The 134180-nt window shown below is 62.8% G+C and overlaps 2 protein-coding genes across 3 annotated transcripts; both read left to right on the plus strand.

The window, feature by feature from the left end:
• Positions 1–8350: 8350 nt before the first annotated feature.
• On the plus strand, positions 8351–25171 carry ZNF469 (zinc finger protein 469). The gene has a single exon (XM_016930368.4). It carries the CDS (start codon positions 12454–12456, stop codon positions 24325–24327), a length of 11874 nt encoding a protein of 3957 aa, XP_016785857.3. The 5' UTR covers positions 8351–12453; the 3' UTR covers positions 24328–25171.
• A 13457-nt stretch (positions 25172–38628) lies between these two features.
• Positions 38629–121438, plus strand: ZFPM1 (zinc finger protein, FOG family member 1). Of its 2 annotated transcripts, XM_016930369.3 has the most exons (10): positions 38629–39047; positions 71737–71841; positions 74877–74999; positions 102181–102314; positions 113098–113200; positions 114316–114522; positions 118276–118509; positions 118898–118993; positions 119073–119219; positions 119432–121438. In XM_016930369.3, the coding sequence occupies exons 1-10, from the start codon at positions 39008–39010 to the stop codon at positions 121249–121251; spliced, it is 3009 nt and encodes a 1002-aa protein (XP_016785858.3). In that variant the 5' UTR covers positions 38629–39007; the 3' UTR covers positions 121252–121438. The 2 variants fall into 2 exon arrangements, with proteins under 2 accessions (XP_016785858.3, XP_054524540.1); XM_054668565.1 differs by lacking the exons at positions 38629–39047; positions 102181–102314.
• Positions 121439–134180: the final 12742 nt, after the last annotated feature.

Raw genomic sequence — 134180 nt, forward strand, 5'->3', positions numbered from 1 at the left:
CTTCCCACTGTGTGGCCTTGGAAAAGTCCCTTCCCCTCTCTGAGCCTCGGTTTCTCGTCTGAGCAATGGGGAGGAACAGAACCACCTTGTGGGGCCTTGAGAGGATTCATGAGGCAGTGCTGGCCCGGTGACCACCCGGAACATCAGGGACCCTCCGGGATCTCAGGATCTGTCAGGCCAGTGCCGGTCACAGCTGAGCAAGGTCCTGGAGAGGGGCCGGGACCCCCCACCACAGCCTGCCGCCCAGGGCCTTGAGCTGCCCCAGGCTCACCACACTGCCGCACAACCTCAGGAGCCAGGGCCCTTCCCCTAAGCCCCTCCTCAAATCTCAGCCAGACTCCACCCCTGGCTGAAGGAGGGAAGAAGGCTCTGTGTCCTGGGAACCCAGGGGCCTGCGCTGCGGGGGCAGTGCTGTGCCCATTTTACAGCTGAACACACTGAGACTGAGCCCTCAGCCTGGGAATGGCAGTGCAGTGGGAATGCCCGTCACTCAGGCCCCCTCTGCAAAGTGTCTGGAAAATCACAGCTGGCACTCCAGGTGGCCACCCAGACAGGATGTCTTCCAGGGGCAGGAGGACACGGACCCAGCCTGTTCAGGAGCAGGGAGAGCGCCCGGAAGTGACCAGAGCTGGGTGCACGTCCCAGCCCCACATCTAAGCCATGTGCCCTGGAACCCAGCACTGACACTGGAGCCCCATTTCCTCATCTGCAAACCGGGACCGACGGCTTCTTCCAGGCGTGTAGCTCCCAAGCCCCGCGTGGTGGTTGGACCGATTGCCTGGAAGGCCACACCCGGCACACAGTCGGTGCTCATAGCGTCCTTCCTCAAGCTGGGGCAGCAGGCACGCAGCCCGGCCCCTCCCAGGACGACTCGCTTCCCAGCGCTGCAGAGCCAGAGTGCGGACACCCCATCCCCACCCAGCTCCCACCCCGGGCACTTCACTAATCCTCTCGTCCTTAGGAGGCAAAGTTATAATCACTTTTAATTGAAAAAGGAGGCTGATATGACTCCGAACCCCACAGCAGCGGGAGAGTAATTAACACAGCCACCAGGCCTCGCAGAAACCCATTAATCATGTCACTCAGGAGACAGCTCATTAAACCTCGGCTGGGGCAGTGGGAGGACCAGGTGACCCCCATGTAGGCCTCATCGGTCCCGGTTTCTCATGCAGAGACCTCACTCTAGGTGGGATGGGCTCCGTTCCCAAAAACCAGAGGCCGTGACCTTCTCAGGAGGCCGCTTGACGGCACAGGGGGATCCAGGTGGCTGCTCGAAGTTCACTTACGCTCTTGCAGCCTGGGCGTCCTCATCTGTGAGATGGGCCTGCTGGGGCTTCCCCACGCTGGAAGACAGACGACACCCAGGCCTCCCGTCCTACCTCCCACCCAGACCAGCTTCACACTGTCACACGTTGTGATCTTAGTGGTGTGTGACTTCGGCAGGATCTCCAAGGCAAGCTCTGGGCCTAGCCGGAAGCTTCTGACCCAGAGGGTCTGGGTAGGCCCCAGAAAAGACCACTGAAAGAAGCCACTTCAGACGCCACCACCATTACCGTGAGAAATTGCACTCAGGGCTTCATTGGGAAAGAGTAATGGAAAATAACTACGGTTTCTAGCATCAACAAGCAGTCACGTGGTGATCGGTTGTTTTAGGGGAGGGATGGTAACAACCTTGCCCACAAAATCAAAACCCCGCAGGACCACGCAGCCTTCGCCCTTCCAGGGCTCCCTCCACGGGACCCAGCCTGCAGAAGGGTCCTGCAGGAAGTGGCACGCTCGCTCCCCGGGAGGGGTACCCAGGGCTCCTCTTGGGGGACCAGAGCCTGAGCAGGGGCCTGTCCTGCGGTCGGCGTCTACCCCAGGGCCTGGGACTGTCGGGTCAAGGTCAGCCACCCACACACTCAGGGCGTCCTCCTGGGGTCCCGTGGAGTCTCCGTGGTACTCGGCTTCCTTCTCGCTGTGACAGGGTGAGGGCTGACAGCTCCAAGAGAAACGCAGACCTGGGTGCCGCCTGCCCTTTTCCAGAGCTGCTGCTTGGCACGTGGAGGGCTGTTTGTCTGCTCGGCCTCCCCCAGGAGGCCCCCAACCACCCTGCCCAGAGCGTCGCTGCAAGGGAGCTCAAAGCCAGAGGCGAAAGAGCCCAGGCTCCGCCACTGTGTGGCCTGGGGCAGGCCCACACCCTTTCTGAGCCACTGTTCCCATCTGTGAAGTGGGCACACTGACCGAGTCACCCTCAACGATCCTCATTCTAGAAATCCAAGGCAGGGCTGCTCGATCGGCCAGTGAGAGAAAGGCGCCCCCGTCTTTGGATTTTAAAGTGGGTTCTGGGGCTGTGGGCACCGTTGCCCATTCGAACCACCTGCCGCCTCCACACCCTGGACGAGCCGTCTCAGCCTTGGGATACCCACCTGGCTGTATTCACCTTGGCTCTGCTAGAAGGTTCCTGGGGCCAATGAATCCCAATCCAGTCCCCGCAAGCCAGATGCCTGGCGGGGCGGCCCCCACACATTTCTCACTCCCCCCACGTGGTCCCTCTTCCTACACCCTTTGGGCAGGGAGAAAGGACCCTCAGACAAATGTGCTGATGGAGGCACCTGGCGTTTGCTGGGCTCCGGTACAGCATTGACATTTAGAGGGTAGGCTGTGTCTCCAAAGTCATTTCTGGACAGCATGCTACAGTTGCACCTCCACCTCCCAATGCCGGGGAGCTCTCAGAGTCTCCTATAGAAATGAGGCCCCAAAGCCCCCCATGGCCTGGCAGGGGAGTGTGCGTGAGCCCACGTGTGCATGTGCATGTGTGGATGTGTGCACATATGAGCGTGTGCTCACGCGTGTGCATGGATGAGCATGCATAACTGTGCACACACCTGTATATGTGTGCATGAGTGTGTCCACATGTGTGCTCACAGGGGAGGCCTGTCCCCACCCTGCAGCCCACCCGAATTGGTCCCTCACCCTAACTTAGAGCCCCAGGTTCAAGGAGCAGCTCCTGGAGACCCCAGGAATAACAGCTGCCCCAGCTGGACTCTACCCGGGCTCCTGAGCACCAACTCCCTGCCCAGGATGGGGGCAAGCAGAAGACCTGCAGCCCCAACCGGTGTGATGCCGGCAGTGAGGACAGGGGACAGTACAGCAGCAAATGGACACCATGTACAGAGCCGGGACCAACAGCAACAGCTCTGTGGTCAGGGAGGGCTTCCTGGAGGAGGTGGCATTGGAGCTAAAGCTGAAGGCCCATCTCGGTGAGGCCGTGGAGGGTTGTCTAGGAGACTGAGCAGAGCTGGGTTGGGGCCTGGCCACTGATGAGGTCCTGGTGTCCTTCTGGGTAATGACCCCCTGAATATTGGCCTTTGTGGCACAGAGGGGCAGAGGAGAGGGGGGCTGCCGTTCTTGCCTGGCTCTTGCCATGTGCCAGCTCTCAGCAATTTCAGTGGGTGGCAGGGCTCCGTCTTTAAGCACAAATCCCCACCGCCCCCGGGCCACCTCCCTGTCATTTTCGAAGACATCGTTTTCTTTCCCCATGTGCCCCCTTATCTCCCTCCTGTTAAAGGATCTCGAATAGGCACCCCGATAAGACAGGACGAACACCATTCCCCAGCCCCTCCAATGCCGGCCTCCACTTTCCCCCAAAGTAATTAAGATAAATGCAGCTGATAATTTGCACCGTATTCTTAAACGTACCCTCCGGGCCATATCTCAGATATAATTTTACCTGCAAAGGTTTATCTGAGCACTCAGGTAACAGATAGTTTTTAAGCAAAGCGGCAGCGTTTGAAGCAAAAGGAAAGGAGAATGTTTGTGAAATAAATGTCAGGAGGCAGCAGCGCTGCGGCCCCGTACGGCGAGGACTACAGATGGGAGGCCCCCGTGCTTTTCTCCTGGGCTGCTCGGCTCCACCAGGGTTTGGGGTGAGCCTGGCCGCCTGCCCAAGTTGTGAATGGGGCCGGATGGGTGTGATGGGCAGACACGATGCTCAGGATGAAGGCCGGGGCACAGCCGAACTCCTCCCTTTTCCCAGCCTCGCTGTCTCGGGTGACCTGGGACCGGAGGCCGCTGCCCAGCGGTGCTGGCACACATGGCGTCTGGCTTTGTGCTCCACACCCATCGGGGAGAGGCCAGCTGGCTGCAGGGGCCGTGCCAAGCCACGGAAGGGGGGTCAGACAGCAGGGGACGGTGCCCAGGGTGACACAGCTCGGACAGGATCAGCCCTGGTGGGCAGCCAGAGGCCAGAGGGAACCGACAGACTGGACCGAGCTGGTCCGAGGACGGGCCGGTGCCTCCCAAACAGACCGGGAGAGCTCAGCGCGGGAGGCCAACATCCTGACCCCGGCTCTGCTCCCCAGACTTGCCATGTGACCTTGGGCAGGTTCTGTGAGCCTCAGTTTCCCCCATTCGGCCTGGAAGCCCAGCTGCTCTTCCCAGCCCGGTCCCACCCCATGGCACATATTTCTTGGCCCTTGTGTGGTGTCCAGGGTGGGATAGGTGGGGCCCTGGGATTGGGTGTGGACAGCCTCCCTAACCCCCGGCAGCCTCCCACTCCCTGCCCCTGAAGCCCATGCTGGTCCCACCCCTTGAAGCGCCGTGTGCCCCCTCAATAGCACTCCACCCCTCCTCAACGTTCCTCCAACAGCCAGGAATGCCCCCAACGCCATGCCTGAGAGACCCTCACCCAAGGCCAGGCCTCGGCTAAAGAGTCACATCATCAGAGCAGCCGCTCAGGTCACCCAGAAGGCCCCATGTGCCCAGTCTTCTCTCTCAGGCCAGGGCCTTGGAGCTGGGATTGAGCCAGGCAGGACTCGGGGGCCTGTGGGGCTCACGCAATGCCCTCTTCTGCCAAAGGGAGGAAGGCACAGAGAGGGGTGGAGGCCGGCCTGAGGCCACACAGCACACAGTAGCAGACCCTGGCTGTAGGTGGGGGCCAGATCCCAACTGCAGGTTCAGCTCTCAGCCATGCTGTCCTTCCCCAGTGCCATGTCTGGAATGCAGGGGCCACACGCAGGTTCCATGTGTGGGGAAGACAGGGCACATGCACCAGGCTCCACTCCCACACCGGGACGAGGGAAGAAAGGGCAGTTCTCCCGCAGCTCCCCCTCGCCGGGAACCCCACGCTTTCCGCTCTCCCCACGGAGGGGCTGAGGAGAAAGGGAGAGCCAGTCCCTGCTGTTTGGGAAGGCACGGGCCAGCCCTGACAACAGCAGAAACAACCAGCAGAAACAACCCCACACCAGGGATGGCTGCAGCTGAAAGGGCTGGGACCGTTCACAAGGAGGAGGAGCGGGTTGCTTAGGATGCCTGGCTGCGAGTGGGACTGCGTGAGCGTTGATATCAGGGTGTCACAGACAGGCCCATGGACCCATCAGATCCAACGTCCATTTACAGTTGGGGAAACTGCGGCCAGGAGGCCCGATTGGACGGTGGCACTCCAGTTTGGCAGTGCAGCTGAGTGTGCAGGGCTCCCAGGCCTGGTCCCCAGGGGATGGCCACCAGGATGTGGAAGGACAGGCGCCCTTTGAGAATTGCAGGATCATGGAGACACGCCCGAGGAGTTCACACCACACGCAATCCAGGAAGGCTTCCTGGAAGAGGGATGCCATGCTTCTGAGCAAACGTCTGCTAGGCGCTCACTGCGTGCTGGTTTGTGTGCTCCATGAGGTGGCTTGCGTTGTTCTGTTTAACCCTCTGACCACAGCCTGTGAAGTCAAGACTCTGATCATCCCCGTTTCACAGGTGGGAAAACGGGCTCAGAGAGGCTGGGACGGGGCCTGGATCCCACAGTCAAGGAGTGCGGGATCTGAGAGTCAAGCCCAGGTGGAGCTGGCCCCAAAGCCCCCTGCGTGGTTGGCCAGGAGTGAGTGGGGGTCGGGAAGAAGGGAAAGGGGAGGGGCAACCCAACCCGAGGGATCTTCTCCAGCAGAGGCCCCAGGAGGGGCTGGGAAGGAAGGGCCACGGGTGGGGCCAGGGGCAGGTGGGGGAGAACCTGGCTCTCGAGGGTGCACAGGCCATAGCTGAAACTGAGCAGGTTGAAAGAGGAGGTGAGGCGAAGAGGATTGGGAGCAGCGGCCAGGGGTGGGGCAGAGGCATGGGGGCAGGAGCCCAGGTGGGGGCACCCCTCCTTTCAGGCACTGGCGTCCCCCACACCCCCAGCCAGAGCCACCGCGACCTGCTCTTGAGTTACCAGAGCGCTTGGCCGTCTAAAGAGGGGCCAGTTCCTATTTCTGAGAGAAAAGGAGCCGCTCATGCTCCTCCGGGGTCTCCCTGGGGCCAGCCCTAGATCTGGGGGATAGGATCTCCCGACTTCAAAGGGGTCCGGCCTACTGAAACCCACACCGACAGGCTGGCACCAAGGGGCTCTGCCAAGAGCCTGGGCAGGGCCAGAACCCAAGGCCTGGAGCACATGCTGCCCCCATGCCCACCCCAGCTCCAAGGACTGGGACGCGTCCCCGAGCCCCTGGAGGGAGAGGTGGCAGCTGGCCCTCGAGTGCCCTGGGGTGCTGCAGGCAAATGTCCCTGCTGTCCTGGGGCAGAGGAAAGGGGATGGGATGGCCAAGTTCTGCCCACAAGCTGGGCAGGCAGAGGCAGGGCCACCCCAGGGGATGGGAAGGACAGAGGGACAAGGTGTGGAGGCAGTGGGGTGGGGCCACCCTTTGTTCAGCACGGAAGCAGCACAGTTACAGACAGTCCTGCCTTCAAATCTCAGCTTGGCTGTGTCCGCTGTGTGACCTTGGACCCGTCACACCACCTCTCTGGGCTGCAACTTCCTCACTTGCAGCAATTTCTTGGTTCACTGACTTTCTGGTCAGCCCAAGGCTGCGAATCTGTCACATCACTGTGTGCCCAGTGCCTGACACAGCATCCAACACAAATGTAAAGACTTGTGGATGGATGGGTGGGTGGGTGGATGAGTGGGTAGATTAGAGGGGATGGGCGGGTGGGTAGATGAATGGGTGAGTGGGTGGATAGATGGGTGGGTGGATGAATGGGTAGAAGGGTGGATGGGTGGCTGACTGGGCGGATGGATGGATGGATGGATGAGTGGGTGGATAGATGGGTGAGTGATGGGTGAATGGGTGGGTGGATGGGCAGGTGGATGGGCAGGAGGATGGGGGGACGGGCATGTGGATGGATGCATGGGTGAGTGGGTGGATAGATGGGTGGATGAATGGTAGAAGGGTGGATGGATGGGTGGATGGATAGGTGGGTAATGGATGGATGGATGGATGGATGGATGAGTGGGTGGATAGATGGGTGAGTGATGTATGGATGGGTGAATGGGCAGGTGGATGGGTGGATGGGGGGATGAATGGGTGGATGGATGAATGGGTGAATGGGTGGGTGGATAGATGGGTGGATGAATGGTAAAAGGGTGGATGGGTGGGTGGGTGGATGGATGGGTGGATGGGTGATGGATGGATGGATGGGTGGGTGGATAGATGGGTGAGTGATGGATGGATGGATGGGTGGATGAATGCGTGGATGGGCAGGTGGATGGGGGGATGGGCGGGTGGATGGATGAATGTGTGAGTGGGTGGATGAATGGGTGGAAGGGTGGATGAGTGGGTGGGTAGATAAATGGGTGGGTGAGTGATGGATGAGTGGGTGGATGGATGGGTGGGTAGATGGACAGATGGGTGGGTGGGTGATACATGGATGGGTGGATGGATGGATGGATAATGATGATGGATGAGTGAATGGATGGATTAATGGATGGATGGATGGATGGTTGGATGGATGGATGGATGGATGGATGGATGGATGGGTAGATGGGCAGATGGGTGGGTGGGTGATAGATGGATGGGTGGATGGATGATGATGATGGATGAGTGAATGGATGGATTAATGGATGGATGGATGGACAGACAGACAGATGGACGGATGGGTGGGTGGGTGATGGATAGGTGGATGGATGATGATGGATGAGTGGATGGATGGATTAATGGATGCATGGATGGATGGATGGATGGATAGATGGATGGATCAATGGGTGAGTGGGTGGGTATCTGGATGGATGGGTAGGTGGGTGGATGGATGGGTAGGTGATGGATGGGTGGATAGATGGATGATGATGATGATGGATGGATGGATGGATGGATGGATGGGTGGGTTGGTGGATGGATGGGTGGGTGATGGATGGGTGGGTGGGTGGATGGATGGATGGGTGGGTGGGTAGATGGATGGATGGGTGGGTTGGTGGATGGATGGGTGGGTGATGGATGGGTGGGTGGATGGATGGATGGATGGGTGGGTGGGTAGATGGATGGATGGATAGGTGGGTGGATGGATGGATGGGTGGGTGGGTAGATGGATGGATGGATAGGTGGGTGGATGGATGGATACATGAACAGATGGATGGGACAGTGTGGCAAAGGCTCTACTGCTGAGTCCCAGTGGCTTCCTGCAGTTCTTCACCCTCCCTGGGCCTCAGTCTATACATCTCTGGGTAAGGACATGCTTCCTTCTGTGACACAGTGACTCACATTAGGGCCTCTGGGTTCTCTACATTGCTAGGAGGGGCATGAGTTAAGGTTGTCTACTGCTGTATCGTAAAGAACAGACTGAAACAACAAACCTTTATTATCTCTTAGTTTCCAAAGGTCAGGATGCAGGCACAGCCTAGCAGGTGGTTCTGGCTCAAGTTCCCTCACACGGTTGTGGTCAGAATGTCAGCAGGGGCTGCAGCATCATCCAAAGGCCCAACAGAGGCTGGGGAAGCCACTTCCAAGATGGCTCCCTCACACAGCTACAGGCAGGAGGCCTCTGTTCCTCACCTCATGGCCTCTCCACGGGGCTGCTTGAGTGCCCGGAAAGCATGGCAGCTGCTTCCCCACATGTGTGACCTAAGTGTGCAAGGAGGAAGCTGCAGTGCCTTTTAGGGCCCAATCTTGAAGTCCAGCACCCCTCCTTCCAGCATATTCTGTTCATTAGCAGTGAGGCGGTAAGCTCAGCTGTGTTCAAGTGGAGAGAATGAGGCTCCACCTCTTGAAGGGAGGAGTGTTAAAGAATGTGTGGCCGTATTTTAAAACCATCACAGAGATTGACAATTGGACAATCTCCTTCCAAAGTCAAACGCAGGTGCCCTTTGACGCAGCTAGGCCCACAGCGTTTGGAGCACAGGCTGTCGCCATGTGGTGAGCACTGCTGTATTGTTTCTAAGGGCCGAATGCAGGCAGCAGCCCCGTGTCCATCCAGACAGGTCTGGGTGCTCTGCAGCCTGGATGCGAGGACGAGTGGACAGAGAGTGAGAAACCTCTTCACGGAATGTTGTGGAATTATCTACAGGATATGTTGTTACATGAAAAAAAGTCAGGTGCAGAACAGTGAGCGTAGCCGACGATCTTCCGTCCAAGGAAGGAGGAAAGGCAGTGTGTGTTCCTGTGTGCTGCTATTTGCATCCAGGGACTCTGGGAGGAAACACCAGAAGCTCCTCTAGTCTCCCCAGCGGGACTGGGGAGGGATCCTGGCAGGGATGGGAGGGGCAGCGTTCTCACTGCAACTCGTAATAATCTGGAGCTTCGGAGCCACATGTACACACAATCTATGCATACATAAAGACCCAACAAAAAGAGATGTAAGATAGCCGTCAAAGCTGCAGCTGAGGCAGCCAGGTGACCCCTAAACCCTTCAGGGTCCCCCGGGCCAGCTGAGCTGCCCGCTGGCCTCTGAGAGGAGCTCGCCCATCTCCCGGTGGCTCTTGGTGGCTTCCCGGTGCCCTGAGGCCACAGCCGGCTCTGCCCGGGAGCCGCTCCCTCCCACCTGGCTCCTCCTGGGGCTCTTGGTCCAGAGCCATGCACCACATCGGCCCTGACATGCTTTCCATTTTCTTTGCAGCCAAGAAATTCTCATTCCTCAGGAAGTTGTGCGGCGACCCAGCTGAGGGGCCCCCGACTCCCCAGGTATGTACAGGCAGCAGCCTGCGCCGAGGCTGGCCACAGATGCTCTGGTCTTGATGGTCCTGAGGCCCCCTCCACCCCCACCCGCCCGGCCTTCCTCTCCCTCTCAGGACAGTAATCGGGCCTGCCTACTGCCTCCCGAGAGCCGACTCCTGGGGCCCGCCGGGCAGGGCTTCCAGCCACAGCTCTGAGCCAGCAGGCGGGCGTGTCACCTGATGTTCCTCATGGCAGCCGCTGAGCCAGCAGGCCTCTCTCCTTCCCTTGATAAATTAGACCAGCTCCTTCCCTTGACAAAGCCCCTGGGCACAGCTGTGTTCTCAACACTCCTCCCCACCATCCAGGACTCAGTGAAGGCCACCTCCTCCAGGAGGCCTTTCTGATGCTCCATCTAGGCTGAGGTCCCCACTCTGAGCCCCCTCCTCCTCCATCACCTCCTGGAGGACTCTGGCCATGGGTAGGGGGGTCTCACATGTGGGACTGGGCTTCATGTGGGGCCTGGCTGTTGCTGTTCCTACCCCCACCCCTGCAGCCTGGCCCCAGTGGGTGTCTGGGCCGTGTGGGACACGGCTAAGCCCAGTGCAGGGCAGGAGATGTGCAGGGCTAGGAGCCAGCCCTCCCAGGAGGACCTCGCCTACACTGGCTGAGGCCTTGAGCGGCTTCCCCACCTCTCTGTGCCTGGATTCCTCACCCATAAATTTAGGGTGGCAATCACAGATCACCTCTGAGCCACCGTGAGCACAAGGGAGGCAGTTCAGGAAAGTGCTCAGACGCCCAGCATATTCACTCAACAAACCTCACCTGTGAATCCTGGCCCCAAGGACTCCCAGGCCTTTGCCCCCTGGCAGTGGATCCCAGAAGAGGGAAAGGGACCCTCCTCCCGGGGTCATGGGACAGGAGGTACCTCAGTGGTGGGGGCAGAGGAGGAAGGGGCACCCGGGCCCCCCAGCTGGCATGACTCTTTTTGGTGCTGTGATGTGGAGTTTGCAGGCTGGGACCTCGCCCACCCTGGAGACCTTGGCCCAAATTGGGCAGGACCCTCCTCCCCGGTGCAGGCAGTCCCTGGGCACAGCAGGAAGAGCCAGCCGGAAGTACAGGTACCAACCTCGTGCTGGGGACAGAGGGCCTGCCAGCCTCTGCGTTAGGAGTCCCCAGGCGGCTGTAGTGCGGGAACTCCGGGAGGGGCATGAGACACCACCAGCTCAGGCCAGTGGGAGGGTCCTGTGACCTCAGGAGGCAGCCCCCCACTCCACAGAGGCAGCAGGGTCTCTGAGAGCGCTCCAGGCCTGAGGTCTGTCCCTTCAGCTCCCAGCTGCTCTGCTGCTGGCTGTGTGACCCTGGCCAAGTCATCCGCCTCTCTGGGCCTGCCATGAGGACCCAGGGGTCAGTGGCAAGGACGATGCCTGCAAGGGCTGAGCCCTGCCTCACTCTGCTGTGTAAAGGACGCCTGGTCCCTGCTGGGCAGGTCAGAAGGGGCCCCCACACCTAGCGGCCTGCGCACCTGGTGGCCACAGCCCATGGCTCGGGTCTGAGTCCTGTCCGCACAGAGGACAGTCCCGTATGTCATGACATGAGAACAGACATGATCAGTGTGAAGCCAGCCCTGGGTGAGCAAGGGGCCAGGCTCCTCTGGGCAAGCGGTTCCTGCTACATCTGGCATGTGCCAGAATGGGAGCCCGCACCATCCGGAGGCTGGGGGCTTCCTGGAGCAGGATCTGGAGGTTACCCTGTAAGGCCTGGTGGCAGGGAGACCCTGGCTGATGGCAGGATCTGGAGGTTACCCTGTAGGGCCTGGTGGCAGGGAGACCCTGGCTGACGGCAGGATCTGGAGGTTACCCTGTAAGGCCTGGTGGCAGGGAGACCCTGGCTGACGGCAGGGGAGGCCCCGCTTGGAACCAGCCGCCCAGGCCCTGAGAGGTTCAGGTTGAGCCTCTGCTGCCTCAGTCCCCTATGTCCTGCAACGCAGCCTCCTGCCTCAAGGCCCTCCCCATGGCAGGTATAAGCATCCACCTGGGCCCTCCTGGACGCTGCCAGGACCCTGCTCTGGGGCAGTTCCTGCAGGCTGAGAGCTTGTGCCCCACACAGGTGCCTGTCCTCTCCACAGCCTGGCCAAGGACTGCTCTGAGGCTGTAAGCGGCCTTCTCACACCCCAGAAAGTTCCCCCTCCCTCCCCCCTCCACTCAATCTCTGCGCTCCACCGCCCCTCTTCTCCCTGAGACAGGGAAGGGTCCCTGTTCCATCTGGCGGGATGCCCTCTCCCTTCCTGCTTCTAGGTAGGGGCTGAGCCGAGCATCCCTTCTAAGCGTGGAGCTTCTGTGATGGCTGCACGCAGCCTCTTCTGCTTCTGGCCCGGCCACACCCGCATGGAGAGCCTAGAAGCTCCCTGTCTAGGCGAGGGCCACCCAGCCCCTCTGCCCCACTCACCCCTGACCTTTCCTTCCAGGCTCCACTCAGGACCATGAGCGCAGGCTTCCCTGGGGCCCATCGAGGGCTGAGGATGGCCGTCCAGCCCACTCCCCGGGGCCCCCCTCGGACAGCTGCGTCGTCCTAGCGCCAGGACGGAGGGGCCATGCCTGGGGAGCGCCCCCGAGGAGCGCCGCCCCCCACCATGACTGGAGACCTGCAGCCCCGCCAAGTTGCCAGCAGCCCGGGGCACCCCTCCCAGCCCCCACTGGAGGACAACACCCCAGCTACCAGGACCACCAAGGGTGCCAGGGAGGCTGGCGGCCGGGCCCAGGCCATGGAGCTCCCCGAGGCCCAGCCAAGGCAGGCCAGGGACGGGGAGCTCAAGCCCCCACCCCTGAGAGGCCAGGCCCCAAGCAGCACCCCTGGGAAGAGGGGCAGCCCCCAGACCCCACCGGGTAGAAGCCCCTTGCAGGCTCCCTCAAGGCTGGCGGGCAGGGCAGAGGGCAGCCCCCCACAGCGCTACATTCTGGGCATCGCCAGCTCCAGGACCAAGCCCACCCTGGACGAGACACCAGAGAACCCACAGCTGGAGGCTGCCCAGCTCCCTGAGGCGGACACCCCCCAGGGCCCTGGGACTGGAGCTCCACTCAGGCCGGGCCTCCCAAGGACTGAGGCCCAACCCGCCGCCGAAGAGCTTGGCTTCCACAGGTGCTTCCAGGAGCCACCCTCCAGCTTTACCTCCACCAACTATACCTCACCAAGCGCCACCCCCAGACCCCCAGCCCCGGGGCCCCCCCAGAGCAGGGGCACCAGCCCCCTCCAGCCCGGTTCCTATCCCGAATTCCAGGCCAGTGGGGCCGACTCCTGGCCTCCCGCTGCTGAGAATAGCTTCCCAGGTGCTAATTTCGGGGTTCCCCCCGCCGAGCCGGAACCTATTCCCAAAGGCAGCAGGCCCGGCGGCAGCCCCAGGGGAGTTTCCTTCCAGTTCCCCTTCCCGGCACTGCATGGGGCCAGCACAAAACCCTTCCCTGCGGATGTGGCTGGGCACGCGTTCACCGATGGGCCACTGGTGTTTGCCTTCCATCAGCCCCAGGGAGCGTGGCCGGAGGAGGCCGTGGGCACGGGCCCTGCCTACCCGCTGCCCACCCAGCCTGCGCCCTCACCCCTGCCCTGCTACCAGGGCCAGCCAGGTGGCCTGAACCCCCACAGCGACCTCAGTGGTGCCCTCTCTCCCCCTGGAGCTGCTCACTCGGCCCCGAGACCCTTCTCTGACAGTTTACACAAGAGCCTGACCAAAATCCTTCCCGAAAGACCACCTTCAGCCCAGGATGGGCTGGGGAGCACGAGAGGGCCCCCTAGCTCCCTACCCCAGAGGCACTTTCCAGGGCAGGCGTACAGAGCCAGTGGGGTGGACACCAGCCCGGGGCCTCCGGACACCGAGCTGGCCGCCCCAGGGCCCCCACCCGCCAGGCTGCCCCAGCTGTGGGACCCCACAGCAGCCCCTTACCCCACACCTCCTGGGGGCCCCCTGGCTGCCACCAGGAGTATGTTCTTTAACGGCCAGCCCAGCCCAGGCCAGCGGGTCTGCCTCCCCCAGAGTGCCCCCCTGCCTTGGCCCCAGGTGCTCCGGACCACCCGGCCAAGTCCCCACGGAATGGAGATGCTGAGCCGGCTGCCTTTCCCCGCGGGGGCCTCCGAGTGGCAGGGGGGCAGCCAAGGAGCCCTGGGCACTGCTGGCAAGACACCGGGACCCAGAGAGAAGCTGCCAGCCGTGAGAAGCAGCCAGGGCAGCTCCCCAGCACTGTTCACCTACAACGGAATGACAGACCCAGGGGCTCAGCCCCTGTTCTTTGGGGTGGCCCAGCCCCAGGTTTCACCCCACGGGACACCCAGCCTGCCCCCACCGAGGGTAGTGGGAGCCTCCCCCAGCGAGTCCCCACTGCCGTCACCGGCCACCAACACGGCCGGCAGCACCTGCTCTTCTCTGTCGCCGATGTCCAGCAGCCCAGCCAACCCCAGCTCAGAGGAAAGCCAGCTCCCCGGCCCCCTCGGGCCCTCGGCCTTCTTCCACCCACGCACTCACCCCCAGGAGACGGGCAGCCCCTTCCCGTCCCCGGAGCCCCCCCACTCCCTCCCCACCCACTACCAGCCAGAGCCAGCCAAGGCCTTTCCTTTTCCCGCAGATGGGCTGGGAGCCGAGGGTGCCTTCCAGTGCCTGGAGGAGACCCCATTCCCCCGCGAGGGCCCCGAGGTGGGTCGGGGAGGGCTGCAGGGCTTCCCGCGTGCACCGCCCCCGTACCCCACACACCACTTCTCCCTCAGCAGCGCCAGCCTGGACCAGCTGGACGTGCTGCTGACCTGCAGGCAGTGTGACCGCAACTACAGCAGCCTGGCGGCCTTCCTGGCCCACCGGCAGTTCTGTGGCCTGCTCCTGGCCAGGGCCAAGGATGGCCACCAGCGGTCTCCAGGCCCCCCTGGGCTCCCCTCGCCCACCGCTGCCCCCAAAGTCCCTGCCGACGCACACGCGGGCTTGCTCAGCCACACGAAGACCTTCCTGTTAGCTGGGGACGCCCAGGCCGAGGGCAAAGACGACCCCCTGAGGACAGGCTTCTTGCCCAGCCTGGCCGCCACCCCCTTCCCGCTCCCTGCCTCGGACCTGGACATGGAGGATGAGGCCAAGCTAGACAGCCTTATCACAGAGGCGCTCAACGGCATGGAGTACCAGTCGGACAACCCCGAGATCGACAGCAGCTTCATCGACGTCTTCGCGGACGAGGAGCCTTCCGGCCCCAGAGGTCCCAGCTCCGCACAGCCGCTTAAGACCAAGGCGGGGGTGACTCCAGAGAACAAAGCTCCGCCCGCGCTCCCAGCAGCCACGCCGGACCCCCAAACCCCCCGCCCTGGGGACAGGGGCTGCCCAGCCCGAGGCAGGCCCAAAACGCGTTCCCTGGGTCTGGCCCCCACCGAGGCGGATGCGCCCAGCCAGGGCAGGCAGCAGAGGAGGGGGAAGCAGTTGAAGCTGTTCCGGAAGGATCTGGACACGGGCGGCGCAGCAGAGGGGTCGGGGTCGGGCGGCGGCGGCAGAGCCTCCGGCCTGAGGCCCCGGAGGAAGGACGGTCTCGGGGAGCGGCCCCCACCCCGTCCCCGGCGCCCTAGAACTCAGGCCCCCGAGAGCCGCGCAGACCCCGCGCCCCGGGTCCCGAGAGCCGCCGCCCTCCCCGAGGAGACCCGCAGCTCCCAGCGCCGCCGGCTGCCCCCCAGGAAGGACCCCAGGAAGAGGAAGGCTCGGGGCGGCGCCTGGGGCAAGGAGCTCATCCTGAAAATCGTGCAGCAGAAGAACAGGCGCTACCGGCGGCTGGGGCGGCGGGCGGGCAGGTGCGGCTCCCTGGCGGCGGGGAGGCCCCAGCCCCGAGCTGAGGACCGCAGGCTCCGCGAGTACGACTTCGCCTCGGAGTCCGAGGAGGACGAGCAGCCTCCGCAGCGGGGCCCCGGCTTCAGAGGCCGGCGGGGCCGAGGCGAGAAGAGGAAGGAAGTGGACTTGACCCAGGGTCCCAGAGAGGATGAGCAACAGAAACCCCGGAAGGCAGTGAGGCAGGAAGCCGGCGGGGACGGAGCCCCCGCGCACCCCGAGGAGCCGGGCAGGTCTCGCCCGGGCCCCGGCAGGAGCCCTCAGGCCCGTGGCCCATCTCGAAGCCTGGAGACGGGAGCAGCCGCCAGGGAGGGAGGCCCCAAGTGTGCTGATCGCCCCTCAGTGGCCCCCAAGGATCCCCTGCAGGTCCCCACCAACACCGAGACCTCAGAGGAAACCCGCCCGTCGCTGGACTTCCCCCAGGAGGCCAAGGAGCCTGAAACTGCCGAAGAGTCAGCCCCGGACAGCACAGAATTCACAGAGGCTTTGCGTTCTCCTCCAGCCGCCTGTGCGGGAGAAATGGGAGCAAGCCCCGGTCTCCTGATACCAGAGCAGCCGCAGCCCAGCAGACATGACACCGGCACCCCCAAGCTATCGGGAAGCCTCGCCAACACGGCGCCCCACGGAAGCTCACCAACGCCAGGTGTGGGCAGCCTGCTGGGTGGTCCTGGGGGCACACAGGCCCCGGTCTCCCACAACAGCGAGGACCCCCCTGCCCGCCAGCCTGGAGAATTTCAGGCACCCGTGGCTAACCCCTCAAGTACCGCCTGCCCCAAACCCAGTGTTCTGTCCTCAAAGATCTCTAGTTTTGGCTGTGACCCTGCTGGTTTTAACGGAGACCCCTTGGGGGTTCCAGTTGCCAAAAAGGGGCCTCAGCCCTACAGCAGCCCCCACAGTGAGTTGTTCCTCGGACCCAAAGACCTGGCTGGCTGTTTCCTGGAAGAACTGCACCCCAAGCCCTCAGCCAGGGATGCCCCGCCGGCCAGCAGCTCCTGCCTTTGCCAGGACGGCGAGGATGCCGGTTCCCTCGAGCCACAGCTGCCGAGGAGCTCACCTGGCACCGCTGAGACGGAGCCAGGCAGAGCGGCATCGCCACTGACCTTGGAGTCCACATCCCTCTTCCCAGACCTGCCGGTGGACAGATTCGACCCACCCCTCTATGGCAGCCTGTCTGCGAACAGGGACTCCGGTCTGCCGTTCGCATGTGCCGACCCTCCCCAGAAGACGGTGCCGTCAGATCCACCGTACCCCTCTTTTTTGCTGCTTGAGGAAGTATCCCCGATGCTGCCTAGCCATTTTCCTGATCTCTCGGGGGGAAAGGTGCTCAGTAAGACATGTCCCCCTGAACGGACAGTGGCTCCCGGCGCCGCCCCGTCTTTGCCTGGGAAGGGGAGTGGATGTAGCATTGCTCTTATGAGTCACCTATCCGAGGATGAACTGGAGATCCAGAAATTGGTCACCGAATTAGAAAGTCAGCTGCAAAGGAGCAAAGACACACATGGGGTCCCGAGAGAGCTTGGAGAAGCTGAGTCGGTGGGCAGGGTGGAGCTGGGCCCAGGCACAGAGCCACCCTCCCAACGGCGCACCTGTCAGGCCACTGTGCCCCACAAGGACACGTTCTCGGCAGCTGACCTCACGCGCGTTGGAGAATCCACTGCACATCGGGAGGGTGCGGAATCGGCTGTGGCCACCGTGGAAGGGGTTCAGGGGAGGTCTGGGGGGACGTGGCCCTGCCCAGCCTCCTTCCATCCGGGAGACGCAGCCCTTCTCCCCTGTGCCCAGGAAGACCTGGTTTCTGGGGCTCCTTTCAGCCCCAGGGGAGCCAACTTCCATTTTCAGCCAGTGCAGAAAGCCGGAGCCTCCAAGACTGGACTTTGCCAGGCAGAAGGAGACAGCAGGCCCCCCCAAGATGTCTGCCTGCGTGAGCCCAGCAAGCAGCCTGGGCCACAGCTGGATGCCGGGAGTTTAGCAAAGTGCAGCCCCGACCAGGAACTTTCATTTCCTAAGAATAAGGAGGCCGCCAGCTCACAAGAAAGTGAAGACTCCCTGCGGCTGCTTCCCTGTGAACAGACAGGAGGGTTCCTCCCAGAACCCAGCACAGCAGACCAGCCCCACCGAGAGGCCCCTGCTCCAGAAGCTTTTGGCAGCCCTGCTGTCCATCTGGCCCCTGACTTGGCATTTCAGGGTGACGGGGCTCCACCTCTGGATGCCACCTGGCCTTTTGGTGCCAGTCCCAGCCATGCTGCCCAGGGACATTCTGCAGGCAGAGCAGGTGGGCACCTCCACCCCACGGCAGGGAGGCCTGGCTTTGAGGGTAATGAGTTTGCACCGGCGGGGGCCTCCTCACTGACTGCCCCCCAGGGCAGGGAGGCTTCGTTGGTCCCTGTGCCAAGTCCCGCCTGTGTGTCTAACACCCACCCCAGCAGGAGGTCCCAGGACCCAGCTTTGAGCCCCCCTATACGTCAGCTCCAGCTCCCAGGGCCTGGAGTGGCTAAGAGTAAAGATGGCGTCCTGGGCTTGCAGGAGCTGACACCTGCTGCCCAGAGCCCTCCACGAGTGAACCCCTCAGGTCTGGAAGGGGGCACTGTGGAAGGAGGGAAGGTGGCCTGTGGCCCCGCCCAGGGCTCCCCAGGGGGTGTGCAGGTGACAACTCTCCCTGCAGTGGCCGGACATCAGCTGGGGCTGGAGGCAGATGGACATTGGGGCTTGCTTGGCCAAGCCGAGAAAACCCAGGGCCAAGGCACAGCCAACCAGCTTCAGCCAGAGAACGGGGTGAGCCCAGGGGGCACGGACAACCACGCCTCAGTCAATGCCAGTCCCAAAACAGCGCTGGCCGGCCCCACCGAGGGTGCAGTCCTGCTAGAGAAATGCAAGGGAAGCAGGGCAGCCATGAGCCTTCAGGAGGAGGCCCAGCCCACCCCAAGCCCCCCGTCCCCTAATAGGGAGTCGCTGGCGCTAGCCTTGACAGCAGCCCACACCCGAAGTGGATCTGAGGGCCGGACTCCAGAGAGGGCGACCAGCCCCAGCCTGAACAAGCCACTGCTGGCCACAGCGGATAGCCCAGCACCCTCTGTCGGGGACCTGGCCGCCTGCGCCCCCTCACCCACTTCAGCCGCCCACATGCCCTGCAGCCTTGGGCCCCTGCCCCGTGAAGACCCACTTACCTCGCCTTCCAGTGCCACCAGGGTCCAAGGTGGGCTGGGGGGGCAGCTGCCAGCATCTCCATCCTGCAAGGACCCTCCCGGCCCCCAGCACCTGCTGGCCTGTTCTCCTGCCTGGGCACCTCTGGAAGAGGCAGATGGTGTCCGAGCCACGACAGATACTGGGGCTGAGGATTCCCCGGTGGCTCCCCCGTCTTTGACAACAAGCCCCTGCGATCCCAAGGAAGCCCTGGCTGGTTGCCTTCTCCAGGGGGAGGGCAGCCCCCTGGAAGACCCTTCCTCCTGGCATCCTGGCTCCGTCAGTGCTGTAACCTGCACTCACAGTGGGGACACCCCCAAAGACAGCACTTTAAGAATTCCAGAGGATTCCAGAAAAGAGAAGCTGTGGGAGTCTCCTGGCCGAGCCACCTCTCCTCCTCTGGCAGGGGCCGTCTCCCCCAGCGTGGCCGTCAGGGCTGCTGGCCTGTCCAGCACTCCCACCGGAGATGAGGTACAGGCAGGCAGGGGACTCCCAGGGCCAGACCCCCAGAGCAGGGGAGCCCCGCCCCACACCAACCCTGACAGGATGCCCAGGGGCCACTCCTCGTATTCTCCAAGCAATACTGCCCGCCTCGGCCACAGGGAGGGCCAGGCTGTCACAGCTGTGCCCACTGAGCCTCCCACGCTACAGGGTGCAGGGCCGGACTCCCCCGCCTGCATGGAAGGTGAGATGGGGACCAGCAGCAAGGAGCCGGAGGACCCAGGGACCCCTGAGACCAGGCGCTCTGGTGTTACCAAGATGCCCAGCGTCACCTGCCCTTCCACAGGACTGTGCTTGGGAAGAACCACAGCTCCAAGCAGCACAGCCAGTGACTTCCAGTCTGACTCCCCACAAAGCCACAGAAATGCCTCCCACCAGACTCCCCAGGGGGACCCCCTCGGCCCCCAAGACCTCAAACAGAGGTTCCGTGGCTATAAAAAGAAGCCTGCATCTACAGAGAACGGCCAGTGGAAGGGCCAAGCTCCACATGGGCCTGTGACCTGTGAGGTCTGCGCAGCCTCCTTCCGCTCCGGGCCGGGCCTGAGCCGGCACAAGGCCAGGAAGCACCGGCCACACCCGGGAGCCCCCGCGGAGCCGAGCCCAGCGGCCTTGCCTGCTCAGCAGCCTCTAGAGCCCCTAGCCCAAAAGTGCCAGCCGCCCAGGAAGAAAAGCCACAAGGTGTCTGGGAAGGAGAGACCAAATTACTCACGGGGAGACCCCAGCCACGTCACCCAGCCACCGCCTGCCCAGGGCTCAAAGGAGGTTCTCAGAGCACCGGGGTCCCCACACAGCCAGCAGCTGCACCCTCCAAGCCCTACTGAGCATGAGGTAGATGTGAAGACTCCGGCCTCCAAGCCCAGACCAGACCAGGCCAGGGAAGATGAGCTGCATCCCAAACAGGCAGAAAAAAGAGAAGGCCGGAGGTGGTGCCGAGAGCCCACCGTGGACTCTCCTAGCCACTCAGAGGGGAAGTCAAATAAGAAAAGGGGAAAGCCAAGAGGGAGAAGGCTCCGGGAGGAGAGCGCTCTTCCAGTCTCTCCTGATGTGATTTCAGATGGGCGCGGCTCCAGACCATCCCCTGCAATGGCCAGTTACGCAGCCTCTCCGAGCCACTGCCTCTCTGTGGAAGGAGGGCCTGAGGCTGACGGGGAGCAGCCGCCTCGCTTGGCCACTCTGGGACTTGGGGTGATGGAGGGTGCAGCGGAGACTGACCAGGAGGCTCTGTGTGCAGGGGAGACTGGGGCCCAGAAGCCACCTGGAGATCGGATGCTGTGTCCAGGGAGGATGGACGGTGCAGCTCTGGGGGAACAGCCAGCTGGGCAGAAGGGAGCCTCGGCAAGGGGGTTCTGGGGACCAAGAGAGACCAAGGCGTTGGGTGTGTGCAAAGAGTCTGGGAGCGAGCCTGCAGAGGACAGCAGCAGGGCCCACAGCCGATCAGAGGAAGGTGTCTGGGAGGAGAACACGCCCCACTTGGGCCCCCTGGGTTTTCCCGAGACTTCCAGCTCTCCGGCGGACAGCACCACCAGCAGCTGCCTCCAGGGCCTCCCGGACAACCCAGACCCCCAGGGCGGAGTCCAGGGGCCTGAGGGCCCCACTCCTGATGCCTCCGGCTCCAGTGCCAAGGACCCTCCAAGCTTGTTTGATGATGAGGTCTCTTTCTCCCAGCTCTTCCCTCCAGGCGGCCGCTTGACTAGAAAGAGGAACCCCCGTGTCTACGGGAAGCGCTGTGAGAAGCCGGTGCGCCCGCTGCCAACCCAGCCCAGCTTTGAGGAGGGCGGTGGCCCCACGCTGGGCCCAGCCCGCCTGCCCACAGACCTCAGCGACTCCAGCTCCCTCTGCCTCTGCCATGAGGACCCGTGGGAGGACGAGGATCCCGCAGGTCTGCCCGAGTCCTTCCTCCTGGATGGGTTCCTCAATAGCAGGGTGCCTGGCATTGACCCCTGGGCCCCCGGCCTCAGCCTATGGGCCCTGGAGCCCAGCAGGGAAGCCGGTGCAGAGAAGCTGCCCTCCCACTGCCCCGAGGACGATCGGCCCGAGGCCATTCCTGAGCTGCACATGGTCCCAGCGGCTTGGCGAGGCCTGGAGCTGCCGGCCCCTGCCGATGACTCCTCCTCTTCTCTCGGAGATGTGAGCCCCGAGCCCCCCAGCCTGGAGAGAGAACGCTGTGACGGTGGGCTTCCCGGGAACACGCACCTGCTGCCGCTCCGTGCCACGGACTTTGAGGTGCTCAGCACCAAGCTTGAGATGCAAGACCTGTGCTTTCTGGGACCCTTTGAAGACCCCGTGGGTCTCCCCGGCCCCAGCTTCTTAGACTTCGAGGCCACGGCGAGCTCACAGGGGCCACAGAGCCGAAGGACAGAGGAGGCTGCAGGGGCAGGGAGGGCCCAAGGCAGAGGCCGGCCGGCCAAGGGCAAGCGGGCCTCCTACAAGTGCAAAGTGTGCTTCCAGCGCTTCCGCAGCCTGGGCGAGCTGGACCTGCACAAGCTGGCCCACACGCCCGCGCCGCCGCCCACCTGCTACATGTGCGTGGAGCGCAGGTTTGGCTCGCGGGAGCTGCTGCGGGGGCACCTGCAGGAGAGGCACGCGCAGAGCAAGGCGGGGCCCTGGGCGTGCGGCATGTGCCTGAAGGAGGTGGCCGACGTCTGGATGTACAACGAGCACCTGCGTGAGCACGCGGTCCGCTTCGCCCGCAGGGGGCAGGCGCGGAGGTCCTTGGGGGACCTGCCCGGAGGCCTGGAGGGCAGCAGCGCTGTCGCCCACCTTCTGAACAGCATCACGGAACCCGCGCCCAAACACCACAGGGGCAAGCGCTCCGCCGGCAAGGCCGCCGGGAGCCCGGGAGACCCGTGGGGGCAAGAGGGAGAAGCCAAGAAAGACAGCCCGGGCGAGAGGGCGAAACCCCGAGCACGCAGCACCCCCAGCAACCCAGACGGGGCCGCGACCCCAGACAGCGCCTCTGCCACCGCCCTGGCTGACGCCGGCAGCCCGGGCCCCCCCAGGACGACCCCCAGCCCGTCCCCCGACCCCTGGGCCGGCGGGGAGCCCCTCCTGCAAGCCACCCCGGTGCACGAGGCCTGCAAGGACCCCTCCCGCGACTGCCACCACTGCGGGAAGCGCTTCCCCAAGCCCTTCAAGCTGCAGCGCCACCTGGCGGTGCACAGCCCGCAGCGCGTCTACCTGTGCCCCCGGTGCCCCCGGGTCTACCCCGAGCACGGGGAGCTGCTGGCACACCTGGGCGGGGCGCACGGGCTGCTGGAGCGGCCGGAGCTGCAGCACACGCCGCTGTATGCCTGCGAGCTCTGCGCCACGGTTATGCGCATCATCAAGAAGTCCTTCGCCTGCAGCTCCTGCAACTACACCTTCGCCAAGAAGGAGCAGTTCGACCGCCACATGAACAAGCACCTCAGGAGGGGGCGGCAGCCCTTCGCGTTCCGCGGCGTGCGGAGGCCCGGAGCGCTGGGACAGAAGGCCCGGGCCCTCGAGGGCACACTGCCCAGCAAACGGCGCAGGGTGGCCATGCCCGGCAGTGCCCCTGGGGCCGGCGAGGACAGGCCTCCTCCCCGGGGAAGCAGCCCCATCCTGAGTGAGGGCTCTCTCCCAGCCCTGCTCCACCTGTGTTCGGAGGTGGCTCCCAGCACCACCAAGGGATGGCCCGAGACCCTAGAGAGGCCTGTAGACCCCGTGACCCACCCGATCAGAGGTTGCGAGCTGCCATCCAACCACCAGGAGTGTCCCCCGCCGTCTCTGTCTCCCTTCCCAGCTGCCTTGGCTGATGGCAGAGGAGACTGTGCGCTGGACGGAGCCCTGGAGAGGCCAGAGAACGAGGCTTCCCCAGGCAGCCCCGGGCCTCTTCTCCAGCAAGCTCTCCCTCTGGGGGCATCTCTGCCGCGGCCGGGAGCCAGAGGCCAAGATGCGGAGGGAAAGAGGGCTCCTCTCGTGTTCTCAGGGAAACGCAGGGCCCCGGGTGCCCATGGCAGGTGTGCCCCTGACCATTTCCAGGAAGACCACACCCTACTTCAGAAAGAGAAGGAAGTGTCCTCAAGCCACATGGTGTCTGAGGGGGGGCCCCGAGGCGCCTTCCACAAGGGCAGCGCCACCAAGCCTGCGGGCTGCCAGAGCTCATCAAAGGACAGGTCGGCAGCATCCACCCCCAGCAAAGCACTCAAGTTCCCAGTGCACCCAAGGAAGGCGGTGGGGAGCCTGGCACCCGGGGAGCTGGCCCGTGGCACAGAGAATGGGATGAAGCCCGCCACCCCCAAAGCCAAACCCGGCCCCAGCTCCCAGGGCAGTGGAAGCCCTCGCCCCGGCACCAAGACAGGAGGTGGCAGCCAGCCCCAGCCAGCCAGCGGGCAGCTCCAGAGCGAGACAGCCACCACCCCAGCCAAGCCCAGCTTCCCCAGCCGGAGCCCTGCACCAGAGAGGCTCCCCGCTCGAGCCCAAGCCAAGAGCTGCACCAAGGGGCCAAGGGAAGCTGGTGAGCAGGGGCCCCACGGGAGCCTAGGTCCCAAGGAGAAGGGAGAGAGCAGTACGAAGAGGAAAAAGGGCCAGGTCCCAGGGCCAGCCAGGAGTGAAAGTGTGGGGAGCTTCGGGAGAGCCCCCTCAGCCCCTGACAAGCCCCCCCGGACCCCTCGGAAGCAGGCAACTCCCAGCCGCGTGCTCCCGACCAAGCCCAAGCCCAACAGCCAGAACAAACCCAGGCCGCCACCATCAGAGCAGCGGAAGGCAGAGCCGGGCCACACACACAGGAAGGACAGACTGGGCAAGGCCTTCCCCCAGGGGAGACCCCTGCTCAGGCCCCCCAAGAGGGGCACAGCTGTCCACGGTGCTGAACCTGCCGAGCCGCACACCCACCGGACGGCCGAGGCCCAGAGTGACCTCCTCAGCCAGCTCTTCGGGCAGAGACTAACTGGCTTCAAAATCCCTTTAAAGAAAGATGCTTCTGAGTAATTTCTAGGAGCAAGAGCCTGGGAGCGGAGCTGGGCATTCCTGTCTAGGCCTGCCTCCTTGGCCAGCTCCAGCTCCCTGAGATGGTCCACTCTGTGGCCACTTGACTTCTTGTGCAACTGCTCAGGCCTTGATGTCAGAGCTAAGGTGGTGATGCTTTGAACAGGGCCCAGGTGGGCAGCATTCCCTTTCTTGCTGGAAGGCTGGGGGTGAAAGACCGGGCCACTGCAGCCCTTTTGAGACCACACAGCTGTTTTCTTGGTACCAAGTACTTGAAGAGACAGCAGCCCATCCCCTCAGCCCACACCCCTGCGCCCTGTGGGCACCGACACCACAGAAGCCAATGTTTGGAGATTTGCACAACTTCCCGTTCCCCCACATGGAGAAGGGAAGTAAGTTGAGGCAGCCATGGGATGGTGGTAGTTTCCCTCTTAGTCTTGCTGCTGTTGCTGGAATTCCAAAGTGACCTTAGAAACCACGTGGGGGAAGGCGGTGCTCACTACTTAGAAGGGTTGCTTCTGAGCCGCCTGGTCCCCCAAGAGCACAACAGGCCTCCTCCCTGTGACCACAGGGTCATGCCTCCTCCCTCTGACCACAGGGTCATGCCAGCCTCCATTTGCGCTGCGGGAGAAAAGCCCATCTCTAGCACACCTTGACCCCAGGAACCGGGTTCCCGTATGGAACTGGGAAGAAACCGCCCCTGTGCCAGCTCCCGCGGGCCCTCCTCGTTCCCCCCCAGCCTCCATGGCCGCCCTCTAGAGCCTCCCTGCTGTACGGAGCTCTGGGCTCCACCTATTTGCAATGTTACTCTGAAGTTTCTGGTGCTATTTTTGTGTTGTAATGTGAATACAGGCTTCCTTGATTTTTTTTTTTAAATGGGGGTATTGGGTGGGACAGACGGGGTCAGGGAGGCCCCACCATGGCTGCGTCGAGGGCACGGGCACCTGCGTGGCGGCGCTCTCCCTGCCTCCCCTGCCGGGCTGCAAGCCTGAGGTCTGTGCTGCCAGACGGGGATGATCAGGGCTGGGGCTGCAGAGCCGCTGCCCTGGCCAGGGCACCCTCATGCACCGACCCAACCCAGGCCTGGGACGCATGTGTCCTCTCACAGCGTCGTGCCTGTGAAGGTGTGTCAAAGGGTGAGAGGGCTTCCTTCTCTCCATAAGTATCTTGAAGATCCATGGTTTGTTTTGCTCTATTGTTTAGTTTTTACCTTGGGTGCAATGTGTACGTCAAAAGTTTTTATTTTGATATTTGAAAGAGACCAAATCAGGCCCAGACCGCCTCTCTGGAAGGTGTTGTAGGCCATTCAAAACGCCTCCGGAGTGTTGCAAACCAAGCGCGGAGGGGCCCTGAGGTTGTACTGTAAACATCATAGTGACTTGTCTTTTCAAATATATTCCCACTATTTTCGCAGAAAACCTCCAGCTGCGTGACGTCTGTCCTCCCGCCGGCCCCCACCCCTGGTCTGCACCTCCCTGAGCCTCAGAACTTGGCTCCCAGGGTGTCTGCGCCAGCTGCCACTCTCGGGCCACTGTGGGCCAAGGGCCCAGCCGGGGCCGCGCGGCCTCGTGCAGGACCCAGTGACGCAGCCATGGCTGTGTCCTAAGAACACCCCTTCAGCAGTGGGTGTTCCAGGTTTTCCAGAAAGGGGCAGGCCCACCCCGGCCATCCTCACTGAGGTCCCCCCTCACCCCCCAGGAGGAACAGACGGGAGGCTGAGGTGCCCTGGTGCCCCTCCCCCACATCAGAAGCAGCCTGGGGGACCCAGGGAGCGATGGGGCTGGGCTGAGGGAGGGTAGGCGTGGGGCCTGGGCTCTGCCACCCTGGGGCCTCCCCCCAGGCACCCGTCTGGTGTGAGTTTTCCAGCCTTCACATGCCAGGACGCAGCCCTCCCAGGCTGGGGAGCCAGGCCCCCTCACCTACCCAGAGACGCAGCCTTGTCCGCCTTGTCCCCTCCTCTCTCCCACACTCGCATCCCTGAAGGTGTCCACACGTCCCTGCCTCAAAGCCTGCTTGCTCCCTCATGGCCCTTCCAAGCTTCTCCTGAGACTGTCTTCTGGAATGTTCTGTGGAAGTGCCTGCCACTGACCATCACGGCATCCTCTCATCTTCTTGGCCAATGGACTTGGTCAGCTTTCACCCCTCCCCCAGGGGGGCGCTCGGCCTCCCCCGCCTTCCACTTGTTGCTGGCGGAACTCACACCGTAAGGGCGTCTGCAAAGGGGCCCAGCATGGGGAGGGCAGCGCCTGTCCTCAAAGCCCTGCTCTCGGGGTGGATGTCGGACACCGTCATGCCAGCTGCAGGGGCTGGGGGCATGGGGAGCTCTAGACCTCAGCAGAACCTGGGCGGGATCTTACAAATGATTCCCAGCGGGGAAGCCACACCTTCCCGCTTGTTAACACACGGAGATCATGAGGCCGTCAGCAGCACTGCCTCAGTCTCCCGCTCTGTTTCCAAAACGTCCTGGCTCCGGGATGGGGTCCTCAGGGAGCAGACTGGCTCCATTGAGGGAGAGGCAGGGAAGGGGCCAGGGCCGCAGGAAGAGTGGAACCAGGAGACCCTCCCCACCCAGCCTCCTGTGGCCTACAGCGCCCCTCAAAGATCCCAGTGTCCAGGAGACAAGTGACCCTCTCCAGTGAGGGTGGGTCAGAGTAGACCCCTGACTGGGCAGATGAGGAGGCTGCTCAGCGGAGGCCCCCAGCCCTCCCTGCCTCACCAGCCTTGCTTTCCTCCCCTCTTCCACGGGAAGCGGAGCTCCTAAATGAGACACCTTAACCGGGGTCTCACCACTTCCGTCCAAGCACACGGTGCCCCTCTTCCCTGGATAGAGGACAGATTCACCTGCGGCCTGCAGCTGTGGCCCACCCACCCCCACCGCCTCCCCACTGTGGCCTGCGGTTGTGGCCCACCCACCCCCACCGCCTCCCCACCCGCCAGGCGCCTGCCTGCAGGGTTCCCTTTGCCAGGAACACTGTTCCCAGGCCCGCACGTGGCCCCTTCCCTCCTTTTGGGCCCCTCCCCTCACGCCCGCCGTCCTCTGCCTGGGTGGCTCTCTGCTTGGACCCTGGTTTTGGGGTCTTCCCAGCCCTGATGGTGGCAGAGGCCACAAGACAGCCTGGGCCAGGCCTGCCTGCAGGAGGGGCTGGTGAGTAGGGGTGCGGCCATCTGCCCACCCCCTTTGCTCACATTGCCCCCCCACTGTGCAAGGAGCCTGGCTCAGGGAAGCCAGCAGACGCAGCCCCCAGGCGGGGCCTTCTGAACAGGTGCTGGTCTGGCACAGGGACTATACCTGGCGGGTGGCTTCATATCCAGGGAGGAGGCTCCGCAGGAGGCCTGTAGACGGGGGTTGGGGGGAAGGGCATGGAAAGGACCTTGCACCCCGCACAGGGCTCTGAGTTGCTGTTGGGGCAGCGGTGGGTCACGGGGCTGCCTGTCTGGGCTCGGTGTGTGAAAGGGTCCCATGGACTTCATGGGTGGAGACCCTTGAGGCCCCACCAGGTCTGCAGTCTGGGACACCCGCTCCTGTTCAGCGCAGTGTGTCTCAGGCAGGGCCCCGGCCAGCAGCATCCAGGGCACCCCACTCGGGTCAGCGGCTCTGGGACGGGCTGGGCACTCGCTCCCACCAGCCTCGGGGGCTGACGTTGGAGGGCCGCTGCTCTGAGCCATCTGAGGCCCTGCTCAGGGACTGCCCGGAGTGAGCCCTGCCCCTGTCCACTCACCCCTCCTCTTGTGGGGCCTGAAACCACCATTTGGCTGGAGACCCAGGATGTGGACGGCCCCCGCCTGGCCACCAGGTGGCAGCATTCGCCCAGCCAGGGGGTCCAGCCTCCAGCCGGGCAGGGCGGCCGCCTGCAGCCTCCAGAGGCACCGCACCTGCCGACCCCACACCCACTTGACCTGCAAACCACCCACGTGCACACCCGGCACCTCCACACACTAAAGGGGACAGACAGGCGGGAATCCCTCGACTGCACACGTGCACACAGCACAGCCTCACCCCTGCGGACACCTGGGCATTCAGACGCATGCCCACAGGCAAACACGCACGCACGCACACACGCACACACGCCTACTTGGCCCCCGGGGGTGCACTCAGGTGCCTGCCAGTCGCTCACACAGCCACAGGAGAGAGTGCTGCAGAGTCCCTGCAGGGTTCCCTGAAGGACAGGTGTTTGAGCTGGGAGCAGAGGAGCACTGGGCGTGAGCTGTGCAGGCCCTGTGGGGACCCCTGCAGAGGGAGTGGACACTGAGGCCCGGCCCTGTGCACAGCCAGGGTCACTGTCCACACCAGCCCTCCCCCTGGGCACAGTCAGGGTCACCATCCACACCAACCCTCCCCCTGGGCACAGTCAGGGTCACCGTCCACACCAACCCTCCCCCTGGGCACAGTCAGGGTCACCGTCCACACCAACCCTCCCCCTGGGCACAGTCAGGGTCACCGTCCACACCAACCCTCCCCCTGGGCACAGTCAGGGTCACCGTCCACACCAACCCTCCCCCTGGGCACAGTCAGGGTCACCGTCCACACCAACCCTCCCCCTGGGCACAGTCAGGGTCACCGTCCACACCAACCCTCCCCCTGGGCACAGTCAGGGTCACCGTCCACACCAGCCCTCCCCCTGGGCACAGTCAGGGTCACCGTCCACACCAACCCTCCCCCTGGGCACAGTCAGGGTCACCGTCCACACCAACCCTCCCCCTGGGCACAGTCAGGGTCACCGTCCACACCAACCCTCCCCCTGGGCACAGTCAGGGTCACCGTCCACACCAACCCTCCCCCTGGGCACAGTCAGGGTCACCGTCCACACCAACCCTCCCCCTGGGCACAGTCAGGGTCACCGTCCACACCAACCCTCCCCCTGGGCACAGTCAGGGTCACCGTCCACACCAACCCTCCCCCTGGGCACAGTCAGGGTCACCGTCCACACCAACCCTCCCCCTGGGCACAGTCAGGGTCACTGTCCACACCAACCCTCCCCCTGGGCACAGTCAGGGTCACCGTCCACACCAACCCTCCCAAACTGGGGACCCTGTCTCTCCCACCCAGGATTCTGAGGCCCAGTTTGCCCCAAGACTGCAGAGTCCCTCTGTGGCCAGAACCCCCAATGGGCTGCCCTGAAGCAGCAGGGGGAGGCAGGGAGGCTATGAGTATGCAGAGAGCTCCCATAGACAGCGGCGTTATTTCCCATCATCCACGTCTAGATTCCAAGGCCGCTGGGGAAGTGGGGTAGGAGAGAAGTGGGTGCCCTGGGCCAGGCTGAGGAGACAGAGGGGGCAGGCAGCCGTGGAGGAGACGCAGGCAGGGGAGCACATGCCAGGTGCCCTTGGGTCTCAGCCTGTGGGGCGAGGAAGCAGAGGGAGGGTAGGACGGTGCCAGTGGTGAGCGGCAGGCCTGGCTTCATCCCCGCACCCCGCCGCACAGAGAGGAGGTATGCAGGGCAGGGTCAGGGGTTCCGCGGGATGGGGGCACACCCTCCTCAGGGAACAGTTTACCGGGACGGTTTACCGGGAAACTCATGATTGAAAGCAGGCTCTCCTACACGCTCCTACACTTGAAGCATCTGCTCTCCTGAGAAGATGTGTGGATGGCCAGGTTCACGCAGTGGGGAGAGGGGGATGGAGAGGGCCGGCCCCGGGGAAGGGGCTGTGTCCCAGTGACTTTGGGGCAGCTAATGTGGGGATTCCTTGAAACACCCCAGAGGTGATGGGACTTGGAGGCCCTGGAGCCCATGGGGAGCTCAGTCCTGCCCGTGTCCTCTGTCCACGTGCCACGTATGGGCCACAGAGATGCAGCTGAAGCTGGGGGCTCCAGCCCCAGTGTCTCCCCCTCCCGGCGCAAGGACAACAAGCAGGTCACGCCAGGTTCCAGCTGGGAAGCAGCGGGAGGCAGTTCCCAATTCTGGGTGGATCGCAGCCCCAGGACAGCCACACTGAGGCCCAGGGGTGTCTGTCTTTCCAGGCCTGCCCTGGCCTGGGTTCCAAGCCCACGGCCCCTTTCCCCAATGCAGTGTCTGTCTCACTGACCAGCCGCGTGGCTGTGAGGAGAGGAGGCAGAGCTGGTCCTCCCCGAGGCCCGGGGCACGGCAGGGAGGTGAACACACTGCCCCTTGGCCTGCACTGCCCGGGAGAACCCCAGGCCTGCTTCTGGGCCCAAGGAGGGGGCAGATGTGTTCTGCCAGCACCAGGAGGTACCCAGGAGCAGCAGAGCCCTGAGCTGGGGGCCAGAGGCCTCAGGCTGGTCACCAGCAACCCCCAACCGGGCCTCAGTTCTTCCATCTGTTAAATGGACGAAGTGACCAGCAACAACCTTTCCAGCCCTGGCTCCCAGCAGCTCCCTCTGAGAGCTCAATTCCAGGCAAGGAGCCGTGGTTCCCTGCGCCCGGCTGGATTTCACACTGCAGGCTCAGTTTCCCCTGTCTGTAAAACGGGCTCCATGAGACCTCCCGGGACTGTGGTGAGAAGGAGTGAGACGGCGTTTGTGAACTGCTGGCCTCACGCCAGGCAGTGGCGCTCTCTCTGTGAGGAGAGAAGCACACGCCGCGGCTGGCGCCTTCCACACTGACCTGCGCCCCTGCGGCGAGGCTTGCGGAGTCAAAGTCATGCGGTGCTTCCTCGCCCCCCAGGGCCTGGCGCGGCTGGGGCCCTGCCCCTCTCCGACTCCGTCTCCCACCCTCTGTCTCGGTCATCTCTGGCTGCATGAAAAGCCACCCCGGCACTCAGTGGCTCGGAACAACAATCGCGTCTTTTGCTCACAAATCTACCATTTGGGCAGGGTTGGGTGGGCACAGCTCGTCTGCTGCCCGAGGCACCTGCTGGGGCTGGCGTCTACGAGTGAGGTTCCACCCAACATGGTGATTGAGTTCCAACATCGAGGGTCCCGAAAGACGAGACCCAGACGCCGCCGGCCTCTCGAGGGCTGGGCTGGGAGCCGAAGTGGCGTGGCTTCCCACACATCCTTCCGGCCAAGCAGTCATGGAGCCAAAATCCAAGACGGGGCCTGGGTCTCCCCGCCCACACAGAGGTGTGTCACAGATCCTGGGGCCATGTTTTAAAACCATCACCATTGCCCTCTGGCCACAAATTATTTATATTCCACCCAGATGCAGGGCACACTCACCCCTCCAAAAGTCTCCCCAAAAGTCTCACCGTGTCTCAGCGTCAGGCTCAGGCCCAGGGCCCTGACATTTAGATAGGGCCAGGTGTGGCTGAGGCCATCGAGTCATTCCTCCGGTGAAGTATGCCCGTGCGTCGGGGTGCAGGGCACGGGGTGTAGGACAAATGCTACCAATGCCCCTGTCGGGAACTGGGAGGAGGGTGGCACACGTCCGTCACTGCCACAGGCGGTTCCGAAGCCCGGGCCCTGCCCCGTACAGTGACTGTGTTGTTAGCCCGGCCATGTGGGGCCTGGTTCTGCACTGGCGTGTCCTCTCCTCGAGGCGGCCGAGTCTGCCGTTCAGGGACCTCCCTCGCTCCCCTGCCTGGTGAAGGTCATGGGGTCCCGGGCCTCTTCACCCTCTGTGTTGTCTCCGCCTCCTTCCATCTCATCTCATGGTGCATCCACCAGAGCAAGGCCCCTTCGACCTTCGTGGACAGACCCTTCTCCACTCTGCCAGCCGTGGCTGCTGTGTGGCCGAGCTCTTCCAGTTCCGGAGGCGGATGTCCAGATGCAGCAACAGGGTCTTCCTGGGGCCAGACACGCGGTCTTGCAGCCACACCTTGGACCAGCTCCTCACTCTGAGGCCAGGGCTTCCTCCGAGCATCTTTCTCGGCGAGAGAGACTGGAAACACGTGGCAGTTTTCTTTCCAGCCTGGCGTATCCACACTCTCGCATATGGCTCCTAAGTTCTGCTTGAAAACCAAACAGGTCTTCCTGCAGCATCGCCTGGGACCAACCACACAGGCCACGGCCGCTTTCCATGTCCTGCCCGGGCCGACCTCGCCATGGCGCACAGGTTTCCTGGCTCCTCATCGTGCCTCGGGTCCTGTGCCGAGAGTTTCCCCGGCGGTGCCAGAGGTGCAGCCCCTGCGTCCCGCAGCTGTGCGCAGCCCCTGCCTCCGCTCACCCATGTTCGTCTGCACCATCTACGCCCGTGTCACAAACAGCCCCCAAGCTGGTGGCTGAAAACAGGACTGACGACAGGCCAAGTTTCCACAGGTCGGCTGAGCGGACTGTCTTCTGGCCTCACCTGGGCTCATTCTGGCAGCTGCCACCCCCCAGCAGGTCAGCAGGGGCAGGGCTGCACACCCCCCACCTCCAGGCAGTCTTTCATCCTCAAGGCCCCAGGTCAGGCGTCCTCAGGAAGCTGTGCATACACCTGCTCCGTGAGCCTCTGCTTGCCTCCGATTTGCTGGCGCTCCACTGACTGAAGTAGGTCACAGGGCCATGAGGCCAAGCCCAAGGTGGACAGAGATGGGGGAACTGAGCTGCAGCCCACAGCCTGCCTCGGCCAGGTGCTGGCTCTGCCCTCCTCCCGAAACCCTCCCCAAGTGTTACGGGATCTCCCCTAGATACCTGGTCAGATGGCAACCCCCGCCCCACCTGATTTATAGCACATGGAAGCCCCCCGTGTCGTCTGCTGTCCACTCACTGCTGTTGGCCACCACCTCCGCCTGGCACAGTCCATCACACACAGTGACAACTTGTGTGTGTTCACTGCCTAATCTCAGTACCTGGGTTGGGAGCTCAAGACATATTTATGGATGGAAAGAAGTGGTTCATGCCTATAATCCCAGCACTTTGGGAGGTGAGCGGATCACCTAAGGTCAGTAGTTCAAGACCAGCCTGGCCAACATGGTGAAACCCTGTCTCTACTAAAGATACAAAAATTAGCCGGGCATGGTGGCGGGCGCCTGTAATCCCAGCTACTTGGGAGGCTGAGGCAGGTAGAATTACTTAAACCCGGGAGGTGGAGGTTGCAATGAGCGGAGATTGCACCATTGCACTCCATTGCACTCCAGCCTGGGGGACAGAGTGAGACTCCTGTCTCAAAAGAAAAAGAGAGAAGAAGGAAGGGAGGGAAGAGGAGGAGGGAAGTAAGGAAGGAAATGAGGGAGAGGAGAGAGGAAGGAAGGGAGTCCTATCTGTTATGTACGTGACCCCCACTATCAGAGATTAAGAAATGTCCAGATAAGATTTCCTGTCTGCACTGGTATCACCTTGCCCCGCCGGATAAATGAGACAGACAGGCAGTTGCGTGAAAAGGTCACTCCCGGCTGATATCCAAGGACAGTCTCCAGGCAAGAGCCTGGCCATTGGCTCTTGGAGGGCAAAGCTTGTGACACCCACAGGAGAGGGGCTTATCCAGCGTGGTCCCGGGCCAAGCCCGCTTTCTGATGTCCCCAGATGTCTGATAGATCAGATGGGTCCCGGCTGAGGGTGGGACTGCCTGAGCCCCGTCTCCAAAGCCAGAGCCAGCCCCAGTGATGATGGGGCCACAGCAGCAGCAGCCCCTGCCCAGGGTGGCCCAGGCAGCATCCCAGAGCCGGCCAGACCACCCCCCACGGCGAGTGGCCTCCCGATTCCTAACTTAATTTATTTTGACATCTTCGCGGCCGCCTGACCTCCTTATGGAGTCACATGGTATTTAAAACTCATTATCCCCCCCATTGAAACAGGAAGTTAATTAAACCCTTCACAGAGCCAGCGTTGACAAATGTCAGAATGGGCCCCTGGCACGGCTGCCTGGCGGCGCCAAGGCCTGGGGATGACTGGCAGTGGGGGAAGTGAGGCCCTGCCCGGGCGGGGACCACGGGAGAGGTCCTGCGGTCCCTTCGCCTCACTCGGCCACCCCTGTGCGTTTCAGAGCATGCGCGTCCCCGGGAGAGTCCTGCCCTGGGCTTCCCTGCTTTGCTGCTTCAGGCGAGTGACTTCCCCTCTCTGAACCTCTGTTTACGAATCTGGCAAATGGGAGTTCTGACAGCTCCTTCTGCAGAGAGCTGCTGTGAGCAGAGTGTGCCAACATATGCAAATGTGCAGCCTGGCTCGGAAGGGCCCTCCGCAGTGTCTGCTGTGGCTGCTGCTGTAGGAGGGCAGCGCTGACTGCGGAAGAGGAGACAGCTGGGCCTGCCCTGCATGCTGGGACAGTGAGGCCTGAGCCTGCCTGGGGCACTCAGGGGATTCCCTCAGGAGGGGTGGGCAGACCAGGCCAGGCAACGGAGGGAAGGGTGCACCCAGCAGCCAAATAGCTTGTGCCAAGGGGGACCCCTGGACCCACATTCAGGGAGGCTCCAGGATGAAGGAAGGGCAGAGCCTGAGGCTATGACACATGGCTCTTAGGAGGCCCCGCTGGCTTCACCCTTCCATCAGGGACCAGCCAGGGTGGGGGAGAGTGGGCAAGATGAGGCTGATGAAGGTTTGGAGCAGGGTGGGAGGGGCCTTTCAGAGCCATAAGGAAGTGAAGTCACAGATCCTGGTGACAGGCCAGCTGTGGGGAGTGGTGGGAAGCAGACAGAGGAGTTGGGTGCAGCCTGGTTCCGAGGCCCTCACATGGCCTGACCTCCAGGTGCACCAGCCCTGCAGCTGCTGCGGCCCCGGGTCCACCCACCCCGGCCTCCAGCTTCTGCCCCTGCACCCTCTCCGCCAGAAATGCCCTTCTCTCTCCCATCACTCTTTTTTGATCATCCTCTTCATCCTCATCCTTCAAGGTCCAGCTTAAGTTCCTAGAACATTCTGTGGCTCCTTGAGTCACAGCTCAACAGTCGGCCTGGCACATAGGTGGTGCCACAATTAGCCCCTCACCCATCCACAGCTGCTGCCCAGCCCCTGGTGGCCTTCCTGAGCTCTCCCCGGGAGACTGCGGAAGAGGAGACAGGTGGGCCTGCCCTGCACGCTGGGGCAGCTCGGCACTGGCCCGTCAGAGGAGCCAGGTCCATGGCCGATAGCCCACAGGTAGGAGGGAAAGTGGCAGAGCCAAGACTCGAACCCAGTTTTCCCAACGTCCCATTCAGGGTGAAGAACATGCGCTCTGGAGTGAGAGTTCCTGGGCTCCCTCCCAGCTCCAGCACTTCCCAGACGTAGGACCCCTGAAAAGCAACTGGTCCACTCCAAGCCTCAGTTTCTGCATCTGTAATATGGGGGTAACTTGAGCCCCCACCCCAGCCAGTTGTGCAAAGGTGGCACGGACCTGGCACAGCCTGGAAGCACAAAGTCAGTGCTGTGCTGGTGATGCTGACACAGGTCCCGGAAAGGGGAGAGGAGGCTGGGGAGCTGGGAGAGGGGGCCATCTCAGGGTGCCTCCTCCCTTACCTCCAAATGTACAGGGTCGGCAACGCACAGGAGAACCTCCCCTGAAACCGACCCAGCATCAGGGGCAGGGCTGAGGCAGAGTAGAAGCATAGTAAGGCATTTGCCCCATCACACCCCTCTACTCCCAATAGAAGGCTGGAATTCCATGTCCACTGGCCCAGCCCACCCCTGCACACCCCCACTGCTCAAACCCCAAAAATGTCTTCTTTGGGCTGAGGTTGTTTTTGGAGGGGAGGCAGTCTCCAGGCCACTGCCAGACAGCACTTCCTATGTGTTCCAGGCCCTGCTCTCCCTGGGAGCCAGCAGGGGAGAACCCAGTGCGGCTGCTGAATGCAATTCCAACTTCCCCACCAGTGACTTTGGATGTGAATCTCAACACACCTCGAGAACATGCAGGGGCAGATGGAAACTGGGGTTCACAATGGGCAGCAGGTGGGGGGTGGAGGTCCCCGGTGGGCTCAGCCTGGACAGCCTCAGCAACCCCACACCCTGTTCCTCTCCCACCTGATCAGGGACTCCTGGGAAGCCCCACTTGGATGTCACCTCCTCCAGAAAGCCTTCTCTGATTTCCCCAGGCAGAGATGGCCGCTCCTGCTCTGGGCTCCCCCAGACCATCCTCTAGACAGCATGCCTTGTGTCTCTTCCTCAGTGTATGGTTATTGTCATGACCACCCTGAGGGTTTAATGGTGTCTGCAAGGTCCTGCAGCTTTACCACTCGACATCAGCAGGCAGCCTCTCCTCTTGGCTGCGGTTTTCTCATCTGTAATAATGCCTTCCTCCGGGCAGGTAGAGGGACAGAGTGTAGAAGGAATGTGCTACAAAAGCAGCCCTGGCAGGGTTAGGGGACCTGTGACCGGTGCAGGGGCACAGGGCCTGAGCTGGGAAGGGCAACACACTGGGCTCAACATCCTGCCCTTGATGCCCTGGGGTTTTGGGGTTTGGGGGTTTTGATCAAGGGGGCTCCACATTTTCATATTTTCATTTTGCATGGGGCCTTGCAAGTGATGGAGCCAGGGCAGCAGGCTGTGGTCTGGACCTGCCTCCTGCCCCCTTCGCTGGCTGCCCTGGGCACGTCCCTCCATGTTTTCATCTATATATGGGCTCATAGAAATAAATCAGATCAGGCAAAGCAGCAGCCAAAATGATTCCCATCGTCTCCTCCTGCAGCCTAGACAGACATCAGTCATGGATGATCATGGCTGTCTCCTGTTGACCCTCGGAATCCACCTCAACACAGATCTCCGCCCGTTCCAGCAGCGCCAGCCTGGGTGCCACTTGCTGTGCGTGGAGCTTCAGACCCAGCCCAGGTGCCAGCCCATGGCCACCTCCTCCAGGAACTCCCCTAACTAACAGGTCCACATACTCTAAAGTGGAATCCTTTGGGGAAGGAGGCGAGGCCTGGTGGGAAACCCAGACAGGTAGGTGCTCCATCCAGTTGACAAGCACTGGGTGGGGGCGGGAGGGTGGGGGGGAGGTCCTAGGTTGAGTGAACCAATCAGACATGGGCCCCACCCCCTCCAGAGAGCAGCTGTGGGAAGGCTGTGCCCACTGGACCCTGGCAGAGAGCAGGAAGGGCTGGAGGACCCGTATGCCCCTGGGCAGTTCTCTTGGCCTCCTGGTCTCAGTGTTCCTGTCTGTCCATGGCTGTGGGGAGGGACGGCGCATATCCAGTGTTGTACCCCTGCCTCTCCTACCCACCCGCCACTCTCCTGTACCAGGCAGAGAGCCCAGGCTCTGAGGGTAAGCCCCCACTTCTCCCCTTCCTTGGAGCCAGGGAATAGGTCCCAGAAGTTGGCACGAGATGGGGTCTTAGGAGCTCCCAGCAGGCTGGCGGGTGGTGTGACAGTCCTGCTGTGCGATGATCTCATCATCAGGCGGGAGGGGTCCTTCCTGTCTGCCCCTGGGCCCACTGACGCCCGTTTCTTATGAGTAGGGGGGATGGGGGAGCAGGTAGCAAGTGTAGACCGAGAACATTAAACGGAGATGATACCACTCAGCTGGGAGTGGGGGACAGCCCCCCAGTGCGTGACCTTGAGCAACTCCCCGAGCCTCCGTGAAGTGGGGCTCTTGAACACACCCCGGAGGGCAACAGTTCTCCATTTCCAGGCCTGAGCTGACAGCACCGCGCCCACAAACCTCGCTGACCTCTGACTGCTCCGAGAGGGGGCTGTGGCCCGGGCGCTGTGGGCAACTCCTTCGTGGGTCTCCTGCGGGGCGCCCTGGAGAGGCTCGGTGAGGAAAGAGGCCCCAAGTGGCAACGCCCAGGGCTGCCAGCTCCCGCGCCCCCTCCTCGATTTCCAGCCTGGTCTGAGCTCACAGGGGAAGACCCGAGATCCTGCTCTCAGTTGGCGGACCCCACCGCAGTCTGGGACGGAAGCCCCCTCCCTGGCCCGAATCCGCTCCACACCCCAAGTCTGGCCCAAGAGAAACGTGGGCGTCAAGGCCTCGGGCTTCCTGAGCCGGTTGTCACTGCCCCCACCGCGCACGTGGAGCGTGCGGCAGAGCCCAGGGGTCTGGGGAGGGACCAAGGGCTGGGGGCGGAGTTACAGTGCGGGGGCGGAGCCTCGGGGTCTCAGGACCCAACCAGGTCGGGTCAGGTTTGGAGGCGGAGCTGGCGCCGAGAGGCGGGGCGCAGGATGCGCTGCCGCGGGGCAGCAGAACAGAACCGAATAGGTCTCAGAGTCCCAGCCCGGCCTGGGGACATGACCTCCGGGCAAAAGAGGAGTTGGGGAGGCTAGAGGTCTCCCCGGGGCGCGGGCGGGGCCGAACCAGGAAGGGGCGGGGCATCGAGCGGGGCGGGGACAGTGCCTTGAAGGCCCAGACGGACAGGGGCGGGGCCGCGGCGCTGGGGTCGGAGGCAGCTCCGTAAAGAGCGAGGCGGGCGGGGGCGCGGTCGCGGCTCTGGGGGCGGAGCCAGAGCAATGAAGAGCCGGGCTGGCGGGGGCGTGGCCGCGGCGCTGGGGGCGGAGCCGGAGAGGTGCAGGGCCCGGCAGGAGGCACGGGGCGGGGCCGGAGCGCCGGGGGCGGGGCGGGAGGCGCGGCGGCCGACGACGCTCAGGCCCGGCCCCGCCCCGTGCCTCCAGCCCGCCAGGAGCGCCCTCGCAGTGGCCGCCTGCTCGGCCGCTCGCCGCCCGCGGGTTCCATTGAGAAAAGCCGAGCGGCGGCGGCGGCGGCGAGTGCGCGGGAGCGGAGGAGCCGGCACCCGCCCGCCGGGCAGTCCGCGCGCCCGCAACGCAGGACCGTGGCCTCTCGGGCCTCCGCGGCAGCTCCAGCGGCTCCGGGGCTGGGCGCGCGGGCTGGGGGCGCGGGCCGGGGCGGCCGCGGAGACCGGGGGCCGGGGGCATGAGCGGCCCCGCGGCCCCGCCGCGCCCCCGCCGCCCGCCGCCGCCCGCCCGGGGCTAGAGGCGGCCGCCGGGAGGGCGCGCGGCGCCGGAGACATGTCCAGGAGGAAACAGAGCAACCCCCGGCAGATCAAGCGTGAGTCAAACTTTGCCCGCCGTCCCCTCCGCGCGCCCGACCCCCGCCGGAGCCCAGCCGCCAGCGCCGCCCCCGCCCGTCCCCGCTCTGCCCTGGGCGCCGGCGACCTTCACCCCGCGCCGCGCCCCCCGCGCTGTGCCAAGCGCGCCGTAATCTAATCTCCGCCGGCGGCCTGGGCCCCCGCGTCTCGGCTTGGGCACCGGGGGGTTCAGCCCAGGAGGGGGCCGCCCGGAGACCGGGAGGAGGGTGTTTGGGGGCGCGGCCCGGGCAGCTCGGCCCCTCGCGGCCTGCCCCTCCCCCGCATCTGCGAGATGCGAGATGGTGCGGCGATAGGGCGGCCTCGATCTGGGCTCAGATAAAGTTTAAAATATTCCATTCTGCAAGTCCCGTCCTGATAAGATCGTTCTGTCGGGACGGGCTGAAATTGTGATCTTATCTCGCGCGGTTGACTCTCCCAGGCTTTGTATCTAGAAGCGGAGAGAGAGACCTGGGAGGGAGAGGGGACACCCGGGGCCGCGGAGATGCCTGGCCAAGTGGCAGGCACCGGCCCGCGCCCACCCCCACCGGTGCCGTCGCAGAGCCGCAGGACAGGGGAGGGGGTAGCGCGCAGCTGCCGCAGCCTAGGCACTTGGCTCCAGCCCCCCAGACACCCCCACCCCGTGCCCTAGCGCTGAAGTCCTGAACCCAGGCCCTGCCTGCCTGGTGACACCTCCTGGACCCTGCAAGTGTCCCAGCCAAGGCGGCATGGGCAACAAATGGTGCCCTCGGATGCCCGCGGGCACCCCCTGGCATCCCAGTGGGCTGCTCTGAGTCAGAGAAGGGCCTCCCAGGACGCAGCCCCGGGCCGAGGTCGCCCCTGCACGCGACTAAGTTTCTCGCTGGTCCGGCTCCCTGCCCGGTCAGAGGCTGCTGCCCCGCTGCCACATTGCCAGTGCCCCCGTGATGAGAACTAAGCTGTCGGGGCCACTGTCTGGCCTGAGCCTCTGGGCTGTGCCAGGAGGGAGCAAGAGCACAGGAAGCTACCCTCCCCACCCTATGCCAATAATAACTTTGCGCCTCACAGTTAGGGCCCAGACGCAGGTCTTCCTCCCCGGGGCGCCTCCCCGGAGCCTGACGGGCAGGTCGTCTGAGCCCTGCCAGGAGGCCACGACGGAAACCCGCCCGCTGCCCAGCCGTAGGCGCCGGGGCACTACCTCCTTTGTCCACACGACCACTGCCACCAGGACCCCTTGTGCGGGGCCTGTGGGAGCTTCCCTACTCAGGAGGTCTCCCGAGGCGGGGGTCACAGGCATGAACCGGTTCCGGTAACCCAACTCCCTCAGCGCAAACGGGACCTGTTTTCCGAAAGTCGCCTTCTATCGCGTCAACTCAAGTATTAAAAGCCACCCACAGGTCCCGATCCGCGCTTGTGCTCTGGCTTCTTTTTCCTTCCTCCCCTGAGCGCCTATGTTCGGTTCTGGGGTGTGTGTGTGTGTGTGTGTGTGTGTGTGTGTGTGTGTGTTCACTGTGATGAGAAATGCAGATAGCTCGGGCAGGGAGATCGCAGGTTGGGAACCGATCTCCAGCGCTGATAAGGCCGCCAGCGCCAGCGAGAGCCCGTAGCCCAGCCCAGCGGGGCGGGCAGAGCGCGCGCACTTTGGGAACTGGGACCGCGGCGGGTGCACGGTGAGCCACCGGGGCCCATCCTCGTTGCGGCCCGGGACCGGGGCAGAGAAAGGGCCCGGACGAGGGAGGCAGGGCCGCGGACCCTCCCTGTCGCTCGCGGCCCGGGGCGCCTCCTCCCCATGGCAGATCTCAGCACGTTAAGATGCGAAGGCTGATTGTCACCAAGCGGCGGCGCCCGCCCGCCCTCTTGCCAGCGCCTGTGCCTGCCCGCTGCCCTGGCCTCACCTGCGGCCGGGCCGCGAGTGCAGAGCGGAGGGGGCCGAGCGCTTCGGGCCGCCCACCCCCAACCCGCGCCCCCATCAAAGCCCTGGCGCAGCTGCCCGCGCCTCTGTGCGCCTTTTGTTCCGTGCGGAGATAGATGTGCCGCGCTGATAAGGCGCGCAACCGATGGTGGCTGAGATAGGCGCTTCCATTTATTAACTTCAAACGTGGGAGCGGGGGCAGGGCGAGGCGGGAGCGCGGCCTTGGCCGGCCAGATGGCGGAGGCGATAGGCCGGGCTGCCGACGGGGAGCGCGGGGCCGGGGCAGCTCGGGACCCCCGGCGCCCCCAGCCCGCTGGGTTTTCCTCCCGCCCGAGTCGATGTGAGCTCCGATAAGAGCCTGGCCGGTCGGCCCGATGGCGATCGCCAAGAGCGATAAGAGGCCTTATCTTTGGCCACCAGGCCCGGCCGGGTTGGAGAACAGCGCGGGGGCGCCGCGACTGGGGCGAGTGGGGGCTTGGAACGGCCCGGGTTGGGGCCGGGGAGCCGGCGTCCCTGCGCTGGTCTGTCTGGGGGAGTTTTCTCCCCAAACACACTTAATTGCCAAGAAGTTGATCCTCCCCTGTGGCCGGTGGTACAGTCCGTCAAAATGAAAGAAAACTGGCTTTGCCCGGGCCAGGAGGGGGAAGGGGGAGGACACCCCGCCCCGAGTCCTCGTAGATGGTGCGAGACCGCTAGAGGTGGGTTTGTCACCTCCAGAGGGAGAGAGGGTGTTTTCCCCTTGAATCATGCTGGTGTTGCTGGTAGTTCCTAGCAAGAACCAAGTGTACACTGCTTGGAGTTTTCTTGAAAAAAAAAAAAATCAAGGTGGTTTCCATGGCCCAGGCTGCTTTGGGGGAGGCCAGTGTACCCTGGTGTGGAGGCGCTGCAGACCTGCCTGGGCTGAGCACTGTTGGCTGAGCACTACTGCATACAGGCCCTGGGTCCCAGTGGCAAACGAGAGGGGCAGAGGGGGCAGCCAAGGGGAGCAGGGGGCACGTCAGGTGGTCAGGGACACTTCTTGGAAGGGGGTGACCTTTGGCACAGTAGGGCTGGCCTCAGTTTTCCACTGCTGTCGGGGGAGCAAGGGCTGAGAGGCGCCTGGGGCTGGGGGGCCAGCCTGTGCCAGCAGGTGCGAGTGAGGGCGGGAGTGATGGAGTTGGTCAGGTCCTTGGTCTCCCACTCTGAAAAATGGCATCAGGAATAGGTCCCCAGGGCTGTGGGAGTCCCCAGGTCAAGCTGGAGATATTGAGGGTCCACCGAGGCACTTTGCAGTGGAAGGGCCCATGGATCCCACAGGCCAGATAGAACCCTAGGCCATCTGGGTAGGGCCTTCCGGAAGGAGCCGGGAGGGAGGGTCCCTGAGCCCCTCCTATTCCAGCCCAGGCAGCTGCTGCAGCTCAGAACAAGGTGTTTTTCACACACTCTCAGAGTTTGATTAAACAAATTATTGGTAACCACAGGATGACTAATTCACTCCAAGCTTCAAAGTCACCCACCTGCTCTCCCCAGCAGCCCAACGCCCACCCGTGGGGCTGGCAGTGCCATCTGGCAAGGGCCATTTCCAGTTCCAGAGAGGGCTGGGTTGGGCCCAGAGGGAGATGGGGTGGTTTCTGTGATGTGTTATGAACATGAGTGGGATGTCAGCACAGAGCCATCCACACTGGCCTTCCATGCGTGGGAGGCACCCGGGTGTTGAGGCTGTCAGAGGCCACCTTACCATGCTCATGACCCAGAGTGGTGGCAGAGCATCCAGGAAAGAAGGGGCTTTGGCAGCCTGGCTGACCCTGGTGCTGAACCACAGGGGACAAGTTACTGTGCCTTCCACAGCTCTCAGTTTCCCCCTGTTGGAAACATGGATATGATAGTGTCTGCCATCCAGGGGCTGCAGGTCCTGCTCTCAGCTTACCTGGTCCTTGGCCCAGTTGCCTCGTCCCCAGTCACCATCCTGAGGGGAACGGTGCCTGCAGCCTGCTTGGTGCTTAGGCCGTGAAGCCATCATTGTCATCTCAGAGTCCTGATCCCAGCCACGTTTTTCTCTCTTTCTCTCTCTTTTTTTTTTCCTTAGTTAAAAATTTTTTTAAAAAATAGACATGGAGTCTCACTATGTTGCCCAGGCTGGTCTTGAACTCCTGGACACAAGCTATACTCCCAGCTCAGCCTCCCAAAGCACTGGGGTTCCAGACATGAGGCACCGCACCTGCCCTCAAGCCACATTTAGCAGAGGGAATTAGAGATCGGGAGGTACTCTCAAGGCCCCCCACCCCTAAACCTGGACTCCAGCAGGGTCTGGCGGACCCCGGAGCCCACGCCGTCACCCAGCTCTGGGCCGATTTGCCCCCTTTCCTGGGCCTTAGGGAAGGCAGACAGCTCATGGTCATTTGATGGTAAGAATAATATTCATAACAGCCAATGCTTAAGAGCCCTCTCTGTGCCAGGCTGTGTATTAACTTAAAGCAGGTCCTCTTCTGATCACTATTTTACATCTGGGGAAACTGAAGCACAGAGAAGTTTCTCGCCCAAGCAAGTGATGGAGCTAGAGTTGGAACCCAGGCGGCCGGGCCTGTGCTCCTTAAGGGTGTGTCCGTGAGCACCGCGCTGCCTTCTCTCCATCCTCCGGTTTCTGTCTGCCCTGCCACCCTGGGCCTCTCTCAGCCTCAGTCTCCACATCTGTGAAATGGGCCTTTGGGACCAGAGGCCCTCTGAGGTCTTTCCCCAGATGGCCTCCTTCCTAAGACATGACTGCAAGGGGGAGGGGGTCCCCTGGGAGGCTCATCCGGGCCTTCCTTGGGCCTGGGACTGCCGTCAGCCCCGCCAGCCCCTCCCTGGAGGTCACCAGGAACCCAGCGTGGCATCCAGCACCACTGGGGATTTAAATGGGTCAGTTGGAGAAGAAAGGAGGAGGGAATGTGATGCCATTAATTGTGCCCCTTATCTCCTGTTTCTATGCCAACCAGACGTTCCTGGGCTTGACGGGCTTGTGAATAATACTCCCGCTGGCCTATCTGCCATCGACAGCCTCCTCCTGGAGGCAGCTGTTGCCTGGCCGATTGGTATCACCAACCCCATGGACCCGGCCCGGCCACACTCGGGGCCCTGGTGGGGCTCCTGCCCACCTGGCCACCATACCCGTGGGTATTCCTGGAGGTGCCCAGTGGCTCCTGACCCCATTTCACAGAGGGGGAAACTGAGGCTACAGCCACAGGTCTGCTCTCCAGACCTCATCTGCCACCCTACACTCAGGCAGGAGTGGCCCAGACTGAAGGGAAGGGGGTTCCAGAACCTGCAAAGGGGTCATCTGCGCCCCGCCTGGTGAGTCCCGCCACTCTGGATGCGCTGTCCTTGGTTGTGTCATTAGGAGGCAGATGACCCCATGGGTGAGGGATCAGCCACCTGCAAGCTGCAGGCAGCGCATGTGGCCTTATGGACCAGGGGAGAGCCGGCGCCCGTCAGGGCTGAGCCCCTCCTTAGGGCCTGTGTGCAAGTCGAGACTTGGGTGGCTCCTCTCTGGCTCCTTTTGGCCCCTGGAATTTGCCTGTGTGCAGGCAGCCCCCATGCAGCTCCTTCAGAGGCCCTGTCCACACCTGCCTGATGGCCTTGCCAGCCCATCCTGTCACCCACTCCCCACTCAGGCCCACAAGCTCTCTGAGAGCAGGACTGGGTCAGTCCCGTCCCCACAGAGTGGGCCTCCCGGAACTCTGTCAGATAAATGACCAGAGGGACGCTCAGCTCAAAATAGACATGGTCTGCTCACACCACAGCTCTGCCTGTTACTGGCCGTGGAACTATGGGCAAGGTCTGCCCATGTGAGCCTCCGTTTTCCCATCTGCAAAGTGAGCTTAATGATAGTACCTGCCCCTGAGCACTGTTGTAAGAATGGAAGGAAAATACCTGTTATCCGAGACAGCTGCTACTAACCCTCTCCCCCTCCTACCCTTCTCCTTCCTCCCCTTCCTCCTCCTTCCCTTCATTCCCCCCCTCCTCCTCTTCCTCCTCCCCCTCCTCCTCTTTCTCCTCCCCCTCCTCTCCCTCCTCCCCAGCAGCCTAACGCCCACCCATGGGGCTGGCAGTGCCCTCTGGCAAGGGCCTTCCTCCTCCCCCTCCTCCCCTTCCCCCTTCCCCTCTTCCCCTTCCTCCTCCTCTTCCCCTTCCTCCTCCCCCCTCTTCCTCCTCCTCCCCTTCCTCCTCCCTCTCCCCCTCCCCCTCCCCCTTCCCCTCCTCCCCCTCTTCCCCTTCATGGTCAATCACTTGGGTGAGATCTGTGGTTTCCAGCTTATCTGAGATGGAGCAATCCCTCTTCCCAAGCTGTCTCCCAGGACAGCCCAGCATGTGAAACACACAGGGGCCCTGCCTTGGAAGGGCCCCTCAACCCTGCTGCTCACATAGCTCACTGCGCTGGCCCCAGGTTCCAGGTCAGGGCAGCCCCTGACACCCACCCTCTAGCTGGCTGGCCCTTCCCTCCAGCGCATCCCGACTCCCCAGGCTGTGTGGCCTTGGCATACTCTTGCCCTCTTGGGCTGGGGCTTCCCTTTGGCGAAGGCAGCAAGGAGGGGCTGAGATGATGCTCCTGCCTGTGCCTCTCCACCTCCCCACCCGGCTCTGGGAGGGTCTGGACCAAGCCAAGCCAGAGGGGTTTTGGGGCCAGGCAGCCAAGCGAGAGGCCCAGGGTTTATCGAGGGTCCCCAGCCTACTGTTGGCAGGGCCCGGAGAGCAGTGGGCTGCTCTCAGCCTGGGAAGGTGGGTCAGGAGGAGCGGGGGTCCTCGCGGGAAGGCACACGGGCAGTTCCTGGGGAGCTGCCTGCCATCTTTCTGGGCCCAGGCAGTGTCATGGTGGCGGCCCTCCCTGCCTCGGTTGGTTCAGTGGGCATATACCCATTGTTCAGATGAGGATGAGAAGGTCCTCAGAGGTCAGGACTCGAGTCCTGCCCTGGTGCAAGGACGAAACAGGGGAGATGGTCTGCTCCTGCCCTCTGCCCAACACCAGCCTTCATGTTTAGCACCTGGCACTGACTTAAGGACCCCACAGTGAGGATGGGGGGTGTGGCTCTCAGCCAGGTGGCCTCAGCCAATGCCCACCTTAGAGACTCCGCTTTAGAGTGGGAATAACAGGGTTCCTCCTATCCGAGCTGTGTTGGGTAGTCTAACAGGGCTGGTATACAGTAGGTGCTTAAATAGCAGCTGTTTGGAGCAGACCCCTGCTCCCGGGTCAGGAAGAGGACCTGACTTATTCATGCCAGGTGACATGGTGCTCCTACTCCCGTGGGCCTCGGCCTCCCAGCTGTTCATGGGGCCACTGGGCAGGCTAAGGGCTGAGGGATGGGAGGCCTGGTGAGGACCGAGGGGTGGGAGGCCTGGTGAGGACCGAGGGGTGGGGCGGGAGGCCTGGTGAGGACCGAGGGGCGGGAGGCCTGGTGAGGACTGAGGGGCGGGAGGCCTGGTGAGGACCGAGGGGCGGGAAGCCCTGGTGAGGACCGAGGGGCAGAAGGCCTGGTGAGGACCGAGGGGCGGGAGGCCTGGTGAGGACCCAGGGGTGGGGCGGGAGGCCTGGTGAGGACCCAGGGGTGGGGCGGGAGGCCTGGTGAGGACCGAGGGGTGGGGTGGGAGGCCTGGTGAGGACTGAGGGGCGGGAGGCCTGGTGAGGACCCAGGGGTGGGGCGGGAGGCCTGGTGAGGACTGAGGGGCGGGAGGCCTGGTGAGGACCGAGGGGTGGGGCGGGAGGCCTGGTGAGGACCCAGGGGTGGGGCGGGAGGCCTGGTGAGGACCGAGGGGCGGGAGGCCTGGTGAGGACCCAGGGGTGGGGCGGGAGGCCTGGTGAGGACTGAGGGGCGGGAGGCCTGGTGAGGACCGAGGGGTGGGGCGGGAGGCCTGGTGAGGACCCAGGGGTGGGGCGGGAGGCCTGGTGAGGACCAACGGGTGCGAGGCCTGGTGAGGACCAGGATGCTTGCTGGGGAGTCCCCAGGTTCCCACCCCATCTCCACCGCAGGGGCTTTGCCTCACCACCTGGGCTGCACCCTCAGGGCTCCGGGTGGTTGCCGGCCTTCAACTCTGGAGAGGGAGGTGACCAGTCTGGGGACCGCGTCGGACAACAGCGCAACCTCACGTCCTGGCCTGGCCTTGCTGTGACCCTTTGGCCAGTGGCTGTGTCTGGGGCCTCTGTTTCTCTCTTGAAGGAGGAGCTTAATGAGAACACCTCCTTCCCGGCTGTTGTGTGGGGTGCAGGCTGGGAAGGGCTGTCCTAGGGACACGTCTGTGAGGGACTTTGCTGCCTCTGGAGCTGCCAGTTGCATTATTGATATTTTGCCAAAAGCCCTGAGGGCTGGACGTTAAGCAGAGTCCCACTGGCCCTCCCCTCCTTCAGGTGTTAGGTTGTGAAGGGAGGAGGGACTCTGCCTGAGTGTGCCACGCCCTGGACTGGGCTGGCCTCACACCCCAGCCCCGGCTGTCCTCTTCTTGCCCGGAGATCTGGCCCACTGCTAAGATCATCGTTGGCACTGGCCAACCCATTTTACAGGAGAGAAACGGAGGCCCTGGAGGCGTGACATGCGTGAGGTTATGTGACGTTGGAGCTGGGGCCGTGGACCCCGGGGGTGGGCCCAGGTTTCTCTGGGCACTGCCCACTCAGCACCCCCAGGCCACCAGCCCTACTGCATCGGCCTGCGGCCGGGAGAGGCCCAGGTTCCTCCCCATCTCCTCCTCCCTCCCCAGCTGCCTTGTGTTTTGGGGGAAGGCAGTGGCCCTGCTGAGGCAGGAATGTGGTGGCTGACCTTGGGCAGAGCCGGGTGAGCAGATAAGCAGGCCCCTCCCCTCAGCCTCCTGTGCCTCCGTCTGCTTCCCCAGCTTCCCCTGGGCTGCTGGCTGTGGTCTTGGGAGCCTCAGCTTCCCCAGCTGTGAAATGGGTGTTGGGGGCTGGTGGGCAGCTTCCGAGAGCTCAGGCCCTGACTCCCCTGGTTCCCTCAGTTCCCCACCTGGAGCTGGAGTGAGCCTGGCATGCTGAGGGCTCCTGTCTGCTAAGTGCCTTACGGGCATCCCCCTCCTGCCCTTCTCCAGACACCACTTAGCTTTGGGTTCTCCACCCATTTCGCACGTGAGAAAATCGGGGGTCAGAGAGGGTGGGTGGCTGCACTAGAGTCTCACAGCACACAGTGGTGCTCTGGCTGTGGAGGCAGTGGCAGGGCAGGGTGGCCCTGCCCCAGCTCCCGGGCGGGCTGCCTGTGCCTAGGACCTCCTGGACTGTCAGGGGTGTGGCTTCCTGAGAAGGAGGGGGCAGCCACCGCGGGCTTCCGGGTTGTTCCGGGAGCTTCCCTGTGGGCCGCCATGGTTGGAATCCTGGAGTGGAGAATCCTAGATCCTCTGTCATTATAGGGAGGTTACCTTGCTTCTCCAAGCCTCAGTCTCCATCTCTGCAAAATGGGGGTGTCGTAAGGCACCAGGCTGGGCTCCAGGGTTGCCCGGTCTTCGTGCAAGTCACTCAGCCACCCTGAGCCTCAGTTTCCCCACTATAAAATGGAGCAGTGATGCTCACCTCACGGGGCTGTGAGGAGCGATGCCACCCAACACGGGAGGTGCAGCCCGGGCCAGGGCCCTCTGTGGTCTGTGCTGTGTAACAAAATCCACACAAACAGGGCAGGGGCCCCCCTCCCCTCCCCAGGTTGCTGACGTCCCTCAGGTGTCTCTGTCACGGCTGGCCTTGCGTGGGCCCACTCCTTCCCACTTCCTTCTGGGCACCTGCACCCATCACCGCCTCCTGCCCCAACTTCCCTTTTTTCCATCAAGCTCCCACTTCCCATGTCAGACCCAGGGAGCAGGAGCGGAGGAGGCCCCAGGGCCAGGTGGTCGTGGCTCCTTCCCGAAGTGATGCATGAGGAAAGACCTGCTGGGGAGTCCTCCGGGGACAGGGGACAGGGCCTCACGGTTGATGGCGCATCTATCCTGGACATCCTCAGCCCCCAGTGAGGGACCAGGTGCCTGCAGCTGCCCCCTCAGCCTCTCTTGGGGTTCCTCTGGCAGCAGGCACCCAGACCCTCGTGATGGGAGGGGAAGCCAAGACTCAGAGCCATCAGTGGCCACAGGGCCCTCCCCCGGATGTGACCCCAGGACCTAAGCCCCTCTCCACACTCAGCCCCCAGGTTCACCGGTGTCACAGCACCTACTGGGCATTTACTAGGCCCCTGCCTGGCACTCGGCCACCGTGCCCAGGATTTGATAGACGTGGCCTCACGTCCTTCTCCCGGCAGCCTTTGAAGGAGGCCCAGTGTGCAGATGGGGAAACTGAGGCTTAGAGAGTTTCAAGGTCAGCCCCAGCCCTGGAGCTTGAGCTCCTAGATCTGGGCGGGGAAACCACCCAGCAAATATTTTGAGGAGGGAACGAGAGGAGGGCAGCAGTGGTGGTTTTTATAGGAGACCTTTCCCTGCTCCCGCTGGGCCAGGGGACGCCCGTCTTCAGGCTGAGGAAACTGAGGCCTTCTTGTATCTCTAGGCAGATCCAGCTCTGGCCTCAATACTGTGTCCTCTGGCTGTGTGACCCTGAGAAGCCTCAATACTGTGTCCTCTGGCTGTGACCCTGAGCAAGTCCCTTCCCTGCTCTGGGCCAAGGTGGCCACTGCAGGGCCTTAGAAATGTAGGAAAGAGATCAGAGCCACGGCTAGACCTGGCACACGTAGGGCAGGGCCAGCCCTGGGCACTTCCAGGAAGTCCCAGACCGTGGGATGGGGCTCCAGCCAGCCAGGAGGCCTTGATCGAGGTGTTTGTTCTATACCCCGTGGTCCCTCGGTCAGTCCTTGGGGGCTGGAAGGAATGGATTGGAGGCTCCTTCTTCCCAGTGGACAGAGGTGCTGTGTTTAGGGCCTGGGTGCCGCGTCTCAAGGAAGGGCCCTGAGGACAGGTGAGCAGCCCCTCAAAATTTAAGGGTGCACTGAGCACACCTGGGCCCGAGGGGCCGAGGCATGTGAGCCGTGCCTCAGGTTGAGACCCACAGGGGCAGGGCCCCCAGGTGCCCCCAGGCTGCCTGTTTATACTGATAGTTCCCGACTCCAGGCCTGGGCCCTGGATATGCTCCCAGAGGGGACGGGACACCCTGCAAGTCCCAAGGCAGGAGGACGGGGTGTTTGCACCTCGGTCCTGCTGCTGTCCCCAACACCACCTACCGCCTTTCCACTTCATGGGCCTGGAACAGCTCAGGAAGGCTTGGGACTACCCCAGCCTTCTTGGGACCTTGAGGCAGTCAGCCTCAGTTTCCCCCATTGCTCATAGGCCCACACCCAGCTCCACCAAAACCAAACATTTTCCCAGAGAGCAGAGAGACCCCCTACCCCTGCCATGGCAATGGTCGGTGGGCACCCAGGCCCTCTGGGGCCCTGGCTCAAGCCGATCATCCCCATACCCTTCCAGCTCCACAGGCTGCGGCCTGGTCCGCCCTGCACTGTCTCCTAGTCCAGGCCTCTGGCAGGCACAGGTTTCAGCTCCTGCGATAACTGGGAAAGTTGAACTGGCCCCATTACTGCGCCAAGATGGTGAGTGAGATACAGCCTTGATAATGGAGGAGATACCAGCTTCTCGGTGGCCAATAGCCCAGCCTCTCCACCCATTAACATTCCCCACCAGCGATCCGCCGCCTATCTCCTCCATTTCCACTCCTCCCGAAGATAAGAATGGAAATTCTGACTTCATAGCTCACTGATTAAAGTGTCTGGATTTCTTGATAATACACAGATAAATTATGTTTTTGAAAAAGAAGGTAGGGAGGAGGGTGAGGAGGATGGGGGCCTGGGGTGGGTGGGAGCCCTTGGCCGTTTCTCCCAGCCTCTTTTGGCCCCTGGGCCAGGCCATGAACCACAGAGCATCCGGCCTACACCGCCGCGGCCTCTGCACAGACCCCGTGTCCGGAGGCGCAGAGTTAGCTCACAGCAGGGCCCGGGCTGGGGAGACACAGGCAGGGCGCAGCGTCTGCTCAGAAGACAAACAGCAGAAACATGTCGTAATGCTGGAAACAGGCTGGTGCTGGGAGCTAGTAACCGTGGCCCACAGGCCTGCGGGGAAGCCCTCTGTCGGGGAAGTGCCCCTCCCAGCAGCCTGGTGGTGGGCAAAGGGTGGAGGAAAAGCCAGAAGTCTGGGCCTGGCTGGCTGCGCCTGTCTTGGGCCATGTCTCGGTGCCTCAGTTTCCCCACCTGTCAAATGAATGGGAGCACGGGGCCCTCCTCACAGCCTTGACAGCAATGCAATGCCCCAGGGTGGGCATTTCGCCTGTTTGGATCCCTGGTGTCCCCCTGGTGCCTAGAACAGTGCCCGGTTATACAGTAGGTACTTAATAAAGGTGGAGGGCCCAGGCAGAGCCCCATTGGCCAGCTGGGGAGGGGGAGGGGCTTGCCTGCATTGAGAAACCCTGTGTGCTCCCCGGCCCGGCTCCCACCCAGTCCCCAGCCATCCCTGGCCCTGCTGCTGCACCTGACAGCTGCGCCCAGATGGGACTCAGGTGCCATCGCGGCGTCTGTCTGGATAAAGCCGCCTCCTTCAGCTGATCCGAGATCCGGCACTGATGGAGCGATTAGCAGCGATTAGAGCCCGGCGTGCGGCTAATCCTCCTGCTGAGGGACAGGTGAAGCAGCCATAGGGGTGGAGGAGGGACAGGTGAAGCAGCCATGGGGTGGAGGGGGCCAAGGGGCCCGCCGTGCATGGGGGAAACCAAGGCCACGCAGCTACGATGTCTCCTTGAGGCAGTGGCCCGGCCGCTCCCTCGCTGGCAGAAAGGCTTCCTGTGGAGCCACCTGGGCTCCCAGTGGGTGCAGGCCAGCTTGCCATTTCCCCCTTCCTGGATTTTATATTTTGAGTGACTCTTGAGAAATGAGATCCTCTGGGATCCCAAAGGCATGATCCCTGGGGTGGTGTGGATGGTGACATTTCTGGGTGGTTCTGGGACCCCCAGTTGTAATGATCCTGATGGCGGCCGTGGTTAGACAACAGCTCCGTTACCCAGCCCCGGCAGTTCTGGCATGGAGTACTCTGCAGCCCTGGGAGGGGCGCCTATGACCTCATTCTCCTCAGAGAACTGAAGGCTTAGCGAGGTTGAGTAACTCATCCAAGATCACACAGCATGAAGAGAACAGAAGGGACCCTGGCTTCTAGCTTAGAGTCTAGCCGAGGTCAGAGTCTCCATCCTGGCTGGAGGTTCTGGGGTGTTTGCAGTGGGGGGCAGCCCACGAGCCTCCCAGGGGGCTCACCCCTCCCTTTCAGGGAGAAAGGCCAAGCACAGAAAGGGCAGGGGACGGCTGAGGGCTGCACAGCCCGTCCTGGCAGTGGGAGGGGATGGGCGGAGGCTGGCCTGCCTCTATTCTTGTTTCTTGGGTTCATTTCATCTGTCCCCAGAAAATAAGCTCCTTTGGTGAGAAAGTTGGTTTCTTTCTAACTTTTGGGTTTGGTTTTGTTTCAATATTCTAAAAGGAAGTCAGCTATTTCCAGTGCAGTGGGGTGTGTATGTGGGGGAGCGGGGTAAATGTCAGCTCCAGTGACCAGCGTTTAAATCCTGCCCCCTGGCCGGCAGCCTCTCAGTTTCCTCACTTGTATCATGGGCATGATCACAGTTCCAGCCTCCTTGGCCTTTGAGGAATTAGGGCAGAAGTGGGTAAAGCATCTGGGGCCCTTGTGCAGCAGGGCTCAGTGAACCCTAAAACAGCGGTGGTATTAATGGGGGGACACGAGCCGGGGCGAGGGTCCCTGGGGTGGGGCCACCTCTCCAAAGCCCTCTCTGCCCGCAGCCCACCATCCCTGAATCCTACTGGCATTCTTCCTGCACGGTTTTCCGCCAACAGCTACAGTGTGCCGATGACCTCAGTGATGTCACCTAGGGCCTCGTCCCATCACACAGTGGCCAGAGTGGCTCCAGAACATTTGTCCCTGTGATCCAAGAGTCTACCCCTTGTCAGTCCCCCATAGTTGCCACAGTCACCCAGACCAGGAGCTGCAGCAAACAAGCAGGGGGTACAGCATCTGTCCCCATGGCCCTGGTTCTCATACACATCCCAGAGGCTCAGGCCTCAGTTTCCTCATCTGTCAAATAGGGCCGACACCGCTAAGCCTGCCCTGCAGGCCATGGCCAACCTCCCTGAGGTCTCCCCACCCCTCCCAGTGGTGCCCACCCAGGGCTTCTCGAGGAAGGAGCTCAGCACCCACCCCAGTGACACTTCACTTCTCTGGGCTTTGCTGCCTTTTCCTATAAAATGGGGTGCCAGTCGCCCTCTCAGAGTCCTTTCAAGGAGCTGATGGTGTAGACTGCGAGACCTGCCCTGCAGGGCGCATGCGCAGCTGCTCCTGTCATGCTGGGACCTCCGGACCCCGGGTCTCGCAACCGCCTTGGATCCCCTCCCTCCTCCAGTCACGGGCTCTGGGCTGGCTGCTGGGCGTGTTGGGCACAGCGGGCCCTAAGCTGACCCGTGCCCTTTGTGGCTGGGACCTGAGAGGGGGAGGCCCCCACCCCCTAGTTCCATGGCTTTGGGAGGTGGGGGTGGGGTGTTTTCTACTCTACCACCCTACAACGAAAAAGAAGAAAAGGGAACTTGATAAAAAGGGCGATGCGTGCTGTGCGGTGGAGGAGGTGCTATCGCCGTTATCTATCTGCCTGCTCGAGCTGAGCGGCCCCCCTTCCCCTTATCTCACCCCACCCTAATGCCAGGAACAAAAGCGAGAACACACTCTCACCCGCACACCCGCGAGCCCACCGCCACCCCTCAAGCACCCGCGAGCCCACCGTCCCGACGCACCCGCGAGCCCACTGCCTGCGGCGCACAGAGCCACCAGATCTAGAGGAAGAGCTGAGCACTCGGGGTGCTCTGAGAGTCATCATCATCATCATTTTGCAAAGAAAGCCCCCAAATAGCCCTCCCTGAAACAAGGCAGCCAAAAATAAGAAGTCGCCCTAAACAGGCCCCCACAGGAGAAAAGAGGCCGGCCTTGGAGAGGGGTTGGGACTTGGGGCCAGGTCCCAGCTGTGCCGGCCTCTTGGCTGTACGACCTTGGGCCAGTATCTTTCACGCTCAGAGTCATCCCTGAATGGATGTCAGGGAGCCTTCGAGGAAAGGGGAGAGCCTGCACTGTAACTGAAGCCCCCCACCAGCCCCATGCAGCTTTCTGACCCTAGACTTGGGGCTGGGACCAGTCACCCAGAATCTGATACCCCCAGGGCCCCGCCCCCCAGAGCCCCACCCCCATGGCCAGGGCACCACTCTCCTAACCAGCCTGTTGGCAGCCAATGGAAATGGGGTATGCAAATGAGCAGGGGTGAGGCCCAGGGATTGGCTGAGCTGCTGTGTGGGGGCAGGGCCTCCTCCAGGGGCTGCCCTTGACCTGGGGGAGTAGTTCCCATCCTGGACCCTGCCCCAGGACGGGAGACCTCTGCCACCACCACCACCGGCTCTGGAAGGGCCCGCCTTTTAGGGGCCTCGCCGTCTGGGCACAGGCGGATGGACAGGCTGGCCTCTGGATGACCTGCCAACCCTCAGAGCCCAGACCCACGTGGCCTCAGTTGGGGACCAGGACCCAGGAGTTCCCGAGAGGAGTGCAGCCAGCAGCCACTCCCAGATGGGAACAGCGAGTTTCACAACCCGGCAGGGACGGCCCCGGGGCCAGCCAGCCTCCCACCCCCATGTCTGGGCCCACTCCAGACCCTCCTGCAGGCTGCCCCCCACCGCTCCACCCTCTCCCCGCGCTGACTTCCGTCCGGAACCTCATTCTGCCAAGCTTCTGAAGTGCCGGCCGGGCCGGGGACGTGGCACCATCTTAATGAATGACAGTCCCAACCCCTTTGCCCACCCTCAGCCTCCCCATCTGTAAAACCGGAAGGCGGTCTAGTAGGTCTGCCTCCCAGGATGGTTTCTGGGCTCTTCAGCAAGCCCCTTGCCGGCCTGGGCCTCAGTTTCCCCTTCCACACCATGAGGCTGAGGTGGCAGGTTCTCTGGGGGTCCTCCTGTCTATGGCTGTGGCATAGCCTGGAAACCTGGGGTCTTCCAGATTTCCCATTGTCAGAAGTTCACGTGCCAGGAGACCATGTCTATAGGGGGCTCAGGACACCTTAGGGGGCATGCGTCTGTGTTCCGAATCCACCCACACTGCACAGTGGGTCTTGTTGGCAAGACCAGGATGAGGCAGGCTCCGCCGGCCTGAGACCTGGCTGGAGGCCCTGTCAGCTCCCACGGCACCTGAAAATCAGCCACAGGTGTGGGTGTTTGTCAAAAATGTGTAAGTGGAAAATAGTGGCGGGGCGAGGAGAGAGTCTGGGCTGAGATCTAAGGAGAGGAAGTAGGGAGGGGCCGTCCGACCAGAACCAGACATCACCTTGGCCAGGGCCCCACCCCTAACGTGGGGTGCAGTGCCTCTCACGTGGTGAGGGTCAGAGGTGCGTGCCCAGCCCAGAGGATCTCCCCACGCAGCCCTCCCAGTCTGCAGAGGGGTATCCACGCATGCAGGCAGCTCCGTCCTCCCCCAGGACAGCTTGGGGCATACAGTAGGTGCTCCATAAATACTCCCCAGCTGATTTCTGGATCTGCTCCCTTTGCCTGGCTGTGTCCCCAGAGGCAAAGCAAGCAGAAGGAAAAAGGAAACGGAGAAAAAGCCAGGGCCTCCAGAGCCAGCATTGTCCTGGGCAAAGGCCCCTCCCATGTAGGGGCATCGCCTGTGGAGAGCCAGGGTCCTTGTCCCTGTGCCGGGGCTGTGACTCACTCCTGCGGGGTCCTTGCTGTCAGGGCCACCCCACCTGTCCTGGGGACGGGGCTGCTGGATGGGTTGGGGCGGGCAGCCTCTGGATGCCCACGGGTGTCCCCTGTACTCTCCAAACCTGTACTGAGTGCCTGCTGTGTGCTGGGCATGGACCAGGGACCCCAGGTGACCTCATGGAACCCCAGCCTAACGGGGGAGAGTGAACACAGGGTGCTCTGTGGCAGAACCACTGGGGAGGCTGTTGTTGGGGGACTGGTGGTGTGGAGGGCCGGGCGGTGACGCTGAGTGGCAGGTGAGGACGTGGCACGGCGTGGAGGGCCGGGCGGTGACGCTGAGTGGCAGGTGAGGACGTGGCACGGCGTGGAGGGCCGGGCGGTGACGCTGAGTGGCAGGTGAGGACGTGGCACGGCGTGGAGGGCCGGGCGGTGACGCTGAGTGGCAGGTGAGGACGTGGCACGGCGTGGAGGGCCGGGCGGTGACGCTGAGTGGCAGGTGAGGACGTGGCACGGCGTGGAGGGCCGGGCGGTGACGCTGAGTGGCAGGTGAGGACGTGGCACGGCGTGGAGGGCCGGGCGGTGACGCTGAGTGGCAGGTGAGGACGTGGCACGGCGTGGAGGGCCGGGCGGTGACGCTGAGTGGCAGGTGAGGACGTGGCACGGCGTGGAGGGCCGGGCGGTGACGCTGAGTGGCAGGTGAGGACGTGGCACGGCGTGGAGGGCCGGGCGGTGACGCTGAGTGGCAGGTGAGGACGTGGCACGGCGTGGAGGGCCGGGCGGTGACGCTGAGTGGCAGGTGAGGACGTGGCACGGCGTGGAGGGCCGGGCGGTGACGCTGAGTGGCAGGTGAGGACGTGGCACGGCGTGGAGGGCCGGGCGGTGACGCTGAGTGGCAGGTGAGGACGTGGCACGGCGTGGAGGGCCGGGCGGTGACGCTGAGTGGCAGGTGAGGACGTGGCACGGTGTGGAGGGCCGGGTGACAGGTGAGGATGTGGCATAGGGAAACACATCCCCGCCGAGCGCACAGTGGGAGCTCCGAGCAGGGGATGAGGTCGTCCAGGAAGGGGCGGGAGACGCAGCGTGACGCACTGACCCAGGGCCCAGCTCAGATGCCAGCACCTCACCCGTGGGGTCCAGCCTCCGCCACAGGCATTCCCTTCCCCGTGTGCCCTTGCCAACTACATACTGGGCTGCCCAGAGGCTGCCTTCTGAAGGAGCGAGGAGGCCGGGAGGAGGAAAGCCCAGCTCCCCTGCAGCCATAATAGACCAGACTTTTCCTCTCCACTTGCTCCGCCCTGACCGCGATGGGCACTGAGAATTCAGACAAGAGCCGGACTCCCTGAGCTCCCAACCAGCTGACCCTCCAGGGCTGCAGCCATGTGTGACCTCCACCCTCGCGAAGGCCAGCGGCTGCAGGGTCTGGCTCGGGCTATAGCATCTAGGCTCTGAGATGACCGTGGCCGTGGCGGCTCCCACTCACAGTTCAGGACCCCGAGATGACCGTGCCCACAGTGGCTCCCACGCATAGTGGAGGGGCCAAGACCCCAAGATGACCGTGGCTGCGGTGGCTCCTGCTCACAGTGGGGGATGCCAGGACCCCGAGATGATCGTGGCTGTAGCGGCTCCCACTCACAGAGGTGCGGTCAGGGCCCCAAGATGACCGTGGCCACGGTGGCTCCCACACACAGTGGAGGGGTCAGGGCTCCCGGCTCTGAAGCCACATGGCCTGGGCATGAATTCCTGCCCACTACTTACTCACACTGGGATCTGCCACAGACACCTGAGCCTGTGACTAAGACTAAGGCTGTGTCTCCATCTCTGTGAAATCGGGGCGAGGCCCCCGCGGGCTGGGAGGGCTCTGGGCCTCCAGCTGGCTGTGCACCATGTTCCACTGGGTTATTCCTGAGGGGACCTGCAGGTCCACAAGAGCCTTGGGTGGGCCGGGGCAGGGGCCGTGTGGTCTGCAGGGAGTGGAGCCAGAAGCCTGGGCCTCCCTGGTAGGAGCCCGGCAGGGCCAAACCCTGATGGGCAGCGGAAGTCTGTTGGGGCCACTCTCACGACAGGTCACCTCAGCTGGGCTCCCACCACCCATGGCTGCCAGCAACCCCACCCCATCTGTGGACCCAGTTCGTGGAGGGGGCGCAGGGTTGAACCCCAGCGAACCCCACCCTCAGTGTCCACACCCACAAGTGGCTGGAGGCACGGTGGTGGGCAGGGCAGGTGCCCACAGGGTGGGGCACACAGGCAGGGATGTGCCAGCTCTGCGCCTCGGTCCCAGGAGAGAGGGAAGAGGCACCAGAGCGCCTGCTGCGCCCACAGCACAGAGAGGGTGGCATTTCCTGCTTTTTTGTTTGAATTTTCTTTTTTTTTTTTTTTTTTTTTTTTGAGACTGAGTCTCGCTGTGTGGCCAGGCTGGAGTACAGTGGTGTGATCTGGGCCCACTGCAACATCTGCCTCCCGGATTCAAGAGATTCTCCTGCCTCAGCCTCCTGAGTAGCTGGGACTATAGACGCCTGCCACCACGCCCAGCTAATTTTTGTATTTTTAGTAGAGACGGGGTTTCACCGTGTTGGCCAGGATGGTCTCCATCTCTTGACCTCGTGATCTGCCCGCCTCAGCCTCCCAAAGTGCTGGGATTAGAAGCGTGAGCCACCATGCCCGGCCTGAATTTTCTATTTTTTATTGTGGTAAAGTGTACATCACATTTACCATATTAACCCTTTCCAGTGTACAGCTCAGGACACAAGTGCATTCGGTGCTGGGAACCCAGCAGCAGTGGGTCCCCATAACTCCACGCCCTCCCGGCACAGGCTCTCCCTGATGGTGGCTCCCACCCTTGCCCCAGCCCCACTCCAGCATCCTAGGCTCCGCCTCTGTGGGTTGGAGGCTGATGTGTTAACTCCCGGTTTCAGGCGGGGCAGCAGGCCCAGGGCAGGCCTGCATCACAGAGCTCAGAGCTCTAGCGCCCCACAAGCTTCCAGGACGCCGCAGCCCTGGACCCCACCAGGATGAGGGGCCAGCTGGGCAGGAGGTCTGGGCGCAGGCCCTGCAGCGTGCCGTCCCCCGTGGGACCGGGCAGCCTCCGTTTCTGCAGCTGTGCGGTGGGAGCAGTTGCTTTGCTGCCTGAGACCCTGGAACGAGGAAAAGGCTGAACTGAGCCAGAGGGCGTGACTTCTTCCTTTCTGAAAGGCATCTGAGGGTCTGGACACTAGGGTCCCCGGGTCTGGGGTGAATCCTGCTCCTGGCCCCCGGGAATCTCCGGGACGGCCCACTTGGAAGAGGACGGCAGGAACCACCCACCCTTGGGCTGTGGTTCGATGCTGTGAATGAAAGCCTGGAGTCTCCTGGGCTTGTGAGCTCACCCACTGCCCCTCAGGCCTCAGCCCAGCTGTACAGCCGTTGATGAGGGGCCCCTCTCACCATGGCCTTGAGGGCGGGGTGAGGTGAACCCACAGGCCTGGCCTCGAGGGCCGCAGGGCGGGAGGAGGATCGGCTACTAGGGAGGGCCATGACGGCCCCGCTGCCCCGGGGTCTGGGTGCTGAGCCCCACTTCTCCCATGGCCGGGCCCATCCTGGGGGACCCCTGCTCCCTTCCAGGGAGCCAGCTGCCTCCACCCATCTGACGCAGGCTGCGCGGCGACGGCTCCGTGAGCCGCGGCCCCCGCCCCATCTGTCGGCCCTTATCACCCATCTGGGGAGGGGGGTCGCTCCCCAGCCCAGATTCTCGGGGCCGTGCTGGGACCTCTCCTCCTCCCTGGGCCTCCGGCGGGCTTGCAGCCGCGTACGTGGCCTCAGCCACCCTGCCACACATATGGCCTGACCCCATCCTCACCTTCACCCTGTGCGGTGGTCCTTGCCCCCCACGGCCCCACGCGGCCTCGCCACCCCCACCCACATCCCATCCCTGGACACCCCCTCAGCTCTTCCCCAATGGGTTTAGTAATCGGTTCTCCGGAGTGAAGCAATCTCATGTAATCTATCAGTGGCTATCAGGCCCATCGGAGGGCCGGGAGTGGCCGGGCCCAGAGATGGCGCCAACCTTCAGCGTCGATAAAGTTTCCGAGTTCAGCGGTGATGAATGTTGAGTAAGCGCAGGCCGCACCGATAGGATGTGGACTTGGCAGGCCGCGGCTCCGGCTGTAACCAATCTCTCCCCTATCAGCCAGGCTGGGCTTTCTCAGGCCCCGGCTCTTTCTTCCCTCCTCCTCCGCCTCCCTTTCTCTCTGCCTTGCCCCGCCCGGGCCACTGCCCCTGGGGACACGGGTGGGGGACCAGCCCACTGGCCCTGGCCCCAGAGAAGGGGCAGGCTCAGGGCAGGGGGAGGATCCAAGGGAGCCCGAAGAGGTGGCCAGAGCTGGGAGGCTGCCTGGAGGTGGTGGCAGATGCAGCAGCTGCCCGGCCGGGGTTCCCCCAGCAGCCCAGCGACCCTACCACAGTCTGACAGATTTTGGCATTCTGCTCGGTGTCTGATGGTGGCTTCTCACGGTGCCCAGAATAAAACCCCAGCTCCCTCCAAAGCCTCCAGCCCCCTGCCTCCCCGCCACCCGCCTCCTCCCATTCCTGGGCCGTGCAGGGCTCCGTCCCACTTCGGGGGGCGGGGGGCTCTGTCTTCAGCGCTCTCTGCCCGGAGCTCTTCTCAGTCACAGGTAAAGGTCAGCCTCTGAGAAGCCCTGGTGACCACCCTGTCTGAAGCCAGCCCCCCACGCCAGCCCGCTCTTTTCCATCCTGAACACTGTCCGAGCCTCCGCGGCGTCCTCCATCCCCACACACAGGACGTTCATTTGCTCCGCTCTTAACGCCCCTGCTGCAGAACCCCCAGGGCTGTCGGGAACCCGCATCCGGGGCCTCTCTGCCTCCTGCAGAGCCTCCCAGCCTCTGTTCACAGCAGCTCTTCGAGACTGATGAGTCCATACTCGTTGGCCAGATGTGTAAACCAGGACCTGGGCAGCCCCTATGCCCAGAGCCAGTCACCAGCTAGATTCCACTTGGCCCTGAATGGCAGCTGACCTGAGGCCCGTGCTGGGACCATGCAGGGACAGGTCTGGCTGCTCACTGCCTCAGTTTCCCTACAGGCCTGTGCTTGATCCTGGCAGAGCTTCATAAACTGTGAAGGGCTGTGCATTCGTGTTGATGGGGATCTGGTCAGAGGGAGCCACAGCTCCGGGAGGAGACCTGCCCGGTGCCAGCCCTGCACCAGAGCAGGCGAGGCAGGTGGACGCTCCCGTGGGGTGTCGAGGGTGCCCTGGCTTCAGCCATGCAGTGGGCACCTGGCAGGGCCCAGGCCCTGGGGAGCCATCAGAGGGGAGGGTGGGCACACACAGGGACCATGGTGAGGGCAGGAGCGCACGCGATGGGACGGAGGGTGTGGGACCGGGGAGGGCCTCGCTGAGCTGTGATCTCCCTATGACATGGAGCCAGGAGGAGAAACTGAGGCCAGCAAGGGGAGAGACCAGACCTCGGGCCTGGAAGCTGCACAGACCTGTGTCCCAATCCCACCCAAGTAACCCTGAGCGGGGCAGGGGTCCGGGGGCGGGGGCACAGCCAAGAAAAACGGAGGAGGAGGAGGAGGGGAGAGCGAGCTGATGCCTGAGAAAGCCCAGGTCCTCTCTCCTGACTGTGAGGACCCCAAGGACAACGCCAGGTACAGGGCAGGTCTCGGGAAAAGGGTGCGGGCAGGCTGCTGGGTCAGCACACCTGGATCTGTGCTATCTGGCCACCCCGAGGCTCGCTGGCCACTGCCCACTGTCCGCTGCCTACCGCTGTTAGTTCCTCCGCTTAGGGAGGGGCTGGGCTCAGAGGAGCCCCAGCATTGCCTGCAGCCGATGCTGCCTGGGACGCACGCGTGCAGGAGGACCTGGGCCTACCCTCAGCCCCCTGGACGGCTGCTCAGCCTGGACACCATGCGGCCAGAGGCTGGGCGTGGCTGTGGGCCCGGGGCAGTTAAGCCCACCAGGTCCACCCCTGGGTTACTGGGTCAGCCACAGGAAGAAGTGGTGGGGCTGAGGGGGTGTGGGTGCAGAACCCCCTCCCAATGCTGATGCCCCATGACCCTGAGTCTCATCGTCTCATCCCTCTCCTCGTGGTGCCCCCACACCCACCCAGGCCTCAGACCCCACAGGGGCAGGTAGCAGGGCACCTTGCCATGGGCACCTTCGGCCAACCAGGTGGGACTCAGCCTGGCTCACCCACCCCAGGGTGAGCAGGCTGAGACCCGAAGGCCCCTCGCGGGAACCAACCAAGCCTCCATCCCTCTGCATAGCCTCCCTGCTGGGGGAGCCCAGGATGACCTAGCCACACCCCCCTCCAAGCCAGCCACACCCCACCAGCCTGTTTCCAGGCCCTGACCCTTCCCGTGTCCATCAGCATTTGCTGGGTACCTACTGTGTGCCGGGCACCGTTCCAGATGCTGGGGGTGCGGCCGTGAGCATACGTGAAGGGAGGGAGGGAGGGCTGCCAAGTGGCAGGGCGGCCATCGTGGGAACTGGGGAGGGCTGAGGGAGGGAGGGGAGAGGGCCGAGCAGGTGCCTGCTGGAAGTTCTGGCAGAGAGGGCAGCCAGGGCAGGGCCATTTTCGGAAACCAGGTGGGAGCTGGGTAGGGGTTTGGCTTTTGCTCCGAGATCCCCAGGGGCCCATGGGAGGCATTTCAGCAGAGGAGGTGAGGGGTTGGGGGCTGCTTAGTGAACATGACCACAAGGCCAAGTGTGGCTGGGGAGGCAGGGAGACAGTTCTTCACACAGCAAGTGTGTTGTGGAATCCAGGCTGTTGGCACCGAGGGAGGGACTCGACTTGAACATACATACGATGGGGGCCGACCTGAGCCAGGGAGGGCTTCCCAGAGGGGCAGGGAAAGGCAGGGAATTTGAGGGCCCGAGATGGTCAGAAGCTAAGCTGGTGGCCTGAGGGCTTCCCACTTCTGGCCCGGGACCGCTTTTGGCTGCAAGACCCCGGCCCCCCAAGGGCAGTGCTTACGCTAGACACACAGTGTGATAGCGATGGAGAGAAGATTTGGACGTGTGCATGCCCGTGCGCCGGGTCCCTCCTCCACACCGTCTGCAGAGCGGGGCCACGCACACCTTCCCTGCAGCCCTGAAAGTGAGTTCTGGTCTCTGCCAGCCCGGCTTCCCTGCCTTCCATGAGGAAGTCGGAACATGGACATAGAGGGAACCACAGGAGAGGAGAGGAGGGAGAGAAGCGGGCACAGTTCACATGAGTGCCGGGAAGGGACAGCTGAGCAGCCACGTGGGCTGGGCGTGTGGGCTTTGGCCTGTGAGGGCCCCGGGTCAGCGGAGAAGGGCACGGGAAGGTGGCTGATGCTAGAAAGAGTAAGATTTTCAGTGACTCCTTTCAGACTCTTGAAGAGAAGCAAGCACAGATTTGGGTCACCGCGGTGTGTTTCTTTGCCTGAGACTGGGCCAGGTGGGGCCCTGGATTTTATTTGGGCTGCGTGTTACCACCATACCCATTTCCAGCAAACTTTCCTGCCTTTAAAAGCCAAACATGGCTGGGTGCAGTGGCTCATGCCTGCAATCCCAACACTTTGGGAGGCTGAGGTAGAAGGATTGCTTCAGTCCAGCATGGTGGCATGAACCTGTGGTCCCAGCTACTCAGGAGGCTTAGGCCGGAGGATCGCTTGAGTCTAGGGGTTTGAGGATACAGTGAACCGTGATTGCACAGGCACACTCCAGCCAGGGCAACAAAGCAAGACCCCGTCTCAAAAAAGAAAAGAAAAACCAAGAGAATGCTTACGGGGATGCAGTTGGTTGTATGTGAATTCCATCTCAATTGAATATTTATAAGGCTCTCACTGGGAGTGAGTCAGGGCTCAGAGCCCCTGCACAGCAGCCACCTCCTTGAGCCTGGGGACATTGGGTTCAGCAGCAGCTCCCCAGGCTTGGCCTGGAGGGCGTGTTGGGCTCTGAGGCTGCTTCAGTGGGCTTGGCCCTCCTGGAACCCACAGCCTGAGGCCGACCTCGGAGGGGAGAACAGGGAGAACAGACCTGGGGGTGGGTGGGTCTGGGACTCAGAAGAGGCACGAGCTCCCCATGGCAGGGTGTGTGGGAGCTCTGTCCGTCTGCCTCTTGGTGGAGCCGCTCAACCGCCATGTCTCCCCTGCCCCAGGCCCGCTGGCACAGTTGAGGGGCAGGACCAATGGGGGAGGGTGTCTGGGCCCAGAAGGCACAGCCCGGGTGGTGGGCTCAGGCCACTTCCCCAGCCTGCCACGACCCTCTGGGACCCTGGAGGTTCAGCCGCGTGCTCCTGCGCTGGTTAGGGCTCTGCTCTAGTAAGCCGCACCCTCACCGGCATCCGCTTTTGTGGTTGCCCTGGCTGACAGCAAGTGCTGATCCCGAACTGAGGAGCTGCGGGTGGGCCAGGGGCGGGGCTGCTGCGGGGCACTCTTCCCGCCTGGGCCTCTCATAGCCCCCAAGGGCCTCTTCATTCTTCATCTCCATCAGCGTCTGCGTCTACACAGCCGTTCCTGTGTTCTTTCTTTAGCACCTGGTGCTGGCATCCCTGTAAGGGGTCGCTGTCACGGTTGCCCGTCCTGCCTCCCGCAGGGCTCACTGAGCTGCTGTTCCGGGCCCACAGAGGCACACACACCCCCTCCCAGTCCAACCGGTGAACCAGTGTGACCTACAAATAAACGAGGCTCCGGCAGAGCTGGGGCGCTGGAAGGGAGGCCTGGACCATGGGGGACGGACCTAGGCTGGGGGAAAAAGCCTCCGCCAGAGGGATGAGGAGGCCTCAACTGCACATAGAGGCGAGGGTTCCCGTAGAGGGGGCAGGGGGTGCTGAGGCCCCAAGGCAAGGGCGGCAGGGGAAGGAGTTGGGGGCCAACCTGAGGACCCATGGGTTGAAGCAGCCAGGTGACAAATGCTACTCGAGGGAAACGGGAGTGGAGACTTGCTCGGGGGCCTGGACCCCACATGGCAGTGGTGGCTCCGGGCCACACTGGGGTGATGGGTTGGACGTGAAGGAGGCTCGAGGCTCCGAGGGCGTGTGCCGAGCCTGGGCTCCCCATTGGGTAGGTGGGTAGGCACAGAAGGCGCCGTCTGCTCCGGGCTCTCCCAGGCTCTGCGCCCACTCCCTCAGCTGCCCTAGTGCCTGGAAGTCAGCCTGGCTGCTTGATGGATTGCGCGTGAGGTACTGGCCACTTGGTCCTGAGGGTGTGGGCGGTGAGTCCCCAGTCCCAACCGCAGGGCCGGGCTCCCCACGCAGGTGGTGCTGGGCTGGTGTCGCCAGCAGACCCCACTTTGATGGCGGGGCTGGGCTGCTGCTACCGCTGCTCTCTGTGCCTCGGTTTCCCTGCTTGGCGAGATTCACGGGATGAGAGATGCTCCTAGCTGGGCCAGGGGGTGTGGACAGCATCAGCCACTCACCAGGGACCTGGGAGGGCGCCGCTTGGCTGGAGGTCATGCTGTAGACTCAACTCGGGTCAGCTTGGGGGACCCAGGCCCTCTGCAATGGCTCACCACGGCCCCCAGACCCAGCCTGGGCCCCAGTCACCTTGCGCTCCCATAGCGTGGCCTCAGCAGAGCGAGCGGGGCCGTCCCCGTCTCCTCTCTGTCCCCACCGTGGCCCAAGCTGCCCGCTGCCCAGCTGGTGGGAAAGTCTGAATCTGTTGCTATTTTCTGTCTGTTATCAGGGCCTTATCTGGCCGCTGTGTGCCGCCAGAGGCCAGGGTCTCTCTCCTGGCAATGCTGTGACCCCCCCCCCCACCTGCTACCCAGGGCCAGCAAGACCAGGAGGCCAGCCCTGGGGGTCTTTCTCTTCTGCCTCCCCAGCCCCACCCCTCTCCCATCTCCCCATCCCATCCTCTGCCCCGACCTGTGCCCCTCTCCGCTCCCCTCCCCGTCCCTCCCTCCCCCCCGCTGCCACCCCCTGCAGTACTTCCTCCCCCAGCCCTGGCCTTCACCCACTCACACCCCCCGCCGAAGGAGGAAGATGGGGCACGTCCCTGCAGAGTAGAAACAGTGACAGCAGCTGTGGTGACAACCTCACATCTGCGCCCAGCGCTCGCTGCCAACACCTGGCTGAGTCCTGACGCCAGCCTTTGGCAAGACAGTTTGATCCGCTGAAACCAGGCTCAGGGAGAAGCCGCCTGCCCTGTGCCAGCCTCAGCTCCTGCTGTTCCTTTCTCCTGGAGCGCTTTTCCCTGGACCCGGTGCTGGCAGCCTCCTCCTCTCCCCATCCAGATTGCCACCCACTTGCTACTTCCTCCAGGAAGCCTTCCTGGATGGCACCTCTGACTCTTTCCTGTGGTGCTCACACTGGCATCTTCCACTTTTTGGGGGATGGGGCTGGTCACTGCAGGATCTCTGGCACCTCGTGAGGGTGGGGCACGCCAAGGGCTCAGGAAGGGGAAAGGAGCCAGCGAAAGCGAAGGAGGAAGAAGTGAGTGTGTGAGGGGACGGGTGAGTGAGGGAGCGGATGAAAGAGTGAAGGAAAGAGCCGTGGTGCTGGTGGGGGAGGAGCGGGGCCGTGTGGCTGCCAGTGGCCACCCACCCCACCAGCTGCTCACATGGGGCCTGGGCAGGCACCTGCACCTCCACTTCCTCCCCTCTAGACCAAGAATGAGAGAACTCCAAAGAGAGGCCAGCATAGGCGTCTGTGTCCCCTGCAGGCACCCACTGGGGACTTAGGCTGATCTCAAACACTGAGCCGGAGCAGGGTGCTCCCTGGGCCAGGGCCCTGGTTTTCAGAAGGCTTGCCCAAGGTCACAGAGCCAGGGGCACCCTAGGGGCCTCCCCAGGGGCCTCAGACTCCTCATCCACAGCCCCCATCTGCGCCCCACCTGGCATGTCCACCCTGGGCCCCACAGTCTGGGGGATGCCCCCCTCTCCTCAGCGACTGGCCCCAGCTTTCCGCAAGACAGTCGTTCAAAGGAGCCCCCCAACGCCTCGCCATCAAAGCCGGGAGGGGCCACCTTAATCGTCGGTGTGGGGACTTGGAAGGGAGCTGGGATCATCCCGCTGCACAGAGCCAGCTCCATAATTCAGTTTTAAAGCATGAAAAAAGGGAGTTGATGAAATTCCGCTATCAGCGCCAAGCCAATATGCAAAATATCTCACCCCCAATCAAATAGCTATTATGTTTTCATTTCCATTTCGGCGTCCGGCTTAATGAGCAGGAGACGGATGGGCGCACGGGTGTCTGCTGGCTGTGATAACCAAGGGGCTCCGGGCACCACAGGGGCTGAGCCCAGTGCTGCCCTGGCCACCGATGACCACAACCATGGCCCGTGGACACCTCCAGGCAGGTGCGGCCTTGGCCACTGACCTCTGCCAGGCCAGGCAATGGGGCTGACATCACCCTCACTGCAGGTGGTCCCAGGGCGAGGGAGGCGTGGGGTCCTTGTCTGGCTCGGGGAAGGGCTACGTGCTGGGTGCAGGTCTGAAACCCAGCCCCAAGTTCCTGTCCCACCACCCCCACCCCACCACCGCACCGCTGCCTCCTCGCCGGGGGCCGTGGACAGGGCAGCTCACAAGTCAGCCTTGCTGGGCCTTGGTTTACTCACCTGTAAAGTGGGCATGACTCGGCTTCCCACTGTGGGTATTGGGATGTGGTTGGCGAGTGGGATTTCCACGATGGCTGCCCCCAAGGTCCTGCTTACGCTACTCCACTCCACCCTGCCACAGCCGTCACCAAGTCCCCGTACTGTCCTCGTACCCCCTCCTCCATGCACCCTGTCCCCCTGCACTTTCCTGACCGCCCCTACCTGCTGAGGTCTATGTGGGCCGCCACCCTCTACACCCCAGGTTCCCCATCTGAAATGAAATTGGAAGACCACCTCGCTGGACTATGTGGGTGGGGGCGGTTAAGGGTGGGCATTTGTAAAGTGCTGAGCACCGCCCGTCCAGTCTTAACCATTCACACCCTTGCCCATTTTTCAAAACCTGTGCTAGCCACAGTTCATGTTCACTGAGCACCTGCCCTGTGTTGGGCTCTGAGGACGTGGGCAGGCTGCACGTTTCATCTCCTGAGGTGGGAGCTGCTGTGGCTTCCATCTGTAGACCAGGAAACTGAGCACAGAGAGTGGACTGACTTGCTCGAGGTCACACAGCAAGGACGCAGCAGCTGTCAGCCTGCCTGGCCGTGGGTTGGCCTGCTCCAGCTGTTGGCATCACTGGGCAGAGAGAGGGTCCCCAGAGAGGCTAGGGGGGTTCTTTGCTAGCCCCGGGCATGGGGGGAAAGCAGCAGAGAGCAGCTGTGGCTCACAGATGCCCCCAGCCACTGGGGGCCCAAGTGCTCTGTCGCCCACCTGGACAGTCCCCACGGACCCCAGGTGGGCCACAGACAAGACCGGTGCTGACTTAGGGGCTCAGTGGGGACCAGGCAGCTGCTCTCAGACACCGAGGCGGGCCCAGGGCAGCATCCACCTCGACACATCCTATTTGTGGGTTGACAATTGTCTCCTGCATTATCAGAGCCGTTTTAATTGTGCTGGAACTGAAATTAGCCTGGCAGCCTCTTTCTCCACGCTCATCACCACGGCTTTGTGTGGAGCAGGAGCCTTTGTTCTTGTGTAAATAGGAGAACCCATCACCATCCCAGCACCTCCCTGGGTATCTGAGGCCCACCTGGGTGGGGTATGGAGAGCCAGCCCACCTTCCTGAGGCTGCAGCAGGTATGCACAGGGCTGTGTCTCCTGTGGGCCCCAGCCCCAGTGCTCTGGTCCCCGAAGTCCCTGAAGGCAGGTGGCCTCCAGCCCATTTGCCAGAGCAGGTCACTGAGGCCCTGATGCCCTACAGCTGCTCAGCAGGAGGAAGCACAGCTCCTGGGCAGCCCCTCCCAGCTCCATGCCAGCCACGGAAAGCCTGGGCCTCTAGAAAGGGGAGGAGCCGGGCTGAGCTGATCGTTCCGCGTGCTGCCGCCAAGTCGCGGACGGCCGAGCACCTCCTGGCCTTTTGGATGGCACTGCCTGCTCAGGGCCGACCCCAGAGGTGGGGAGGGGAGGCCTCCATGGCTGCTTTTCTGCCCTGGCGTGTGCTGAGGGAGGGCACTCGGGTTGGGCTTCCTGTCCCAGGGGCAGGAGTTGAACCGGTCGGGGGTGGCCCAGCCTGCCCTGGAGCCTGCCCGTGTGGGCGCTTTAATGGGAGGCTGTGAGCCCTCGCCTGGGGCTGGCTCCTGTGTGGTCTGAGCCCAGCCCCCTCCTATAATTACAGCTCTGAGGTGCTCTGAGGAGGCCAGGACTCATGGGTCCCAGCTAGAGCCCCAAAGGCTGCAGCTAGGAGAGTCCAGCCTGCCCCTCCTGTCCAGGACCCCCCATGGCTCCCCGGTGGCACCTGCCCCTCCTGTCCAGGACCCCCCATGGCTCCCCGGTGGCACCTGCCCCTCCTGTCCAGGACCCCCCATGGCTCCCCGGTGGCACCTGCCCCTCCTGTCCAGGACCCCCCATGGCTCCCCGGTGGCACCTGCCCCTCCTGTCCAGGACCCCCCATGGCTCCCCAGTGGCCCCAGGATGAGGGTCCCCTCCTCCCCGTGGCCTCTGAGGTCAGCACGGCCAGGACCCTGCCTGCCCTCAGCCTTGACTGCCAGCACACCCTGGCCCCCGACCTCCCTTTCCTCCACCACCTCCGTCCCCGCCCCAGGGCCTTTGCACATGTGGCCCCCTCTGCCAGAGCTGTCTTCTCAGGGGCTGGTCTCACAACAACCACTGTTCCCTCCGAGATCTATCAGCGGCAGCCCCTCCCCTCCCTGTGTTTTTCTGTCTTTCTCTCATGGCCCCTTCCCTCACTGCACTTCCAGAACTTGCCATTGTTTTTGGCCGGGGCCCATCTGTTGTTCTCTGACTGTCCCCACAGTGGCCCGGACACCCGGGGCAGTGTTCAGCGATCTGGTGCACCCCTGCATCCTGGAACGGCACCTGGCACCTGGCCCTCGGGTGTCAGCAGAAGGCAGAAAAGGCATCTGCCCCTCCAGGAGCAGTTTGGTTTGATGGCATCAGCCAGCCATAGCCTGCTCATGATCAGAGAGGGGGCTGGAGTCCAAACGCGCAGAAAATCCACCTTCTCGCCTCCCTGCTGCATGGAACGGCGGGGTCAGCCTTGGACATCAGCCTGAAACTCAGTCACAGCATTTCTCATTCTCTCGCATCTTCGGGGGTCTCTGACATGAGCCTCTGAACCTGGCGTTGGACGCTGGCGGGTGGCACGTTTCTTACTGGCTGGGCAGGTGTTTCGGGCGTCAGCAGGCTCCACCTCCGACCAGCCCGTCTCCCTCCCATCTTCTGCCTTTCCCCGGAGAAACAAAGCAAAGCAGGGAGCATGAGGGGCTGCGAAGGAGGATGGTGGGGATTCGGAGAGAAGCTCTTGAAGCTGGGCACATGTGGGCACTTCGGTGTGTTTTTCTGGGGAGGAGGCACCAGGTTTCATCAGATTCCCAGAGAGGCCATGAGGCAAGACAAGCCAGGAACCACCGAGCCAGAGGCGCAAACCCCGAACAGTTCTCCATCCGTGCGGCTTGCTTGCCTCCAGGGATGGGGAACTCAGCCCTCAGGAGGTGGTTGTTCCAGCCTGCAACGCTCAGGCCTTCCCTCTGGTGTCTTCTGTTCTGCCCCACCCCCACTCTGCCCCATCAGCTCCCCTGACACGTGAACTCAGACACGCGGTTTCCAGACTTTTCTTATTCATTATTCTGCTGTGACCATGGGGCTTGGCGGCTGCAGGACCTGAGGTCTGGGCTCAGGAGGGCCACGGCCCCTCCCACTCCTGAGTGTGTCGGGAGGCTCTGCCCCCATCGTGCTTCACACAGGACAGTAGAAGGCTGGGCGGGTCAGGCCTTGTGGAGTATGGGTGCAGAGGGGGCAGTCCCAGCACGCAGGCTGAGTCAGGGCCTGGGGACCCGGGGAGCAGTCAAGCAGGATATGGAAGGGCACCTCTGTCCTCTGTTCACACTGGACACCATCACCCATCACCAGCCCCGCCGGCGGATGTCAGCACGCACACCTGCACTCAGCGCCACTCCACAGCCACCGTGGGGTCCGGAGCAGCTGCCCCCGCACTTGGGCCGGGTGGCCTTGTCTCAGTCTGCCTTGTCACCTGTAAGGTGGACTCCTGGAGTTCCCCCACCCCGATGTGTGAGTCTCTGAGGGACCCAGGCCCTGAGGCACTCCACCCCCAGGTGCTGCAGACACCTGTGCCCTGCTTGGTTTGTTCGCTGGACAAGTCTGTGAGCGCCTCCTTTGTGCTGGGTGAGGGCGTCACCCCAGGGAGTTCCCAGACCGAGGGAATGAGTGTGAGGGAAGTGCACGGGGACTGGGCCCCTGGGCGGGGCACTGGCAGGTGATGCCAGGCGGAGGCCGTGGCGACGGCAACCCTCAGGGCCTGGGTGGACGCTGGGCCTACAGTACAGGGAGGGCCCGCTCGCTGCTCCAGGGCTGCCAGAGCAGGTGGGGGCCTGTCCCCTGGTGCTGGGGGGAGCAGGTGGGAAAGAGACATAGGGTCCGCGGCCCTTCTCTGGCAAGAGTGGAATCCGTGGGCGTGGTGGAGGCCAAGGGTCAGGGCAGGTAAGGGTGGGTGGAGGTGACCCTGCAGCTTTGGAATTGTTGCAGAGGGTGCGGGTTCGTCAAGGATCATCAGGTCTTTTTTTTTTTTTTTTTTTTTTTTTGAGACAGAGGTCTCACTCTGTCACCCAGGCTGGAGTGCAGCGGTGCAATCGCGGCTCACCGCAGCCTCCAACTCCCAGGCTCAAGCGATCCTCCCACCTCAGCCCTCCTAGTAGCTGGGACTACAGGTGTGCGCCACCACACCCAGCTAATTTTTGTATTTTTTATAGAGACAGGGTCTTGCCATGTTGCCCAGGCTGCTCTCAAACTCCTGGACTCAAGCAATCCTCCCACCTCAGCCTCCCAAACTGCTGGGATCACAGGTGTGAGCCACCATGCCCAAATGTCAAGTCTTGAGGAACCCAGAGGGAGCCCCCAGCTAACAGCCACCTGTCCTTTGACTTCAGGGTGAGGGATGACCCTCACCCCTGCCCAGTTGCCAATTCCGCCTGGGCACCGGGGCTGTGCCTATGCCAGGAGGGGTCGGGAGGCAGGAGCTGTCCCCCCAGAGCTCCTCCCGAACCCCCTTCGTCTTGTGTCCACAGGTTCCCTCGGAGACATGGAGGCCGGAGAGGAGGTGCAGTTGGTGGGTGCCAGCCACACGGAGCAAAAGGCCATAGCCCCTGAAGCCCCGAGCCCTCCCAGCGCCGGTGAGTCAGACTGAGCCCTCTCACCGCGCCTCCAGCTGGGGCCTCCATTGCTTACCCGTACCATGCACTCAGAGCTCAGTGGTGTCTGAGAGGTGTGGGCCAACTATATGCAGGAGTCCAGGACAGGCGTCTTCCAGCCAGAGGCCTGTTGCCCGGAGGCCCTCGGTGGGGCTGGGGGGTCTCCAGGAAAGGGGTGATGTGCACACCTGCTGCATGTGCGGCCTGAAATCCAGCCCTCATACAAATGAGCAGACCAAGGCCCAGATGGGGCAGGTCTGGCCCTGGGTTGGATGGGAATCCATGCCCCTCCCAGCCTCAGTAGACCCTCTGTGAAGTGGGGACCATGAGGCCCCCTCCCTGGGGCTTGTCGAGCTGTGACCCCTGCTGGCATGCTGCTTGGGCTGAGTGCACAGTGGGTGCTGGGTGCAAGTGGGTGCTGGGTGCACAGTGGGTGCTAGGAGCACAGTGGATGGCTGCTGGGTGCAAGTAGGTGCTGGGTGCACAGTGGGTGCTAGGTGCACAGTGGATGGGTGCTGGGTACACAGTGGGTACTAGGTGCACCATGGGTGCTGGGTGCACAGTGGATGCTGGGTGCACAGCAGATGGGTGCTGGGTGCACAGTGGGTACTAGGTGCACAGTGGATTGGTGCTGGGTGCACAGTGGGTGCTAGGTGCACAGTGGGTACTGGGTGCAAGTGGGTACTGGGTGCACAGTGGATGTTGGGTGCACAGCGGATGGGTGCTGGATGCACAGTGGATGCTGGGTGCACAGTGGGTACTGGGTGCAAGTGGGTGCTGGGTGCGCAGTGGATGCTGGGTGCACAGTGGATGCTGGGTGCAAGTGGGTGCTGGGTGCAAGTGGGTGCTGGGTGCACAGTGGTGTCTCCTGCTAAGACACCACACCCCATTCACAGACCAGAGAAGTTTGGTGACTTGCCAGGGTCACTCAGCTGGCAAGTGCCCTAGTGGGGGTCCCACCCAGGTCTGGGTTTAGCCTGATTTCCTCCACCCTCACAGGCACCTCCACATTCCCTGGGCCCTCCTGGTGGCCAATTCCATGGGGCAGGGCATTTCCCAAGCCGAAAAGAGGGCCTGCCCTCCCGGGAGAGATTTAACCTGCCATAAGGAGGCCTGCTGGAGCCAGCTGTACCCCAGACACATCCAGAGATCCTGGGAGAAGGGGTCTCCCTGGGACAGAGGTGCCAGGAGAGGTCAGCATGCTCACCCCCATTTTCCAAGGTCCGAGAGAGACAGCAGCAGGTTGTGGGGTGGGCTCTGCCCAGCTCCCCCACACTCCACTTGCAGCCCCAGGCACCAAACTCATACCTACCCCATGCCACGAAACCCTCTGCACACAGACTGTGAATTACCCCCACTCCAACGTGGAGGGGATGTGGCCATACCCGGACCATTTGGGAGGATGCTAGGTGGGTGACATGAGCTGGGGTGGAGGAGAGATGGATGCGTGGGGCTGCCCCTGACGGGCGGAGGGATGCCAGGAGGCAGTGACAGCAGGTCCAAAAGCTCCAAGGCCAACGGGGGCGGGGGGAGAGGTTTCAGAGGGGTCTGCAGCCGAGGGGCTGGGGTGGAGATCCCAGGCAGACCTTGGTCCCTGGCTTGGGAGCGGGGCTTCTCAGTGGGGACCCCCACCCCAGCATTTCCCAGTCTGAGTGTCAGGGTCCCCGCTGGGTGGGCCGCAGCCCCAAGAGCCCAGCAGGCCTCATCCCCCCATCTGCACATGCCCAGCCTGCTGCGCCTGGGCCCCTTTTTCTGGCAGCAGGCCCTGGGGTCACCAGAGCCAGTGGGACTTGACCCCAGGGCTAGGGCCGCCATCTCCCCCAGCTCACCCAGGGACATCCCAGCCCCAGGACGGCCAGGCCGGGTGCAGGCGTCCAGCCCAGCCTCTGGTGAGGCCTGGGACCCGCTGGCTGCCACTCCTCCCTGTCCTTGCCACCGTCCCCGTCGGCACACGCTGCTCGTGGTACAGCCAGAGCTCTCCCTGGCCGGTCCCGGGGCCAGGCTCTTAGCCCTCGCTGAGCCTCGGTTACTGCACATGTGAGCTGGGTGCGAGTCCCTCGGTGGCTGAGGGGAGAGAGCACGTGTAGCACATGTGGACTCCGAGGCCCTTGGCTGTCACCGCCGCCAGCCTTAGTGCCGCACGCAGGTGCCGCCGGCAAGCTGCAGGGCGCCCTGATGGAGGGGCCGCAGCAAAGGGCAGGTGGAGGTGGACTTTGACCCAGGCCGGCTTCCCGGGGAGCCAGGCTCCTTATCTGATCTAGGAGCCAGGGCCGCATGGGGGCGGGGGTGGGGCCCGGGAAGGAGCTGGAAAAAACAGCCAGGGCTGCACCTGGCACCGGCCGTAGTGATAGCGTGGCGATGGGCGCGATAACACAGCAGCGCAGGAGCTGTCTGCCGCTTGGCGGGTCCAGCGAGGCTCCCTCGCGGTGGCTGGAGCTCAGATGCCAGCCACTTTGATTTATAGCCAAAAATAATAGGACTTTTATACTGTGTGATTGACTTATTTGATGTCAATCGCAGCCCTTATCGCGGGTATTAATAATCTGTAGACACGTGACGTCATGGGGTGGGGGGGCTTTATGGGATCGCATCGATCGGGGCCGAGGTGGTTATCAGGCCAGCTGGGAAGGCAAACATGCCCTTTGGGCTGGAATCGGTGCAGGGCCTGGTGGAGGGGCCCCCAGCTGCCAGCAGAGGGGACTGGGGAGCTGGCGATGGCGCATGTGCCTGCTGGCCGGGACAGGCCGGTTGGCCATCCTGTACCCTGATTATCAACAGCAGCTGGAATAACAATTATCATTGAAGCAATTAATGAGGGGAGAGGGGTTTTAAAAGACCAAGAGGAAAACTTGGATGTCTGTCCCACCCCAGTGAGAGCGAGCCAGGAGATGGGGGTGGCTCTGGGCCCGAGCTCCCCAACCCGGCGCCCAGCGCCTCAGCATCCTTCCCAGCTACAGGGAGGGGCAGCTCAGTGCCCGGCACTCAGCAGGGATGTGACGGTGTTTTCCTCTCTGCAGATGTTAACTCACCCCCACCGCTGCCACCCCCCACATCCCCAGGAGGCCCCAAGGAGCTGGAAGGACAGGAACCAGAACCCAGGCCCACGGAGGAAGAGCCGGGCAGTCCCTGGAGCGGGCCAGGTAACCACGCGGGTGGTGGGGGCAGCAGCATCGCCTCCCGGGCAGCCTGGCCTGGCCCCTGGGAGCAGGGCGACGTGGGTGCTGGGGCAGGTGTGTAGGTTGCTGGAGACCCACCAGGCCCAGGCCTGTGCCTAGTCCAAAGCTCAGCCAACCCGTGCAGCTGGTGGTATCGCTGGAGCTTGGCACCCTCGCGCCAATCCCGGGCCTCACGTGGTGTACAAGGAAGCGCTGGGGGGTTCCCTGGATCAGAGCCTGGTCTGGGTCGCAGAAGAGGAGACAGAGTGGTGGCTGGGAAAGAATCCTCAGAGGTGGGAAAGGCAGGGAGGTGGGAACAGGAGGCTGCATCTGAGCTGCCCAGGCCCGTGGCCTTCCCAGCTGGGCCGGGATTCAGAGCTGTGCTGAGGTGCCCAGGCAGGCGGTCAGGCCTGAAGGGCAGGAGAGGACCCCACCCCACTCCAGAGCGGCTGCAGCCTATGGGGACGGAGTCCGATCCACATACCCCACGGGGCCTGGGCCACAGGGTGTGTCCTAGAGGGTGGTTTGGTGACTCTGCTCCGTGATTTGCAGCTGGAGTTCTGACCCCAGAAGTCCCATGAACCTGTTCTCCCTGTGGCCCCTTCGGGGACTGTGAATTCCATTCACTTATGAACGCAGGAAACACTGGCAGTCAGGTTGTTTCTGTCGTTCCTAATAAATCCCACGGCCCGAGGAACCGCAGTAGCGTCTGGGGTGGAATCCCAGGGCTGCCTGGCCGAGGCCGTCATGGGAGCTGGTGGGTGAGGGAGGGAGGGGGCCCAGCAGAGGCGGGGTGGGGGTTGCAAGGTCCCCCGTGGAGGAGGGACAGCGTGGGGAGGGGCCGGTGCTCGAGCCAGATGCATGTACAGATGCAGCAAGTATTTATTATTATTTTTTTTTGCGATGGAGTCTCACTCTGTCACCCAGGCTGGAGTGCAGTGGCGCGATCTCGGCTCACTGCAAGCTCCACCTCCCAGGTTCACGCCATTCTCCTGCCTTAGCCTCCCGAGTAGCTGGGACTACAGGCACCCGCCACCACGCCCGGCTAATTTTTTGTATTTTTAGTAGAGACGGGGTTTCACCGTGTTAGACAGGATGGTCTCGATCTCCTGACCTAGTGATCCGCCCGCTTCGGCCTCCCAAAGGGCTGGGATTACAGGTGTGAGCCACCACGCCCGGCAGCAAGCATTTATTGAGTGCCTGCTGTGTGCCAGGCATATAGCCGGGAGCAGATGGCCGTTGCAGAGCGCGCAAGCGGCCGTAATGACACCAGCAGGGCCCCGTCTGTGGAGAGATGTGTGGTGAGGCGCTCGCCGTGCTGGGGAGCGCGGAAGGCTTCGCTGAGGCAGAGGGACCCCATTCCTTCCCAGGGGCCAAGATGGAAAGGGGTCGGCGAGGTCCCAGCAGCAAGGGGAGAGTGCATGATGGGTCCGCGTGCCCGCCGGTGCAAGTAGGCAGCCGCCTGTTTAACGCTGCCCCTTCCCACAACAGGGCAGCCGGGGCCACAGAGAGAGGGGTGGGCCTGGGCAGCCGCAGCTAGGAGGATGACCCGGCCCCATGGGGAAGCTGAGTCACACCTGCATGGGCTGTGGGGCTGCCCAAGGCAATGCTGGGGCCCCGTGGCCACCGGTCCTCACGGGCTCCCCCTGCTGTCCCCCAGGAAGGGGGACCGGGCATCCAGCACAGCAGACGATGCGACTTACCCACCTGGGACCCAAAGATGGTGGGGGTCCCAGGCGCCGTGGCAGAAACTTGCTGGCTGCGTCCCTTCTCCTCAGGGACACCAGGTGGGGAGCAGGCCCAGGACACACCTGTCGGGGGTCGGACAGGCGCTGGTGCCTTCGGGGCTCTCGGTCAGGCGCTGGTGCCTTCGGGGGTCCCGGTCAGGTGCTGGTGCCTCAGGCCTTCGCTGCGGAGTCAGCATGACAGGGAAGCCTTTTCACATGCAGGGCAGCACTGTGGGGTCGGGAGGGGCCGCCCTGACTGCCTCAGTGTCCCCAGCTGTAGAATAGGGTAGCGGGTAGCAGGGAGGGCGCCCACAGGCCCCCCTCGGGCCTGCAGAGCTCCCACACTCTATCAGTGGAGACCACCCACGCAGTGGCAGGGACCATTGGGTACCTGTGGGACCCAGTTGGCCACTGGGCAGACAGGGGGTGCTGGGCAGTACTCACACCAGCCCCAAGAGGGGCCGAGATGGTGACCCAAGTCTCTGGAGGAGGAGACCCAGCCCGGGGATGCAGGACGCATCCACCATCATGCGGCTGGGAGGTGGTGGAGCTGGGTTTGGGCCTGGAGTTCATAGACACTGGTTTGATCGCCACCCCACGGGTCCCTGTCCACCCCTGCGGTGTTGAGAGGGGTTAGATCATCCTCCTGTTCTCCAGACGGCGGAGGCCCTGGGGGATGGAGCCTGGCGCCGGGAAGGGCTGGGCCCCTGAGGCCGGCCGTGGTTTGGGGCTGGGGCACACCCCCGAGCTTCCTGTGCTGTGTGCATCCTCAGGACCAGGCGGTGCCCTATCGGCTCCCACAGATATGAATTTCTGTGCAGTGGGCGGTGATGGGCTGATACGCGGCCGCTGGCCAACCGCTGCAGTGGCCACGGCCTATCAGACCCACACAGGCCGAGCTATCACCCGCGGGGAAGCCAAGGAGGCTCTGTGGGCTGTTATCTCTCGGGGCCGCCCGTGCGTCGATGGCCAGTAGGGTCAGTGGCCCCAAGGGCAGTGCCCAGCCAGGTGACCGGTCCAGTGGCCGGGGCACAATAGGGGATCAGCCACATTTGCCCTGCTCCTCCTGAGCATCTCTGCCTTCTGTCTCCAGACCCTCTCTCTGATGCTCCGTCTTGTGTGAGCGCCTCTCTCTCTCCCCCTCCCTCCTCGCCTTCTCCCTCTCTCCCTTCCTCTCTCCCTCTCTCTTTGCCGTTCTCCTTCTCTCTTCCTCCCTCCCTGCCTCTCTTTCTGTCTCTCTCTGTCTCTCTCCATGCCTCTCTCCCTCACCCATCTCTGCCCCTTTCTCTCCCAATTTCTGTTTCATGGTCTCTGGCCCACAGCTGCTCCCCACCCCACCCAATCCCAAGGGTGGGAAACAGTGCAGGCCCCAGCCCCTCTGAACCTGCCCCAGCCCCTCTGAACCTGGCCTGGGGCCCTGTTCTTGAGGCGGCCTGGGAGGTGCCATCCTCATTTCCTATCTGGGGCGGAGGGAGCACCAGCTCGGACCAAGGGGCACTCTGCACCTTGTGGCTTTGGGGAGGTGACTGGGCCCTGAGTCTGTTTCCCATCTGTCCTGCATGTGGATGGGACCCGGTCACGCTGCAGAGCCCAGAGCCCAGGGCCCTCATCTGCTGGCTGGACCCGGACTCACAGGTATCCTGGGAAACCCCCCAACCCCGACCCCGGTTAGACCCATTTCCCAGGGAAAGCGAATGGGACTTGTGGACATCCAGAAGGTGGACGGTGTTAGCCCTGCGGAGAGGCCCGGCCTTGCTGCCTCTCCCAACAGCTCCACCATGGGTCCAGCCAGGCTGCCCTGTCCCTGGTGGTCCCAGCCTCCCTGGAGGCACCCATGTAACACCAGGCAGAGAGGAGGCCTCCCAGCCCCTCTCCTCCTCCCAAGGGACACCCAAGAGGCCCCCAACACCCGATGCACACATAAGTGAGGTCCTGGGCACACAAGGACTTTGTAAGCACCGGAGAGCTGTCGCGGGGAGCAGAGAGCTGTCCCAGGGTGTGGGGAGCTGTCCCGGGGAGCAGGGAGCTGTCCCAGGGTGTGGGGATATGTCCCGGGGAGCAGAGAGCTGTCCCAGGGTGTGGGGAGCTGTCCCGGGGAGCAGAGAGCTGTCCCAGGGTGTGGGGAGCTGTCCCGGGGAGCAGAGAGCTGTCCCAGGGTGTGGGGATATGTCCCGGGGAGCAGAGAGCTGTCCCAGGGTGTGGGGAGCTGTCCCGGGGAGCAGAGAGCTGTCCCAGGGTGTGGGGAGCTGTCCCGGGGAGCAGAGAGCTGTCCCAGGGTGTGGGGATATGTCCCGGGGAGCAGAGAGCTGTCCCAGGGTGTGGGGAGCTGTCCCGGGGAGCAGAGAGCTGTCCCAGGGTGTGGGGAGCTGTCCCGGGGAGCAGAGAGCTGTCCCAGGGTGTGGGGATATGTCCCGGGGAGCAGAGAGCCGTCCCAGGGTGTGGGGAGCTGTCCCGGGGAGCAGAGAGCCGTCCCAGGGTGTGGGGAGCTGTCCCGGGGAGCAGAGAGCCGTCCCAGGGTGTGGGGAGCTGTCCCGGGGAGCAGAGAGCCGTCCCAGGGTGTGGGGAGCTGTCCCGGGGAGCAGAGAGCCGTCCCAGGGTGTGGGGAGCTGTCCCGGGGAGCAGAGAGCCGTCCCAGGGTGTGGGGAGCTGTCCCGGGGAGCAGAGAGCCGTCCCAGGGTGTGGGGAGCTGTCCCGGGGAGCAGAGAGCCGTCCCAGGGTGTGGGGAGCTGTCCCGGGGAGCAGAGAGCCGTCCCAGGGTGTGGGGAGCTGTCCCGGGGAGCAGAGAGCCGTCCCAGGGTGTGGGGAGCTGTCCCGGGGAGCAGAGAGCCGTCCCAGGGTGTGGGGAGCTGTCCCGGGGAGCAGAGAGCCGTCCCAGGGTGTGGGGAGCTGTCCCGGGGAGCAGAGAGCTGTCCCAGGGTGTGGGGAGCTGTCCCGGGGAGCAGAGAGCTGTCCCAGGGTGTGGGGAGCTGTCCCGGGGTATGGAGAGCTGTCCCGGGGTGGGGAGAGCTGTCCCGGGGTGCAGGGAGCTGTCCCGGGGTGCGGTGAGCTGTCCCGGGGTGGGGAGAGCTGTCCCGGGGTGCGGAGAGCTGTCCCGGGGTACGAGGAGCTGTCCCGGGGTGCAGGGAGCTGTCTCGGGGTGCGGTGAGCTGTCCCGGGGTGGGGAGAGCTGTCCCGGGGTGGGGAGAGCTGTCCCGGGGTGCGGGGAGCTGTCCCGGGGTGGGGAGAGCTGTCCCGGGGTGGGGAGAGCTGTCCCGGGGTGCGGTGAGCTGTCCCGGGGTAGGGAGAGCTGTCCCGGGGTAGGGAGAGCTGTCCCGGGGTACGGAGAGCTGTCCCGGGGTGCGGTGAGCTGTCCCGGGGTGCAGGGAGCTGTCCCGGGGTGCGGAGAGCTGTCCTGGCACGCACATGGCCATTGTCTTGACTTCCCATGATCTCCTGGCCCTGTTACTGCCCCCACCCCAGCCCCTTCCTGGCCCTACCTGATACCTGGTGGTCCCAGAGCCCTAAAAAGAGATCAGGGAGGCACTCAGTGGGTGCTGGTTTTTGTTTTCAAAAGTTCTGAGCTCTGTCTGCTGCGAGCGGCTTTGCTCTCGAGCGCCACGGCTTCAAAGGAGGGCACCTTGAGCTGTTCTGAGATGGGAGCACAGGCCCTATAGTCCAGCCTCGCTGAGTGACAGCAGGCAGGCCACCTGACCCCTCCAGGCCTCAGTTTCCGCATCTGTAAAATGGACATAAGGAAAGCCACAGCCGCAGGAAGCCTCCACGAGGAGGGGGACTGCGGAGTGTGTAACGCAGAGTGTGGCTGGAGTCACTTCCCAGACCTCGGCTGCGGGCCTTGAGCTTGTCGGCTGCCCCGGGGCGGCCTGGGTTCTCTCAGACTGGGGGGTGCGGGCAGGTTCTACGGGGAGAAGTCGCCATCTGCAACCTGGAATTCCCCTTTCCGCGGCCAAGAGGCGGCCGAGCAGGGGCCGGGAGCAGCCACCTTGCGCTCCCCCGTCGGTGGCCGTCACCATGGCCTCATGGCAGGAGGAGCTCACCCCCCAAACCCCGTTACCCTCTCAGCACCAGGGAGGCTTCCAGGTGGAACCGGAAGGGATCCACCAGTGGGGTCGTTGCAGTGCGGCCCCGCTGTCCAAAGCAGGACGCCCGGCCGGGGTGAGAGGCCGCAGGCAGAGCCTCCCGTCACAGGGACTGATCACAACACACCAAACCTCGCCGTCACCACCCACAGCAAACCCAGGAAGCTAGGGGGAAACAGGGAGGGGGCTGATTCCAGGAGGGGGTGTCCGCGGGCCTCCAGGGTGAGTCGGGGCCCTGCAGTAGGGAGCAGAGGGTGCAGTAGAGGGCGCAGCCCTGCACGGGCAGGAGGCCGCAGGGCCTGAGTGGGGGGCGAGGCGGGCGTGGACGGGCAGGAGTGCGGCCCGGTCACTGGGCCTGTGGCCTTGGACTCCAGTGAGGCAGCAGGAGGGGCCGGCAGGAGGAGAGAAGGGCCGGGGTCTGAATGTGATCCCAGAAGTGGCCACAGAGAAGGGACCTCAGGTGGAGGCCACCAGGGCCTGGACTCCGTCCTCCTCCCTGGAGCCACCAGCCCGGATGCGAAGGGAAGGATGGGCGGCAGGAGGCGGAGAGCTCCTATTTTATCTTTGAAATGACCTTGTTTGCCGGAGGGGCGGCTGCTTAAGATTCTGCTATGCAAATGGCTAAGCCATAATCTATAATCCCTGCACGCGCTCGGGAGCAGCTCGGCCGTGGCTCATCCTGCAGGCCCGTCCCATCGTGGGATGTGGGGCTGAGTCCTGGGCATCCCACTCCTGCCTCGGAAAATGGAGGCGCTCGGACGTGCCAGCCCCACTAGGACTTGGAGGGGTGGAGCCGGGGTCCCATTCGACTCCCTGGGGTCCTGGGCTGGCCCATTTCACGGGCCCTGTGTGGTCGTCTGCCCGGAGAGTAATCGTGCAGGCTGGGCCACAAGGAAACAGGTGCAGGAAAAGGCCGAAGAGTGTGGGGGCTGGACCCTGGAGTGTGGAGTCCCCTCCCCCGGAACAGGCCTCTGCCACCTCCCTCTGTGAGGCTGGGCAGAACTGAGGGGAACTGGGCTCAGAGGAAAGCTTCTCGCCCAGGGCTACCTGGGGCACCGAGGAGGCCTCACTTGTCCATCCTTCCTCTGGCCCCCTACCTGCCCACCTGTGCCAGTGCAGAGGAGGTGCCTGGTCTGCTGGGTGGGCAGAGAGCGAGTCTCCCCCAGCTCTGCCTGTGTCTGTCTGGGAGGCAGCATGGTGCAGGCACCAAGGGTGGGAAGGATGGCCTGAGACCTGACGCTAAGGGCAGGACCGTGCCAAGGGTGCCATGCTAGGCGGGGAGTGAGGAGGCGGCCTCAGAGGCCCACAGGACTTGCCCACCACTCTGTGTGTGTGAAGTAACATGAGGGAAGCTGGGGCTCTATGGCCCCGGATGGAAGGTGAGTGGCCAGGAGCCCACTTGGGGGCCAGGGTGGTGGGGTCCCCTTCACCAGGAAGCATCTCGGGGCCTAGAGCTTTTTCCTGGTAACCAAATGTATGAAACAAAATGCAACTGGGCCATGGGGAGGGGGGCATGCTAAGGCAAGAGGAGCACAGGGGTCCGCCTGTGAGGTGGGAGCTGGGGTGGTCCAGGGCAAAGCGTGGCCGCATTGCCCACAGGCTCTGGGGCAGGCCCACAGGCTCTGGGGCAGGCTCCCAGCAGTGACTCCTGCGGCTCTCGCCTGAGCCCCGGCTCCATGTGGCCCCACGGCCATCCTTGGGCAGGGCAGGACGCTCCATCCCAGAGTCCTCTGGAGCCGAAGGAGGAGGCTTCCGTAGGGCACCTGGCGGTGGCATCCACTGCCCTTGGGTGTCAGGGAGAATTTTCCCGGTGGGCTCAGCACACATCCCCTGCCTGGCCTCCTGGAAGGGTTTTCCATGAGGAGGGACCAGCCTGGGCAGAGGTGAGAGGCCCAGGATGTGACAGCGGTGGGGCTCGCTTTATCCTGAGAGCACAGGGCTGGGGATTCCAGGCTGGAGCCTGGCCTTGGAGACAGGCTGGATAGGAGAGGGAGGGCAGAGTGGGGCTGGGTTGGTGCTTGGGGACCTGACCCAGGTGCACCACTGAGGCTCAGCCCTGGCCTGTGCAGTTCCCGGGCAAGCAATCCCCATGAAGCCCAGACCCCGCCCCACCCCCACTGACTCCAGGGGCAAAGCTGGGCCTTTGGTGGAGGAGAGGCCTGGGGTACCCTGCAGCTGAGACTGAACAGGGGGGCTCCCCTGGACCCTGAAGCCCCCACCTGGGGGCTTCAGGCTGTGGAACAAAAGTCCCCACCTGCCCTGGCCCAGGGTGGGCCACAGGGGAGAGAAAGCAACAGAGAGGGGGCTTGGGGTGGGGACGGGGACCCTCACCCACACACTGCTGGGCGTCAGAGCACACCAGCACTGGTCATGTACACGGGGCTTGAGGAGATCGCCTCTCACTGGGCGTTTCCTGTGAGGGGGGCTCTCGACTCCTGGTATACAGGGCCTCTCACCTCTGGCAGCCAGTCCTGCAGGGGAGGTCTGAGTTGGATCCCACTCTACAGTTAGGGAAACGGGGGCTCAGCAAGGTGAGGTGGCTTGGCCACAGTGGTCCAACCCTGAGTGGACATGGGGCTGGGACTTGGGCAGCGCTGCCTGTGGGTGGGGGGCTGCCAGGCCTGCCCCTGCCCAGGAGCCGCACACACCTGCTCCTGGCTCGCTCCACCCGTAAGTGCCTCAGGACCTGGAGCTCTCCAAGGACCACTATGGACAAGGTGAATTCCAGCTGATCACACAAGTCTTGACTTTTCCATCCCCACTCCATCCTGGGCTCTGATGGCAGAGATGGGAAGGCTGGCCATGTCCCCAGGGCACTGCTGGCTAGTAGAAGGGATGCCCGAGTGTCAGGCTGGGTGTGAGAGATGGGAGGGGCGGCAGGTGGACGGCCCCAGCCCCGGCCCCAGCCCCATGCCAAGGTGTGACAGACACAGTAGAGTGGGGTCGGGTGTGCACAAGGAGCTGGCTCAGGGCCTGAGGTTCAAGTGGTCAGTGGTGGCTGGAACATTAGGGCCCGGGCGGGGATGGGGTTCAGAGGGGTCAGGGTGGGGCTCAGGGCCCGGGCGGGGATGGGGTTCAGCGGGGTCAGGGCGGGGGCTCAGTGCCAGGGACTGCAAGGAGCTGCCTCAGTTTTCTTGGCTGTAAAATGGGTATCCTGAAGGGTTTTGTGGGGGGTGTTCGTGCCGTGAGCGATCTGGTCCAGCATCCCGGCGCTGGGAGCCGGCAGCTGCTGTGAGGCGGGAGGAGGGCTCTGTCCGCTATTTCCTGCCTGAGGCCCACGAAGGGTCCCCCACCCCAGGGTCCCGACAGGGCCCGCCCGAGGCTGGGAATCCTCACCCGAGCGTGTGAGGGCGTCGGGCTGGTTATCTGGGCCGAGCTCCGTCTGACTAATCTCGCCGGCCGAGCGTCTATGCAAACCTCAAGGCCTGCTATCGGGTGGAGGCTGAGGCGGGGGCCCGGCCTGATGGACAGCGGGGAGATGGGCCAATAGGCGACTGGCTCCCTCCCCACCCGGTGTGCGTGGGTGGGAAATCATTCCAGCTATTCTGCCTTATCAGCGGCCCGGCGCTGCCCCCGATAGCACTATTAGTCTTAGATTAACGGCGGAGGAGGGGGCCCTGGCGGATGGCAGGGGTCAGCCTGGGGTCAGCTCCAGAGACCAGACCCAGTGCTGGGTCAGGAGCCACCTCCTCTGGCTGTCCTGGGGAACACGGACCCACCTGGGGGGTCCCCAGAGGGAGCCTCAGACCCCGCCCCACTTCACAGCTGGGCAGAGGGGGCCCTGGGGAGCCCGAGACAGAACCCGAGGAGGGGCTGTGTGTCTCGCAGCCACGCCCCTTCCCCGGAGGTTTGCTGAGCACTTTGGGGCCAGGTGCATATCAGGTGCTGGATAGACAAGGATGGGCCTGCCCTGGACGTGTATGGTGGAGGGACACGGGCCCTGGAACCAGAAAGAACATGGGTGTCCTGCCCGGGAGCAGTTAAGAGAAGGAGGTGACATGTTCATTCAACCAGCGTGTGTATGAGGGACGTGCTCAGGCCAGCATAGCCCAGGCCCTCCGGGATCTGCTCCTTGGCGAGGGAGACACCCCAAATCATGATGAGGTAGGAACCCCACATGTCCGAGGGGCAGGCAGAGCCGGCCTCGCTGAGCCGACGTTTGAGTTCCAAATGAGCGAGGGGCGTCTGGAAACGGTGTCCCAGGCCGAGGGCGCAGTCCCTGAGCCGGGGGCACCCCTCTGATCTGGAGTGATCGCAGGGGTGAGGCAGCAGTCAGCTCAGAGCCTGAGGCCCCATCACACTGGGCCTGCGGCTGCAGAGGGTAGTTATCTTGGAAACTGAGTTCAGAGGTCGCAGGCTCTGGCTGGCCTGACCCTGGGTCGTTGGCGTGGACACCTTGGCTGCCCCTGGCCCTGAGCCTTCCCATGACACCCTTCCCTCCCCTCTCCCAAGCACTGGCCCCAGGCCTGGGTGGGGGCTGCACCCTGGTCCTGCCTGCACCACCAGACCCCAGGCCTGCCTCTCCACGCAAGGCCCTGTGGGCGGAGCCCCTGGACAGGGTTGAGCTTGGGGCCAGAGCTATCTGCAGCCCCTGAGGCCGGCTCCCCTTCCTTCATCCCCAGCTCCCCAATGGCCCCCGTGGCTCCCCCATGACCAGGCTGCCGGCACCCTGGGGCCTGGCTGACCTCCCACACCCACCCCAGCCCTGGCCATACAGAAGCTGCCTCCTGAACCTGGCCCTGACTTCAGCCTCCACCCCAGGAAAGTCACCTGGGCCTCGAGGTCCCGAAATCGCAGGCAGAGCCGGCACTCACTCACTCCTTTGTACTTCCATTTATTGAGCGCCAGCTATGTGCCAGCCCTGTGATAGACAGGGGGATGCAGCGTGAGGAAAACAGACCTCCTCCAGAGCAGCCGCCGAGGAGAAGAGAGCAGTCGTGGGGGCCGCGCAGCGGGTGGGAGACGCAGGCCAGTGCAGAGGAAGCCGGGTGCAGAGGCCTGGGGTGGGGCCGGCCCAGCTGACTTTGGGAGCAGCGAAGGGGCCAGGGGGCAGGCAGGACCGCGCACGTGGACAGGGCGGAGCCTGGTGCCCAGCAGGCTGGACACGGAGCAGGTCTGCGCGCAGTGTGGGGGACCCCACCTGGGTGGCCCCTGAATCCCGCTGGCTGGGTGGAGGATGGCTCAGGGGCAGACAGAGGGAGATCTGAGAAAGGGCTTGGCTGAAGTGGGCAGTGTCCCCATTCACAGATGGGAAACTGAGGCCAGGAGAAGTCAGGTAGCCACCCCACCCCCATGCTGGGGAGGGGCCGAGTGGGCACAGAGCCCACAGGCCTGCCTCCCAGGGAAGGGCCCAGGCCCACCCATCCAGCCTCTCCGGGCCCAGCCCCCAAGTCCCGTGGGCTCCCCGGCCCCTCCTCGGCCCCATGCCAGCATAGGGTGAGCGGACAGTGGATGCCCCATGAGGAGCGCAGCCAGAGCCCTGGGTCTCCAGCCGTCCTGGTGGTTGGGGGGCGGGGGCCGGGCCTGGCTGCCTGCCGTGCTGCCCTCTGGCCTCACCACCTTCCGGGAGAGGCTATCTGTGGCCAGGGCAGCCTATCTCGGCCGCAGGCGCTAATCAAGCTGGCTTCCTCCTCCGCCCTCCCACCCGGCTTCCTGCCCCGGCCATCCCCCACCACCAGCCCCCACCCAGGCCCTGCCGTTGCCCTACCGGCCCCTCCCAGACATCTCGGGGGCAGGCCCACCAGAGTCACCTGGGCGAGCCCCTGGAGCCCCGGCTACTGCCCAGAAGCTTCCCTCCTTGCCCCTCCTGGGCCTGCCGCATGGCCGGGGACACAGCCAGCTCCCCCCATGAGCTGGTGGCCTCGTCAGGAAGACGGCCACAGGGCGCTCTTGGGAGGACCCTTGGGACAGTGGGCAGGCGCTGGGCAAGCCACAAGCGTGTCGCTGGCAGCTGCTGCCCCAGCTGCCCTTGTTCCCACCACTACACCCGTGTCACCACCAGCGTGGGCACCGTGACTGTCACTAGCACAGAAACAGCGCTATTAGAGAGTGCTGCTGCTGGCCTGGCCGCTGTCACCTTGCTGGTGCTGTCGCTGTCACTCTGGGTCATGCTGTCACCTTGCTAGGACTGTTGCTGCCAGCAGTGCTGTTGCCGTTACTGGCACCAACCCTCCCGCTGGCACAACGGCAGACTCAGCTTCCAGGTGTCACCTCTCTCACCGCAGACCTGGGGCCTGTTGTGCCCTGTTCTGGGCTCAGGGTCCTCATCTGTGAGACGTGGACAGGACAGTTCAGGCTCCCTGGGGCTGCTGGGGCAGGGCAGGGCCCACAGTTTCTCTTTCCCAGCAAGTCTGCATGGTCAGCTCGGATCTTGGGCTGAGCCAGGTCCTGGGCACAGTGCTGGGTCCCTAGACGGCACCTCGGTGTCCTCACCTGTCCGACAGGTCCAGCGGGCCCTCCCTATGGGGGTGCAGCCTTGGCTGGGGACATGTCAGGGTCTCTAAGGCTGGCCCCTCCCCACAATGGCCTGACTTCTCCACCTCCTCCTGCCCAGGAGGGAAACTGAGACACCACTGCTGGTGATGGAGGTAGCGGTCATGGATGCGGGGGCCCTCCCGCCAGTGCTGGTGATGATGGAGATGGCGGTCATGGATGCGGGGGGCCCTCCTGCAGGTGCTGGTGATGGAGATAGCGGTCATGGATGCGGGGGCCCTCCCGCAGGTGCTGGTGATGATGGAGATAGCAGGCATGGGTGCCTGGGCCATCCCGCAGGTGCTGGTGATGATGGAGATAGCGGTCATGGATGCGGGGGCCCTCCCACAGGTGCTGGTGATGGAGATAGCGGTCATGGATGCGGGGGGCCCTCCCGCAGGTGCTGGTGATGATGGAGATAGCAGGCATGGGTGCGTGGGCCCTCCCGCAGGTGCTGGTGATGATGGAGATAGCGGGCGTGGGTGCATGGGCTCTCCCGCCAGTGCTGGTGATGATGGAGATGGCGGTCATGGATGCGGGGGGCCCTCCTGCAGGTGCTGGTGATGGAGATAGCGGTCATGGATGCGGGGGCCCTCCCGCAGGTGCTGGTGATGATGGAGATAGCGGGCGTGGGTGCATGGGCTCTCCCGCAGGTGCTGGTGATGATGGAGATAGCTGTCATGGATGCGGGGGCCCTCCCGCAGGTGCTGGTGATGATGGAGATAGCAGGCATGGGTGTGTGGGCCATCCCGCAGGTGCTGGTGATGATGGAGATAGCGGGCGTGGGTGCATGGGCTCTCCCGCAGGTGCTGGTGATGATGGATATAGTGGGCCTGGGTGCGGGGGCCCTCCCGCAGGTGCTGGTGATGATAGAGATAGCGGGTGTGGGTGCAGGGGCTCTCCCGCAGGTGCTCTTGATGATGGAGGTAATGGGTGTGGGTGCCGGGCCCTCCCGCTGGTGCTGATGATGATGGAGATAGCCGGCATGGATGCAGGGCCGTGCCGCTGGTGCTGGTGATGGAGGTAGTGGGCGTGGGTGCAGGGCCCTCCTGCCACTGCTGTTTGCCATGGGATCAACCCCAGCCCGCGAGGGGGCTCCTGGCCGATGAGCAAACTGAGGCCCAGTGAGTTCACGTGGCTCATCCGAGGTGGAGACCAGGCCGGTGAGCCCTGACCTCCTGACCCCAGCCCTGCAAACGCCCCAACCCATGGTTTAACACTCCTAGTAGCTCCTCCACCCCCGACGCGGCTCCACCCGCCCCCCCATTTATTTATTTATTTATTTATTTATTTATCTCTCCTCCTTCTCTGTGTGTAACTTTTTATTTCCTCACTGCGCTTTTCCATTACAGCGGCCGTGGACGCAGCTGATAAGATCGGTCCCCGGAGATGGGACAAAGGGGCCGCCATCGGCTCGAGGGCTGGTCATATCCTGCCCGAAAGGGCCGAGCAGGGCCTGAGATGCGGCAAGATGCTATCTCGGGTTTATTGCGTCTCGTGAGGGTGCCTCCCACCCTGGCCCCCCGCCCTCTCCCGCCCTGCCCAGGGGCCCGGGTGCCGGGCACTCAGGACCCACCTCTGCCTCATAGGCCTGACGCCTCTGTGCATGCCCCTCCATGTCCCCCAACCCCGTCCCTGTGCCCTGTGGGCCGCCCGGGGCCATGGACAGGGGCTTTGGCCCCAGGTTCCCATCTGGATCCACCCTGGAGTCACTGTAGGTCTTGGGCTTGTCCCCAGCCTCCCAGAGCCCCACTGTCCCTTCCCGTCCAGTGCTGCTGGAGGCAGTGGCCTTGGTGACCCCCCCCAGCCGAGGGTCCCCACCTCGCAGGTCGGAGCCACCCGGTCCGGGCTGCCCCAGTGCCAGCAGCTGCTGCCTCCCTTGACTCAGCAGTTGGCTCCTGGGAATTTATCCCAGAAAAATCATCCCCGCATGGGCGGGCTCAGGTCAGCATGTCAAAGATGGCAAGCCATTTTTTTTTTAAATTTTTGCTGTCTTGCCACGTTTCTTCCAGAGAAGGATGGTTCTAAGGGCAGCGGAGGCCACGTGGATGCCCATTTGTGGGTCTCTCTGCACACACGGTGGCCGGACGGCAGATCTGGGGCTGCCCTCAGAGCGCTCGCCACCCCCACCCGCCTTTAGCTGTCGTTCCTCCAACCCCACCAGCCATGAAGGCCCCTCAGGGCGGGAAGGCTGTGTGCGGTCTCTTCGGCAGGTGGGAGGTGGCGGGGGCGCTGCTCCGCGGGGCAGGGTGGGTGGATGAGCACGGCACCCCTGGGACAGGAACCCCCACTGTAGCACAGTGCTTGATTCAGGGGCCAGTGGGGACCCCCATGGGTCCTGAGCAGCGGCACAGGGGAGGGAGCTGTGTCTGGGGGGCCCATGGTTCCTGAGTGGAGGGATCTGTGTCTGGGGGGCCACGGTTCCTGAGTGGAGGGATCTGTGTCTGGGGGGCCACGGTTCCTGAGTGGAGGGATCTCTGTCTGGGGGGCCACGGTTCCTGAGTGGAGGGATCCGTGTCTGGGGGCCCACGGTTCCTGAGTGGAGGGATCCGTGTCTGGGGGGCCACGGTTCCTGAGTGGAGGGATCCGTGTCTGGGGGGCCCACGGTTCCTGAGTGGAGGGATCTGTGTCTGGGGGGCCACGGTTCCTGAGTGGAGGGATCTGTGTCTGGGGGGGCCACGGTTCCTGAGTGGAGGGATCTGTGTCTGGGGGGCCACGGTTCCTGAGTGGAGGGATCTGTGTCTGGGGGGCCACGGTTCCTGAGTGGAGGGATCTGTGTCTGGGGGGCCACGGTTCCTGAGTGGAGGGATCTGTGTCTGGGGGGCCACGGTTCCTGAGTGGAGGGATCTGTGTCTGGGGAGGGGGCCACGGTTCCTGAGTGGAGGGATCTGTGTCTGGGGAGGGGCCCACGGTTCCTGAGTGGAGGGATCTGTGTCTGGGGAGGGGCCCACGGTTCCTGAGTGGAGGGATCTGTGTCTGGGGGCCCACGGTTCCTGAGTGGAGGGATCTGTGTCTGGGGGGCCCACGGTTCCTGAGTGGAGGGATCTGTGTCTGGGGGGCCCACGGTTCCTGAGTGGAGGGATCTGTCTCTGGGGAGGGGCCCATGGTTCCTGAGTGGAGGGATCTGTCTCTGGGGGGCCACGGTTCCTGAGTGGAGGGATCTGTGTCTGGGGGGCCACGGTTCCGGAGTGGAGGGATCTGTGTCTGGGGGGCCACGGTTCCTGAGTGGAGGGATCTGTGTCTGGGGGGCCACGGTTCCTGAGTGGAGGGATCTGTGTCTGGGGGGCCACGGTTCCTGAGTGGAGGGATCTGTGTCTGGGGGGCCCACGGTTCCTGAGTGGAGGGATCTGTGTCTGGGGAGGGGCCCACGGTTCCTGAGTGGAGGGATCTGTGTCTGGGGGGCCCACGGTTCCTGAGTGGAGGAATCTGTGTCTGGGGAGGGGCCCACGGTTCCTGAGTGGAGGGATCTGTGTCTGGGGAGGGGCCCACGGTTCCTGAGTGGAGGGATCTGTGTCTGGGGAGGGGCCCACGGTTCCTGAGTGGAGGGATCTGTGTCTGGGGGGCCACGGTTCCTGAGTGGAGGGATCTGTGTCTGGGGGGCCACGGTTCCTGAGTGGAGGGATCTGTGTCTGGGGGGCCCACGGTTCCGGAGTGGAGGGATCTGTGTCTGGGGGGCCACGGTTCCTGAGTGGAGGGATCTGTGTCTGGGGGGCCACGGTTCCTGAGTGGAGGGATCTGTGTCTGGGGGGCCACGGTTCCTGAGTGGAGGGATCTGTGTCTGGGGGGCCCACGGTTCCGGAGTGGAGGGATCTGTGTCTGGGGGGGCCACGGTTCCTGAGTGGAGGGATCTGTGTCTGGGGGGCCACGGTTCCTGAGTGGAGGGATCTGTGTCTGGGGGGCCCACGGTTCCGGAGTGGAGGGATCTGTGTCTGGGGGGCCCAGGGTTGCTGAGTGGAGGGATCTGTGTCTGGGGGGCCCACGGTTCCTGAGTGGAGGGATCTGTGTCTGGGGAGGGGCCGGCCTGTTCTGCCTCCAGGGCTCCTCCTGCTTCCTGGTCTTTCCCACCCTCTGCCTGGCCTGCATCTGACTCACAGCCAGCTGCCTCTCTGTGGGGCCAGGTCCTCTCTGACCTCGGTCTTCTCATCTGTGTTGGGGTGATCGGTGCCATGGCAGCACCCTCTGTGGCTTCCCATAAAACCACACGTGACTTTTAGAAGAGGAGACACATTCACAGTTCACGGAAGCACCTTCTGCCTCCGGGACTCACATGGGGCTGGGCTCACCCCGGGGCACAGGCCCTGTACCCCAGTTAGCGCCTCGGGCTGCCAGGCAGATCTTGGGCTCCCGAGGCCTCAGTCTCCCCCTGGTTAGCACCTCCTCTGTGGAGGTGACGAGCCTGAAGGGTCAGTGAGGGCTCAGGGCAGCAGCCTTTTCTGGAAGGGACTTTTCCATTCTTAGGGGGTGGCAGTGTCCTGACACTCTCGGTCGGCACCAGCGTCCTCACCAGCACCTGCCTGGGTGTCCATGGCTGCCCTCAGTGGGGGTGGGTGCCTCCCAGGCTGGGTAGATGGTCTCGCCCAGGGCTGGGGCAGTACCCTGGGCCCTCACTCACCCTCTCCCATTTATGAAGCACAGACAGAGTCCCCAGGGGGCAAATGAACAGGCTGAGCAGGGGCCTGGTAGGAAGAAAGGGCCCTCAGCGGCATCCAGACCCTGGAAAAACGGGGCAGAGGCCAGGGCGCCCAGGCCGATAGGACACAGATAAGGTAAAGAAAATATGTCCTGTGCAAACAGCTTATCTGACATCCTGTTTTCAGCCACCAATAGGACGAGGCAAGGCTGGGGAGAGCCAGGGACCCCCACCCCAGTTCTCAGGCCTCAGGGTCCCCAAAGACCAGACTACTAGGACCTGGAGGCAAATCGACTCCCTCTCCCCACTTCCCAGGCGGGAAGACCAAGGCCCAGGACCCAGGGTATTTAGCCTTCCAGAAGCCCAGAGAGGCCGCCAATCTCCCAGCTTGGAGGTGACATGAGGCTGTGGCTTTCAGACTCCTCAGCCCTGGGGAGGTGCCACAGAGTGGCAGAGACACCGCCCAGGGTGCATGGAGAAAGAGCACCTCGCTGGGCCCCGTGCACAGACCCCTTAAGGGTACATGGAGGGACATGGCCCCCTGTGTACCGTGGCGCTCTGCCTGCCAGTCCACCTGCCCCAGACGGGGCCAAGGTAGTGGTGTCTGAGACCACAGCCCCCAGAGAGCACCATGGAAGGGGTTCAGACAGGCAAGACCTGGCTCTGAGCTGCCCTCGAGGCCTCTGAAAGGGCAGTTCTGGGCCTGAGCACTGCCCCACTGCCCCTGTGAGGCCAGGGCCTTGCCCTTTCCCTTAGAGACACCCCCTCCCCAGGACAGGCCACTGGGCCTGCAGGTGCGAGGGCCCCCAGGTCCCTGCAGGAGAGCTGGGCCCCACCCTGCCCTCCTTGCTATTCCCAGGCGGTCCCAGCTCTGCCATTAGCTGGGGCCAGGGTTCAGCCCGATAAAGATGGGCTGTTGTTGTGTGTCAAAAAATCAATAATTGCAGCGATGTTCCAGGCGATAGGAAGACAAGTTCACAGGCACCAGCTGGCGGGTGGGCGGGGCGAGGCTGGGGGCTGCAGCACCTGGGGCCGGCCCTTCCTGCCGCTCCCTCGCCCGGTGGCTGACGCAGCTGCTCTACAGTGGACGCCAGGCCCAGGCTTGGCCAAGCCAAGCCATGGCCCCTGAGCCTGCTGCTCCTTACTGCCCGTTTGTGGAAAGGCAGCCCAGACCCAGCTAGGGCCTCGGCAAGGAGGCCAGTCCCTCCCCAGGGTCCTCTGGCTGGGTCTTCTCCCAGGCGGTGGTGCCCTCCTCCTCCAAACACAGGCACTCAGGTCCACGGTGTCCCAGTGCCTTGGGGACACAGCCGTTCAACAGCCGGCCCTGAGGGGCTGACAGTCCAGCAGGAAGACAGAGTTAATGAAATCAAGACCTCTGCCCCCTGGTGCCCTCAGGAGGTGGTGAGCACTCTGGGGACCTGGGAGGCAGGGAGGAGGTGGGAGGGGCCGGCATCGCCCTCCGCACAACGGCTTCCTGGGGTCCTGGCACGGTGCCATGTGGGCTGGCCCTGAGGCAGCACCGTACCTGGCACCTACCATTCCCTGGAGCCAGCACCCCCTGCCGTCAGCTCCCAGGAACGCAGCCCATGCCGCCTGTCTGCTGACCCCACCCAGGCCCCCTGCGATGTGGGTCCTGAGCACATCTTGGCAAGGAGACCACCATGCTGGTGGGCAGGTGCTTGGAGGATGGGCACATAGGGCACGAGGCCCACCCCTAGCAGAGAGAGAGCCTCGGCAGGTGCAGCCGCTGGCAGGGCCCCCCCAGGGGGCTTTTCAACCACGTGCCCACCCCAAGGACAGGCACCCCCCGCACCCCTGGCCCCCCACAGCCATCCACAGTGAGTGCAGGGTCTGAGGGAAACATCTCAGGAAGGCAGGGTCTGTGGTTCGAAGCCCTTTGTTAATCTCTGGCCTGGGGTGAGAAGAAAACCCTCATCCAGGAGGCCTGGGGCTCTAGGCCAACCCCACCCTGGGCTCTCCACTGGCCTCCAGGGTGCTCTGAAGTTTGTGGCCCAGCAGAGGCCAGGCATCATGGTCAGGAGGCCAACAGGGGCCATGCCAGGCAGAAGGCAGAGGAGACCAGGGCAGGAGGTGGGGAGACCAGGGGCAGGGAGACCAGGGTAGGGTTGGGGGGTACCAGGGTCAGGGGGCAGGGAGACCAGGGCAGGGGGCGGGGAGGCCAGAGTAGGGGGTGGGGAGACCAGGGCAGGGGTTGGGGGGCACCAGGGCAGGGGGACCAGGGTAGAGGAGCTGGAAGCCTCCCAGGAGGTGGTGGGCCTGGGGTCTTCCAGGGCAGGGCGCTGGGGGGCCTTGGGCAGGCCCCTCCTTTGTTTCCCCTCAGCGAAATAGACTCAGGTCTTGTGCTGGGGCTTAACTGCAATGCTGGGCACACAATAACAGAATAATCCAGAAAGGACTGAATAGGGGCGGGCGGGCAGGGCAGGCTGTGCACTGAGTGTGCGTCCACAGGGTGGTGGCCATCACTGGGTGTGCACGGGGCACAGCTCTGAGGAGCAGAGCCATTTCCCCAGTGTGGCCAGAGGGCCCAGACGTATGTGACATCTGGTTTTTCAACAGCGAAGCTGATCCATTTCTCTACCCATCCTGGGTGTGCAGCTCCCAGGCTCCTCTGCGCCTCTCCCAGACCCAGCCCTCCTGCAAGGACCTGGACCCTCTCAGGAGGAGGCAGGGTGTGAGCCCTCATCAGGCCCCCAGAAGCGAGGCTAATCTGCAGAGCCCTCGAGTGGCTTTGTCTCCAAGCTCTGGTGCATCCATGGCTCCCGTCACCCGCATCTCATCCGCCTGCGGCTCCGTCTCCCTTCTCGCTAGCGCATGTCACGTTGTTCCTTCCATCTCGGCTGTCCCAAGTGCCACAGCCGGGGCCACTGCCGCGAGAGAGGGCTACGGTCCTGCTGGCCTTTCCAGGTGGCCTTCTGCCTGCTCCGCTCGGCGGCTCCTGTCTGTGAACGGGGAAGGGGCTTCACGGAGGGCCCACTACCCAAGGGGTGGGTTTCACTGCAAGTGGGGGTATGGCCTGGGCTGCAGACATGGGTTTGCGATCAGAGGACCTGGGCTCGACTCTCCCATGCCACTTGCTGGCTGTTTAACCTCCGACGTGGCCCCCAGCTTCTCAGGCCTTGCTTTTCACAGACGAGAACAGGAGAAACGGTCCCCATCATCCCCCAAGCTCTTGGCCTCACCCCCTCAGCACCATGTCCCCGCCTCCAGAGCTCAGAGATGGGAAGCTGAGGTCTGCCCAGAGATGCCATGGCCATCAGTGACCCAGCCAGGGCTGGAGTCAAGCCTGAGTCCCTTTGTGTTTCTTGACTTGGCATTCAGGTGTGGCTTGATCCAGGGAACACACTGACTGACTAGTGCCCCATGGCTCTGGTCTCCTGGGCCTAGACCTGGGCTGCCTGGGTGTGTCAGCCTTCTCCATGCCCTGGCAGGTTGGCTGGATGGGGTATGGCTCAGAGGGCGATGCTCAGCCACTGTCCATAGCCTGGGTTGGGTCTTGTGGATTCTACAGGCCTGGGAACACCAGCCTCCATGGGAGATGCCATCCAGCTCCGGCAGATGTGGGCCTCGGGGAGAAGTGGCAGCCCTGAGGGGCCCGCATGGCTGTGGGAAAGGCCCCCTGCAGACAGCCAGCTGCCCAGTGTACCCTGACCTCACCCATGCACCCAGGCATTCGGATGCTCACAAGGGACCCTTGTGAGGCCCCTCTGCAGATGGGCCCAGCCCCACAGCCCTCCTGGGAGGATACCCTTCCCCAGCCCATCCTGGGCTCCACTCGGGGGCCTCCAGCAGCCACTCCTTCCTCTGGGCCTTGGTTGCCCCATCTGTAAACAGGAACCTAAAAAGGGGATCACAGGAAGGGGCCCAGTGGGTCAAGGATGTGTGAAGAAGTTGCTGGTGGGCCGGGCACGGTGGCTCACACCTGTAATCTCAGCACTTGGGGAGGCTGAGGTGGGCAGATCATTTGAGGTCAGGAGTTCAAGACACGCCTGGCCAACATGGCGAAACCCCCTCTTTACTAAAAATACAAAAATTAACCGGGTGCGGTGGCGCGCACCTGTACCCCCAGCTACTCAGGAGGCTGAGATGGGAGAATTGCTTGAACCCAGGAGGCGGAGGCTGCAGTGAGCCGAGATTGCACCGCTGCACTCCAGGCTGGGTGACAGTGCAAGATTCTGTCTCAAAAAAAAGAAAGAAAAGAAGTTGTTGGACCCCCAGCCTCGTCCCCCATCCATTTCTCACCAGGCCTGGGTTTGTTCCCAGCCAGATCTTGGGAGGATCACATGTGAAGGAGGCCATGACATCCACACAGCACCACCCTTTCTACTGCCCAAGAGGCTTCCGTGGCCGCAGAGCAGGCCACAGAGTCCAACCACAGGCCTTGGGCTCCACGTGGGTTCCCCTGGTCTCTCCTTGGCACAGGCCCATCCCGACGCTCACTCTGAACCTCTCCCAGATGTGGCCTTCGGTGCCTGCCGTGGGCCCTGGTTGGTGAATCCTGGGAACCAGGGCTCTGCCTCCCGTAGGTGGCTGCAGCACACAGAGCCAAGGCCTGCTGCTGAGGCTGCAGAGGGGACACAGAGTTTGCGTGGAGGTCACGGGGCGGGGGAGGAGCTACTTAGCCTCCCCCCTCCCCTTCTGTCGCCTCTCTCTGTCCTGGGGCCTCAGCTGCCACCCAGATTACGGGCTTTTCCCCCCAGGAGGGTCTGACTTTGGAGCTGGTGACCTTGGTCACCTCGCCCCCTGTTAAATGGGCTCCAGGCCCTCAGGGGCCCCGCGGGGTTTGCCTGCGCGGGAACCGAGCACAGGTGATCAGCAAGCGAATCCGCACGCGGCGCGTCGTGGTGGACAGAGGGGCCGGCTTGCCCCGCCCCACGCAGCTGACCCCTGGCCACCCCAGTCTGCCTCCCATGTGACCTTGGGGAGCCGCTCGCCCCTCTGGCCTCGGTTTCTGTGTCTGTACAGGATGTGTTGGAAGCTGGTGTTCTCGGGGCCCACGTGGTCTGTGCACCAGCCTCACCGCCAGCCCGCTGTGAGGCTTCCAGAACCCCGTCAGCCTGGGGTTTTTCCTTCCCTCCCCCTCACTCCTTTTTCTTTCCTTTTTTGTGACTTTTATCAAAGCAAACAGCCTGATTCCTGAGACAGGGCCGCTCCCAACAAAGCTGGGCCCAGCTGGCCTATGGGAGCCACAGGGCGGGGCCGGGCGGAGCGATGGGACCGATTAGATAAGTGGGTGCTGGGGTGACCCCACGGTGGGCACCGACCACAGAGCCCACCATCTGGGGTGGCTGGACTTTGCACTCCAGAGACTACCAGCCATTAGGCACACACGGAGGCTGGCCCCTGGAAGGCGGGAAGGCCAGCTGTGTGCAGGAGGGGCCCCAGTTCCCGGACGTCCGCAGACTCACAGGGTGACGCCTTCACCTGCCTCCTCAAGTCAGAGCTGTGAGCCAGCCTGCCAGGGCCATGGCTCAGGTGGAGAAACAGGCCCGGGGAGGCGGGCGGCTGAGCAGAGTGGGTTGAGGAGCAGGTGGAGAAACAGGCCCGGGGAGGCGGGCGGCTGAGCAGAGTGGGTTCAGGAGGCAGAAGACCCTGGGTGTAGCCTTGGATCCTCTGTCAGAGAGCAGCTTCAGGGTCTGGTCTCGGGAGCAACTGCCCTCCCTGCTGTGTGACCCCCAGCTGCTTGCTGGAGTCTCTGGGCCTGTGGGATGGGAGCAGACGCTCCTCCACCGGCTTGCTGCCACACGCGCGTCACGGAGGGGGCCACGGTTCCTGTGCCGGGCACTGTTGGCCACATTGTTGAGGGAGGCGACAGGGGCCTCTAGGGCCTCGGGGGCAGAGCCAGAGCCCAGGGGTGAAGGCCAAGTCCCAGGGGGCAGCCCTGGGCTGGGCCCCAGGCCTTAGGATGCCCACCTGGTGCAGCTTCTCAGCCCATCTGGGCAGCTAGGAGAGAGAGAACAGTGCTGGCTGCACCGGCAGACACACCCCCTAACCTCACGGCACGAGCCCGAGGGAACGTCATGCTGGCACCCCCTTCTCCATATGGGTAAACTGAGGCTCAGAGCACACACAACCGCTGGCAAGCTGGGCAGAGGCAGGACTTGGCCCCAGGCCTGTGGATTCCAAACCCCAGCTCTCCCTCCCCAGGCACCCCCAAAAGGCCCTGGACCCTGGCCAGACCCACCGGGCTCCCCTCAGCCAGGTTCCCCACTCTGTGGGGTTGGCTCAGCCAGCAGCGCCAAGCTCTGCCTGGTCCTCGGTCCCCCACTGCTTCCATCCCCATGGGGTGTCATTGGAGGGCTTTAAGACCATGTGGACCTTTCAATCATATAAATATGCAATGGCTGGAACTTCTCATTTGGTTCCTCGCAGATGCTTAGGGGTGAAATTGAATCCCAGCACAGCGTGTTTGTTCTGGAAATGGCGTGTGCAGTCTTGTTTGCCTGAATAAATTAGTCCTTGTCCCAGTGCTGTGCCTGTAGTGGCGGCCCCATTCCCCTGGCTGGGCTCACCCATGCGGCCTTGGTCCCGCCCCCTCCTCAGGAGACCCGTCTAGAGATGGGGAAACTGAGGTCAGAGCAGGAAGAGTCAGCCACGGGGCCACCAGCCGCTGCCTCCCACCTCAGCTCAGAAGAGCCCTGGGGCTCTGGTTCAAACCCACCCACCCACTGCCTACCCTTGGGCCAGTTGCTTAACCTCTCGGATCTGTCTCCCCCATGTACGTTGGGAGGAGTAACTTCAGCACAGCTGGAAAGAATCCTCACAAGTCCTGCTGGGCCTGGCTGAGGCTGGGTCCGTGGGGCAGGTACTCAGTTGGGTCCGTGGGGCGGGCACTCATGTTGGGTCCGTGGGGCCGGCACTCATGTTGGGTTCGTGGGTTTTTGGGAGCCACAGCTAGCGTCCCCATTCTTCAGCTGCAGAGACAACCTGGCCGGAGCTGGCATCTCTGCTGGGCTCACCCAGTTGTTCTGGAGCTGGGGAAGAGGAGGCAGAAAGACCAGTCACAGGAGGCTGGCAGGGAAGGACACCACCCCCTGGAAGCCCACCCTGACTGGCCCGCCCTCAGAGCTGTCGGTGCCGGTGGGGGTGTCTGGCCACTGCCTGTGTTTTCTGGGAGCCCCAAGGCCAAGGCTGTGGCTCGCCTGTTGCTGCCCCAGGTGCCCCACAGGGTTTTGTGGCGGGACAAGCACTGAGCTCATGGTGGGTTCTGGTCCCACCTCCAGCCACAGCTCCCAGTGTGGCTTGGGCACTCCTCAGCCTCGCCGGGCCCCAGGCTTCCTGGTGGTGGGGTTGGGTGCTGACCATCTCCATGGGTGCCACTGTCTGGATCCCCCAGCCATTTCAGAGGCCATTTAAAAAAACAACTGCCTGTGTCTTCCTGCCCATTCCCACCCAGCTCAGCATCCCCCGGCCCTAGGCTGCAGGCCCCTCACCCTCACTCACGGACACTTCCATCCATTCTCAGCCTTGAGTCAAGTCCTCAGGAGGCACCCCATCTGCCAGGAGTAGGAGGCCTCACCCACCCCCACTTTCCAATGCGATTTTACTTCCGGTTGGGAGAGGGTCTCTGCAGGAACAGGAGGCTGGAAATAGGTTATGTGAGCAGAAGAGCGTTGAGAACCACCACGGCTTCCGTGTTCAGTTGCACAGGTCGAATGCCGCACAAGGGCACCTGGGGTGAGCTGGGGCTAAGATCAGCCATGCTCCCCTTACCAATCCAGGCACCTGCATCCACCCCCAAGAGGCACCTTTCCCGTGCACAGCCCCTTGGAGACGCATCCTGAACCCTGGTCCAGGGAGATGGGTTGTCATGGTGACCATTGCCCTGGTCCCCAGCCCCACACCCCTCCGATCCCTGGACTCCTTGGAGGCCCCTCGCCCAGCCCCCGGCCATCCCTGAGTGGTGGGTTCTGCCCCTGGGCGAGTGGAACGGCCACCTTTATCAGAGCCAGCCCTCTCTGGCAGTGTGTGATACCCAGAAGGGGCAGCCACCACGGGAAATGCCAGCCACGCTCTTATCTGGGAGGCTTGGCCGGCTGGCCCTGGAGCTCCGATTAGGGAGCAGGACCGTTTGCCTGTGGGTGCATCGTGGGCTGGGTAGGGTGGGCACCAGTTCTTCCCTCCCACTTCCCCATGAGGGCAGGGGGCAAGTGAGAGCCCAGGGCTGCCAGGACAGGGACCTCAGCATCCTTGAGGTGTGACACGCGGCAGGTGTGGACGCTGCAGGCCCAAGCTCCTCCTACCCCTGGAAAGGTGGGCACCAGCCCCAGGTGCACAGCAGTGTCTCAGGAACAGCAGGGACTCTGGTCAGGAATGTTCTGGAACCCGAGGGGAAGGCATGCCACCCCTTCCCTCTCTGAAAGGAAGTCGCAGCCACTCCTGGGTCCACACGTGCCCTCAGGGGCTTCTCGGACAAGCGGTCCTCTTGGCCCCCCACCCCGCCCTGCCCCCCAGGCCCCAGCAGGAGAGCAGAGGCCTGCATGCAGGGCCCACCCCACGAAGCTGCAAGCGTTTCTGACGGTCCGGATGGGATTCCACATGCTTCCCTGTGGCCCCAGCCCTGACTCGGGGGTGACACACAGGCTCACTTGATGGTGGCACTGAGGACCCGCCGGAGGCCAGACAGAGGGACAGATGAGCACACACGAGGAGCTCCCATCGGGGGAGTCTCTTCTCTCCCGTGCCCACCCCCGAGGCCTGGCCAGGTGGGCCAGAGTCGCAGGTACAGCCAGGACATGAGGGGCCAGGCCCCCCACCACTGTCACACGCAGGGGTGCCCCTGGAGCCAGGCCTCTGGGTTTGGACCCCGGTGCCCCACTGCTAGCCTGCTAGCCACAGAGCCTCCAGGAGCCTCGATGTCCTTGTCTGTGCAGGGGGATGACCGTCACAGGAATGGGTGTTCCCGGTCCCCCATAGGGCCGCGTGGTGCTAGCTGGCCCGTGTGACTGTGATGCTGGGACCCAGCTCACACTGGTCACCCTCTTGGTGCCAAGCCCTGCAGGGGCAGGGGAGGAGGGCAGCCCAGTGGTCAGAGCCCTGGGCCAGGACCCAGGCATTCTGGGTGGGCTGGCAGCCCTGAAGCTGAGACGGCAGAACCGCTCCTGCTGTCCCCAGTCCGCTCTTCCCTTCCTGGGGGCTGATAAAGGGGCGCGGGCCTCCTCGGCCTCTCGGTCCTGGTTCGCTGCCATCTTATCTGCCCTGGGGAAGACAAAGACCCAGTTAAAACGTTTTAGCAGGGCCTCCCGGCGTATTTACATGTTATCTCTGCCATTAGGCAAGCAGCTATCTGATCATCAGGCCCATTAAGGCCACAGCCTGCCCAATCGGGGCTCCAGGAAGTGGGGCCGCCACAGCACTGCGGCCAGGGGACCAGGCCAGGCCACGTGAGGCCTCTGTGGGCCCAGGCAGCCCTGGCCACAGGAGAGGTAGAGGTGGCCCGGCCTTCCTGGGCAGAGGGTGTGTGGCCTGGGAGGAGCCACGTCCCTGTTGTCCACCGAGGAGGCTGAGGCTCCAGGAGGCAGGTGAGGGCCAGGTGTGTGTGTGTCCTGGGCTGGGTGCTAAGTTAGCATCACCTGGGGCTTCAGGCAGCAGTGTGTCCTCGCACAGCCCGGAGGCTCCAAGTCCCAAGTCCAAGTGTCGGCAGCACCAGGCTCCTTCCAGAGGCTCCCTCCTGCCACTCTCAGCTTCTGGGGGCTTCAGGCGACCCTCATGGCTGCCTCCCATCTCCACCTCCATCTTCCCATGGTCTTTTCTGTCTCCTTTTCTGTGTCTCTTAGAAAGATACTTGTCTTTGGTTTTAGGGCCCACCTGATAATCCCATTGATCTCAAGAGCCTTAATCTAATTGCATTTGCAAAGACCCTTTTTCCAAATATCAGCACGTTCATAGACTGCAGGCTGATGTATCTTTTGGGGGCCCCCAGTCAGCCATGACATAAACTCAGGCCAGCGTTGCACTGTGCGGCCGGGCTCTGTGGGCCTGTCCAACCCGCAGCCCTTGCTCTGGAGAACGACCATCGCAGGGCTCACAGCTCGCTCAAACCCAGCCACAGGCATCCTCCTGGCTGCGTCCCTACACCCCACGGTGCCCTAGAGATCTTGCTGCAGGGCTGCCCAGGCCCCTGCCATTCAGCCCAGGCCCCCAGGACTGCCACCCTCCACTGCCCCTTGGGCCAACCCTAGCGGGAGGTGGGCTGGACAGGCCCCAGACCGGGCACGCCTCATGCCTGCGATGTCTCTCTGCAGACGAGCTGGAGCCGGTGGTGCAGGATGGGCAGAGGCGCATACGGGCCCGACTCAGCCTCGCCACGGGCCTGTCCTGGGGCCCGTTCCACGGGAGTGTCCAGACCAGAGCCTCATCCCCCAGGCAGGCGGAGCCGGTAAGAAGCCCCCATCCCCGCCCCTGCCCGCCCACCCCGATGCAGGGCAACACGGACCCAGGGGACAGGCCCAGCTTAGATGCCAGCTCAGGGGCTCTGGCCACTTTGTGTGGGCCTGAGATATTGGGACCTGGAGGATAGGGAGGGATTCACTGCCTTGGGGCCCAGGGAGGGCTTCCTGTAGGAGGTGATATGGGGCCTTTGGTGCCTCAGGGAGGACTTCCTGGAGGAGGGGTTCTTTAAGCAGGACCTTGACAGATGACTGGGCATTGCAGCAGAGGAGAAGAGCATTCAAGGGGAGGGAGGAACAAAGCAATGGCTCAGGCCTTGGGGTACTGGGACGGTGGGGACGCTACAGCAGAGAGCGAGAGGGTAGTTCTGTGTCTGTCCCCGCGGACTCTTCTGACGACAGGCACGGCCATCAGGCCCATGGTCTCCATGGCCTCGGCACGTGTGCTCATCTCCTTGGTGACAGCCCCTGCCTGGCAGAGCCTTCCAAGGCAGCCCCTTGCTGCTAGACACAAAGGCCTGTGTCGTTTGTCTTGGATGTACTTCTGGGGCTACCTCCGACTTATGACAAGTCAGTTCGGTTTCCTCCGAAGAGGGTATGATGGTTTCTTTTAAAACACGTCTCAGCTAAGAAAGGGCACTGGTATATAGAAACCTGTAAGTACGTGTGGGGCTGCATCATGGGCGGCATAGGGTCTGGGGCCTCCTGGGCCATTCACACAGCCTTTTGCAGCTGAGCGGGCAGACGCATGTCCCAGGCCGCTCAGGGAGTCACTGGGAAGCTGGCCCAGGACAGAGGGCGTCCCCCTTTGCCAGGCCCTGGAGTCTCCTGCCTTTATGCCATCTCCTTGCTGTGCATCCCCAGGCAGGCCCCTGCCCACTGTGAGCCTCCACTTCCTCAGCCTTTGGGACCTTGGGTGAGACATAGGGGCGCCTAAAGCTTCCTTTTACGTCTGAGCCTGCAGACCCTGAGAGGGGGCGTGGGCAGGGCTGCAAGCTTATCTGTGGTGCAGGGAAGCCCAGGGCACCCCTGTCTGCCAGGGCAGCTGGGCAGGTCACGTGAGATGGTCAGGAGTGGTGCTTGACACGGGGCATGGCTCAGTGGGCACTGCGGCCAGCAGCCCTGCAGGAGGGGTGGCTGCCTGGCCCCGTGGCCTGGAGCAGGGAGGTGGAAGAACGGCAGCGGAAGCTCAGTGGTGGTCAGTTTTCTCCATGGAAGGAGCCACATTTCAGCTCCACCACAGGAAGGAAGCCATGCTGTTTAGAGCTGGTTCTGTGGGGCGTGAGCTCCCCATCACTGTACGCGTGCAAGCGGCAGTTGATCCTTCTGGGGTGCTGGGATGTGGGGATCTTGGCAGGCATTTATGGTTGCCAGGAGGAATGAGTGGATGGGCTAGGAGCTCCGTGGCTCTCATCTCTGAACTCTCAAAGTGTCAAGAAAACCCATAGGTAGAGACCAAGGGCAAAGACCGTAGGGGCTGAGATTGGAGGGCTCTGTGAGTTCCAGACACACCACACGCCCATCCTCACTTCCTCCTCCCCGCACCCTACGAGGAGGGTCCTGCCACTCCATTTTACAGATGAGAAAACTGAGGCTCCAAGATGTTAAGTCAATTGCCCAAATACCCAGGATCAAACAGCAGAGGGAGAACTAGAACCCACATCTGCCTATCCCCGGAGACCCTCGCAAGCTCCTTAATGGTAGGGCTGAGGGGCTGGCACCGGCCCAGGAGTCATCCCCACGGGCTGCCCTTTGCCCTAGCTGCAGTCACCCCTCCCTGTCCGCCTGCCTCCGCATTTAGTCCTGCTCTGGCCTAGGGCACAGGCCATCCTGGGGATACGGGCACGGGGTTAGAAACCCTCCCAAGTGGGGAGATAACGTCTGGGGGCACAAGGGGAGCCAAGGCCAGAGGAGCCGCTGAGGCTCTGCGGGGAGCCCGGGGAGGAAGGAGCCCCCACTCCACTCTTCCCTCCTCTGCTTTATCTCCTGCAGAATTAAATCCTTGATTAACCCTTATCTCCCCAGCGAGGCGCTATCTCCGCCTTGGCGCCGAGTGTCCAGACACACCGTACAAGATGATTGATTTCTTCAAGATATGCACGCCTTTCCGATACTTCATTTATTGTCTAAATATTTTTGCGTCTCAGCGGGCCCCTGTCGCTCTTGGCTGATAGGTCCCAGTTCTCTCCCCGACCCCTCCCTGAGGAGGACGTTGCCTCCTGCCCGGATCGCCCCAGCTGCTGCCGGTTTTTCTTCTCTCTTTGTAGAAGGAGAAGGGGGAGGGGTGCAGATGCGATGCTGTGACCCTCCCCGCTGGCCTCCACAGGCCTGGGGCTTGCTCACAGGCCGGGATGAACAGGGACAGGGTGGCTTCCCCCTCGGTTCCCCACCTCTGGACATGGGGGGCGGGCACCCACAGAGGAAAATGAGTGCACAAGTCCCTGGCCGAGTCAGGAGTGTGGACTCTGGCACCGACTTGCTGTGTGACCTGGGGCAGGTCGCTTCCCTGATGCAGCAACAGCTCCCACCCCTGCCACGCCAGGGGTTGGAGGAAAGGGGCCTGAGGGGCCCAGCCAGCTTCAGAATTTATAGTCAGATACAGAAGAAACACTCGAGGTGGATGGGTAGGTGGACGGATGGATGGGTGGATGGGTAGATGGGTAGATGGATGGATGGATGGATGGATGGATGGGTGGGTGGGTGGATGGATGGATGGATGGATGGATGGATGTGTGGTTGGAGGGCTGGGTGGATGAGTGGGTGGATGGACAGATGGATGAGTGGGTCGGTGGGTGGGTAGGTGGGTGGATGGATGGGTGGATAATGGGTGGATGATGGGTGGATGGGTGGATGCATGGGTAGATGGATGGGTGGATGGTTGTGTGAGTAGATGGATAGATGGACAGATGTGTAGGTAGATGGATGGATGGATGGATGGGTGGATGGATGGATGGATGGATGGTTGGATAGGTGGGTGGATGGATGAGTGGGTGAGTGGGTGAAGGAGGGGTGGATAGACTAATGGATGGATAAATGGATAGGTGGATGGATAAATGAGTGGGTGAATGGGTGGATAGGTGGATGGATAGGTGGGTAGATGGATGGTGGATAAGTGGATGGATGGGAGGATAACCAGGTGGATGGATGGATAGATGTATGGGTGGATGGATGAGTGGGTGGGTGGATGGATGGGTGGATGGATAGATGGATAGATGGATGGATGGATGGATGGATGGATGGATGGCTGAGAGGGTGGGTGGATGGATGGATGGATGGATGGATGGATGGATGATGGGTGGATGGGTGGATGCATGGGTGGGTGGATGGGTGGGTGGATGGGAGGGTAGATGGGTAGATGGACAGATGTGTAGGTAGATGGATTGATGGCTGGGTGGATGGATAGATGGATGGATGGATGGATAGATGGATGGATGGATGATGGGTGGATGGGTGGATGCATGGGTGGGTGGATGGGTGGGTGGATGGGAGGGTAGATGGGTAGATGGACAGATGTGTAGGTAGATGGATTGATGGCTGGGTGGATGGATAGATGGATGAGTGGAGGGATGGATGGATGGAAGGATGGATAGTGGGTAGATGGATGGATGGTTGGGTAGCTAGCTGGTGGATAAGTGGATGGATGGGAGGATAACCAGGTGGATGGATGGATAGATGTATGGGTGGATGGATGAGTGGGTGAGTGGGTGGGTGGGTGGATGGATGGGTGGATGGGTGGATGGATAGATAGATGGATGGATGGATGGATGGATGGATGGATGGCTGGCTGAGAGGGAGGATGGATGGATGGATGGATGGATGGATGGATGGATGGATGGATGGATAGTGGGTAGATGGATGGATGGGTGGGTAGATAGCTGGTGGATAAGTGGATGGATGGGAGGATAACCAGGTGGATGTATGCATGAATACATGTATGGGTGGATGGATGAGTGGGTGGGTGGATAGATGGATGGATGAATGAATGGGTGGGTGGCTGAGAAGGTGGATGGATGGATGGACGGATGGATGGATGGATGGATGATGGGTGAATGGGTGGAGGCATGGGTAGATAGATGGGTGGGTAGATGGGTAGATGGACAGATGAGTAGGTAGATGGATTGACGGCTGGGTGGATGGATAGATGGATGAGTGGATGGATGGATGGATAGGTAGGTGGATGGATGCGTGGGTGAGTGGGTGAAGGAGGGGTGGATAGATGGATGAGTGGATAGATGAATAGATGGGTGGATGGATGAGTGGATGGATAGGTGGATGGATAAATGAGTGGGTGAATGGGTGGATAGATGGATGGATAGGTGGGTAGATGGATGGTAGATGGATGGACAGATGTATGGGTGGATGGATGAGTGGGTGGGTAGGTGGATAGATGAATGGATGAATGAATGGGTGGGTGGCTGAAAGGATGGATGGATGGATGGACGGATGGGAGGATGGATGGATGGATGGGAGGGTGAGTGGGTGGATGGATGATTAGGTGGGTGGGTGGATGATGGATAGGTGGATGGATGGATGGGTGGATGGATGGGAGGGTGGATGGATGGGTGGATGGATGGATTATTAGGTGGATGGGTGGGTGGATGGATGGATGGGTGGGTAGATGGATGGATGGATGGGAGGGTGGGTGGATGGATGGATGATTGGGTGGATGGATGGATGAATAGATGGATGGGTGGATGGGTGGGTGGGTGGGTGGATGGATGGATGGATGGGAGGGAGGGAGTGTGGGTGGGTGGATGGATGGATGGATGGATGGGAGGGAGGGAGGGAGTGTGGGTGGACGGATGGATGGATGGGAGGGTGGGTGGATGGATGGATGATTCGGTGGGTGGGTGGATGATTAGGTGGGTGGGTGGATGATGGACAGGTGGATGGATGGATGGATGGATGGGAGGGTGGGTGGGTGGATGGATGATTAGGTAGGTGGGTAGATGATGGACAGGTGGATGGATGGATGCATGGATGGGAGGGTGGGTGGGTGGATGGATGATTAGGTGGGTGGGTGGATGATGGACAGGTGGATGGATGCATGCATGGATGGATGGATGGATGAATATATGGCCTGAGGCCAACCTCAGTGTTCCCTCCCCCATGCCGTTCCCTCCTCTGTGCTGTTCCCCACTGCCACTCCATGCTGTTTCCCCCGCCTCCATGCTGTTCCCTCCTCCGTGCTGTGAAAACTAAAGGGAGAGTGGCCTGACTCAGCTCCCCAAGCCCAGCCTTCCCCTCCTATGAGATCAAGTTCTGCCATGGCGATGACCCCTGACGCCAGGCTCTGGGGCTCCCTGCATGGTTTCAGAGGACTGCTCAGACCCTGTGTTACCTCCAGGGGTCCCAGCCCCATCCCCAGGTGAGAAAGCCTCAGGCCATCGTGGGTCAGGGACCCCCCGATAAGGTATCCTGAGCACAAACACCATGTTCCCTCCCCCGTGCTGTTCCCTCCCCCGTGCTGTTCCCCCAACCCGTGCTGTTCCCTCCCTCATGCTGTTCCCTCTCCCCCGTGCTGTTCCCCCAACCCATGCTGTTCCTTCCCTCATGCTGTTCCCTCCCCTGTGCTGTTCCCCCAACCCGTGCTATTCCCTCCCCCGTGCTGTTCCCTCCCTCATGCTGTTCCCTCTCCCCTGTGCTGTTCCCCCCTCCCCTGTGCTGTTCCCCCACCCTGTGCTGTTCCCTCCCCTGTGCTGTTCCCTCCCCTATGCTGTTCCCTCTCCGTGCTGTTCCCTCCCCTGTGCTGTTCCCTCCCCTATGCTGTTCCCTCTCCGCGCTGTTCCCTCCCCCGTGCTGTTCCTTGGCCCTCTCGTATCCACACCCTCCCTTCCTCACCCTCCAGGTCTCGGCCAACATCCTGGCACAGCCATCCCCACTCCCCGTCTCAGCCTGTCCCGTGTCTCTGTCGCTGCCCCTCCAGGCGCCTACCTGCTATTTCTGGCCGGCTCCACACTCCAGGACTCACGGGAGATGCAGTTCTGTTCACTGTGTTCCCCACACCTGGCAACAGCTGGTGCACAAGGCCTGCCTGCCGGATAAGGGAGTGAGTGAGTGAGTGACCCAGTGGATGAAGTGGCAGGGGTCTCACGGACCTGGCTTGTAGTCGTGCAGGCCTCAGGCCCTCACCTGGGAAGTGTACTCCTTGCATGGTCGAGGGAGACAGAGGCACTGAGGGACCAGCTGGTGCCTCTGTTAAGGTGATGGGGAGGTGGAGGACTTCTCAGGATGGGCTGGTGGAAAGACGGGCTGGGGCCTCAACAGCCTCAGCCTCAGCCTCAGCTCCCACCCTCCCGTGAACCTGCTGCTGGCCCACTACCCCGCAGTGTCCTGGGGATGACCAAGCAGCCCCACGGGGCTTCTGCAGGACCGGCCGTTTGGCTCCATGGGCCGGGCCACCCCAGCAGCCCTGCAAGCTGCTTCAGAGCTGCACAGCGAGGTTTGGGAACGGCCTCAGATAAAGTTGTCACAGCGGATGCTGCACAGATAGGGTTTCCGATGGCTATCGGTGCCACCGTAGAATCAAGACACTGACCTCTTTGTTGGGGGAAACAAGGAGCATTCTCAGGTCCGCCCGGGGAATTTAAAGTGGCCACTGCTGGTGGGGCCGGCCAGGGCCCAGAGGAGGGACAGGGCAACCCCAAGGGGCGGCAAACAGGGTGGGCTCTAGGGTCCTCCGTGGACCCTGGACACACCTGCCTGACCAGGCTGGGTGCCGAACCTGTGGCACCCTGGGAGGGAAGATGGCCGCAGCGCCCACATCTCTGAGAGTCTTGGCAGAAGGGCCTGGTTGGGAAGATGGCCGCAGCGCCCACATCTCTGAGAGTCTTGGCAGAAGGGCCTGGTTTGGAAGTTAAAAATAGGCCCCCTCCCAAGGCCAGGCGCGGTGGTTCACGCCTGTAATCCCAGCACTTTGGGAGGCCAAGGCGGGCAGATCACCTGAGGTCAGCAGTTCAAGACCAGTCTGCCCAACATAGTGAAACCCCATCTCTACTTAAACTACAAAAATTAGCTGGCTGTGGTGGTGCTTGCCTGTAATCCCAGCTACTCGGGAGGCTGAGGCAGGAGAATTGCTTGAAGCCCGGAGGTGGAGGTTGCAGTGAGCCAAGATCATGCCATCGCACTCCAGGCTGGGGGACAAGAGTGAGACTTCATCTCAAAAAAAAAAAAAAAAAAAGGCCCCCTTCCCCCTTGCTCCCCAGTGCCCACAGGCAGAGCAGGGTCAGGAAGGGCCTGCAGCACCAGAGAAAGGGCTTCTGTTCCAGGCTGATCAGAGGTGGGGAAACAAGAAGAGACAGAAAAAAATCAACAGGCAGACCCGTGCCCAGCCAGCCCCTCCGCAAGGGAAGCAGAAGCTGAAATTGGCTTCCTGCCCCAGCGCCTCCTGGCCGCGGCCCCAGCAGTGGCTCCCAGGATGGGCGGGTGGCCCCCGGCTGGCTTCAGGGGTCCGGCCACTTGGCACCGGGCAAGACCCTGGTTCAGGGCTGGCTGTGTCCATGCCACCTCCAGGCTGGGGACCCTGGTGGCCCCAGGCGAGGCTGTGCTCACCTGTCCCCTGGGAGGTGTCAGGGTGGCCCCTGCATCCTCAGCAGCCAGGGCAGACTGGCAGGGAGGCCCTCACCCCTTCCCAGCCTGTGGTCACAGAAGTAGGAGCGGCAGGCCCCTCTGAGAGTGTTTGGCAGTGGGGGCTGTGGCAGGGTGGCCGGAGCTGCTTATCTTGCACCCCTAGGTCTCCTACCTGTTCCCTCCCGGGTCGGGGGCGGGTGCCGGATGGGAGCCTCGCCCTCCTTCCCCGTGCCCCTCCCCACCCGCACACCCAGGGCAGGCGCCCCGTCGTACCCCACAAACGCGGGGTGCACTCGGCGGGGCCGGGCGGGAACATGGCGCCTGCCCTCCACTCGGGACCGCCACAGAAAAATCGGGGGGGTGTGCAGCGTCAGCACAGTTGCGGCGCGTGTTTTTATCATGCTGGGAACACGCTGCTCCTGGGAGTGATAAGCATTAAACCGGCCGGGAGGCTGTCAGTCTCAGTTTGAGGGTTTAGAAATATTGGGACGAATAATTAGATTTCATATCGTTACCGCAGCACCCATCGGAGGATCAAGCAGATTAATTTTTTTCACCCTCCTCTGCTCATTAATATTCATTAGAGGCTCAGGAAGGCCAGGGTGGGGAGGGCCAGGCCCCAGCAGCCTCGCCGAGCGCTGCCCGCCTGGCTCGGGCGCAGCTGGGACACAGTAGCCGCCGGTCACCCACCTTTGTGCCAGGAATGTGCCTGCCCATTGCCCCTGGGGTTTACCCCCCAGCCTGCCCCAGCGGAAGCCCCCATCGGAGCCGGCAGAGCCCCACAGCTGGCGTGCAGTTCCTGAGCCCTGCTCTGCGGCCCTGGGAATCACGGGGGTGTCCTTTAAAAGGGGGGCACCCACCCGATGCCAGCCTGCACAAAGCACCTTTTTCGGGGGAGCCACTCACCACAGTGGACACTCAGCATGTGCTGCCCCGGACATGCCCTGTGGACGGCACCCCCTGCCCACTTTGTCCTGCCAGGTCAACCCAAAAGCAACAGCCAGGGCTGGAGCTAATATGCATCCTATGCTGGGAACCTGCCAGGCAGGCAAAAAGCTTCACACAGATCATGGCCCCCCAACATACCAGGAGGAAACTGAGTCAAAGGAGATAGGACTGACCCCCCTGAGACTGCCCCAAAGGCTAATGGTGGGCTTCGGGTGGGTCCAGAGTGAGCAGGGGCTCGGCCGCCCCTCTGTCCCCCCAACAGCCATGTGGGGAGAGGGCAGAGCCCCGTCTGCAGAGGAGAAGCTGAGCCAGGGGTTGGGGTGGCTGCTGGGGACGGCTTCACACTGGGACTGCAGGGTTGCACCCACCCCAGCCAGGGCACCCACCCCACTGGCCAGCTTAGCTCTGCTCACCCGTTCTGTGGCTGAGCCGTGTGGTAGCAGGCAGGTGACGTGGAAGCCACCTGCTCTGCTGGCCAGCCTGCCCGAACCTTGCCTGAGTAGTCACTGAACATCCCAGCCCAAAGGCTGTATCTTGCTAGATTCCTGAGTGCCCTGCGGATGGGCCAAGAGGCAGGGGTGGCCCAGAGGGGTCCCTGCATACGGGTCTGGTCGTGCCCTGCCCAAGGTCGCAGCAGGGAGGCCGAGCCTGGCTGGGACCCCACTGCCCACCTCTGCGGCCCACAGGGTCCCACGCGTGCTGGCAAAGTCCAGGAAAGCTCATGGGCTGGCACCTAGTGGGGAGGTACCCCAGACCCACAGGGGACATCCCTGCACTGTCACCAGCCCGGCCCCTTCTACCATGGCAGGGTTGGGCTGACTGCCATCCTCACCACAGGGCTGCACAAACCTGTCCCATGCCAGCGGCAGCATTTGTAGGTGACACTGGCTTTTCAGGCAAAGGTCATGGTGCAGGAAGTTTCTGATTAAAAGGCATTCATTTGTATAGAACAAAAAGTGTGTTTACAGGAAGTGCTGGAGCACGCGTGTATGCTGTGCCTCCAGATTGGACACCCAGGTGGCTGAGCTTGGGGACCACCAGTGCAGTGAGCAGCACAGGGGTGAGGGTCAGGGCACTGAGGCTGAGTCAGCCTTGCAGGAGGGACCAAGGCCTGAGGGGCAGCGGCGGTCACCCCTTCCTCCATCACCATTTTCTCCCCTTGATGTCTGACCAGTGTTGGGCACCACAGAGCGAGGCCATGGACTGCCCGCCCCACCTCGCCCTGTCCCAGCCCCCGACTGCACTGGGATGGGGCCCCTCGCATTTCCTCTACCATTCAGCTGGGGGCCGGGGCGCAATGGATGCAGGAAACGAGGCGGCCTCCACGGGCTCGGCCCAGAGTGTTTTCCTTTCAGACTTAGCCTGAGCCACCGCCGACAGCATGGCATGGCCCGAGGCACTGGCATGAGCTCTGTCCCTCCCCTTCCCAGGCCTCAGTTTCCTCACCCATGAGATGGAGAGGAGGGTACTGCCTGCTTTCCAGGGTGACAGTGAGGCCAGGGGGGCCAGGGCTGATCCAACACAGTGCTGGTGTCTCAGGCCCACAGGAAGGGGCCTGACCAGCCTCAGGGTGGGGACAGACCTGCTGAGTCCACCAGGTGCTCCCCAGCGTCCACCGTGTGCCGGCCCCGGGAACGAGCGGGAACGCAGGTGGCCCTGCTACGCCCTGTGGCAGGGAGGGGAGCCATGCTGTCAGGAGGACACTGAGGCCCGAGGGTTGCTAGGGAAGTGCCGTATCTTCTGGGCTAATCTCGGCCCCAGCCCACAGAGGTCATTCTGGAGGCATCTAGGGCCTGTGTGGAAGGAGCCTCTACCAGGTCCAGCCCCTGTGGGAACAGCGGTTTCACACCCAGCACTCCGGGGGCAAGGGTGGGCGAGCAGTGGGGAGAACACAGATACAGATACGCAGACCCGGGTGTGAGTTCAGGCTCTGCTGCTCCCTGGCTGTGTGACCTGGAGCATGTTGCTCGACCTCTTTGGGCCTCAGTCTCCACAAGAACCCTGCGCCCAACCTTGGAAGGTACTACTCCCTGCCAAGCCTCCCAGCCCCAGCACGGTGTTAGCCCCACCAGTCAACTATGGCACAGATGGCCCATGCCACACCTCTGCCAGCCGTTGGGCCAATGACTGTCCACAGCTTGGCCTAGCAGCCAAGCCGGGAGGCAGATCCGTGTCACAGATGCCCCACATACCCGCGGGAACCCCCAGGCAGGCTGCTGACAGACCCCTCCCCACGTGTTCCTACCCCACCCCCAGAGCCCAGCCCTGACCCTGCTGCTGGTGGACGAGTCCTGCTGGCTGAGGACGCTGCCCCAGGCCCTGACTGAGGCCGAGGCCAACACAGAGATCCACAGGAAGGGTCAGTATGACGCGGCACCTCCGTCCCAAGCCTTCCGGAAGGTGGGGGTCACTTGGCTCCCCCTGGGCTGAGCCCTTAAAGGGAAACCAGCCTGCTAGGGTGGGAGATGGGGCACAGGGAGCTGCTGGCCCCGGGCGCTGCAGCGTGAGGCAGACGCTCTACTGGGACCAGTCAGCCCAGACCATGAGTCCCTGTATGAGGGTCCCGAGTGGCAGGCTGAGCCAGGACAGGTGTCCGTGGCGGGGGGGTGGGGGAGGATTCTGCCCCTCTGGGGGACACCGTGATCCCCGTATCTCCTCCCTGCCTTGGCTGCACCTCTGGGAACCCACCAAGGGCAGCAGCAGGGACCCCGACACCAGACTGGCTGGCAGGTGCCACTGGACCATCCTCCATGTCGTCGGGCTGGCTCCAGGAACGGTCAAGGTGGCCGTCCAGGAAGTCGAGGGGCCTTGCCGTGCTGCTGCTACTGAGGGTGGCACGTCTGGGCGGCCTGCACCTCCGAGCACCCAGGGATGAAGCGGGAGGTCCTCTGGGCTTAGGCAGGTCCACTGGCCAGTGGAGTCCCTGGCCCCAGTGCAGGGTGGGGACAGGCTGTGGTGCGCGTGGGCAGGGCTGGCTCAGGCCTGAGGGCAGCACCGCAGGGGACACACAGCCCGGGCGCCCCAGGTGAACAAGCCGGCCCCGCGCAGCCTGGGCTTTGTGGACTGAGGCTGCCCCCTGTGGGTGGCTGCAGGAAGAGCCACCCTTGGACGGTTTCCTGGAGAGCCGGGTCCACTCTAGGGCCCCACCTCTGGCTGCCTTCCCTGAGTGGCCACCCAGGGTCTCCCCTAGTTACTCCACCACCCGCCCTCCACGTCATCCCTTTCCTGGGAGACTTCCTCGGGGCCCTCCCACTAGGATGGGCCCAGAGCAAGGAGGCCTGGAGGCAGGCAGGCTGTGAGCACCCACAGGGGACCACCCAGCCTTGCCCCCCAGGCAGGATGGCCCTGGCAGCCAGCCAGCCATGGCTGTGAACCCGGGTGGCCACCTCCTGACCCCATCCTCTGCCCCTTGTTTAAGACGGGACAGGGCAGTGGGGCACAAAGTCCTAGGTTTGGACACCTGTCTCCCTCCAGATGACGCACTCTGGTGCAGGGTCACCAAGCCGGTGCCTGCGGGGGGACTCCTGAGCGTGCTCCTCACAGCCGAGCCCCACAGCACCCCCGGCCACCCTGTGAAGAAGGAGCCAGCAGAGCCCACGTGCCCGGCCCCTGCACACGACCTCCAGCTCCTGCCCCAGCAGGCCGGGATGGCCTCCATCCTTGCCACCGCAGTGATCAACAGTAAGTGCTGGGCTCTCCGCACCCAGGGCGGCTGCTCCACCAAGGAGGTGCAGGCAGGGCAGGAGAGGGTGGGAGCTGAGGGTGGGAAGCTCGGGGGCTGCAGGCTGCCGACAGAGTGACAGGTAAGGCAGGGAAGGAGGTGATGTGGGTGGTCCCAAGTGCAGAACACATAGGGACAGGAGGGTCCCCAGAGCCCAGGGCCACCACAGGGAAAGCCCCTGCCAGCAGGCAAGTGGGCTGAGGCACAGACCCGGCTCTGCCCCGCACACCGCACTAGAAGCCAGTGCTTTCCCTGGGGGCAGACGCGGGGGCGGCCCTGACCGTGGGGCAGAGCAGGACCCTCACCTCGGCCCTCCTGGCGTCTGGGGCCAGGTCATGCCACGGTGGAGGTCTCCCTGGGCACCACGGGCGGTGAGCAGCAGCCCTGGCCCCGGCCCACTAGGTGCTGCCACCACCTCCACCTCCAAGTTGTGACAACCAAGACATCTGTTGGGTTTTTGTTGGTTTTTTTCGAGACAAGGTCTCACTCTGTTACCCAGGATGGTCATAAAGTCCTAGTCTCAAGCCATCCTGCCTCAGCCTCCTGAGTAGCTGGGACTTCAGGCACACGCCACCAAAATCTCTCTACACATGGCCACATGTCCCTGGGGACAGAGCCGCCCCTGGGGACAACTGAAGTGGACAGATGCCACTCTTGCAGTGGCTCTCTCGGAAACTCTGAGGGTGGCTGTGGGAATCATGAGTCACTCACCCCCGGCCGGGTACAGGAGCCATACCTGTGATCCCAGCACCGTGGGAGGCCGAGGCAGGAGGACCGTTTGAGCCCAGGAGTTCAAGGCCAGACTGGGCAACACAGAAGATCCCGTATGTGCCAAAACTTTGAAAAATGAGCCGAGGGTGATGGTGCGCCCCGTGCACCTCCGTGGCCAAGGACAGCGTGTGGCCATCGTGGACAGGCACGAGTCACGCAGGGAACACGCAGCAAGTCTGGCTCCGGCCAGCGGCTGGGGCTTCCCAGGGTAACAGGGACGGCACCGGATGGCGTTTGGAGGGGGACGGTAAGACTCAGGTTTAGCTTTGGTGACCACAGAGTCACAAAACTGGAAGAAAAGCGACCTTTGTGAGCAAGTCGGATGTGAAGACGGCTTGAAGTAGGTGGAGGCAGCCAGTGGTTAGGGGCAAAGGGACCTGCAGGGCCAAGTGTGCAGCCATTGGGGGGATGTCAGCCCGTATGAGAGTCAGGGGAGCAGACCCCCACTCTTTGAGTGTCCTGACATCGAGACACCTGGTACATGCAAAAGAGAAGCCACAGAGTCCACTGAGGGACAAGGATGGGGCTCAGCGAGCCCTGGGGCCTGTGGACCCTGGAGTCAGGGGACAGGGGACATCTCCCAAGGTACGGAGAGTAAGCTAAGTTAGAGGGGGCCTTGGAGGGCGGCAGGTGGTCTGGCACATCCAGGCTGTGGCGAGACCAACAGCAGAGAAATGACTACTGGTCCTGACAGTGCAGAGGTCGCCATGACCCTGACCAAGGCCGCTCCAGGGAGGGTCAGAGAGGAGGCCTGCACAGGGGCCAGCTGGCCAGAGGGGGATGGGCTTGTGTGCCTGGTAGCCAGGACATAATAGCCCATGTTATGTGCTGGTGGGAATAGCTGGTGACACTGGAGAGAAGGGGCCGAGCGGCCAGGTCCACACCTAAGCCCAGGTTGGGGGCAGGGGCTGGGCAAGCCACTGCCCCAGGGAGCCAGGAGGTCAGAAGAGAACACGGGCCGCAGGTGACTGAAAGGAGCCGGGAGCAAAGGGGGTCCCCATCTGCCTTCTCTTCCCTGGAAGAAGGTGCGGAGGGGATGGGAGGCCATTGCGCCCCTCCACCAGGATGGAGAGGGGGTGCCCCCGTAGTGTCTTGGGGTGCCTGGGAGACCCAACTCCAGGGGAACACCCCGCTGATAACGCCAGTAAGACAGTGGGGACAGCAGGCTGGTGAGGGTCCCGTCCTCCAGCAGGGTCCTTGCCCACACAGCCTGCGGAGACCACCTCCCAGTCCCTGAGGGGCAGCTGCGGGTGCCCCAGGCTCAGCCTCTGCCTCGGCTTCCCCCTCGCGGGTCTGATATGCCTCATCCCCAGGCAGCAGTGTCCCGGGAACGCTGCTTCGGAAGGACACCACTGTGAGCCACACATCTTGTTGACATTCCTGAGTCCTGCCCTAGCACTTCTGCGGCTGCCAGGGCACGGCCGACGCTTGTCTGCTGCTCCGCAAGAGCCACAGGAACCAATTCCAGGGTCAGATCCAGTTTAATTCTTGAGCCTCCGGCACTCTGGGCCCATCTCGCCTGTGAAGCGGGATGCAGAGGCACCTGCCTGGAGGCCCCTCCGCAGGCCACCAGATTTGGCCTGTGGTCACCAGCAGGCGGGCAGCCTTTCTAAACTGCATGGCCACGGCCCCTCTCCCCACACCCCTGCAGCAACAGAGTCCCCCACGATGACTTTGGAGACGCAGAAACAAACCCACCCAGTGGCCTCCCAGGTCTGGGACCCAGCTCAAGGCCTCAGCTGAGAGAGGACAGAGCTGCCTGCAGCCCCCAAGTAAAAGGAACTTGAGAAACAGAAATCAACAGCACAGGAGGGAGATGTGAGCCAGAAAAGTCGCTAGAACAGCGAGGTGGAGGAGGAAGAGCCACCTCACCCAAGCACTGAAATTCCTCCCAAGAGGCAGAGGTGGCGAGCAGGCCGCAGAGGGGAGGGCGCAGGGGTAGGGGCCACCCCTGCGTGATAACTGCAGACTCAGGATCAACATCGGAGAAGCCGGGTGAGAAACCAGCACTAACCTGCAGAGGCAGAAACCAGATATCACATCAGTCTCTAAGTGGAACGGGCTTGAAAGCCAGATAAGGAATCCCAGGGCCCCTGGGTTCCACACGGAGGCCAAGGCCAAGCTGAACAGGCCCTCCCCTTCCCTGTTTTCAGCCAAGGGGCCGTGGGCAGATGGGGCAGGGCTCTGGGGCAGAGAACGTTCCTTAAACTGCTATAAAGACAAACCGAGAACATGCTAGAGAAGTCCTCCCCTGCTGGCAAAACCACCGTAAGCAGAGTGCAAGCCCCCAAAACTCTCAACAGTTATAAGCAGCCCATTTGGGGTCAGTGTGGTAAATTCGACAAATCTGACCAGCCAGGTGGTCACTGACATGGAGCCGCCCAGGTGTGTGGGCGCATGGGGGCTTCCTAACTTCTGCACTCCTGGTCTCACGCCCACATCCCTAGAACTGCAGTCAGCAGCCATCGTGTGCCTGAGTGCCCAGGGACTGTGTGCGTGGGTTTTCTTTGCAGCCTGGCACTCCCACGCACCTGCACGCACATCTGTACACACACGTTTCCTCCTCCATGGCCTCCCGGGTCCACACGGTCACCCCAGTATGTCATGGATGCTAGCCTCACCCAGCGGTGTCCACTTCTTCCTTCTGCCCCCATGAGGCCAAAGCATCTCCTTATGGGGCTCACCATTGGAAGGGGACCCACAGGGGTTCACTCAGACCCCACTCCCCACGGGTCCCAGGGCTTCTGGGATCTACGGAAGGGAGTGGGGCTGTCACAGGACTATCCAGGAGGCTTACAGTTACAGGAAGGGGTCAAAGCCTCAGCTCCTGGGGTGGGGAGGACGGTGGGGTCTGTCACGGCCAGGCCCTGCCTCCGCCCACAGCCTTGCCCTGGCTGGCAGGCTGGCCTTCAGCCTGACCCCGCCTGCTTCCCACCCCACAGAAGACGTCTTCCCCTGCAAGGACTGTGGCATCTGGTACCGCAGCGAGCGCAACCTGCAGGCGCACCTGCTCTACTACTGCGCCAGCCGCCAGGGCACCGGCTCCCCGGCCGCGGCCGCCACAGACGAGAAGCCCAAAGAGACCTACCCCAACGAGCGCGTCTGCCCCTTCCCCCAGTGCCGCAAGAGCTGCCCCAGCGCCAGCTCCCTGGAGATCCACATGCGCAGCCACAGCGGTGAGCCCCCACAGCGGTGAGCCCCCACCCCGGACGCGGGTCCTCAGGATGCTGGCTGCTTCCCCACCCAGTCCCGCAGGCCGCCCGGGAAAACCCACATGCAAGCACACACGGTGCCACCATTCACCTGCGGGGTCTCCGGCACACCCAGGGCCCCCGCAGGGGCCCAGAGCAGGCAGGCCGGACTGTGGGCTATCTGGGTAGTCAGCTGAGGGCTGGGCCCACTGCTGTCCCGAGAGACAAAAGGCGGAGGAGGAGGGGTTTAAAGACCCTTCAGCACAGGGTCCCCCGGCACAGATCACGGCCCTGGGCCCAGTCGCCTTCCTCATCCCTGGAGTCCCAAGGTTAAGCTGGCCCGGGCACCGCTCTTACGCGCCCTGTGTTCCAGGAGAGCGGCCCTTCGTGTGCCTGATCTGCCTGTCGGCCTTCACCACCAAGGCCAACTGCGAGCGGCACCTCAAGGTGCACACGGACACGCTGAGCGGTAGGCACCGCAGGGGCCGGGGGGTGTGTGGGTCCCGCCTCCCCGCCCTGGGCCTTGACCACCTCGCCATGGCCCACAGGTGTCTGCCACAGCTGTGGCTTCATCTCCACCACAAGGGACATCCTCTACAGCCACTTGGTCACCAACCACATGGTCTGCCAGCCTGGCTCCAAGGGTGAGATCTACTCGCCAGGGGCTGGACACCCAGCAACCAAGCTGCCCCCAGGTGAGCAGCCCTGTGGGGGCCACCCCTGCCCCTTAGGCCCCCTGAGCAGTGGGAAGGGAGTGGGCTTGTCGCCCAAGACAGGTGGGAGTCCGTTTCAGCCTTCGCTCTAAACCACTTCCGCCCACCCCTCCCCTCCCGGAGCTCGCCCTCCAGCTCTGACCGGCCAGGTCCTGCCCCAGGCCTGAGGTGCCACCCCTGCGATCTCTCTGCAGACAGTCTGGGCAGCTTCCAGCAGCAGCACACGGCCCTGCAAGGCCCCCTGGCCTCCGCGGACCTGGGCCTGGCGCCCACCCCATCGCCAGGACTGGACAGAAAGGCCCTGGCCGAGGCCACCAACGGAGAGGCCAGAGCGGCCCCCCAGAATGGAGGCAGCAGCGAGCCCCCGGCGGCCCCCAGGAGCATCAAGGTGGAGGCGGTGGAGGAGCCGGAGGCGGCCCCCATCCTGGGCCCCGGAGAGCCTGGGCCCCAGGCCCCGTCGCGGACGCCGTCGCCGCGCAGCCCCGCCCCGGCCAGGGTCAAGGCCGAGCTGTCCAGCCCCACGCCGGGCTCCAGCCCGGTGCCCGGCGAGCTGGGCCTGGCCGGGACCCTGTTCCTTCCGCAGTACGTGTTCGGGCCCGACGCGGCGCCCCCCGCCTCGGAGATCCTGGCCAAGATGTCCGAGCTGGTGCACAGCCGGCTGCAGCAGGGCGCGGGAGCCGGCGGCGCGCAGACTGGGCTCTTCCCGGGGGCCCCCAAGGGCGCTACGTGCTTCGAGTGCGAGATCACCTTCAGCAACGTCAACAACTACTACGTGCACAAGCGCCTCTACTGTTCAGGCCGCCGTGCGCCCGAGGACGCGCCTGCCGCGCGCAGGCCCAAGGCGCCCCCCGGCCCGGCCCGCGCGCCCCCCGGCCAGCCCGCCGAACCCGACGCGCCGCGCTCGTCCCCAGGCCCCGGAGCGCGCGAGGACGGGGCTGGGGGCGCGGCCACGCCCGAGGACGGCGCGGGCGGCCGGGGCAGCGAGGGCAGCCAGAGCCCCGGTAGCTCCGTGGACGACGCGGAGGACGACCCCAGCCGCACGCTGTGCGAGGCCTGCAACATCCGCTTCAGCCGCCACGAGACCTACACCGTGCACAAGCGGTACTACTGCGCCTCGCGCCACGACCCGCCGCCGCGCCGACCGGCCGCGCCCCCGGGACCCCCTGGGCCGGCTGCGCCCCCGGCCCCCTCTCCCGCCGCGCCTGTGCGCACGCGCAGACGCCGCAAGCTCTACGAGCTGCACGCGGCCGGCGCCCCGCCCCCCCCGCCGCCGGGCCACGCCCCCGCGCCCGAGTCGCCGCGGCCCGGAAGCGGAAGCGGAAGCGGCCCCGGCCTCGCCCCTGCGCGCTCGCCCGGCCCCGCGGCCGACGGCCCCATCGACCTGAGCAAGAAGCCGCGGCGCCCGCTCCCCGGAGCCCCGGCACCGGCGCTGGCAGACTACCACGAGTGCACGGCCTGCCGCGTGAGCTTCCACAGCCTCGAGGCCTACCTGGCGCACAAGAAGTACTCGTGCCCCGCTGCGCCACCGCCCGGCGCGCTCGGCCTGCCCGCCGCCGCCTGCCCCTACTGCCCCCCGAACGGCCCGGTGCGCGGGGACCTGCTGGAGCATTTCCGCCTGGCGCACGGCCTGCTGCTCGGCGCGCCCCTGGCCGGCCCGGGGGTCGAGGCCCGGACGCCGGCCGACCGCGGCCCCTCGCCCGCTCCCGCCCCCGCCGCCTCCCCGCAGCCCGGGTCCCGTGGCCCCCGGGACGGCCTCGGCCCGGAGCCCCAGGAGCCGCCGCCCGGCCCGCCCCCGTCCCCGGCCGCCGCGCCCGAGGCCGTGCCGCCCCCGCCGGCGCCCCCCTCCTACTCGGACAAGGGCGTCCAGACTCCCAGCAAGGGCACGCCGGCGCCCCTGCCCAACGGCAACCACCGGTACTGCCGTCTTTGCAACATCAAGTTCAGCAGCCTGTCCACCTTCATCGCCCACAAGAAGTATTACTGCTCCTCGCACGCCGCCGAGCACGTGAAGTGAGCGCCCACACTACAGCCGCAGACGCTTTGCACGCCCCCCTGCGATGCGGGGAGGGGGCCGCCCCCAGGCCGCACGGACTCTCGCTGCTGGGAACCCCGCCACGCACAGGCCTCGGCGGAGGGGGCCGCAGGGGGCAGCGCCCGCCTGGACCCTTGGCACTTAATAAAGAAGTTCAGTTTGATGAGCATGGTGGTGGGCCAGCCTAGTTCTCTGAGCCAGCAGGCACACGCAGCCAGTGTCACATCCACCCCTGCTGTGTACACAGTCCACTGCGGCCCAGAGTGGCTGGGCCCCTACCGGAGTCACACCACTGGTGGTGCTAAGAGCTAGACCGAGCGTCAGGTCGGAGGCCACAGCACACACTGAACCACTGCAGGGCCAGCCGCTCTGGGCCTACCCCACCCCACCCCTGTCCATACCCCCCTAGGGAGAGCAGCCTCCACACTGCTGACCCTCTCCACGGCCTACTTGGCCGCCAGACACGGAAGAGAGGGGCACTGACCTGGCTGGCCATCCCCCAACCCTGCATGGTCCTGGGGGTCCGATGTCCCCCATCCAGTCACAGACCACCAGGGATGGCAGGGTTGGGGGCGCCCTGGGGAGGATGAAGCCCTGTGGTGGCCAAGGCTGGGGGAAGAGCAGGCGAGTAGGTGGACAGGAGAGGGAGACCAAGGCCGAAGCATTCCCTGAGGTGGACAGGAGAGGGAGACCAAGGCCGAAGCATTCCCTGAGGTGGACAGGAGAGGGAGACCAAGGCCGAAGCATTCCCTGAGGTGGACAGGAGAGGGAGACCAAGGCCGAAGCATTCCCTGGCCTCGAGGGGGTCCTGATGCTCACTGGTGGGTGCATCTCTCCCTCAGAGCCAGGGCTGAGGACAACCGTGTGGTGGAGTCACCTGTGGTGGCTGAGTCGGTGCAAGGGTCAGGGCACCCCCCCCCCCCCCGGTCTTCCCTGCCCTGCTGGGCTGTATGGGCCGGCCACACTGAGGGAGTACTTGGCTGACCGCGTTCAGCCACGGTGTCACCGTGCCGTTTGCAGCTGGGCGGCTGTGGGCAGCCTCCAGCGTGCTTTCTCACTGGAGAACAAAAACACTCTTCTATTCCCAACGTCACTTTTTTTATTATTTTTGGGTCTCACTCTCTTGCCCAGGCTGGAGTCCCTGGGATACTCACGGCTCATTGCAGCCTTGACCTCGTGAGCTCAAGTGATCCTCCCACCTCAGTCTTCTCAGTAGCTGGGGCTACAGGTGTACACCACCATGCCCAGCTAGTTTTTGTGTTTTTTGTAGAAATGGTGTCTCCCTATGTTGCCCAGGCTGGGCAACCCTATATTTTTTAGAGCTAAGACCTTGTTCTGTTCCCCAGGCTGAAGTTCAGTGGCACGATCATAAGTCACTGCAGCCTCAAACTCCTGAGCTGAAACCATCTTCCTGCCTCAGCCTCCCAAGTAGCTGGGACTACAGGCTTGACCCACCACACCTGGCTAACTTTTAAAGCATTTTTATAGAGACAAGGTCTTGCTGTGTTGCCCAAGATGGTCTCAAACTCCTGACTCCAGTGCTCCTGCAGCCTCAGCCTCCCAAAACATTAGGATGACAGGCGCGAGCTACCATTCCCAGCCCATTTCCAACTTTACTTGAACTAGCTGCATTTTTTTCAGCTTTGCCCAGCAGCCCTGGTGAGTGCAGGCAAAGAAGGCAGCGGCCTCTTGCCTCAGAAGCCCGAGGCACTTCCCAGCCAGTCCAGGGCTCGCTCTCCTGCCCGCAGCTCGTGGGCCTGGGTCTGCAACGCTTTCAGTGGTCTCTGATGTCTTTGTCCACCTGCCCACTAGGGTCTGGCCAGATGGGGCCTGTGGCCAAGGCCACTGGGCAGACAGGGCTCCCACCCCCTCCCAGGGACCTGAGCTCCAGGGAAGGCAAGCAGCCTTTTCCTCACACACACCCCTTTTGTTGAAGACCAGGTGATAGCGGGGGCGGGAGGCACGGACCCCTCAAGTCTGCTCCTCATTTACATTGTTCTGCATGAATTTGCGTGGAGGGTTCAGGAGGCTCTGCCCCCAAGTCCTCCCCAGGTGCAAGTGCAGGGTACAAGATGTTCTAAGAAATAGAAACCTGGTGGGGGCTTGTCACTGCGTACATTTAAAAGTAAACTGTTTAAAGGTATCTAGAAACTACGAATACAGTCTCTGGTGAGCGACAGGTGCTCAAAGGGGGTAAAAAACACAACTCCAGTGTCCTCACCCCCTTTGAGCCCCACCCCAAACCTGACCAAGCGAGGCCCTGGAATGGAAGACGCAGAGGAGAATCTGGAAGACAGCCCAGCAGTGCCGCACAAACCCGCCATGCACCCAGACGTGCCTCAGTGTCCACACCTGTGCCGCAGGAGTGGGAGTTCCGGGCCTGGCAACCCTTCCTGGGGGCTCATCTCAGAGGCAGCAAGGACCCTGTGACCGGGACCCAGACCTGAAGTCACCCCAGAGGGCCCCGCCATGGCCCGGACTCGAAGCTTAGGGCAGCACACTGAGCCTCACGAAGGGCCCTGCGCCTGTCCTGGCTTGCATAACCCCCTACTGCCCCCACCATGCAGGGCTGGGTACCCCTGCCATCGCCCGTCCCAGGTCATTGGCGTGTGGCCAGAGCCCGTCCCCATCGCACCCAGGACTCGCCTCGGGCGCGCGTCTTCTGTGCAGACCCTGGGGCCCCCACACCTGGCAGACACCATCAGTCACCCCTACTCCCTCAAGCCATCACTCCAGTCTCCCCGCACCAGACCCCCGCCTGGGCCTCCACCCTGTGCCTCCCCTGCAGCCGCTGACTCGGTGGTGGCCCAGGCCTTCTCCCGCCTCTCCCCAGGAAGCTGCCAGCCCTGCTCACAGACACCCGCTCGCCCCCCCAGCTGGTTCCCTGCTGAGCCAGGTTCAAGGCTCTGAGTCTGCCCTGGTCTCCCCTTGAAGTTCTCCCTCCACACTCCTGGGGTGGACTCATGGTCTTCTCTCCACTAATTCTGTAGTCTAGCCACGCCTCCCCTGAGCCCCAGACCTGCAGACCTACAGCCCCAGTGTCCCTCCAGGCCCTGGATGTACCATGAGTGACTGTAACCCCACACACCTGTAACTTCTGCCCACACCTGTAACTTCTGCCCACACCTGTGCAGGCGTTCCCCTCCCCCAAGCCCACCTGTCTCCCCACACCTGTGCAGGTGTCCCCTCAGCCCACCTGTCTCTCCACACCAGTGCAAGCATCCCCCTGGCTCACTGTCTCCTCCCCTCACCTGCACAGGCATCACCCCGAGCCCACCTGTCTCCCCACCAGCCCACCGGTCTCCTCCCCTCACCTGCATAGGCATCCTCATTGGCCCCCTGCCCCTCAAGCTGGAGAGCATCAGCCTTGCCTACTCACCCTTCATTGTCAAAGCAATGCTTGATTTGTCCAAAACCCACCACTTCCCAAACCCATCCACCATCGCCGACTCCCAGACCTGGGACTTCACCCTTGAGGCTCTCTGAACAGCCGCTTCCAAATCTCGAGGGTCCACTCCTCACACAGCTGCCACCGCTCCCCTCTCCCAGGCTCACCCTGCTCTGAGGCCCGTCCCCGCCCCCAGGTGCCTGTGCTTCGCGTAAAACCCCTTCTGTTACTGGCCCCATCCTTCAGAGGTCAGAAGTCCCCCTTCTCTGCCTCAGCACAGAGGAGAGGAGCCTCCCGATGGCGGCCTGTCCCGACGGCAGCCCCTGGCCCTGCTAAGCCCACCACCCGCTGGACTCCATGCTGCAGCTGGTTGCTCCAGGCAGTGCCGCCTGATGCCCTCTCTACTCCTCCGAGGCTGTCCTTGTCATCCAGCTCTCAGCTTAGGTGCCCCCTCAGACCTGTCCCTGGCTCACTTCCCGCGTAGGAACGGTCACTCTGCACCTCTGTCCCCAGCTCGCTCCCGTGTAGGAATGGTCATTCTGTACCTCTGTCCCCAGCTCACTCCCACGTAGGAACGGTCACTCTGCATCTCTGTCCTCTTGCCCGTCGCCTACTGGCCTGTCTCCTTTGAAAGCTGGGGCTGCGCCTGCTGGACCTCTGCCTCCCAGGCACCCACAAGTGGCCGACACAGAGGAGGGGTCTGCATCTGTTGAAGTCACAAGGGTGTGTGTGGACCACAGCCAGCCCCTCCCCATGCCCAGCAGTCAGTCCAACTGTCACAGCCCACTTTCCAGCCACACTGTCCACTCATGGCACACGGCCACCGTCACAGCCCACTCTCCAATCACACTGTCCACTGAGTCCCATGTGTGACCTGAGCTTCTTGGATCTCGGACCACTGCATTCCAAGCTGCTCTCTCCCCACTCTCCCCTCCCCACTCCCACCTTCCCACTCCCCCCAGCTTTGCCTGTGAAACTCCTTCTCTCCTCAAGACTGCCTTTAAAGTTCCCCCTCAGGGCCACCCAGCGAGGCTGTACCCGTCCCCTGCCCTGCACAGGATGGGCCTCCCGCCTCCACCCTCCTTCTTCCAGGAGGGCACCTGCTCCCTTCTACCTGAGCTGCATACAGCTCAAAGCCCCTTGCAGGCTGGCAACCCCCAGGCAGGGTCAGCCCAGCCTGCCGGGAGTCCCTCACGCTACTTGGGACACAACGTCCATGAGATGATGCAGGGCAGCCTCGCCCTCCTGAGGCCCCTTCCTCTGCCAGGCACAGGGTCTGTCCTCTCAGCCACACCATGGGCTGAGTGCCCTGACTGTGCACGAGGGCCCCAAGGTTCCATCGGGACACGCCTCCTGCCCAGGCACCTGGCGGGCACAGCTGGGCCAGGACACATCCCTCTGCTGGCTTCCAGCACTCGGTTCTCGACCACGAGCCGTACTGCTGGGCACTGGCTCCCAGCCACGCCCTGGCTTACAGAAAGCTCAGGCCTAGCAGAAGCCCACGCCAGCCTGCCTGAGGAAAGGTGGGAGTGGAGAGGGCCCCCACTGCCGGCCCTGTCTCCCATGCCAGGACACCAACATGCAGAGCAGGACATCATCTGTGGCTGGGGGGCTGCGTGAGCTGGCAGCCGTCGGATGGGTCTGCTCTGAAAACCGGTCCCCACCTGTTCCTCCCCAAGCCGACCCCTCGGGAGAGCCCAGCTTTGGAGTCTCAGGCAGAGCCTCAGGACGCCAGGAGGCAGCAACGCTGTTGCGCTCTGGCCTGCCCTGTATCTGCCGGGGCCTTGCAGAGGGGGAGGGAGGAAGATTGGGAGGAGGCAGCCTCACCCCCTCAACACCCAACCCCCTCCTCCTTGGAGGTGCCAGGGAGAGGTGAAGAGAAGAGCAAACCATGCAGCTGTGGACAGAACTCGCCTCGGGACCTCGGGCTGGGAGTGTCTCAGAGGTGAGCCAGGCAGGGGCAGGGAGGGTCGGGAGCTCCGGGCAGGGGTTAGGGTTAGGGCGGCACGCATGGAGGAGGGAGGCGCAGACCAGGAGGTCTCGCAGCTTTTCGGAAGCGCATCCATTTCCACAGCGAGGGAAGGAGCAGGGGAGGTGACTGGCCACCCGGGAGGAGCTTGGCCACCAGACAGCCAGGTGGCCTGGACCTGGGGAGAGTGGTGAACCCGGCAGAATCCCAACCTCACAGGGCTGTTCCAGGCTGCTTCCAACACGACCCTGGAGGCACATCCTCTGATGCTGTCCTTGGGCAGGGAGCAGGGGGCTCCCAGGCACGGTGACTTGCCCAGGGTCACAGGAGTGACCACCAAGATGCAAGGGAAATACACAGCCTGAGCCCTGCCTTGCACACGGCGGCCCTCGCACCAGCACGGCCTCCCCATCTGGCACCCTCAGAGCCCCTCTGTCCCCTCAGAGCCCCAGGCCTCCCCAGCACTGCCCACAGACCTGCAGCAGCTTCTGTCTGGCTGCTTCCCTCCCTGCCGGCCAGGGCCTGGGAATCTGCATTGAACCAGCTCCCAGCAGTTTGCTCTCTGGCACGTGTGAGAACTGCACTCACAGCAGGTGCCCAGACCGTGGGCGCCGACCTCACTAGCTCACCAGCAGGAGCAGACACAGCCCTGCTCACCAGGCCTTCGTCAACTGAGGCAGAGGCGGGGCAGGGAGAGAGCTGGACCCAGATCTCTGCCCAGGGGCCGTGTCCTGCCCTGCACGGAGTGCACACTTGGCCCTCCCCTTCTCTAACACTCCTGGTGAACAGGGTGGCGAGGGCAGTAGCCCCACCCTCGAACGCAGGGCATGGGCTGAGGCTGAAGGAATGCCTAGGAGAATGTGGCGTGTGCAGGCAGGGGGCGGAAAGGGGCAGGGAAGGGTGAAGAGGACCTTGGTGTCCTGGCTAATCCGAGTCCTCCATGTTGAACCCCAAACCCCAAGCAGCCGGGAGAAGCTGGAGCAGGCCTGGCACACACCCTAACTCCAGTCTGAAATTCTGGGCCCCTCCTGCACAGCCCAGATCCCCCCAGGAGGCCGCTGATGGCTCAAAGAAGGTCTCATATGCTCTCATGGGCATATGCCACCAGCCTGAGGCAGAGCCAGGCAGGTGTGGTGCCTGAGCCAGAGACCCAAGCCCCACACGCCCGGCTATTGCCGTGAGCCGGCAGCACGGGGCCTTGATTCTCTTCCCGATGCAGGACAGGTGGGCCACGCAATTGAGGCTTAGCCAGGAAAGAATTCAAGGGCAGGCCAGGGTGTTAGACGGCAGCAGTCTGTTACTGAACAATTTTACTCCTTGCAGAGCAAGGCTAACTCCCTGGCAGTGCGCCCAGAGTCCACAGTGCTCTTGGCAACTGTATTTATAACCACTTAAACCCCTCTTCAATTGCATGCAAATTAAAGGGTGGGTTAATGCAAATTGAGGAGCAGGTTACTTAGGACTTTCTTTTTGTTTGTTTTGTTTTGAGACAGAGTCTTCCTCTGTCTCCCAGGCTGGAGTGCAGTGGCATGATCTTGGCTCACTGCAACCTCCATCTCCCGGGTTCAAGTGATTCTCCTGCCTCAGCCTCCCAAGTAGCTGGGATTACAGAAGCCTGCCACCACGCCCGGCTAATTTTTGTATGTTAAATAGAGACAGGTTTTCACCATATTGGTCAGGCTGGTCTCGAACTCCTGACCTCAGGTGATCACCTGCCTCAGCCTCCCACAGTGCTGGGATTACAGGCACAAGCCACCGCGCCCGGCTGTTACTTAGGACTTTCTAGGCAAGGGGCAATAACTTCCCCAACATTGCTACGTAAAGCAGGTTACGTCCAGGCTGTTGCCATGGTGTTTGTAAACTGTCATGGGGCTGGTGGGACTGTGTTATGCCAGAGAACAATGAGGCAGCTAGGGATCGCCTTCCTCGCCATCTGCTGGTTCCTGCTGCTTTCCTTACTTTATCCTTTCTGGACCAGATCACATTTTGGTCAGCAAGGTTGTGACCAGAAATGTCCTGCTGGTTTCCTACCTCAGAACAGCTCAGAGGCTGCATGTGGGTGGCCCGCCCTTGGCTCTAATAGGGTCTCTGGCTATGGAAAGCAGGCGTGGGCCTCTCAAGAGGGTGGGGGCCCTCCTTATGGGCTGTGCCCTCATGTCCCCTGCAATGCATCTCCCCCACCAGCGTGCCTGGCCTGGGCACATTGATTGTTGGGCAACTGTCACTGTGGCTGCTGTCACCTCCCCCGAGGTTCTCCCCATTAACCAGCTGGCTGCACTCCTCGTTAGACCCTGCCAACTGAGGGCTCCGAAGGGGCACAGAGCCAGCAAGTTTGTCCCTCCTGCCATCTGGTGGGAAGGGCCAGAGAGCTGGCCCCTCCTTCCTTCCACAATCAAACATGGAGGTGGCAAGGAAGTCTCCAGAGCCTGGGCTTGAAGTTTCGAGTCCTGGCTTGGGATCCAGTGTCTGCACATCCCACAGGAAGACCGGAGACAGGGAGGAGCCTGGTGGGAAGACATTGTCAGGGAGGGCGAATTATAAATGAAGAGATGCGGCTGGCACCCATCAGATGGGTGGTGCAGGAATGGGAGGCACCAGGTGCCAGCAGCAGGTGGATAGGCAGCTCCAGCGCACCTGGCAGGCAGGTGCAGCCCCCTCAAATGCCGCCTGGCCATGGATGGTGGAGATTGCTGGGTCACAAGCTATCCCAGCACAACCTCCTGGCTTTGCGTTCTTTCTTCCTTCATAGCATCCTGTAAATGTTCATTAACGAGGGTCTGACTATGCAAAACTACACTACTGTTCTCTCTGAAAAGCCTTCATTGTGCCATAATTCTTGAATGAGAAGTTGGCTGGACACTCCATCCAGCTTGACAGTTCACTTTTCTCATTCTTCGAAGATGTGCTAGGCCTGGCATGGTGGCTCACGCCTATAATCCCAGCACTTTGGGAAGCCAAGCCGGGTAGATCACCTGAGGTCGGGAGTTCGAGACCAGCCTGACCAACATGGATAAACCCCTGTCTCTACCAAAAATACAAAAAATTAGCCAGGCGTGGTGGCACATGCTTGTAATCCCAGCTACTCAGGAGGCTGAGGCAGAAGAATCACTTCAACCCGGGAGGCAGAGGTTGCAGTGAGCCGAGATCGTGCCATTGCACTCCAGTCTGGGCAACAAGAGTGAAACTCTGTCTCAGAAAAAAGAAAAGAAAAGAAAAGATGTGCTCCCACTTTTCTCTGACTCTCATTGTTGATGAAGAGTAGTCAGCTGTATTTCTTTATCATCACCTCTTTCAGGATCTGTTCACCATTAACAGCCTGCAATTGTATACAGTTCACTAAGTGTGCATCCTCGTTGGCATTCCTACATCCGAGAATTCTTACCTTTCAACATTTCTGAAAAATCCCCAGCCATTTTGTTTTTGAATGTTGCCTCTCCCCATTCCCTCTGCTCTCCTTTCTGGAACTCTGATTAGATTTATATTAGATTCTCTTCTCTACTCTGTACCTCTTAGCTTCTCTTTCAGATTTTCTATCTCCTTATCTCTCTGCACTCCTAATGGGTCATTTCTTCTGATCTACTTTCTAGTCAATAAATTCCTTCTTTACCGGTGTGTTATCTGTTGCTTAATCTGCGGTGAATATTTTTTATGGCATTTTTCATTTCTAAAGTTGAAAACGCACATTCTGATGATGGTGGTGATGGTGACAATAATGTGTGATAATGATGATGATAGTGACGATCATGGTAATGATGAAAATAATCATTACAACTATCAAAGATTGGCCAGGCGCGGTGGCTCACACCTATAATCCCAGCACTCTGGGAGGCTGGGTGTGGTGGCTCACACCTGTAATCCCAAGCACTTTGGGAGGCCAAGGCAGGCGGATCACAAGGTCAGGAGTTCGAGACCAGCCTGGCCAATACTTGAAACTCCATCTCTACTAAAAATACAAAAATCAGTCAGGCATGGTGGCTGGCGCCTGTAGTACCAGCTGCTCGGGAGGCTGAGGTAGGAGAGTCACTTGAACCTGGGAGGCAGAGGTTGCAATGAGCCAAGAAGCCAAGATCGCACCACTGCACTCCAGCCTGGATGCCAGAGCGAGACTCCGTCTCAAAAAAAAAAAAAAAAAAAAAAAAAAAAGCACTACCAGAGATTCATCATTGTTGGCCGCACTTGTGGTTTCAGGCAGGTAGCCTTGGCAAGTCTGTTCATACCTCATGATCATTGGAGCTGAGATTTGCAAACTGCTCAGTGCAGCCCTGACTCCCTGTGAGTCAAAAGCCACTTTTCACCTCACCAGGAGCTGTGGTGTTTGTTGGGTGTCAATGTACGACTTTAGTTGTTGTTGTTGTTGTTTTAAAGTTCTACTGTGTGTTTTTTTAAAGGACCAGTGAAATTTGAAAATAGCCAAGGAAAAGAAAACTGGTTCCCACAATCACAGACACCACCATGGAACACACCAAGGCAATTTCTTCATTATAAAAATTTTATTATTAAGAGACAGGGGCCGGACGGGGTGGCTCACGCCTGTAATCCCAGTACTTTGGGAGGCCAAGATGGGTGGATCAAGAGGTCAGGAGATTGAGACCATCCTGGCTAACACGGTGAAACTTCATCTCTACTAAAAAAATACAAAGAATTAGCCAGGCGTGGTGGTGGGCGCCTGTAGTCCCAGCTATTCGGGAGGCTGAGGCAGGAGAATGGCGTGAACCCGGGAAGCGGAGATTGCGGTGAGCGGAGATCGCGCCACTGACTCCAGCCTGGGTGACAGAGCAAGACTCTGTCTCAAAAATAAATAAATAAATAAATAAATAAATAGAATAAGAGACAGGGTCTCACTATATTGCCCAGGCTGGTCTGTGAACCGCTGTGCTCGATTGGTCCTCCTGCCTCAGCCTCCCAAAGTGCTTGGATCACAGGCGTGAGCCGCCGCACCTGGCCAACACGGGGGAAATTTTTGATGCAATGTCTGCAGTGGCTGGAGGGAGCTGGGCTCCTGCTCACATCATGCTTTGTGCTTCGGTTGCTCCCACGTCAGGGCTGCACTCACCCTCCCTCAGCAAACCTCAGACTTGGAAGAGGCTACCATGAGGGTGTGTGGCTTGGTTTAGACTTTGTTGACAAAGAAGTCAGTTAATCCCAAGTTCAGTAACTAATAAACATCAGCACATGGTAACACACAGTCTAACTACTAGTTTTTTTGTTTTTTTTGTTTTTGGGTTTTTTTTGAGACGGAGTCTTGCTCTGTCGCCCAGGCTGGAGTGCAGTGGCTCGATCTTGGCTCACTGCAACCTCTGCCTCCCAGGTTCAAGCGATTCTCCAGCCTCAGCCTCCTGAGTAGCTGGGATTATGGGCCTGTGCCACCACGTCTGGCTCTGTGAGTCAGCACAGGGAATCTTAGCATGGACGCTGCCAGGAGATGCAGGGCCACTGAGGTGTGCACATACACTGAATTCAAATACAGGCAGCAGACATAGACAACGATGCCGGGAGAGGGGCGGCTGGCAGAAGAATGGCCCCAAAGATGCCTGTGTTTTCATCCCCAGGGTGAGCCTGTGAAGGCGCAGCCTCATGCAGCAGAGGGGAGTTAAGGCTGCAGGGGAAGTTGAGGTTGCTCATCAGCTGACCCAAGATACAGAGATTACCCTGGATCATCCTGGTGGGCACAGCGTAATCACAAGGTTCTTATCAGTGGAAGAGGGGTCAGGAAGAATACCAGAGAGGTGGGATGGGAGGATTCAATGGGCTTTGAAGATGGGGGGGTGCCATGAGCCAAGGAACGGGGAGGCTTCCAGAATAAGCAGCTGGTTCTCCTCGGGAGCTCCCAGCTGGGGCCAGCCCTGCTCACGCCTGGACCTCAGCCAGTGAGACCCGCTTCAGTGAGCCCCACTGGCTCCTGAAGGCTGCTGCACCTGACTCAGGATAGCTGGGACTTGGAGTAGGGTGGGACACAGGGCAGAGAGGGCCGGCCAGGGCTGCAAAAAGATCCCGGTGGCACCTCATGAGCTGGGGACAGGGGTCCTGTGCCTGACCATCTTGCGTCTCTTTTTGTTTCTACCTTTGCAATAATAATAATACAAGTAAAGTCAGATAGAAGTTCAGGAAGCATGCACATGGGATGCTCCAGTCTCCAACCAGCACGAGGAAATCATCACTCTCCAATCAAAGGAAGAGAGCGTACAATGACGCCATCACGGCACACTGCAGCCTCAACCTCCTGACAGTCACTCTCCAATCAAAGGCAGAGGGCATACAGTGGCGCCATCACAGTGCACTGCAGCCTCAACCTCCTGACAGTCACTCTCCAATCAAAGGAAGAGGGTATACAGTGGTGCCATCACGGCACACTGCAGCCTCAACCTCCTGACAGTCACTCTCCAATCAAAGGAAGAGAGCGTACAATGACGCCATCATGGCACACTGCAGCCTCAACCTCCTGACAGTCACTCTCCAATCAAAGGCAGAGGGCATACAGTGGCGCCATCACAGTGCACTGCAGCCTCAACCTCCTGACAGTCACTCCAATCAAAGGAAGAGGGCATACAGTGGCGCCATCACAGTGCACTGCAGCCTCAACCTCCTGACAGTCACTATCCAATCAAAGGAAGAGGGCATACAGTGGCACCATCACGGTGCACTGCAGCCTCAACCTCCTGACAGTCACTCTCCAATCAAAGGAAGAGGGCATACAGTGGCGCCATCACGGCGCACTGCAGCCTCAACCTCCTGACAGTCACTCTCCAATCAAAGGAAGAGGGCATACAGTGGCGCCATCACGGCGCACTGCAGCCTCAACCTCCTGACAGTCACTCTCCAATCAAAGGAAGAGGGTATACAGTGGCGCCATCACGGCGCACTGCAGCCTCAACCTCCTGACAGTCACTCTCCAATCAAAGGAAGAGGGTATACAGTGGCGCCGTCACGGTGCACTGCAGCCTCAACCTCCTGAGCTCAAGGGGTCCTCCCACCTCAGCCTCCTAGGTGCTGAGGACCACAGGCGTGCACCACCATTCCCAGCTATTTTTTTTTACTTTTTGTAGAGATGGCATCTCACTATGTTGCCCAGTCTGGTATCCACCTCCTTACTTAAGCAATCTTCCTTCCTCAGCCTCTCAAAGTGCTGGGATTACAGGCATGAGCCACCGCACCCAGGCCCGAGGTTAAGCTTTTGAGGGGCTGTCACCCTACTTTCCACAACAGTCACACCGATTGCTGTTCCCATCAGCAGTGCATGCCAGGCCTCCACATCCCACCAACACATGCTGCGGCACTGTCTGACTTCAGCTTCTGAATGCATGTGAAGGGGAGTCTCACGGGGGCTGTAATCTGCATTCTCCAGTGACCAGCAGTGCCACGCAGCATCCCCCTGCTCACTGGCCACTGTATGTCTATGGAGAAACATCTGTCCAGACCCATCGCCCATCTCTGCACCTTTCTGCTCATTTCGAAGGTGAGAAAACAGAGGGTGAGGAAGGTGAGGGAACACAGGGTGGGGAAGGTGACGAGACAGAGGGTGAGGAAGGTGAGAAGACAGAGGGTGGGGAAGGTGAG

This window comes from Pan troglodytes, chromosome 18 (assembly GCF_028858775.2).
Source record: "Pan troglodytes isolate AG18354 chromosome 18, NHGRI_mPanTro3-v2.0_pri, whole genome shotgun sequence".
NCBI lineage: Eukaryota > Metazoa > Chordata > Mammalia > Primates > Hominidae > Pan > Pan troglodytes.

Coding starts and splice junctions, on each gene's coding strand:
- ZNF469 (XM_016930368.4), top strand. CDS start 12,454: ATGCCTGGGGAGCGCCCCCGAGGAGCGCCGCCCCCCACCATGACTGGA.
- ZFPM1 (XM_016930369.3), top strand. CDS start 39,008: ATGTCCAGGAGGAAACAGAGCAACCCCCGGCAGATCAAGC. Junction 118,510..118,897: donor CCACATGCGCAGCCACAGCG/GTGAGCCCCCAC, acceptor CCTGTGTTCCAG/GAGAGCGGCCCTTCGTGTGC. Junction 118,994..119,072: donor GCACACGGACACGCTGAGCG/GTAGGCACCGCA, acceptor CATGGCCCACAG/GTGTCTGCCACAGCTGTGGC.